The sequence below is a fragment of the Gymnogyps californianus genome, chromosome Z (genome assembly GCF_018139145.2).
Source record: "Gymnogyps californianus isolate 813 chromosome Z, ASM1813914v2, whole genome shotgun sequence".
Lineage (NCBI taxonomy): Eukaryota > Metazoa > Chordata > Aves > Accipitriformes > Cathartidae > Gymnogyps > Gymnogyps californianus.
The window spans coordinates 21,781,859-21,926,037 of NC_059500.1; the positions used below are offsets into that span (position 1 = coordinate 21,781,859).

Here is a 144,179-nt window from a genome sequence, read left to right on the forward strand (position 1 = left end):
TATTTCAAGAAAAACAGTTCTGCAGCAACTCAAGTAGATTTGATTATACCATCTTGGCTTTAAAACACGTTTGAGAGAGACTCCATTTCTCTGTCAGAGAATACAGTAATTAAGGCAGAACTATATATTTTCATGTCTAATTTCACCTTATTGCTAAGGCCTTGTTTTTTCTTCTCATTTTCTGTTACTGTCCTGTCAGCCGTTTACCTCCAGGAATCATTGAAGTGACTGGAAGGACAGCTGATCTTTGTTCTTTCTGCAACAAATTTTGTTAGCAGACAACACAAACCTTCCATTTCAAGACATCGTGCAGGAGGACGTCTGTCTTCTTTATGTGCTCTAGTGCTAAGCAACTCTTCCTCTTGCATTGCTGGTTGTCCTGGATTTGCTTTGGAGAAGAAAAAAATGCACTATCCTCCCTAGCTCTTCCTGTTTTCTTTACCAAATCTCTACTGAAATTTGAAAGATTCAGAAAAACTCCTTGAGATAGATACAGGGTCTCAACTAAAATTCAACCTATTGAAGAGAATGGGGACTTAGTATCTGCAACGACAGCAGCAGATGATTCAAATACAGTTCAAATTCAGTTGTTTGGAGGACGTGCCAAAGAGGTTGTAGCTGGCTGATCAAATTAGACAATGCTTTTTTGTTTACGTTACAGACAGCACTTTCACTTATTCACAGAACTCATAAAATAGCTAGTTTAAACAGACAGCATTTTCAAAATTTAGGAGGGTATGCTGTTGTTTAGGGATGCAAACTACTATCCAACTATTACAATATGTGAAGCATCAGGAAATTTGATAGAAGCTAACGCATTCTCCAAGCTCTAAAATTAAGCTGGTTATTTATGTACTGGCATATGGATTTAGGAGCTATATGTGGACACTTTTAAGGCCAACGTGAAGAAATTAATATTTCTCCACAAACTTGCTCACCCAGAAACGTGTGACCACGTAACTGTGTACAAAGGTTAATATTAAGTCCTGCTAACAACATTAAAACTTTCAAGTTTATTTACTGTGTTTAGGAAAATCAAGGTGTACCTTGTACTGCACCAAGCATTTGGTTTATTTATTGACATCTGTTTTCTCTACAATTATTTTGCACATAGCATCATCCTGTCTTTTTTTTTTTTCCCCCATATGTGGCAAATAGAAGCTAGACAGATGTTCAGATTTAATGAACTGGGCCCTTTAGTAAAAACTCCTGAAGAAAAGGTGTCCTAAAAAGGAAACCTGATAACTGATGTGCCAAAGTAATATTTGCAACATTTTTATTCCCAGTGAAGACCTAATGGTAACTGTTTTTTGGGAGAATAATTTTGGTCTGTTTTAGTTCTTGCATGCACGAATGTAATGTACATCCTGTGCATTGGAGTAACACATGATTAGTATCTTCAGAACTCTAGACTTACACTGCAGAGGAATCAGTCTTGGACGTGACTGCCAAGATGTGCACAAAAAGTTGAGAATTAATAGGAACTAATTTTATTAATTAATAGGGAAATTTTTGGCAGTTTTGCATGTCCAGCGGAATGCATCCCAAAGATGTTTATTGGATCTAAGTGTTAAGGAGGGCACGACTGTGGTGGTGGGCTTTCTTCTCCCATGAAAGCACAAGTTTGGGGTATCTGGTAGAGTGGAGATGAGGGAGGAGGGAATAAAAATCTTCAGCTTTGTTGTCAGGCTAAAGACAACTGCACAGCTTACTTCCCTTTCACTACCTAGCCTTCACATCTTAAGATCTTTAGGGGGAGGGTGAGTTGAGGTGTCCTACCGTAATAGTGAACATACAAATGTTGAAAAATAGAATTGATAGCTAATATCACATTATGTTGAGGAGAAATAAAAACATCAGCGGTACATGTGGGCTGACAGCAGAAAGTAGACTTCTTTATGTGTACATGAGCAAATGTTGGTGTGTTTTAACATCTACGTGGCTAGATTGCTCTGGCCTGAAAAGCTGTGTTATAAGCTAGTGAGAGTCTGAGATATTCCAGATGCTGTGGACTCCAACTCCTAAGGAACTGCCAGTGCTTTCTGAATAGTCCTGTAGTTCATGCATGAAGCGTGTTAGGAGTCTATAGGCAAAAATTCCTTCTTTTCTTCTACACCTCCACCCCCTAGCTGCCTCTGAAAGGTGGCATGCGCATCATTGCCACAGGTCAGCCAGGAGATTTAATTAACAAATACCTGTGTATGAAAGGAGCCTTGTGAAGGCTTCTGAGCTAGACATCCATTTTAGGATCCTCTGCAGTGGTAGGGGAACCAGATTTTGTGACTCAGGCAGTGAGTTCCAGTTAGTTCTGTGTTACCAGTAACTGTGCAATAGCTAGCTAGCTAGTTTTGGTAGAGATAAATACCTCTGTGGCAGTATATAAAGTGCTTTGACCTGGCTTCCTAAAGCAGCAAAGCATGCAGGATTCATCAATCAGTCCCTTCTTTTCTCTTGAAAGAGTTGGCTAATTTCAGAAAAATTTAACAGTGGAGTAGGAGAGTAAAACCAAACATTTTTACAAAACTTCTAGGACCTTAGCAGCTAGGGGAAGAGAGGCTCTATTACTGTACTGCTGGTGGAAGGGCTGTGGCATGGCAGCATCCATGCAAGAGCTGGATCCTCAGCCAGGGTCTGTTGGGCAACCAGTTTTGTGGTCCCTCCACTCATGGAACTGCTTATCTGTGAGTCTTTGTGAATCACGTAGAGGATGTTGAGTGATGTTTTTGGAGAAAGGTGGAGGGGTTTTTTGTTGTTGGTTTGGGTTTTTTTTAGAGCAAATGATGATATGAGCCTGACTGGTCTGGAATCCTACACTGTCTTTCTTGCAACAGCAGACACATTTCAGTCATCTCTTCTAGACCAGTTTGTGACAACCAAGATAAAACCACCTCTCTGAAGTGTGGTAACAAAGTTAATAGCTGTCCAGATCCAGCTACACATGAGCAGAAATGGTGCTGAGGTTTACAAACATCCATGACAGCTCCGGTTTGATTAAGTTGACATTCAGCAGTCTGCTGTCTCCTGTCATACGATTGTGCCTGTTCATCTGAAAGACTCAGCTGTGGTCAGGGACCCTCTTTCTGCTCCAACAGCTGTATTAAAACTTGCAAGTATTTGTAAGGGAAGTCCAGAGATCATGAAAGGGTTTACCAATGTTATTCTTGTCTAACTGGCAACACTGCTTTTAATTAGCATGGACTTCCCTCTTTCCTTTTCCAGCTTCATCTGTTGCTACAAGGATTTTTGGTGTGGGCTCTCTTGAATTCCCCAGGGAAGCTTGCAACTTGTTTGGTCTCTGGCTGCCTTCCCTCAGGGGGAAGCAACTGTGCAAGACTGTAAGAAGTGAAGCTCTTGGGCAAGAGTTTCAAAGCAAAGAGAGAAATTGCACAAATTGACAGGAATTAAGGAACAGAAGGAAAATACCAAAGATGAAATATGCAGGTGAATTCATTTTAGAAATACATTTTTTTGTCTTAATTCTTGCAAACGGGTTGTCTACAATCTTAGCTTTTTATTTAGCTTTCTTAATTTTAGATAGACAGCAGTCTTCAAATGTTTATGGTATTTGGTACCCTTCCAAGTTAGTTACCATGGCCAAGGAAGTTGCATTGGATTTGTAGGCAGACCTCAAACCCTGAAACCAACGTAAAATGAAAAGTGAAACTCCATAAACAGCAGCATAAAAATCCAAAGCCTTAGTAAAAGGGTTTAGATTTTTTGCACTATCACTAGCTAGGATCAAAGAGGTTACTTTGGACAAAAGATACCTTGGGCTAAAGGCGCTATCTGGATATAGGGTACAAGTGGTACTAATAAAATTGATACACTGACCTATCGGCCCTTTGGAAAAAAAAAAAAAGCAAAAAAAAAAAGGCAGGATCTGGCATAATGAAAGCTTCAGTATTGTGAGAGTTGTGCATTTCCTTGTTTATCCTCTGTGACCCTGACTGCCAAAGTTAGGTGTCAAGGATTTGCAGGCAATGTGTCTGAAAGGTTATGTCTTTTTGAAATATGATATGCAAATTCCATGTGCTTAGCAAAGAGCTGCCAAGAGCTTCCTGGTAGAAATGCTGGTAGAACAGCAGGTGGCCTATGAGCTTAGGGGTCTGGTCTTGATTGAGACCTCCAAATTCTGCCATAGTTTCATGTGATGAACTTGGTGGATGAGTTTCCCCCATGCTTTTAAACTTGTATAGACTTAGATGCCTTTGGAAGAGGGTAGGGATAGTATCACTGCGTGCAGTGACACCCAAAACACAAGACAACCCCAATCTTTGCTAACCAGAATAAAGTCATTTTGCCCTATCGGCAATATAGATCATCCAAAATACTAGTAATAAAGGAAATAAAACAGAGAAGGTAGTGCATACTTTCAATGATGTGAGGATGGATTGTATCTGATGATCACACCTATTCATTTCAGGAGCCCGTTGCTTTGGTATGGTGCTTTCTGTTTAGTGCCCTAGTAGATGTCCAATAGCTTGACACAGAGTGAATAAGGTAACTGCAAAGACGAACAAATTTGTGTGAACAAATTTGTGTAAACCAATTGTGCAGCCTAAATAAAAAACAGGGAAGTACTCTGCTTTTACTGACGGCAAACAAATGAATAAAGTATAAGCACATCCATTAAGTGAAAAAAATTGTACCTTAAGGGAAAAAAATACTATAAGCTGTATTTAACTGTAAAAAGATGTATTATACAATTGAAAGGCTCTGGGCTTTTAAACAATGACATAACTGACAGAGTAAGGAGGTAACTGTTCTAGGGGGTGAGAAAAATAATGCTGAGCACCTTTGTGCCCTGTGAGCTATGTTTCCATCTCCTCACTAACAAAATCTGCCGGTATGAGTAGTACTGCCATTTGCTTCCCTTCTCAAAAAAGAAGTTTAACGGGTGTCACAACTGATCCATAGCTAAGAGCAATTGAATTATAATTGCAAGTTTGTATTATGGGTCTGACTTTATCTACAGATGCTAGGAGTCTATAGTGCCCTGCCTTTCTAACTCAGTCTACCTAGAAGTAAATACTGCTCCATGCTGGGTCTGTCGACCAAACTGTGGCATGGGAAGGGGCACACACTCTGTAGGGGTAAGTTGGCCAACTGTGTTTTCAGGGAAATTAGTTTTTTCCTTGAGGACAGATTTTTTAATGAAGAAGTGTTGTTCTCCTTCATGACTTAGAAAAAGTAAGGGAGACTTCTGCTGAATTGCAAATGAGTATGTGGCTGAAATGTGTCCAATGCAAGTATAAACTACCATTATTTGATTTGTAGGAAAATGCTAGTCTTATGTGTGCTGCAAAGCAGCGATTAAGCCAGCATCTCCAGGAATACCCCAATCCTATGTCCTTACCAGTATACTGTAGAACCACTTTATTTACCATGCATGCATTTGAAAGGCTTCATTTATTTTTTGCTTTGTCTTTGTTCCCATACAGAACAAAATCAAGTGTTAAAAGCTGATGTGGTGCTGAACTATTCCCCCCTGTCCTCAAGACCTCTGCAGTTAGATGGCTTTGCAGCTCCTGGGGACTGCAGCAGGAAGGTGGGAGGGCCTCTGCGCCGTCCCCTAGTGCTGGGGAGCCACACAATAGCCAGTGCTTTGATTTGCTTTTCCTTGACGGCTGTTATTTGCTAGAAGCTGCAATAGTAGTGGACTTCCCTTCTGTCCTCCTGGGGAAAAAACATGCAGCAAAATACCTTCTTTCCTTTGGAAGACGTAACAGGTCATGAAGATCTAGTGGGCAAATATGTAAAATTTTTACAAGACTTAAGAAACTGTTAATGCTAGCCAAGAAGATGAATTTATATAGTAACGGAGTTGTTAATCTTACAACAATGACAGGTGCTTTAGAAAGTTAAATCTTAAATTAAAATTATTTATTCCTTTAAGTATTAATTCTTGACTGATTTACATGTGTGTGTATATATATATAAAAATTGAATTTTGGGTGCACCACTCTCTGTTAATTTTTACTTATTTTCTCTCCACTAGTGTCAGGGAATGGCTGCATTCTCTTTTCTTATAATACGATGAGGCCCACAATTAACCACACTTACACGGGGTGCCAGCTATTTGATGTTCTAGTATTCTCCTCCTGGCACTACCTGACTTTCTCAGAAGTTAGTAACAACCAGTTGAAAATCCACTGGGAGGATTTCTAGTTAGCAAGTGGGCAGCTGCTGCTGAAGTTAATCTTTGCAACTTGTGGAAACAAGAGAGTCCCTTCGAGAGAGGAGTGAAGGAGGAGTTCAGTTGTGGAGCTCTGACAGTAGTTGTGTTAACTAAACTCCCAGCATAGCTGAGAGTGGATGCTGTTTTTCATTAAGAACTGAACGGACTATTTCACAGAAACCAGTAAACATATTCAGAGTTGAAAGGCTGTAGCTGCTACAGGTAAAACAGCACTGGGTCACAGCATCTGACCTAGAGGTGAGATGTAGTATTTACTCTTTCTGATCCTGTTAAAACACTAAGGGCTTTGTCTAAATCCTGATGAAATCTGTTTAAAAGGCTATCATTAATCTAGACTGACTTTGTTTCCAAAATACTTTGGTGGGTTTTTTTGTGTTTTTGGTTTAATTAATAACCTTTTTAGTCTTTCTGTAATTCTATCCCCTATCCATTCCCTGTTATTGGCATACTGGATATTTTTCCTCTGGTTGTCTTTGTTATAGAACTGATAGGAACTGGCTGAAGTTAGATGAATGTATATTTTCTGTAGTCCAACGAATTTTGAACTTTGTTGGCTGGGAGAAAGAGTAAGGTGTTGAGTAACAAAAACATGACTTCAGATCAGTTGATGTGCCACTGGTACCCACGGTAGACTTCTATGTGTTTGCCACTACTTAAAGAAAATACAAATGACAAGTGTGTGGAAGTCCAAAAGAAAGCAAGTCATCAACAGTGAAGCAGGAGCCATTTTTTGCATAAGGTTTGAAAGGAGCATCCATCTTTTAAAATAAAACTTAAAACTCTTCATGGACTTTTTTCTTCAAACCACAGCACTCATCTCTTGCCAGTAATTCAAGGGATATTGAAACAATGCAAATCTGAAAGAAGGGAGAAGCATAACATGTCAACTTATCCCATGTACCTCTTTTAGAGTCTAGTATAGTTGAAAACAGTGATGTTGCATAAATATTTCAGCGGCAAATCCCCATGTGATTCTTTTTAAGCAACTGGTTAAGACCCAAATGGTTGCATGTTACAAATTACCTCTGAAATTGTTGAACCTCTTGTAAAAGAAACCACTTACAGCATTTTACATATCATTAAATACTTGCAATGTTTTAAGTGAAAAGTAAACATCAATAACACTGCTGATTTAGCTTTTTCTCTTCATTTAATGTATAACCAAGTATTCTTCTAGCATTTTTGTTTGTCTGTCTACTACAAAAATTCCTATATTATGCGCCTATGTTATGCTCTGGGAGTTTAGAGAGACACCATTTAACTGAGGGGAAATGAGGTTTAAAAAAGAATTTTAATGATATTTTAGAACCAGGGCTCTCAAAAGAGTTTGGGTGCCACTCAGTATTTTACAGACCTCCTCCCAAGATAGTCAAGCCGTCTAGTGGAATACTCAGACCTGGATTTGGCATTCAAAGCATCTTGGAAAATAACAGGGAGAACTAACTCATCGTACAAAGATGATGTAGTGGGCCAGCTTGTTTTGGGGGCCACCTAGGAAGGATGGTTAGAAGAAAAATGCCCAGATAGATACACAAAGATGAGTAGGTAAATTGGGCTGGGGGAAAAGGATTTAAGCATTTAACAAGAAGTACTTCTCCCTAATTGGGTGCATCACTCCACTCCTCTTTAGGAGTTAAGCTTTTTCTTGTTACATTCAACTGCCTCTTAAATCACAGCTGAAGAGGAGACTCCTTATCTCCTAGTTCATCACTAATATGACAACAGGTACTCAAATCCTTCTATGAAAAATCAGCACTCAAGTCGTAGTTAATGCCCTTAATCTCTGAGTTTAACAACGCAGTTGTTGTAACTGTTCTGTACATTTTCATGTCTAAGTACTTTTAACCTTGATCAGAGTAAGCTTTCCTATAACCATCACTCAAATAGCATATGGTTTAACTTTAACCAGCTTGCTAGGTTTGGCCCATGTGGCATCAACAGTATAGTAAAAAACAACTTTAACAGTGTCTTCTTGTTTGCTTATTGCAATATGTGGAACATAACATTCAATAAAAATATAAACACATCCTTTATTATTAAAGTCAGCACTCTTTAGTAGAATTTTAAGCAGTCATCTCTGTGACCTTTAAAGCCAATCTGTTTTCCTAAAGCAACAAAATGTATAGTATGGCACATTCTTTTTGCTGATTGATGTAAATACCTCTATTTCTTTACTGTGGAAGTGTTTCATATAAAAGTTTCTAATTACAGTACTGAAATCTGGAGTTTAGGCATCATCTTGTGTTAACATAATCTTCACTCAGTATCTACGACTGTAATCGAAAGGTGGCCAAAATAATCTGATGGGTCTGATTCTAAGACGGGACATCCCTGGTGCCTCTCAGGGCTGCAACAATGCTATAAGAAGCACAAGCGAACAGGCCAGCAGGCTGACCAGGTACTGCCAGCTACAGTCAGGGACTAGCATCGCGTGTCCAGGCACCATACAAACACCTGCCAGGCAGAAGTTTCTGTTCCAATGATCTGCTGGCTGATGGGATACATTTTGGTAGTGTTCATTTGTGGGATATTACTGTGCTCACATACAGCGCTTGGACAAGTAAACAGCAATCTAACTGGATGTTGGCACAGATCAGTGTTTATTTTCCTCATAAAGCCAAAAGTATTGGTAACCTGTTGTGCTGGAGACACTATAGGTGTTTCTGAATGCCAACAGAGCAATGCAGCTATCAGAAAGCAAAAGCACTGAACTTGGTAGGGCAACCTGTGAAACTGCCCATCTTCACTGCTGGGTCCCTTTGGGATTAGTCTCCAAAGTGCAGAATCATTCCATTATTTCTGAAAAAAACCCAATTATTTGTTTGTTCTTTCTGATAGAGAAGAACTTTTAAAGCAATTATCTTTTTGCTTCCTCTTTTAAAAATACTATAGGCCTTTCCCCCCCTCCCCGCCCCAAAACCAAGGGGGGAATAGAAAAAGCCTAGGACTAACTTCACAAGAGGCATTGAACAACAGTATTAGTTCTCAAACTGTTTCTGGCACTTGCATCATTGAGCTGCTCTCTGGTTTGCTTCCAAATCCCATCAGAAATAGCTTCATTTTTTTTAATATTGCACTTGTACGGTGTTGCCTGATGCAGAAGTTCAGACTGTCTCTGACTCCAAAGAGGAAGAGGCAAAGCATCAATTCACCAGGGCTTCTTCCCAGCCAGTAAGACAAGAAAGAGGCTGTAGGGAAATATGTACTTAGCACTTTCTATGGAGATCTGAGCCCAGCTTTCCTGCTTTCTAGGGGAGAGCATCCTGTCACAGGGAGATTGAAGCTGATGGATGGGTAGTCATTACAGCATGCAGCTGGAAAGGAGCAGGAGAATAAGTCTGCGTTCCAGTTCTTGCTCTAATAAGTATCTTTATATTTGAATCATCTGAGCACATACAGAAAACTAGACAGCTGAACCAAATCACCTTGCAGAAATGAAAAACCTTTTTTTCCTATGAGTGTCATTGCTACCCTGCTTTTGGGTTAATTCAAATGTTTTTCCTCAAAAAAAAAAAGAAAAGGAAATGTCTTCTTTTTTGGCAGAAGCACTGAAGTCCAAGTATATTTACAGGTGCGGGTCATGTACATCCATCCCTGAGGGGTTAGAAATCGAATCTCAGGGAAAAAAGTGGTATTTCTTATAGATTACTTTGGATAGATAACTTTATTGTTCTCAGTGACTTCCCTTCCATGAGAGAGTTATCTAGCAGAAATGCCAGAACTTGCAGCACAAATGAATTTATTTGCCATCAAGATTTTCTGACAGTCATCTTGCAAATTACTTAGAGCAATAATACATATGCAGCTTCAAGGAAGCTTCTGGCTCTGTTTAAGTGAATTAAACAGAGCAGTGGGATAGTGCTTCTTCATTCACAAGACTGAAATCACCACATCCTTTGCTGGGCTCCTTTGTGCAGTTGCCTTGGACCTAGCCTTGGTGCTCAGCCTATTTATCATGCACTCAGCTGACCTGAGCCAGAACTGTTCAAACAACTGTGAAACAACTTGTGAAGCAGTGTGAGGTGTGCTATTCTGTAGCTCCTTGCAGGGCAAACAGTATGAGTCAAGGCAGGTGGAATTTCATATCCTGAATCATTCATTCAAATGCCACCAGCTAGTATCTGGCCATTTCATACACACGTAAGAGGCATCTTCTCCATCAACTTAGAAGGTTACAAAAGGCCTCTGCATCTGACAATGTCTTTTTTACATCCACTAAGCAAAGATCAAAGGAGGGGAGGGTGAAGACAGCTTTTAAAAAAAGAGAGAGACTTTGCCAATCTGCTTGTCATTTAGAAAAAGCTTAATGTATAAATGTCATGGAAACAAGCTGTTCCTACTGAACAAAACCAATACTGTTCTTCATATTTCTTCCTTCTTAATCTTTTTTATGCAGAGGAAAAAGAAGGCAAATGTTAAACAGTCAAAAGCAAATATTTTCTATGGTAGAAGTCTAGCTGTCTGTATTTTTTTCTTGTCTAGTCCTCTTTGAATATTGTATGCTACAGCTGGAGATCTTTGAGCAGAAAGCTGACAGGGGAAGTAGATGTTCACAGAGGCCTAGTGTGGGCTACAGACAGATGCCCTCGTGCTGCCACCAGACACCAGACCACATCTACATTGTCTGTAAAGATGGTCCATGTCTTCTCCATGGCAGATATGGACACGGCCTCCAAAGGACAATTCAGACCTATCCATTGACCACTAATAGAGAGGCCGCAGGCTGTGCCAGCTGAGGATCAAACCCTCTCTCTGTCCCATTTCTACCTCTCTGAAATTTGTCGCAAATCTTATTTGGAAAGCCTACCTGCTACTTGCCCATCTCTCTTCTGTTTCCCTTCTGCTGAAAAGAATATCTGCAATTCTGGAAATGCATATATTTCATGCTGCTGTATTACAGCAATTGCTTCAAATTGAAAATAAACATAGCTGAATCACTAAATACATTTTGTAGCCTGGAGAAAACAGAGTAGCAATGCAGGAAATAGAACCCTGAATATGGGAGTTCTGGAAAAGCAGTCTATTTCTTATGTACAATTTTTATATTTCTTTTCATGCACTTGATAACTGAAATAAGTATGGCCTCATTTCCTACCACTGCACTTTCTATACCTGATTAGCTTCCTCTGTGTGTAGATTGTAACTAAAAAGTCTGAAAGAACAGAAACCCTTCCAGCTATTCCTGCATTATCTTCCAAAGTAGCTAGGGAAATCACGGGAAAGCTGCTTCTGTCCAGACCTGATCGGGGATGATGTGCTGAGCAGCCAGTAAAAGGTGTTACAGCACCTGCTGACCAGGTGAATTCAATGGGCATAGACGTTTTCTGGCATGTCTGTGGAAATGGCCTGGCAGTGGTGCCAGCTGAGCTGCCTGAAGTCAATACACTCCTCAGAGGGTCCTGAGCCCAGCAGCAGCAGGTGCTTTCAAAGCGTGTTGAAAGCACAGATAATGCAATGCATTTGATTCACCGCTATTAGCCAAACTGACTGAAAGCTCTGTTTCAAAGGAAGGTAATGAAGCTCGGTGGCTTGCTAGCACATTTCAGCCTTGGGACTGTCTTCTGAACTCATGTGCCCAGGAGTGAATTTGCAGGTCTTTTGTCTCACCATCACACAGCACAAGTGAGACTCTGAACTCCGGCCAACACAGAAATCAAGAAGGGCTAATTGACGTCTCTCTTTGCAACATTTTTCCCCCCTCTCTCATTTTTTTGGAAGTAGACTTTAATGTTTAACCACTTAGAAGCTAAGCTCCTAAATCTCATTGCCCAGCCAGAACACCTTACTAAGGTTTACTCCCCTTGAATCTTGATAACTGGTGCTGGTGGAGTGCTGTCAGTTTCGATTTCAAAAGCAGGCAGCTGTCTGAAAGGGTCCTGCTGAGTGGCACAGCATTGCCCTGTGCTCGCAGTGGAGCAGCAGACCTCGTGCTTTCCTCACAGCAGTGGCACAGCCTGTCAAAACGAGTGAGATCTTATCACACTTGAGATGTGATAGGAAAAGCATTTTTCAGTCCCTAAGACCATTTGAGAAATATAAGAACATAGTGATACAGTGACGCGGGAGGAAGAACGGATGGAGTCATTGTAACCCCCAGGTTACATGCCGCTGCCCTGCCAAGGGGGCCATGACCATCTTCAGGTTGGGTCTTCCTGTCTGCTCTCTCCAGTTACATGCACTGGGTCAGTGGCCTCTCAAGTGGCCTGGGGCCACCTTGCCTTTCAGATCAGTACTGGCAGCTCTATAGCAGGGATGCTGACAGAGGCAGCCACAGTTCCCAGTGCTCAGCCGCTGCTGGAGGAAAATGCATAAAGCAAAGGGTTGAGGGTGGGCAGGAGCAATGGAGTGAGTGTGGGTGGCATGCACTGTTGAGAGATCTTTTAACAAAAGCACGTGCGTGCACGTGTGTGTGTGGTAAGTGATGTTTGCAGAAATAAAATCTTGGAGCTCTGATTGTTACTGCAATGTTACCCAGTGTGCGACAACTATTTGGAACTGCAGGTTAAGTTTAGGAGTGATTCTTAAGATAGATGTCTTGTTCTCCTACGTGCATGTCAGGTTCAAGTGCTGACCATTGGAAGTTTCTAACTTCTCCAGCAGGAATCTGGACTCAGTCACTTTGGAGAGGCAGAGCGCTGCCACACTTCATTTTGCACAGATTTGTGCTAATCAGCACATTGTATAGTCGGGGTTTTTTATGGGCAATTCTGAGTATGCAAAACTGCTCCGAAGGTATTTTTTTTGTTTGATTCTTGCTCAAGACCACTTGAAACCTCATCTCTTGCAATTTGTCTGGAGGCTAGGTGCCTGTCTTTTGAGACAATAATCTAGCATAAGCTATTTCAGGTTTTCTCCTCATTTCTATTACAGAATTTGGAGTTCTTTGTTAAAAAGATCTTGCTTTATTTCTGTGTGATGAGCAGTCCTCATACTTCTGTACTAGTTTGACAACTTCTCCATACAAGGTTATAGACAGTATTAAAGACAAACAGTGTGTCCCTATTGTTCATTGCCAGGAAATATAATTGCACAGTCTCTTACTTTTCATTGATAGCCATGACTTTCAGGCCTGGAGTGAGGCTTCACTTAAACTTCTACGCTCTGGGTCAGTTCACCTACTTGAATGTTTTCTTTTAACATCATTATTATTCCTGGTGCCACATGATGTTTGATCATTTACGTGGACTGCAGATGCTCTTCTGCTCAGAGACCCGCTTTCTTCTAACCATGTAGCAGAACATGCGGCTCCTTTTTAGACTCAAGATATTTGGAAATGCAGGTTTGGAAGGCAAAAGGTCAGAATAGGCATCATTTTAAAGTGGAACCCTTTACCCTAACTAAAAGCTTGTTGCTTGCTTCATGTATAATTGAAAACATTCTAGATTCTCCTAAATATTTGAAGATACTGATGGGTTTAAGTGAATCTGAATGCAAGTGAAGTCAGCATAAAGCATTTTATGCTTCCCTTCTCCATCTGATTTTGTTACTTGCCATGTTAGATTGCAACAGGTTCATGTTTGTGGCTTACAGTTTTTCTTGCACTGCAGCTGTGTTGCATATCCTCCATTATGCAGAATGGCTTTGCAGTCCTTTGCATGAGAATCTTCATATAAAGCCTGAAAATTATTGACCTAATGGAGCTTCAACTGTATCACTGTAATAAAGTCTAATATACAGCAGTATGGTCATGCTAATTCTGGCAACTGCCTCCATTTTAGCTTTCTCAGAGCATGTCTACACGCCCTAGCCCAGACTATGCTGCACCTGTTCCATGCATGTGCTGTACTGCCCAGCTGCAAGCAATTCTTGGCAGGGAGTGAAGTGTCTGCATTAGGCTTGGTACTATGCTAAGCCATAAGTCCTGAGCGGAGTTGCATAAATTAACACAACTCTCCTCTCCTGTTTATTTGCAATCATCTTGTGTATCAGGCTGCTCTTGAGAGATGGGGCTTATTTGCTCAGTGCTGTGCTAACTCACTCAGTGCTGTGCTAACTCACTCTATAGTGAGTGAAACCTGTGATTTTTGGACCAGAGTTGATATGCAGATGGCAAGGCACTCAGGTGGGTCAGAGCCATACCTGTGCACACCTGACTGCAAAGTGTTTCCTAAGCATCTCTTTTTCTTTATTCTCTCAGTCATGGAGAGGGCAAAGACCCTTATAGACACTCCTTACAAGGTTTTGGACAAAAAAGGCTAACAGACATTACAGCTCAGTTGTCTCTGCACTTGTGCTAACAGCTATAAGATCAGATTCATAAGCCCTGATTGACAGATGTAGGTTAATTTTATTATGCATACATAAAGTTCCACATACATAAATGGTTGGCTCTGAATGTGTGTAAGCTCCACCTCAGGCCTGTACTGATACAGCAGTGCTCTTCCTGGGCTACAGCCGGCTTGCATCTAGGTAGCCAGGAGTGCTGGTGGAGGAAATTTGTGACCGTTTCTACCTGAGCACGTAGATATGCTGATGTGGGGGTAGGTTACTGAAAGTGAGACACCGCAGTGCTAGCTCTTCCCTCCCTTCCCCTCTTTATTTGGCTGCTTCTCACCACTTAATAATTATGTTGAGAGGGGTGGACTAAAAAGGCAAAAGGACATTAAGGACTTTATTTTAAAAAAAGAAACAATATGAGCAACTAAAAATTTGGCAGACGGAGAGAACAGACTTACTAACCAGAAAATCTTCCTTCTGTAGATAAAACTTACAAGAAATTTTCATAACTTCTAGTTAGGGGAAAAGAGCTTTCAGACAATTTCCATTTGTAGTACTGATATGGGTAATAGGTTTTATTCTGAATATTAGACACTCATATTTAAACCATTTATTCTTTTACGCTTAGATATGCTTTCAGTGAATGTCCACATACAATCTGACATGGAAAGAGTCTTACAAACTGAGCGGCAGTAAACCAGTATGCCTATCACCGATCTTTGACCTCTGATGACAGTGATTCAGACCCAATCTGGGGAGCTACATTTTTTAAACAGCTCACAAGGAAAGGTATGGACTTCCAGAAGGCGTTTAGAGCTCCTAAGCTGGATGCTTAACTTTTAGATAGTGAAGCTCTTTCCGTATCAGATCCATCTTTATGGAGCAGCAGGAGGTAAAGAAAGGTGGAGTCGCACAAGTCTGTCTGGGAAGATCTGCAGGCTTACAATAGATAATGATTTGCAGAACTAGGAACTGCAAAGCATTTGCAAGTATATTATCTGTGAATGTATTATTCTGATCCTGCAAAAACTCAAATGTAACTAAAAAATACTATTTAAATCAATGTACTTAGTTTTAAGCATGGTGAATAGGCCTATTTGTGATCTTACATTTCAGTCCTTAGAGGCAAGATATCTTTGCTAAGTGTCATTAAAAATGCAGGGATTAGCAACAAGACTCCGAAGTAACTGATAAACGGAATCGGTGTCTGGAATGCAGTGAAAAGGAGAAGTTCAATAGCAACTGAAAGCTGAATTTTCCTATCGCTGAGACTAAAGCAAAAGGTGCATGAAGCTTTTCAACTGTAACATGGTAAATATGCCATATGCTTTGAGAAAGATTCCTTGTTGTTTGTAAACAATCTTTCAAAGAAAAATCTACATTCAACTACACAAGCAGTTTCAGAGATCTATCATAATGCTACTTTGTCCTTTTGGTGAGCTCATACGCTGAACACAGTGAAGGAGCTTAAGTTTTGGAAATAAAAAATCAGTAATGGAGTTTGTGGTACTACAAAACTCAAACAAGAAAAAAATTAAAAGGAGTTTTGTATCAGGAGCAAGAAAATCAAACCCATACTGCTTTGTGCTCTCCTGAATATAAGTTTGTATCTGTCTTTTCTTTGACTGGATTCACATGTAGTGCTTAAGTGCTTTTCAAAACCAGGTATTAGAAGAAAAGAATCATCAGTACCAAAAATGCAGATAAAATATTTGTGGTGAGCTTTAGAGCAAATTAAGAAATTGAACTGGACTATTCCATGGTGTCACCATTTGTTGTTTGCTTTAAAAACAAAGAAAGGAATCCAAAAGAATTTGGCAGATTGTTACAGAACTCTACTGATTGGGATAGTCCTGGTACATCTCACAGCCCTGCTTGCACAAAGCTGCTGCAAGAATTTAGTAGGTTCAGGCTCCTGAGTCCTACTGTGTAACAGAAATTGAGAGGTCAAAGATGACAGTTGCTCTTTCACATCAGAATAAACCAGCTCAATACTTATAGCTAGATCTTAATTCAAACTTAACTCTGACAGATTGGCAAGAATGTTCAATGTGGAGCAACAGTTCTTTAAAAACCCAGCTGTTCAATCCAGAGGAGAAAAAACCCGGTTCTTACAAATATAAAAAAGATGCTGTAAACAACAAAAGAGCTAGTTCAAGCTGACAGGACAAAAAGGAATGTATTCAAGCTACAGCAAGTGTATTTCACATTCAATGACAGGAAAAATATTCTAAATTAAACACAAAAACTGGGAGAATGGACAAGCAAAAATCTTCAAAAAAACCCTCTGAAACTTGACTATTAAATTCCAATAATATTAATCACTACTTCTAATCCTGCCAACAGTGTCAAGCGGGTGGCCTCATGACCCCTCAAAATCTCGTCTAGTTTAGGACTGGGCTAGCACAGTATTAGCACTATGTAATATCCATCTTTTCCTTTGGAAATTAACTTCATAAAAACAAAAGCAGAACTGCAAATACTGTGCATACTGATTAGTATTTCCAGTCACAAAATACCACAGTCTGTAAACAAGGCACTCCAAAGGCATGCAATTGTTCTGCTCATCCAGGAGGAAAAATACTGCAAAGTCATCATCTTTCTCAAGGACATAATAAGTGTTGGAGAAACTCTTGACCTTTTCATAAACAAGCAATGCCTCTGGATGTAACTTATATTAATTAGTTATATATTTGTACCCCCCAAAAAAGCAGACCTTTTATTTTAAATAGGCCTAAAATGTCTGCTGTTTTTCAGATCATGTATTTGGTTTGGGGAATTTCAGGTGCTGGGGAGAACAGCTCTTCTGTCTTGTCTAGCACAGCTCTGCCCTGACTTTCTGCATTACTATCCTCCCTGCCTGTCGCTACTGACCAGAACTCACAATGTCTCATGGAGCAATCAGCATTTCCTTCAACGTGCATGTTAGTTACTTCTAGGCAGATGTAGTATTCCTCGGAAACAGTCAGCCATGCCTATTTGTTATACTTAGCTATAGTGTCACCCTTGTATGTAAACTGGGGGGGGACAGGACTAGTATATTTCGTAAATAGCAAGTATTATAAAATATTTCATAAAGTCAAATAACTTCCTGTTTATACTTAGGAATTACGAACGCAAGTTGCATGTGCTGAGCACTTAAGCTTACCTAGTTTTGCTACTCTGGAATATAAACCAGGAGAAAAGTCAGCCAGAACTTTTCCACAAACGTGTACACTATGCTTTGTGGTTTTTTTTAAGAAAGCAGGAGACCTCATTATTTGTACATGAAAGTAAAGTACCACAGATACCCCACTGCTACAGCTCCAGTCTACAGCAGGTTTTTTTACAACAGTAAAGTGTTGTAAAAATGTGTCAGTCATTCACTCCAGAAACATTAAACACAAAAAAGGGAGTGGAGAAAGTAGCAACCTAACACTTTCAAAACCCAAATAGCATTAATGGGAGACTTCCATCACTTGAAAGTGATGCTCTGCCTGGACATACTTACCTGGCATAATTATGAGACTCTGAATAAATGAACAGGACTTTACCTGTGCTTTTTGCATGCCAGTAGCTTTACAAATAGTCAGTTTAAAAGATCTTTGCCATGGGCATTGCATAAATAATTTTATATACATAAGTATATATGTATATATATTATCTATGTGTGTGTGTGTACAAATGCATGTTAAACAAAAGCCCTAAGAAGATTTAAAAAACCCATAGCGTACTTCATAACTTATTTTCTAGGATAAACTATATTTTTAATTAATCACTTCAGAAATCGAAGCTGTCAGTGACCTTTTAAAATGACTATACATACACACACAATATCGATTTTTTTCCCCCTCCACTGCAAGCAAAGTTTAGAGAGTTAGTTTTCATACTGAGAGATAATTATTAAGCTTCAATTTTGTTTCTTAAAAGTTTATAATTAGGCCTTTTGATTGTGAGCTTTTTTTTGTTGTTAAGTCCAAGTAACCAAGCAACTATGTGCAGAAATTAACCTTTTTATTATATTATATACTGTAGTAGTAAAGTTTGTTTGAAGTGCATGAATAAAAAGTTAGTGAAATTACAGGAGGAACAATCTAATGTAGCAATAATAGGCGCATTCACTGTGCATCTGAGAGGAGGAGGGGGGAAAAAAGAAGAGTTTTCACTCATTTTGGCCTAAAATGTGTTCAGGTTTCCAGGATTCTGATATCAGAACCCAGACAACACTGGTTAGAACCATAGGGCTTTACAATAAAAGCTAAAATATTGACCATATGATGGCAAAAAGTCTTTATTTTGTGGTTAACTTATTCTCTTCTAGCTACTCTCTGATGAAGTTGGTGGTGCTGTGGAGGATGATCTCCTTCTTCTTGACAAAGATCGTGATCGTTCAGCACTGTAGGCAACATGCTTATCATAATTTTGTATCTGAGCCTCGAGGAAATCCCTCTGTTGCTGGCTGATTGTCTGGCTAATCAGTCCAGGGAGAGCTTGAATGCTACCAATTAAAGTTTCCAGTTTAGTTTCCAGAGTAACAATTCTCTTCTCAAAATCTTCGCTTCTTTCATTTAAGTCAGAAATCATGTCATACATGATGTTTTGAGTCTGAAAGTAGAAGGATGTAAACAAAGGTTTAGAGAGACCTTACAAATACTGTAACAAGCAGCACAACTCTACAAGGGTCTGTAAATGCTTTTGCACTTCACAAAAAAAAAAAGGATATGAATATTATAACAATATCTAGTCTTGTGAAATAATTTTCCTTGTAGATTCAGAATAAACTTTCCGATAAATTTGTTGAGCAGAAATGTAATATATTTTGAGTAGCACTTTAGATGTCAAGGTCTAAATGAATTAGACAAAAGACCAGACCTTTTTTGGAAGTTCAGGTGCTTAGAAATGCACCATGCTAAGCTTTGTGAACAGTCAGTTGTGTAAGCCACCAGGAGACCGAAGGCTCCAAAGCTGTGATCCATCCTTGACTCTTCTGTATTTCCTCTGGTTTTAAACACCCTCACTCTTCAAAGCAGAACACAAATGTTGTTCATTTGCTTTCTCCATAAACTGACCAGGTTTTCTTGAACTGGCTGTAGTAAGAGTAGTTGGGCGGATTGTTTTTGAAATGCAGTGCAAGGAGTAAAAACTCAATTGTATGCTTCTTTACTTCTGTGTTTCCCAATCTATTTGCCCTCTACAAAACAGTGTTTGGTTACAGCAGGTATATAGGGTGTACTTTCAAATGCCATAGTGGTCAGTAAAAATGTAATCTGAAATGTGTTATTTCATAGAGACTTGGAACTGGTTAAAAATAATGACTGAATTTCTCCTTCTGAGAGACTGAGACTTCAGATTAGACTTAAACTAGAGTCAAAACTGGATGTAATTCAGTAGACAAACTGGTTGAAGTTTATAAACCATCCAAAGGGAATGAAAATTAATTGAATGACTGACTGCCTGAAGTGTAAAGCACTTCAGTACCAGATGAGTGTCGATAACCCATTTCTCTGCCCCGTTTCAAGATGCTAGCATAACCCTTGAAAGCAAAGTAATCAACATTAAATAGTATCTGAAAAGTCCTTATCAGTTGCCAGAAGTATAGACTGAAACGTATTTTCAGCAACTGAAGTTGTCAGGTGGTTCTCTAAAGCAAAAGGGGAATGAACACTGAAGAGTTTAATCTTTGCTTTAATGCACTTTAAATTGAGGAGGGGTTTGAGGTACATGAAGAGGTGTACAAGAAACTCTTAGGAAAAGCCCATTAATGCCTCTAATGTAGCCTCAAATTAAGATCAAAGTAACTGTTAAATACTGAGGTCTAATGTGAAACCTGGAATGCTATCAGCTTAGTCCTCTAACTCTCTAGTTATTATTTTATATTAATGAAAAATCTCAGCAACAATAGACAAGCAGTTTGCAACTGAATAGCCTCTTTTACCTCATCTCAAATGGCTTAAAAAAGATTAATAAAGCCTTATGATACATCAGCAAAGTAGGCAGCTACTATTCATTATAAAAAGTTAAACAAATGCAGACCTAAATTTACTTGTCCAAAGTCACTGCTGCATAAGACAACAGGAACAGAAAACCACAACCTCTAATTGCAGTCTGCATGAGAGCCTGTGTACTATGGTCCCTCACGGCACAGTCACTATCACCAGACAGGAAATCTCTTTACTACGCAGCACGACACTAGTACAGCCCACTCACAGTTCACCATTTACCATGACCACTGCAATCACTTCAGGAGCTATCAGGATCAGCCTCTCAATTGTGAAATCTTTTTCAAATGTACAAAAAAAAAAAAAAATATGGTGCATTCAAACTTTGGTCAGAGCCATAAACAAGATGTTTCATTCAGTCGGTGCTACCACAAAACACACACATATTTTCATTTTCTACAAATAACAAACTTGTTAACAATATATGCATGTATAATGCCTAACATTTTCACTTACAAACTCTTCATTTTGAAAGGATGAATGTTAAAACAACAGTAATTGCCTACTAACCTTTGCCAGGTCCACCAAAGTGTTGGCTTGATCATTCAGTTTCCTTTGTTCCATTTTTACACTTCTTAATCTAAAAAGTGGAATTTTAAGTCAGATTCTTTTGTGTATGTGGTCATATTAGGATTTCTAAAAAGCATGCACAAAACTTACAAGGCAAATAACTGCATGGACAATGCCTTGAGTACTTTGTGTAAAGTCAGAATTGGTCATGTGCCTGCTACAATGAGAAGCATGCTTCTTCAACACCGCAAAAAAGGAAAGAGCAAGGAAATGTGATGTCCTTGAGAATACCATTTGCCATGGTCAAAGTTGAATTCAAAAAGGGAGATAACAATTTATCCAGACTATATGAAAGAAAGCCAAAACATTCCTCAAAGCCTCAGTATCGTGACAAGTAGATATAGGAAGAAACATACAACAACTGTTTTTTGCCATTAATGTTGTAGCAATTAAGAATCTTCCCATGCCTACATGACTAGATACAGGTATTAGCCCTGTTCTGTCGGAAATGGATTGGGTTAGCAGGTGTTTGAACCTGATGGAAATACAGTGATAAGTGAGTTTCTCTTTATTTTAAACAGAACTTCCATCTGACCAGCAGCTAAATAACCAACATACTTGCCAATACATTTGATTTTCTTACATAATTTCTGAATCGAAATATGATTACATTTTAAACTTACATTACACATTCCTTTTCAATGCGCCATTTAAACTACAGCATTGAAAAACTATGAAAGAAGCAGCAAGGGTATATTTTTCTCTTTGATGTCTACCTATCTGCATTATTATTATTTATGCACATTCTTTGAAAGATATATACATGACCTTTCTTATGTGTTCCCTGAAACAAAGTCCATGTTTTTCAGATTAACTACTAGAGGAGTGGTTTGTAGATGCAATTTTCACAAATAAGCAATTTCTCCCTTCAGTACGAGTCATTTGTTCAACATTTCCCAACAGAGAAATACTTGGACTTTCAATGACTTTTCTGGTGGCTGTTCTAAGCAGGAAATAGCATTTTTCAAATTTATATCAATTTATAAACAATGTGTGGTAAGATACCATGCAGTCTACTAGTATGTCAAGGGCCAACCAAGCTAACCATTTGGTTAGCTGTCAAATGAAAATAAGTTTGGCAGCATTTTGTGGCAGGTGCGTTGCTAATGCATACTCTGCCTATTTCTCAGTGATGGTGTTACTTAGCAAGCTAGTTTAAAGAAAGCCTTCGTGGAGATATTCCAAAATCAGGAAGTTTCTGTTCATATCTTTAGTTACCGAGCATTTCCTTTCATATCTAGGCTGTCATAAGAAAGTAAGTTGTGAACAGTGAAATATCTTTTAAAACACATGGAAATAACTCTGTTAAGGTAGAAATCAATTGTTCACATAAAATTGACATTCCAGCAGCTTGTTACTGGAATGTCATATGCTCTTCTTCCCCTGGAGGCTTCCTTCAGAGCACAACATAAACGTAGACTGTAGGAATGGTGCTTTCAGAGGCTATGAACTGGAGCTATTCTAAAGTAAAAAATATGGAGGAGTCTCCAAGGTATGGAGTTATATCATTACAGTCTCAGAACAGAATAATTACTCAAAGGTAAGCATGTAATGATTTGACTGGAGAATGATAACCCTAGTATTTTGGTGAGCATCTCTCAAATAATTTGCAGAATATGTGTCTTCTGCTTTTCTTAAGATTCATTGACTCATCTGTTTGCCAGTTAGTATTTTAATTTTAAAATTCCAAGAAATCCATTGTTATTGTAGCAATAGAAGTACCAGCTGACACCAACATGATAATTCCTCATGGTAACCAACCCAATACCTATCAGAGACTGTAAAAATGTATCTCTAGGTAATGGCAAGTCTTTAGCTGCAGCAGCCGGATTTAAAGAAAGCTGTCAGACTTTCATTCCTAAATTCATTAAGAGAAAATATGAAACTTCTTGATTGTATTAACTTCACTTATCACAGCAAAAGATCATGATTCTGGATCGTGTTTCCATGGCAGCAATCAGACCACTGAAGTTCACAAATAAAGACTCTATTTTTTGCATGCAGACAGTGCTAAATTCTGCAAATTTAGAAAGGAACAGCTTATACAACTTACTTCCGAGCTCTATTTTCATTTTGTTGAAATAAAAAGACAAAACAAAAGAAAACAAACTGTAAAATATACTAAAACAACCAAATGAGCACAGTGGGCTCGATTCAGCAGGTGGGAAGTCCTAGGGACTTGCTACTTCTTTCAATCAGTAACTGCCTGAGGTGGAGTCTAACTCACCCACTTGCACTCATGATGAAGGAACCTGCAATAGCTTCAAACGTTCCCATTAACTATCATCTGTAGATTTTCTTATTCATACAATACATAAAATGCCTTTTAATAGTATCATTTAAAGTGATGATTTCACCTTCATGTTATTTAGTGTGCATGAGAAGCAAAAAAGACCCAGACCAGCTAAAGGCAGTTTTAGAGCTGTGACCATGAGTTTAAGACAGTTACCATGATCTGCTCTGGTTTCTTGTATAAAACTGGCCCTGAAACTTCACTCCTTTTATTTCTGTCTCCAGTGAAATGGTTGGAAAGGTGAAGGAGGGGACCAATAAAAACCTAAGAATCCAGAAAGGTGGAAAAGAGCCGTATAGTACCATGAGTCACCTGAGAAAAGTTCAAAGATGCAAAGGGGGAAAAAATAATTTGCACTCATCTACTCTGCTACAGCTGGAAGAAAGCAAACTGCTAGAGCAACGTTTTCATCCATGGCACATTCTTCAGCAGATTGAGAAAATTATCTTTTTTTTTTTTTTTTGCTTAAATAGAAAAGTTTTGGGAATGGGATGCAAAGTGCTAAAGGACAAAGGGAAATGCATTATTAACATAGCTGTTCAAAGTTTGGCTGGCACAGTTAGGAAAAAATTACTGCTGCCACCTTCCTCACCCCACCTGATTAATGAATTTTTAAGGCAGGTGCAGAACAACACTTTATATCCTGTGAAGCTCTTCTGGGCTTGAATGATATATAAAACTGCAGATCGAGCCTGCTGTGCTTTTTAGATTCTTCTCTGAACGTGTGTGTACACACACACACAGACACACACAGACACACCAAATAAATAGCAAAGTTAAAATGTTAAGGAATAACATTTGCAATCAAGGATTCAAGTCCAGCAAAGGATGTACAGGACATGCCATCCTCTATCCCAGAACCCCTGTCACTCCTCTCCGCCTCCCAATCCTTTAAGCTAAGCAGGATGACCAAACTGGGAAAATATACTTTTTATATCCACATAAAAATGCCTCAACTTTTGTCATCTTTTTATTCCTTCAAGTATTTCTGCAATAGCACAGTAACATTTAATCCTGCAAGTTTGCTAAATATGATATAGTAATCAAGGTTTATAGAATACTTCATACCTTAAGCTTAGCTACCCATTGCTTTAAAATATTGCTATGAAACAGAGAAACAATGACTGTTGGCCTAGATTTACTAATAGGAAATACCACAACCTGGCCTTTCCTTCCTGTCTTTCCTGCAAGATGACACATAGGTGTTCTTTTCATGATGGATGCTTCCCTCACATCTCCTCACAGGTTGGCTCAGACACAGACCCACACTCAAAAGTTATCAAAACATCAGTTTGAAATTAAACTTACTTAATTTATCTACATCTCCCCAGTATCTCATGGAAACTAATTTCATAGGCTGTACAAATGGCTGCCTCAGGCTGGATGGGACATTGAATAGAGCAGACAAATAATGGCATGGGTCCTGACCATTCCTCAGGAAGAATGTGTGGTTCCTGGGGACAAAGGTCTCTTTTTTTTTTTCCCATGTAGTCCAAGGAAGAGTAACTGAATCATTGTGCTATTCTGCTGGTTTTGATGTGCTTTATGGCAAGTATGTATTATGAATTTTAGATAAATACTTATAGTCTGGCAATACCATAATTCAGCTTAATCCTATTACTGGTTACAGTTCTCAGGCTTGTTTCCAACCCCTTAGGATTTCAGTACAGGGGAAGAACTCATCTGAATCATGCCAGAGGTGCTCAAAGGTCACACAACAACTATTGGCATATACTCCCATTTTCTAGAATGGATGTCAGGGGTCATAGCTGACATACCAACATTTGATTTCATGTACTGAGAATACATGGTGGAGAGAGGCAACTAATTGCTGTTGGGCCCTACAATGATGCTCGATGCATATTACTTTCATTAAACACTACATACAAACTCATAGGCTCTCTTCTATCACATTCTGATTTTAAATTATTAAAACATCTACTACAAATGAAACTTTTTTCATTTTCTTCTGTCTATTGTAGCTTGTATCTTACTACCTGTAAGCAAATACGTAACAACAAAGGATAGTCTCAGTGGCAAAAGACAAAAAAAGTCTTAGATAATTCAAGAAGCATGGGAAACTTCTAAAAAAAGTATAAACAAGTTTGATTTACTCCATATTGGACATACACACCAGTATACTTTTTTATTTTTTTGTAAACAGGTAATACTGTAAAACTTTTTCTTTGTCTTACTCTTAGAGAAAAATCAACCTCAAGAGCAATGTGCTATAAACGAGGAGAGAGAGAGGGGGGGGGGAGAGAAGGGAGGGGACAGGACGGGACATGGGGACTAAGAGTGACTGTGAGAGAGAGGGAAACTAAGAGAGAAAGCACCTGGTGAGGAAAATCAAAGCAAAACAGTACTTACTGATGAATAGCTTGCAAGAATTTGCGTTGATGTTTCCTTACTTTCGCATGGTCTATCTTTTTAACCAGCTTTGTGTTTTTATAAATTAACCATGTTTCCCTGAGTACATTGGCCGCTGCATTTTTCACCTGTTTAATAAAAGAAAAACACCAGGCTGACAAACTAGCATTATGTCATGTTTTCTCTTTTCTGGTATAAACCCTTTCTAAAGCACTTAAGACCCTGCCTAACTGTGGGAAGTGGGTACATCAAGCAGCTGCAGCACTGAGGGCAGAAAGCAACAACTGGACCAAGGGGACTGCTGAGCAATTTCCATGTTACTTACAAACGTGATATTGGGACCAGCTCTCTTGCACGGGGGAATAATTTGTCCCTCTTTAAAGAGTTAGCACCTTTTGGTGTTTATGCCAATATAAACTACAGTGAGGAAATACTAAGGCATTATCTGTAGGGTAATTAACTAAATATATTTAACAGGATCATAGAATTTTGCTCTTGTTCTATAGTTAGTACCTCTTCAGTCTCTTAGCAGTTTAACAGTCTTTTAAATTTGCAGAGCTGTTTGAACACACTTTTTTCTTTTTTTTTGTTTATTCTTGTTTCTTTTTTACCATTCTCTGAGGAGATGAAAAAATATCTCGTCAATTAATGTGGCCAGTGTTCTATTTCATAAGTGCTTTGAATTTTTTTTAAAATGAGGCTTTCCATAAAATGTTAAAGGTAAGAGTGCCTACAGTTCCTTCTTAGGCCCTCCAAAATTTTCAAGAATGCTTGAAAACAACAGACAAAGAATTTCAATGCAATGTTGATTAATGACAGAATGACTAGGTTACTTGCAAAGGAAAACTGTCCTTATTATTCATCTTTATTTTCTCTCCCTCCAACTTTATATCATGCCAGTTACTGCAGCATCAGAGCTAAGTCAATGTCTAGATAAAGGCATTGTAGGAATGCCATGCAGTAGCTCTTCCCAGCAAGAGGTCCCCACCTTGTACATGTAGAAGTGCTGGAGAACCTTGGTCCTGACTTCAGTGGAAGCACAATCACATTTTAGTGACCTCCTCACAATCTCTACCTGGTCCTTGCATTTCCACAAGGTATGGCTATCTTTAGGCTGTGAGGAAACTTCTCTAGTATCTGCGTAACCTATTTGTGACCTGATGTGCATCTCAGATTTGTTTGCTTGGTTTGATTTTCATGTGCTTTGAGTTTCATGAGTTTGAAGCTACCAAAGCACCATTTGGATACAGTATTAGACTGATATTTACATTTATATGAAGGATAGCTGAATAAAAGAAACTTTAAAAGGCACAAATGAACACCAGACTCAAAATCTGGCCAATCTTTACAAAATCTTTTTCCCTCCTGAAAGACATTTTGGGTTCAGCTGTCAGATTACACTAGAAAACTGCCTGTGTTGGGAAGGGACAAATTATTGTCTGTGGTCTAGTATCAACAAGACCTTAACTGACTGTAATAGGAGTGTAAATCAACAAGCTTAGATAGACACTTCAAGTCAGACACCCTTTATACCTATGTAAGAACTGCTTTCCCACTCATCCTTAGTCTTTCCCCATCGTGACTGCTTAGGGGAGATGCAGTCTGTTAAATGATGACCAGCACAGAAACAAGGGAGCCAGCACAACCAGAGCGGTGTGCTGACATGTCCTGGAAATACAGCATGTAGAGACATGACGCGGCTCTCTGCAGCAGAGGACCTGTGGCAGCGCAGCACCGCACCGCTGCGCGGAGCTGTGCTGAGGCAGCCAACCTCCTTCCCGCCTGGAGCAGAGCTGTGGTCTCCAGCTCAGGCATCGACATCCCTCTCCACCCATCAGTAAGGACAAGCTCTGCTGAGTTCCTGTTGTGAGTGTAAGGACCTTCCTCTCCATATTGGCTCTTCTCAATAGGAAAGATTAAAGAAGTTGAGAGGACTGTGTAACTCCTATTCATTTTCTTGCTCCCTCAACACTAACTTGTTTTATTTCAATAAAGGATTTCTATTGCCTTGTTTGCTGCATTCTTTCATTTTCCAAGATGTTATTTTAATTTAAATTATATTTAATAAGGAAAATATTATATTTTTTATGAATTTGAATGATTTTTAGAGGGTTTTTAAAATAATCTCTTCTAAAAATATTATCTCCAAACATCTTTCAAGGCACTTCAGTACTGTGTGCCACTAAGTGAACCCCGTGTTGAGTACACAAAGCAATTGGAAAGACTGTCTCACTCACAAACTATGAATATGTCTTTTTCTTAAGAACGTCCTTCATAGCTTGAAATTCTTGTATATATCAGTCATTTCACCTATTTTAGCTACAAAAATTTTATATATTCTTCTCAGATGCTGCATGGAAGTTTTTTAGTTTAATATAATAGTCTTCAGTTTCACAGCATTTAACTGTTGGTTACACCAATTATCTTCCAGCTGCACTGACTCGCTACAGAAGAATATTCAAATCCTAAAAATCTGCTGAGAACTTGCAGTTGCCCTCAATTCAGAGAAAAGCTCAAGGCATTCGATTCCTCCTCCTTGCAAAATCACACCCGTGAAAAAGTTCAGTAGGAGAACGGAGCAGGAGACTATTTAAAACAAATGCAAAAATAAATTAACACACATTTCCTTTTCAGTTGTGAATATAAAGTGTCACTTACTCTTTTAGTTAGCTGGGTGTCCATCATGAAATTATGCACATGTTTTTCAGCTTTGGTAAGTTCTAACTTCCTTGCCACCACAGCTACCACCAGTGCAGTGCACCCAGCACCCTGAAAACAATAAAACAAACCCCCAAGACGTTACTACTGCATTTTGCAGAGTTTTTAGTGGAAGCTTCTCCTTTGCTGTAGAAGTATGGCAGGCATCAGGTGATTCATCCCTGGTAAATATAGTGAACACGCTATAGCTATTTCAGTTCAGAGTAATAGGAAAAGTCAGTAATTATAGGCTGGTAAACTGTCAAGGCATCAAAATAATTAGTGAGCAGCATCATTTAAAAGTTCTGCTTTTTTTTCTGCAGGGGTTGAAAATTTGAACACATCCCATTTCTAGTGCATAAACAAAGGGGGTGATCAAAACAACTTTTAAAACCCAGAGTATTAGTAAATAAATGCAGAATACCCTATTCTTAACAATTGTCTCAAGGTTACAGCAATTGCTAAAGAGAAATAAGATTAGATTAGTAATTAGCATACAAAAAAAGAAAAGCTTCTTTGGATTTTCTGTAGGGCCTAAAAATAATCATAAATTTAGTATTTAATCACTTTAGTACACTTCCCTCTTGTTCTCTGAGTCCTTCAACAATCTTTTCCTATAGTATTTCTGCGTATCTTATTACCATTTAAATAGCATACATACACAAGACCATTTCTTCAAAACTTGGATGGAGAAAATATCAATTTTCTAATTTGTGCTGTGTACATGTATGCATATGCATGTATACACACAGACATGCATGTTCACAACAGGCCAAAGCCAACAGATGCCTGACCCTTTGAAATGACAGCGCCTTTATCAGCATCACAAATTTAACTTTTTGGGGGGAGAGGAAAGGAAAGGAGGCTAAAATGAGCCAGGTAATGAGAAGCAGTGTCTATTATACACATCTAGAGGTATCATTCACTTTACACTATTAATAAATTCTGCTGCCTTAGTCTTTTTTTTTTTTTTAAACAAATCTTTACAGGTTCTTTTTAAAAAAAGTACAAAAATCACATTAAATATACGAGGCTGTGTTTAACTTGCAGGTTCACCCCAATCTAGTTGCTATTGCACCTGTCAGTTACTCTCCAGTATAAAGTAATCTCTTGTTGCACATTGAAGCTTCCCACATTTTCATTTGCAGAGCTTTCTTCCACTCTTTCTGTATTTCTCCCATTAATTTACGCTCTCTCCATAACCCATCTCTATAACTGCCTTACTCTCTCCAGAAAATCCAGAATAAAACTCTGAATCTAGCTTCCAAAATACAAATTCCATTAATAAACACATAGAGACTGCAAAATAAATTAACTCATTGGAAACTCTTATTCACATAGTGTCCTCAAAAAAATGAATCTGCTCTCTCTGCTTACTTACTGAGGCACCCAATAAATTTTGTGAAAGTCTCCAATTAATTAATTCTCCATTCCCCTGGTAGATTGTTCCAAGAAATCCATCTGCTCCCTCACAAACACCTAACTCTCTGCAATTAGTTCTCACCTATCAAAGCTTCTATCCCCAACAGCTCTCAACATTCCCTTGAATGAGTCCCTTGTAATTTTGCTGCATTTTCTGCTTCTCTCCTGTCCTCAATACTAAGCTCTCTAGCTTTGCTGTTGTCCTCTGTTCTCAAACCCTGTGTCGATAGAAGCTCATAGAAATTTACCTGAAGTCTTGCTCTCTCCATGAGATGAGTCAAAATGGGGCTATAAGTTCCTTTCCTTCTCCAGATCCCACTAAGAGTTAAAAAGGAAGAAGACAGCCAATGCAGCTTAAGGCTGAGCACTTCAGAAATCCACCGAGCCTTCTGAGGACCAGGCAGGAGATGCTCTACCATATGCCCTACCTCCCCAGAAAATAGACAGCTCTCCTTTGGTCTCCTTCCTGTGAAGGAGGGCAGGAGGGAAGTGCAGAAGACTTCTCTGCGGGCAAATAAATAAATAAGTTACCCCATACAATAGCAAGAACATGAAGAGAAAAGTAGGTATCTTTTGGCCCAGTATGTCAGGATTACCAGGGCCAGATGTTGATTTAATGACGTAACTTGAGTTCTGCCTGCTTACAGCAAGAATGCTAAAACGGAACGAGATTATTAATACAGACACCACTGGCAAAGTGGCACAAAACAGCTGTTTATGCAAGTTACCAGGGGAGAGAAATATTAGATCCCTCTTCCCAGGCCCCCCCAAAATGGCTAGAGGAATGGTGACAGACAACACGAATTTGGTTTGAGTTGAAATTATTCCAGCCTTTGCGATTAACTCTCATGCTTTTTCAGAGTGGCACAGCAGTTACAAGGGCCAAACACTATTAAAAACAGTAGCTTTATATCTCACATGAAAGACACTGCCTGAGGCAGCAGAATATTGTCACCAGGAAGCTATGACAACCACCTCTATGGTGTATATGCACTGCTATCCTCCTTGTCTCCAGAACAGCTTACTGCAATGGCAAGGTATTCTAGATTCAGGTTACCCCTCTTGGCTTTGTGGGATATGATGGGATCTCAGGATATGAAAATGAGCTCTTTCAGCATTTCTGGAAAAGAAGGAAGTATTATACTATCTGCATGTTTACATTTCACAGTACCTTGAAGGAAAACAAATTACGCTCATTCTTTAAACAACTAACAGCTTACAGAAATAGATTGAAATTCCACTTAAAGTACATGATGCTAATTAATATTTTATGTTACAGTGCTCTGCACTATTATACAGCTCCCCTAAAGATCTCAGCAACCTTAAAAATACTAATAAAGTGAGAATTATTCCAAATTGCAGAAATGAAATAGAGGCAATACAGTTACTTTAAAATGGTAGCATCATAACCATCATACTTGCATGTTTTTGAATATCCTGATTCACATAAAACTCAGTAGCTCAGGTTTTTTCCTTATATCAATACTACATAATGCAGCAGCTACTTTTTTATTAAAATGACTTAGGCTAAGTAAAAGCCATGATAATTATTTCAACTGCAAGAAGGGGTCTTTTGAGAATAAAACTCTAAAAAGTCTTACATTTGATTACTGCATTTTATGATTTCCAACATTGTTCTTTTTATCCTGTTTTGAAGTAAATAATAAACTAAATCACTGCTTCAAGCTGTTGCGTAACTTTCAGGGGAATTACGTATAATACAAAGGAAATGAAAAAGGCAGGAATGTATGTATTTTCAAGTATCAAGGCAGTAATTAATTCTACTTGGAATTTGCACTCCTCAGTCAGACCCCTGTTCGCCTCTTGCATTACAGAGTTATTGTAGTGTATTTTGGTTTGGTAAGCAGGGGGATTTTAAGGGCACTTAGGACTTCCAGTATGTCAAAATTTGAGGAAAAAGAGAATGAAAGAATATTCATAACGTTCCCTCATCAGTCCACTGCAGCTTTAGCTAGAGATATATATATCTGAAAGTCACTAACTTCCACCGCATTGAACAGTCCATTCAAAGTGCGGCTAATGTAAAAGATGAAAAAGCAAGTGTCAGATTTCAAAGAATTAAAAAGCATCAGTTTGTGCTAGTTAGTAAATGTTCATAACTATGTACATCAGAACTAAAAGGTCTGACTTAAGACTATTTCACAAAAAAGGGAAAAAATGGGCAAAAAATTTAATTACTTCATGCTGACTATTCAGATTTTCATTGATTTCAGGCAAATTTGAAAAAACAGACAATTCTGCTTTCACAGTTTCTCAAAATTACAAAATTTTTTTCTATGCAGAGAAGTTTTGTATGTGTTCACATGAAATGAAGCATTAAACAGTTACAAGCTTTGTTGAGAATTTAGACACAGCTATTAAAAAACCTGGACACAAATTATTACAACACATACAGTGTAAGCAACTTGGGCAAGCCAAAGTTAAAGTTTGACTATATTGCTTATTTGCTCCATTTAATGGAAACAGGTAATAAAAGAATTAACCATCCATTAATTTGATTTCTTTCAAGTACTCTATGATCAAGGGTTTGCCAGCAACCACCCGTTTTAAAAGCTGATCTACCTGAATTTTTCTGTTTTCCTGAAAGCATGTACAGGCTGAACAAACTTATCTACTAAACCAGGAGAAGCCCTTAAAGATCACAGATTTAAAAATGGGCTTCTCTAAAACAAGACCAGGACTCTGCTGATGAGCTGAGCAATGCCTATTATTTGCAAGGATCTGAAGATGAAGCACATGAACCTCATCCTGAATGCAGAGTATTTCTTGCTTGATATGAAATGGTGTGTATTAGTCTTCAGTAAAAGCAAGAAGTCTGAAAACAAACATATGACACATCCTCAGTCTTTCAATTGGGCAAAGCAACAAACACTGGACTGCACAGTGGCATCAGATCTCTGACGGTGATGTAAAACTTGCATTTGTGAGCAGTACAATCTTGAAGCATAACGTTTACAGCCATTTACACTGGACAGAACTCACCTTGACTGTCAATCTGTTTAGCTGCTGTCCTATATGAAAACATTTTGATGTATCTGCAAACAACTTGAGCTCAGTTTTGGTAGTGGGGGAGGGGCTACAGGGGTGGCTCCTGTCAGAAGCTGCTAGAAGCTTCCCCAGTTCCAAGACGGACCCGCCTCTGGCCAAGGCTGAGCCCATCGGCAACAGTGGTAGCTCCTCTGTGATAGCATATTTAAGAAGGGGAAGGACTGCTAAAAAAGACCTGCAGCAAAGAGAGGAGTGGGATGTGAGAGAAACAACCATGCAGACACCGAGGTCAGTGAAGAAGGAGAGGGAGGAGGTGAGGGGGAGCAGAGATTCCCCTGCAGCCCGTGGTGAGAGGGCAGGCTGTCCCCCTGCAGCCCATGGAGGTTAACGGTGGAGCAGAGATTCCCCTGCAGCCCCAGGAGGACCCCACACGGGAGCAGGTGGCTGGGCCCGGAGAAGGCCGTGACTCCATGGGAAAGCCCACGCTGGGGCAGTTCGTGAAGAACTGTAGCCCATGGAAAGGACTGGAGTTGGAGAAGTTCGTGGAGGACTGTCTTCCGTGGGAGGGACCCCACACTGGAGCAGGGAAAGAGTGTGGGGAGTCCTCCCCCTGAGGAGGAAGGAGCAGCAGAAACAACGTGTGATGAACTGACCGCAACCCCCATTCCCTGTGACCGTAAGTGATGAGTGATCCCTCCCTGTCCTTGTCTCGACCCACGAGCTTTTTGTTGTATTTTCTCCTCCCCATCCCACTGGGGAGGAGGAGTGAGCGAGCGGCTGCGTGGTGCTTTGTTGCCGGCTGGGCCTAAACCACGACACAACTTTAGGATGTTCTTCACATCTTTAATTCTAAACATGTTGCTCCTGTTCAGGACAAAGAACGATGCCTTAAGTTCATATGCTCATGCAGCTAAGCAATAGTCCATGAAAGCCCTCCGTTGGTATCCTCTTTGATGCCTAGAATCCAAACTGAGTTGCCCTGATAGAAATAAGTGTATGTGGGTATTTGACTCACATATATACTTAGGTACTTGTTAAACACTAGTAGGCTAATTATTTTCTCAGCTACGCAAGCCTAAACGATGACGGATGTTCCTTAGAAAAATGAATGGAAGAACGGACTAAGTTAGGGAAAAAATAAAATGTCAACAGGCATTGGCTTTTTGACATCAAGCCCATGCTACTTGAAAACAGCAAGAGAAGAAAGATGAAATTAATTGTATTTTAAGTTATACTTTAAATTTAGCAACTGAACAAAATGCTTAAACACACCCTTCAGAACAAAGTAACTATTACTGGGTGTTATCTTTCACTTTACCCTTAGGCATCATAAACTGCAACTTCCCCTATCTGTCTGCACAGTCTCTCCTCTTGGCACTTAGTTCTGAATTATTGCAAGCTTCCTTTAATCTGCTTTAACAAATTAAATTATCTCTTTCTTAGCCGTATCAGAGACTGCTGCAATGGTTATTTTCTTTGCCTGTCATTTTTACTATGTTACTCTGCTCTGTGTCCATCTATTCCCTTCTCTATGGCATCACAGATAGAACATTTGCCCTCAGTTGCAATATTTTATGACTCCAGGCTCTTCCATCTCATGGATTTGAGCTCTAATAAGTCCTTTCAGACAAAATCCTTTGCACCATCTCTTGACATAGGAAAAGCTCCCTGGAAACATGTACAAATCTAATATATAGTTTTCTTTCAAATTCCTCCCCTTCTTTTTTAGGATATTACTTACTACAAAGCCTAGCAAAACCAGTGAAGGTACTTAAGATTCTGGTGTGCCAAGATCACTTGTTTTGATCCTACATAATGCCTCCTTGTTCCCCACTCTTTTTGCTATATGGAGATGCTAAACTGTTTAGGAATTTAGAGTATATATTTCTACTGTCTTTATACAGTACTGGTATCAATAGGATCAGGTGTTAGAGTCCTGAAGTGCTATGGGAATATAAATAACAATAAATAAAGACGGTAGGTCTGTATTAACCAATTGTACCGTACACATCATAATACTAGACCTGACTTTGCCTTTTTTCTCCTTCAGATCCTGCTGTGGTTTGCTGAGATTATGTATCAATATACTTACTATACACTATGCCAGCTGAGATGCTTTTAGCAGTCTAATCACAGTCCTCTGTCCTCTTCACTGATGCAGCCCACCCTGAGCTTTCTGCTGTTAGCATCAGAACCACCAGATCAAAGCTGACCAACTTACAGTTACCACAGAGATTTTCACATTATGGTAAACTACAGCAGGCATAGCCATGGCAGCTAGAGGGAAAAAGCTGGTGTTGCCCAAAGTATCTGATGAGGGTGAGGGTATGAAGTTCTGATCAAGACCACGCCTTTCCTACCGCTCACAAGTGCTAAGACTGAGGGTTCACACTGGTGCAATACACAGTGATTATAAAACTGCAGGCTTCAATAAAGTCTAGCATTTACATCTAACATTCTGGTAAAGGCCCAGTTTCAGTGATAACCAAAGAGAGGTGCTTGCAACTCTTCAACTAAAGGGTTATCTAAGGCAAAGAATGGTTAGCACTGGCTGATAAGCTGCACTGAAAACAGCATTTGGTCAGCAGAGAAACCCTGTACACTCTAAGTAAATGCCTCTGGCATTTCCACTTGGTTCTTTCTTTGGTAAGGTTCCAAAATACCTTTACAAGACAACAATGAATTGAGCCATTTCTGCAACTGCCTGGAGGTCATATATATGCCTGGAGGGTGCTATTGGTGAGAAAGGAAGCAACACTGTGTATCAGTGTCTCAGCTGTAAGTCTCCTGGCAGCTTTGGTTTACTGGACTGGAAGTGAAGTGCAGTCTTCAGTGCTGTAGTTGTCACAAAAATGTCCTGCTATACTTGCCTGTAGCTGAAAGAAGGCAGTTGCCACATTTCTTGCTCACTTCCCTTGGGATCCACTGAGAGAGAGAGAAGGTCCGCTTTGCAGACATATGGTTCTGGTGGGAAATTTAGCTCTGCACCAGAAAAGGCACAACATTCCTCCTGCTGCTCTGCATAAAATGAAAATCCTGTAAGAATTTAAACAGGTATTTTGTTCACTTGGCTCTCTAGAAGGTGGACTTACAGGACCACCAGGGGAGGGGAAAAAAATGATTAAAAAAAAATCCTGCTTGAAGTAAAAAAAACCTCTCCGAAACAAGCAATGCAAAAGTTAAGGGAGGAATCCATCCATAAGACAGACAGAGGCTATGGAAATGGTGTTGTATAAATGTGGTTTTGCATCTGTCATTGTTTACTGGGAGAGATGTGTAACCTTGCAACACTGAAACAAAACAGGATGAGGAATAGGACACCTATGTCATCTCAGCCAAAAAGGTGACCCAAAATAGTTTTGCATTATTTACACTTCAATATATTCAATATTTGCCTGGCTACTATTGTCTTCAGTGGAGTTTATCTGCACCACAGCTAGAATTTTATTGCAACATTTAAACTTGAACTACTTTTAAAACATTTAAACATTTAAACTACTAATTAGTCCATAAGGTTTTTAGCAATGATGTAAAAATGAAAATTATGAAGAGCGTTAAATGTCATATACAAATATGAAATTGACTAAATACTCTCAGACACAGTAATGGGTAGTCGTAGCAGGGGTGAACTAAACTCCTTTTCTTGAGTAATGCATGGTGGGTACTAGGAAAGGCTTCTGGGACAGCACAAAGATGATGATTTATAAAATGAAGACAATTTCTCTTCTACAGAGAAACCTATAAATGATAGTAGTGTTAACTCGGAGAAGCCCAAGAATTGAATGCATCCTGGTGGCTGGGTTCCTGGGAAACCTTCAGTGGTCATAACAGCTAAAAACCCCCTTGAGATCAAGACAGTTTCTGCCAATGTGCAAAAAACCTTTTTTCTGAGCAAGGAGGTGAAATCTGATTTCACTAAACAAGCAGGCTCAACAGCATACAAGGCTGATGGTAAACATTACTTTAGTAATTCAGGATGATGGCTACCGATGATGTTCTTGTCCAACACTTGTGTTGTAAATACAAAAGTTTCATGAGAATACGTGTAAAAGTATATTAAAATTACTGTATTAAATCTGAAGTTATTGCAGATGAAATTACATTTTTTCAAAACAAAGCAGAAGTTTTGCTGTAACAGTCATCAGCTCTGGTCATATCTATGTAAACAAAGATATCATGGGACAACTGCTGTTCATTCCAGCCAGGAACTAACTGCCTTTGAACTTGCTGAAATGCATCCGTAACTCCTAGCTAGACCTAAGTGGGAAACAGTTCCGCTGTCCTCTGACACTTCAAAAACTTCCCTGCTCTACTGGTACAAACTGAAGACCTTCCAAGGGAGGTTGTTTCCTTAATTATTCTGATTCTAAAAGAGAGTTACACCTTCCAGGAGATTTTGTTTACTCAAATGTAGGTAGAGCCTCTGCTGTTCTCTCACATTTCAGATTATTGCCCTAACCGCCACTACTTCAGAAATGACTCTCTGGAGATTCTCAACTCAATTTTGATCATTTATTTTTCTTTACTACAGTTAGAAATGTCATCCCAACAAGCCATAGCCATAAAATAATCCCAAACTATGTTTGTTCCTTACAAAAGTTTCCATTTTGGCAATCTGGTGTGCTGGAACAACAATAGTAGAGGAGCTGAAGAATTTCTGAGCAGCCCAACTTTTAATAGTTTCAACCCTAATAATTCAAGCATCATTAACTGTCTTCTCCATATTACATTTCTGCTCAACACACTGTCCAGTTAGGCTATATTATTTTAGAAGGAATAAACACAATCTGTTCTGAATCCTGATGTCACTTATATTTATTTTAGAATTCTCAGAACCAACTGAATTAAATTCTACCATATATCTGAGATATGGACCTGAGATGCTACCAATATGCATGAAAAGCTTTTCATATTTTCCTGTACTCTCAGGGAAGTATAAACTGAGCTGTGTTCTAGATTTTGGAAATTCCTCTAGTAGGCTTCTTATCCACAAAACTATTCACCACATTGCTCTGACCTTTTACCACCAGATACTAGAAATGATAAAAATATTATAGATTCTTGATCAATGTGCAAAATGTTCTAGGCAAACCTTTAAATAGCAATACAATCTATTATTCTTTTACAGTTATTACAGAAAATTGAGTTGCTTCTATCAGTTCAACCATACCTATCTACTCACAAAGCAGCGTATTAGTCTTAATCATACCTTTTCAGCTCTTTGACCGTAATTCAAAATACAGTTCTGTGTTTCACGAACAATTATGTGTTTCCACAACTCATTACAGAATTAAACAATGTAAACAGAAGTTTTCAAAAAAAATCCCACAATGTTTTAGGCAGTATTATGCAAAATAATTTATGACCTTTTTGTACATTATCCATAGAAAGTTCTATAAAATAATTTTCATATTTCGTTGCCCAAATCTGATGTTTACCTTCTTTTTCTCTTTTTCAGGAATCATCCCAGAAGATCTGCAGCCAATGTTAACTATGCAGTTAGAATCTACTTTTTTTCTCTTTTTCTTACTATCTAGTAACTATTAAATTTCAAAAATGTTACAGTTCCAATTTTTGCTACCAACAAAAATTTTATGGTTAAAAACTATACTACTGTAAGTGCCACGTTCCTCTTGTAGATAGTTCTCTGTATTTGTTGGCAAGACCAGGCTGAGTCTGAGATAAAACTGTACCCATAAACACCACAATTTAACCTTAGATGAAGTCCCCTATTCTCATAGCAGAAACACCTCATCCTCGTCACTTTTTTCATGATGCATAGGAAAGGAACTGTGATTCTTTTGAACTAAATACAGACTACCACAAGGATATTAAAAGCTGCAGCATGAGAAACTTTAAAATCAGATCTGATTCTTTTTTGATTCACAATTTACAACTAATAAAAACTAGTATCCCTAAGGCCAGATTGTACACATTGACTGCATTGCGACTACTCTAAGAATTCTTCACCTACATGAGTGGTGTTCAAATCCTGTAGTTAAAAGATGCTACTGAAAAATTTTCCAAAAGAAACATTTAATCTTGTCCACCTCTATGATGTAAATTTAAGAAAACTCTCCTAATTTATTTGGTTCTTTCATAGGCTTAACAATCTCTTTGGAGTTCAATAACAGAAGCATTTAAGCTGCACTTTCAGCATTAGTGATGCAGACATTATGAAATAACAGCTATTTCATTTAAAGCAATCTTCATCCAAGCTATAGCCAACCACCTTGTGCAACCTGTGACAGGACAATTGCAACTCAGCCATTTTATTGTAGCAACATAGGTTTGACCTACTAGTTCTGCATGTCTGCTTCTAACTGTTGGTGGCTGGCTCTGCAGGAAGATTCTGCATCCTCAGCTTTGCATCATACAATAAATGCACTAGCTCATCACATAATGCTGGATGTAAAAGCAAAAGAGTCCTTCTCAAACCTTGCAACAGATCCTTGTATTTGGACTTGGAAGAATGGATTGCCATTATTTTATCTTGCATAGGTGCAAAAGCTTACAAAGATCTGTAAAAATTATCTATCTCACAGTCAATAATTATGCATCTTCCCATATATTCTCACACTTGCCCCCTCCTTGTACTTCTACCAATTTCTAATTCCCTTCTTTAGATTTTTTCTAACTTCATTATACTCCTCATAAAGCAAGGAAAATTTGGCAAACCACTCCAAGGCCCTAACTCCAAAAAGCCATTAAGGAGGTCAGAGTGCTGCCTATAGAAGCAGTTCCGCTTAGCACCAACATAAACTGCTCCACCTGTAGCTGAGCTCAGCCTGCTGACCAGGATCTGAGATATCTGCTTGGGTGTTGTGCTGGTTTTGGCTGGGATAGAGTTAATTTTCTTCATAGTAGCTAGTACAGAGCTATGTTTTGGATTTGTGCTGAAAACAGTGTTGAAAACACAGGGATGTTTTTGTTATTGCTGAGCAGTGCTTACACAGAGTCAAGGCCTTTTCTGCTTCTCACACCACCCCACCAGCGAGTAGGCTGGGGGTGCACAAAAAAGTCAGGAGGGGACACAGCTCGGACAGCTGATTCCAACTGACCACAGGGATATTCCATACCATATGATGTCATGCTCAGCATATAAAGCTGGGGGAAGAAGAAGGAAGGGGGGACATTTGGAGTGATGGCATTTGTCTTCCCAAGTAACGGTTACGCGTGAGGGAGCCCTGCTTTCCTGGAGATGGCTGAAGTAGAGAATGAACTCCTTTTTCCCTGCCGATGGGAAGTAGAGAATGAACTCCTTGTTTTGCTTTGCTTGCGTGTGTGGCTTTTGCTTTGCCTATTAAACTGTCTTTACCTCAACTCAGTAGTTTCCTCACTTTTACTCTTCCAATTCTGTCCCCCATCCCACCGGGCAGGGGGGGAGTGAGCGAGCAGCTGTGTGGGGCTTAGTTGCCGGCTGGGGTTAAACCACGACAGGTGTGCACTGACAACCATGGATGGCATCTTCGGGGGGCAGACAAAACTCCGACGAGCTGCATGGCATGGTGAAGATGCCATAGGGCTCCCCATCTCCTCTATATCCTGTTCTGATAACAGTGACAGCACTCATATTTCTATCCATCCATCACACTCTTGCATACCTACCTAACGAATACAGAGGGCAGAGGACACATTTGCTATCCGATTTACAGTCCACCTGGCCCATAGTCTACTACTGCTGCCTAGTGAAATCTCATTGGAAAAACACTGATAGGTAATCGAGTTGAGGTACCCAATTCAGTTTCACTTGCCTGTCTGTAAAGCGTCTCTACATTAACCCATGCCACCAACTCTGTATCGTGCTGTCAGTATTTTCATTAAAGTTTCACATATTTAAGTGATCATGCTTTGCAAGATCAAAAAGCGTTCAATATGACAGTACATATTTTTTCACTATTTGCCTTTTTTGTTCACAAGCTGCTTTTTTTTTTTTTTTAATTTTCTGATACATTAATCAGACTTCTTTGCTGGCTTACTCTTAATGATCCTCAAGGCTTTTTTCCTTTTGGTATAAGCTGAATATGTGTAAAGATTTTCCTGTTTTCCAGCAGTGTGCATTTGCAGAATTTAAAAGATGTCACTTGAACCAGTGCCTCAAGATTGCAGTAGCTGCAGTTTCAATAGCCAGCACAACTTGGTGCCATCAGCAGACTGCATAAAGTCTACTTCCCAGGCTGGAGCACAAAGCAGGGTTCAGCCTGAGCAGTCCAATGTCCATCGCACAGAAAGCAATTCCTGAGGCAGAAGTGGGAGGACAGCCAGGGCACCTGGGCTCCCCCTTCTTTGGGGTCAAGACATCAAAGGAGCCCTCCATGGGTCACCAGTTTTGCAAAGCCAATATTAAATCTTCAGTGGTCTATGTAACTACTCTTGTATTCACAAGTATTTCTATTTATTCTGCGTTCCACACTTTTTAACAGGGACCTTATCCAAAAGCAAAAACTCAGTGGTATTTGGTATTGATCACACTAATCCAACAATGTATTTGCTACTTCAGATGCTAGGGAATTACATTTTCCCTCTTAACATCACATACTTAGTTTCATTTTATTTGTTACATTCATTCAACAATTATCCTGGTGTATATTCTGATCAGACCATCAACCACTCCTATTGAAATAAAAATCAGTAAGTCTGTTCTTTTAGGATCTTATTGTTTCCACAACAAATATTAATTAGTTACTGTACAAGTTTCAGAAGAGTAGCTGGTTTTAAAGAATTATATTCAAGATCTATAAGCTTTTTGGTATTGCAGGTTAGGCTGGAAGATAGTTCATTATTATGTTCACTGTTTCATACTTCATATTGTTCAGATCCTTTATTAAAAAAAAAAAGAAATAAAAGAGTAATTTCAACATCTGACTTTCTCCCATTGCTCCATTTTTTTTCTCAAAGATGACATTTGCCAAAGCCATATTGCGGATGTCCTTAAAAATGTAATTAGGGGTCAGCTTTCAGTATTGTTTTACCTATCATCACACACTAGCTACCTGGGTCGTTTTTTGATCAAGAATGCTTTCTGTCTCTGGAGGTATTTATCCCAAACTCATTACCACGAGATTCTGAGTGGAGCCTTCGTGCTTCCAAAGCAGCTGCAGAATTTTTAATCATAAAAAACAATCAAAGACATGAAGGTGAGTATCATCCATACATTTTACAAGTCTAATTTTCAACTGAATCTTGTTTTAGTTGTGAAAAAGAAATGCCATGTGTGTAAATGGTACGTATTAATCAGTACTTCAGTTTTTCACCAAAGCAATGGAAGCAACCACCATAAATAATTTTACATCTGAATCCAAATGGTGCTGTCATAAGCAAAATGACAAACATATCTTATAATTTCACCTTCTGTGTGGTTCATTCACAGGCGTATAGAATAACATTTGCAATAATCTGGAGTCTGTTTTTCTGATTTTATTTTTACCTTGTTTTCATCATAATAAAATCATAAGCCTACCCACAGCTACGCAAAAAACCAGTCCAGATGCTGCTATCATTTGCACTAGCATAAACGCAATAGCAGTGTGAAACCCACAGATGATTAGTATCAACACTACTATTCTTATTACACTTCTGCAGGGCTTTGAAGGACGTAGATTTCTGTTACTGCAAATTTTTTTCATAATGAGATGCCAAAAAGTGCTGAACAATTTGAGTGAACAAAATTATCTGATATCTGCATCATCAAGTATTTGCTTCTTATTTCTAAACAGGGCCTGGGAAGAAGGAAAGCTTTATAATAGGGTTCTGTCCCCATTCTGCACATCCTCGTGGCATACTGCTTGTCCTCCTTTTTTCCTAATGAACTTATGACCACGTTTTATTCTCTCTGGCATCAAAATCCAGCTCAGAAAGAGAAGCAAAGGCAAATACCCCAGAAGATGGCAGATTTGAGCTTAGCCAACAGCCTTTAAAAAAGTCTTCTGAGTCATTCCTCTGCTTTCAGCCTGTATACCTTCCAACTACATTGCAAACTCTGTATTTAAGGAGATATGCATTTCCCATCACCGGCAAAATGTACTGGAAGTCTTTCTCAATAAAGGTCAATGACCTGAAACCTGTCAGATGTTTTTTAAAAAAAAAAAGCATTTGGAAAAAAATCTTAAACATTACAAAAATGCATTGATCTATTTTACTCTTTGGACATAAAATACACTCTTACAAATGAAAATTTTACCAAAACACCTGTTCAAAAGGGGCATCTATTTGATACCATTTACTTTCAGTCATAATCCCAATATACCTGTTTTAACAGAGCTGCATTACTTATAATCAATGGCAAAAACTCAGTAACAAGTATGTATCTTACTGTTATATACAGTATATATGATGCTCATTCTGCCCTTCTCATTCACAGGAACATTTACACAGGAGTTGATACAAATAAAAGTGGCAGAGTCCAGGGCTTTTTTACTTCTAATTTACTGTAGATATGCGTAAATTTCCCAGACATTGTAATACATCGCCTTACTCCCTGCCTAACTTTGACAAAATGGTGCAATACAGAAAAATTAAAACCAGACATGAAGTATAGTTAATAAATATATACTGAATATGCATGGACTAACAATTGCTGCATTGTATCAATGGTAACAAAAAGTCTTACAGTGAAAATCCCACTACATAAATCCCCTTAAAGCAATGGAATGCTATTGATAGTATGTTATTAGACTTGTAAGAAATAGAGTAGAAAACTACACTCAAGTAAAGTGCTTTACGAGATTAGCCACCATCATGTTTCTTTGTTTGTGAATAACTTAATTTTAAGAAACAGAAGTCAGAACTGGAAATTCATTATTAGTACTGGTCCAATTACACATGTCCAAAGATAATCGAGATGATATGATACCTTAACTTTTAATAAAAGACTCTATTGAGATTTTGAAGCTGCGAATTCTGTCAGGGTGGAATTTGTTTCTCTGTATTTCATTACACAGCTGCTGAATTTTACCTAAAGAAGAAAAAAACCCTCCATTCCGTTACCAGGAATGAAAGACCATGGGAATGGTGCAAGTAAGTATATATACTCTACAAGCCAGCAAATAAATAACTCTTTATGACTTACCACAAGTTTTGGGATTAATTGCAGAAACTTAACCTCATATCCAAATTCAGAAACACTCACCATGATCCCCGTGAGTAAACAGACTCCTTTCCCACAGTATGTATTAGGTACCATGTCACCATATCCAATGGATAGAAAAGTTATTGAAATCAACCACATTGCTCCAAGGAAGTTGCTAGTAACATCCTGTTGATCATGGTACCTGAAAAGAAAAAGAAAACAATTTCTTTATCATGAAAACTTTTGTTAAACTTTTGTGCTGTCAGCAAGAAATCGCATTAACTGGTCATACAACCATCCTTGTATTCCACAGTTATTTCCTTTTTAAAAGCAGCTATAAGGAATTAAATAAAACTCAAATACAATTACATCAGCAGTATAGAAACAAAAGGTAAAACAATAGCACCAGTAGTAGAGATACTCAGGATGGTTTATAATTCAGTATTCTGTTATTATTATTAAAATAGCCGAAACCTCTTGTTTTTTAATAGAATCTCTTCATCAGGGGTACGAGTCCTGCTGATCCTCTGCAGCGGCATAAGACACCAGTCTACTATAGTTGGTGCACTCTGAGGCAAATATGAAAGTCAGAAAAGGATGCGTGGGCAAGCAGATAGCAGAGAACATTTCCATCTCCTTGCCCTAAATGCAAGTCTGTGATCAGAAATCGAATCATGAACTATCATGTAAATGCTGACTCAGACAACCTAAGATCTTCCCTCTCCTTCAACATGTTCAAGATAAATAGAAAAGTATGCCATTGTATTTCTCGTCATCAAAAGATCTTTGCCTTAAATATAGCAAAACTTCCCTTTTGTGTTAAGTCAGCTATTAGTGTAATTTCCTGATGTGTCATTTGTTGTCTTAGTCTTAATACTCTAGTGGAATATGTTAATTTTCTCCTTCAAAGAAAACACGTTCAGATGAATAATCTAGTCTTCACATGACATATATAGGTAATCAATTGGAAAGCCATAAGGACACATTTTAGGGCTAAAACCTGTTTCACCACTTACTCTGTGGGGGAAAAATGCCTAAGAGCCTAACGTAGGTGTAATTTTGCTCCCCAGACAGAGCAGCTCTGCAACAGAGGCTATCTGTGGCAGCCACTGCAGCCTCAAGGTTGTAATAACCCCTGCAGCTGCTGTGAAGCCTCAGGTTAGCTATCTATGCTGTTGGATCCTCAAAGATATTATTTTAGCCAGTCCCTAAATCCGTGTTTCACAGTGGGTCACAGAGGTCACAGAGGACCATTAGGGAATTAGTTCACAAATCCGTAAGCAACCTGCTTTCCACAACTGAAATAATTGCTTCAGTTTTCTTCCTTCCTGGACTGCAGTCTCCATGATGGAGCAGGAATGCAGAGTGAGCACAAAGGCACTCTCAGGAAATTCCCTATTCTCTCACTTGCAAGATATTCACTATAAATATCTGCAAAATGCCTTCTTCAAAGTCCCACCTATGCCCTGATGGTTACAACAACCTAAAACCTCTTTGACTGCCAGAGACTACAGCAGTTACTCCAAACAAGTCTGTTCCACATTTTGCCTGTACTTTTCTCTCTCCTGGTGTCAGTGTTGTCTTTCTCACATACTTTATACAAGCTTTCAAAGACTTTCTGTTCTGCACCTAGAACAATGCAGTAACAGCCCACATTTGGAGCTCCTAAGGATGACAGTGACACAAATAATGATAACCACAACAGCAACAAGAGTAGTAAAAAAATCAACAGCAAACTTGATTTAACTCATGGCCACAGAGCTCTCCACAACAAAAAGAGATCCGACATTGCTTTTTTTCCAGTCTGCACTAAATGTTATGGATTTTAGTCTCCACTTAACAAACTTAGCAAATAACAGCTATGAAATATATGGACGCAGGTAGAGAGACATATTCATGCCATCCAGGAGGCAAGAAGAAAGCCTATGTATCACGCAAGCCCCTACAGAGTATCATGTAAGTTATATGACCCATAGGATGGATGGGTCATATATGGGTAAGTTATATGACCCATAAGCTTTGGATGAGCTTCACAGAAGGGCGCTAAAGCCACAACACATATTCTAAGGCTAGCAACTCAGTTAAATACCAATAAACGCTTACATAAATGTTTATAATACATTTCTTTAATGCCCCTCTTTGGGTTTTGAACCTGACCATTTCTGTACTTCAGACAGAAAAGTTTTCCTACAAAGATGAAAATGCAATGCAATGCTTTTGATTTTTTCTACATTTTGTCCAAATAGTTACATCCTTACAAAATTTCAGCCCTACACGGTGATAATTATAGAAATCTTGATATGACTGAAAACAGAACATTCAAATACCACTCAGTAAGTTCCTGAAATAAACACCAGTTTCACATAAAGAATGCCAAAACCTCTCTCTTAAGCCTTGAACAATACAGGGAAAATATAATGGAGTCTTTCTCCATTTATCCTGCTTTACCCATGCCAGAAAACACACAAGCCAATCTACACACAGATCATTTAACAAAGGTGACATAGGGTTAAATTTTAAAAAGCACAACAGCAGTTTTTCAAGTTTCACTGGAGACATGGATCTTAACTAGTATGGTCCCCTAGATGAAATATTCATTAAAGCCATCTGCATCCATATTTAGTAGCACACTTCAAGGACCTGTTCAAATGTTTTTATCTTGTTAGTTCAGCACTCCTGGATTTCCTATGCTGAATATTTCACCTGGTTGCGATTTTAAGGTTATAGTTCAGCAATCAAATGGTGCACACTTAATTTAAAAATCATTATCAATACTTATGACTTTACTGTGACTAAGAAACAAAGGATACTTTATACCCTCTCTAAGGGCTCAACAGCTCAAGCATGGCAAAGCATGCAAATTACAACCTAATTTCACCTTTGAACAAAACCAAAAAACTCTTTCCCTCACAACTGTTCAGGGACAGTTGAAGGAGTGACTTGTCAAGGTAAAAATCTGCAAGTAAAACAGAGACAATCTAAAAGGGGTGGGGGTGGGGTGTCACTGTCCTGATAAACGCAACTTTTCTATGCCAGATTTATAGGAAGGTGGATTGGTTTTGTCTTGTTTTTTTGCAGCCTCACTCATGAATTTTGAATCTCTGTGGTTAGTAATTTCAGTACATGCCTACACCCTTCTGATCTTCATAAGATTATAGTTCTGCCAGCATACACTTCCAAGTGCTCTGCTGTGTCATTAGGCACCACCGTCGCTTGGGATTCAAGCCTGAACGAGCAAAGCCAGGGGAGTCTTTGGCTACTCTGCATCCACAATCAGGTAGCAAATTATTACATCTATATTAAAACAGGAAAAGCAATTTCTTAAAAAAGTAGGAATTGCAGCGTCTTATTTGCACAGCCATGGGAATGGCTGAAAATGAGCATTAGAGGCATTTAAATTGCTTTGTTTTGAGGAGGGGGAAAGAAATCTACTCATTGCCTTTTTGACTTCCTTTCAAAGTTATCACAGCCCTAAAGACTGAACTTGTCTGTTTATGCAGGGAACAGTAAAATGAACACAGCAGAAGTTGAACTTTCCCATGTTTTTCCACCAGTGCACCTCTGATGTGTTGTACTCAAGTCACCAGAAGACCTGAGAAAAGTCATTCCCATCATTGTATTTTTCACTTCGCTATTGAGACTATCCCCAGCAGAGCCAATTGCAATCAACATTATAGAGACAAGAAAAGCCATCCACATTAACAGCTGGAGCAGAACTGTCTCGCTCACTGTCAGTCGTCATCAGCCACTACAAACATCTCCTCATTCCAGCTGGACTATGAAAGACAGCTTGGATGTAACACACTCCAGAATTCAACTGCAGTTTTCCTAAACTATCCATTCACTCTGTATCTGAGAGCTCTAAAATCTGACAGGAAAATACTGTACCATGAACAGATCAGAAACCCAAAAGCTCAGGAAGTAAAGAAAAAGAAACAAAGATTTCCTTTCAGTGACAAGTTCCACACAAAGCAAAATCCAGTCCTTACCAACCAAATTCCAAAACATTAGCTTTTTGTCATTAACCTTTAGTTTGATAAAAGTTTTTCATTTTTTATTTTGAACTTTAAATTCAAATCACTACAAAAATATTTATTTAAATATTTAAAGCCCACAATTCTTCGTCAATAAAAACTTGCACTAGAAACATAGTGAGACACTTGAAGATAAGAGCTAGTATTTGTGTTAAAACTGCAGCTATAAACAGGTTTATTTTCTGGATCACATCCAGCCTCACACAGCAGCAGAATAAAGGGTCATTTAGAAAAGCTGTGTGTTCCCCCGAGTTAGGAAAATCCTTGGCTAAAGTCACACAGGCATAATTAGTATTTATCACTTTTTCTCTCCTTCTCTAACAAGGAATGTGCTAGCAGGTGGTGCTGCAGCTGGAACACGCTACTCACCAGGCAATCCTCATCCTTTGAAACACCACTATCCGCTTCTCACCAACCAGCATATGTAAGTCCTGAGACTACTCTAAACCAAAAATAGCTGAATGGATAGATTTGTGCAAAAATAGCATGGCTCAATTCCTTCCCAAGCCAAACTGAGTGGCAGTTCTACCATTCATCTCAGGAATACATAAATATATTCCTCAGCTGACAATACTGCAGTGGTTGTCAAAGCAATATTCCAGATTCTTTATCAAACAGCAGTCCTTTTCTTCTGGTTTCACTATCGGTATCATGATTTTCAGTACTGCTTTCCTTCAGAGCTATGTTCATATTTGATGATGTTTCATTTAACTGGTAGAACATCTGCTTTTTAGCTGCATGCAGTTATCACACATTGACATCTTGACATCTAAGACACATTCATCTTAAAAAGTGAGGAATAAGAAGAAATCAAGTATAACATTAAGCTTGACCACTGGCGCATTAATTCACAATTAGCAGCTTCATTTCAGTTTATCTTGCCTCCATGGACAGCCTCTGATAACCTTGACATCTTTGGTTTTGCTTTCTTGAACAAGTCAAGGAAAGAACTAAAAAAACAGTTGAAAAGATGACCCATTTTGTAGGGAAGAAAATGGCCTGCTTTTACCATAATCATGAAGAAATTCCTGGCCTGCACTACAATGGCAATCCAGGCTGAGTTTAGTCTTGTCAAACTTTAAAAACTTTTAGACTAGTAACAGCTGGAAACAGGCTCAGCCCATTAAATCAGAAACTTGTCAAGACTGTTGAGACACTGATTGATCTAACCAGGTATTACAGCCCTCCCACAGTATCAGGCCATTCTGTTACTAAGTGCCTTTTTAGTCTTAGTTAGATGGTAAGTGCTGGCAGCTTTTTATCTGTTAAAACAGTGATGATAATAGACAGATCTTTTTATTCCTTCTCACTTCCTCCTGTTTAAAAGAAAGTGTGCTGGTTTTAGCTGGGATAGAGTTAATTTTCTTCATAGTAGCTAGTACAGAGCTATGTTTTGGATTTGTGCTGAAAACACTGTTGAAAACACAGGGATGTTTTTGTTATTGCTGAGCAGTGCTTACACAGAGTCAAGGCCTTTTCTGCTCCTCACCCCACCCCACCAGCGAGTAGGTTGGGACTGCACAAAAAAGTCAGGAGGGGACACAGCCGGGACAGCTGACCCCAACTGACCACAGGGATATTCCATACCATATGATGTCATGCTCAGCATATAAAGCTGGGGGAAGAAGAAGGAAGGGGGGACATTTGGAGTGATGGCATTTGTCTTCCCAAGTAACGGTTACGCGTGAGGGAGCCCTGCTTTCCTGGAGATGGCTGAAGTAGAGAATGAACTCCTTTTTCCCTGCCGATGGGAAGTAGAGAATGAACTCCTTGTTTTGCTTTGCTTGCGTGTGTGGCTTTTGCTTTGCCTATTAAACTGTCTTTACCTCAACTCAGTAGTTTCCTCACTTTTACTCTTCCAATTCTCTCCCCCATCCCACCGGGCAGGGGGGGAGTGAGCGAGCAGCTGTGTGGGGCTTAGTTGCTGGCTGGGGTTAAACCACGACAGAAAGAAAGAAAAGAAAACCACAACGGCATTTGGAAGGAACAGCGGGGCTGCCTCTTAGTCTAATGAAGTCAACGGAAGAAATTTTGCCTGCCTTGACAGGTTTAGCATCAGAAAGGCTGCTTGAAAAGTGCATGTCACTCCTTGTCTTTTTTCTAACATCTGTTGACATCTCCCAAATATCTATGAACAGCAGCAAAAATGTTCTTGTCAGAAAAACCACTTCATGAAAGTGCAAAACACCATGGGAAATGTCTGGATTTCATATAGACAGATTCACATCAGCAGCAGTTCTGAACTCAACCAAAGTAACGGATGCGAGTAAGCTGTCTGGGTTGCTTCTACAGGGGTCAAAATGTTCACGATTTTTCTATTAAGAGTATTTGTGGACTATTTATGGAAAACTAATAGGTCCAACAGAGAAATGTTAAATACCATTACATAAGTAGCATATGTTACTATGTTACCTAAGATGGATGGAAAAAATCATCTAAAAGAAAACAAGAGGACAGAGAGAAATCAACACAAAAACAGAAAGGTGAGATGGCATGTTGTAAGAAATTTTATCATTATTCTTGAATACAAATTGCAGTTTAAACATAAGTGTGAAGACATGAAATTATTTAAACCCCTAGCTGCTGTCAGATATATACTTCTCAATGTCTGGGCAATGGGTAACCTGCCAGTAGAGAAATAAAGACTAATGGCCATTTTTTCAAAGTGTACTAAACTTTTATTTGACCTCCACTGGTGAAGGTCTTCCCTTATTGTCCTGGTGCTGTAAAGAGCCGATGTTCTGCTAAATCAGTATACCTGTCTGCAGCTGTGGTAGATGGAAAGATTTTCCATCTTTCCAAGAGAAGCCATTCAGCTACAAGCATAATCTGAAGATACCAAAATTGCTGAAGCTCATTGAAAGTATTACCTGCCTTTTTTTTTTTTTTAACCTGCATTCAATAATCGTGTAAGAGTGTTAAGGAGAATCTTTTGAATCAATTCTACAAGTATTGGGAAATTGGGAAACCTTTAAATTTGTGACAGACAGCAATCCACTAAGAGGAACAGCAGCAAAGATAGGAGTGCTTAGTATCAGTGTACAAAAAAGTAATGCTGTGAATGAAGTGATAACTACTGCTTCAGAAGGTCTTAGACTATATGAAAACACTAATGTGTCTTATGAAAGTTTTTAGAGAGTTTGTTCAAGGAGAATTTTTTCTTGCCTCGATTAAGAAACAGAGCCACCACTGCCCAAAACCCCACCTTTGGGGCTTATCCCCCAATACAATCACATTCTTACTCCCACCGTGTTAGCTTTTCAGCAGTTTCAAGCTATTTTGTTCCTGCAGTGGCATAACTGAAGTAAAATCTTATCTCCACTGAGGTCAGCAGCAAAGATCCCACTGACTTTAGTGGGACAGGATTTCTATTCTATTTTTTTTTGTCAGAGTTTCCACTGATCAGCCTTTAAAATGTTTCCATTTAGTGTTTCCATGCTTATCCATTTCAGAATTCTTACTTTGCCTTTGTCTTCATCTCACATTTTGGATGCGAATAAAGCTTTGCTGTTATAAGTATCATTATGTATATCAAGAAACATCCTAATAAAATTGCTAAGCTAATTAAACTAAAAAAATGTAAAAATTTATGCTTCTCCTCTTCAACATTTAGAAGCATAATAATGAAATGAAATGCTTGTTTGGGGATTTAAACTTAGCTATAACATATATTTACTTCCAACATGCTTGTTGTGACTCAGTAGAATAACAAATAACGCTAAAGGTCTTGGAACGCTGTACCCAAAGTCTTAAACCAGCCCTTAGCTCCTAGAGACCTGAATGAGCTCTGCCTGCAGCAGGGTTTTTTAAACATATATCCTGACTGCTTTGAAAAACAATCAGTTTCACTGTGTCTAAACATGGCTCATTTTAATAAAATAAGCATAAGAGAAACAGAAAAGACAGTAAGGCCAGTAGGAATACCTTTCTGTCTCTCAGAGATGAAAGCCAGGACTAACAGTAGCAGGTGTCATGAAGGTTACATGACTGACTGATCCTTCTCATTTCAGAAAACTTGTATTAATTATCCTTTGTGCAAAATTTTGCTCAATGTTAAGTATTTGGACTACTACATTTTATTATCAGTTTGCTTTCTGATAGATCTAGCTTCCTTATGCTATGGAGCAGGCTCAGGGATTCAGCTTTTCCCAGCTCTACTGAAATTTGTTTACATTTGATGTTATTCTGTCTGCAACAAAAACAGTTTTCATGTTTCACAGGGTTACCTTCTGATTTTAAAAACTCAACCCTAGCCTTTCCCAACTCCTATATACATGTCTAGACTGTGCAGAAAAACTAAGCTTGCTTCATACCGCTCAAGGGATAAGAGGCAAACTCAGGCTCTAATGGTGGTTGTTAGCTGCTGGATCAAGAGTAGCAATCGGCAGCAAAACAGTCAGGTCCGGAACAACCTTTATTCATGAACTTTGGCGCGTGTATTACAACACGCTTCATAATTCCATGATCATATACTACTTTTTAGTCTTCACAAAAATACACTAGTACCTTTTTCAATGCAAAGTATAGCTCTGCTCCAGGGATGGACAACCATAGGACAAAATACTTTATTGTCATACAATTTTCTGCCTCATTTTTTTTGAAATGAAAAATCACGTTTTACTTTTTCATAGCTCTCTGACAGACTCCCTGCATGAAGTTAACTATCTTTGTTACAGCTTGTCATTATTTTGGTGGTCTTCACCTTCTGAGCTTTCAGCTCCATACTTAACAGCTTGATTAGCCGGGATGCTCAAAGCTCTGACGAAAAACCAATGCACTCGAAGTCCTCTATAATGACACATAAGTTTAAAAATAAATCTCTTAAATTAGACATCCAAAAGTTGCATAACACCAAAAGTCTTCACTTTGCCAAAAATAGCGGCATGTCCTGAAGCAGCAAAATAGCCCTTTAAATGCCACAGTATCCATAGGTGAAGCAACATGGATGGAAAAATTCTTAGGGAACAAGTAACCAATCGGCTTCCCACAAGGCACAGGAAAACGAGCTGTTGATAGCCTTGTTTTTACTTTAGCAGCTTAATGACGAGACCATTCACCATGGGGAGCAAACTTGCTTTAAGTCTCTTCTCAAGCACAAAGCTGATTCACATCAACATCTTCATCTCACTGCCCTACCTGTTAGGATACAGATTGTGAAAGTATCTCAGAACACCTTTTTGAAGCTATTTCAACTTCAAATTTAATTCAAAATGGAGAGAACATGACTCTTCAATCTAGTGGAGAGATATATTGCCTAAAAGGTTTAGGACAGGAGCTGGAGAAGGGAACATGTCCATTCCAATCCCTGACAAACCACTATTTTGAGTGAACAATAGCTCTGCTTTCAAAACAAAATTCAACAAGTAATCCAGAAAGTACTGAGACCGCAAACACATTGACTAATAGAAATAACCCAAAATATCTAAGAGCTGCTCTTTCTGTAGGTCTGTATATCATTATCAAATGAGGTTCAGTAAAAGAAGCTACTATAAATACACAGTTAAAAGAATATTATAAATGCATTAATATAAAAGAAGTAAACTGAAGTGACATAAGCAAGCTTGAGGGAAAACTTTTATTTTTCAGCACCGCACTTTGTAATCTTATTTTGAAAGATATATATATATGCATGTATATTTTCTTTCTGCAGCCATATTTTTTTTTACACAGTATAATCTTTGAAATTTGTCGATACAGTAAGAATGAATCTTATTTTTAAGGTTTGTTTTAATTTTTCAAAGTCTGTAACAGCATTGGTTAAAGCTGTGTTATGATAGAAATATGAATAATTCAAAATCAAAGAGTTTCTTAATGAGCTCTACTGTGAATCATTCATTATATTCACTAGCAACTAATTCCCTTCTAAAATTTTCCCCTATCTTGCATTTTGCATTTTCTCTGGAGATACCCTGTTACTATTTTATACACAAGCCCCCCTCAGAAAGAAGAAAATATTTTGTTCTTTTATTTAAGTTGAGATCATCAGAATCAACTGATGTCTAAAGAATCTGAAGCAATTTGCTGAAGAAAAACTGCAGAAATAGAAGTTTTAGAAATTAAAAATAGAATTAATCATCATGCACTTAAAATCAGGGCCACCCTTTTTTTGTGACATAAAATGACAGAACTAGGTAAAAGTTAGCCTTTCTTTTCTCCTGTATGTGGGAAAAGGGGGGAGAAAAGAGGAGGAGGGGAAATTATACAGCAGAGATGATGCTGAATTCTCAGAGAAGACTTTCTGACAAACTGAGCACTCTGAAGGTATTTTTCTCTCATGGAACTTATTTCATTTATCATCATGCAAATTACTGTTTTTTAATATCTTGGTTTTCTACAGCAGAAGCTGATGTATTGCCTTCCATAAAAAGGAATGAAGTACAAGCTCGCAGCCATAAAGCCTGCCTTTTTTTGGTCCAAACTTCATGAGAATATCAACAATTTTACCAACATACACATGTTCTCTAATGTAATGAACACTGGAAACAGATGACCAAAAAAAAAAAAGCCCTCCCCGCTCCCCCCGCCCAGGCCAATTTCATTTTCCTTAGAAATAAAAACCAAAATAACCTACAGATTCATCAAAATATATGTTCTGGATAAACTGGAGAATAAAATTGTCATATATAGCACAGCACCTTACAAGTAACCATTTTACAAAACCCAGGCAGAATTTTTTTTAAACTAACTTTGGATCAGAGCGGAAGCCTGTGGTCAGTGGAAGAAATTTCACTGACTGCCTCGGATCTGGGACTAGGCTCACACCCTGTATCATGAACACTGCTGGAGCCATATGCTTAACTTAAATCAAGCTAAAGTGTACTTATTCCTTGAATACATTTTAATTTCCTTTATGAAAAGGAAAGGTTGTATTGAGTTTAGCGTCTATAAGTCACACTGCTTGAAACTAGACAGATTTTACTGAATATTTATAAAGACAATTCCAAACCCAAAGTCTGTGTACTTTTGAGAGTCATCTGAAAGTTGTGCCAGATTCCACTAACAGTTCATTAGTGATGTACTGGGGACAGTTAGTACATTTAATGTTATGAAACATAAAGAAGTATAAAACCATAACTATATAGTGCTATATAGCAAATGAAACAAGAAAAGCACTTGTAACATAAATATTTTCCACTTACATTTTTAGGTATGAAACTTCAGCATGAGGTTGTCAATATTTAGAAAAAAAAAAAAAAAGTGTTCTCCCTCATTTAATTCTGTTCTTTTCATCAAACCAATCTCAAGGCTAGGAAAATACTTCCGGGTGAATTTTTGTGATTAATCTAGAGACATTCATTTACTAGGGATCGAGAAAGGTTATCTACACAGAAGACAAACTTTTGTGTCTCTCTGGTGCCATATGCCTTACAGTGGAGTGAGTGTGTACATGAATCAACTATGGGATGGACTTCTGCCACAAGTCTCTCAAGGCAAATGCAAGTTGAGAGAATACCACAGTTTCAGTCAGGCTATCAGAAATGTAATACAGCTGTATGTAGTGCTTAACTCTGGTGATGTTAATAATATCATCCTCATGTGCTTATACAGACCTCTGGCAGTGCCAGATTTGAAGACAGAAGTATTGCCCAGCTAAATGCACCCAAAAAGAAAACGCTTAAGAGACCTTCACCATAGTATGTTAAAAATTCCAGATGCAGTTACAGTTTTCTTTGCTCTGTTTTAGGCCTTGGCATGTTGCTGTCAAATTCTGTAATACTGGGAGTGTGAGATCATATGAAGTCTGACTCTTCTATTTTCTTCCCTACTTTGTCATTAAAAAGGAGATTAAAATCAGGCTTTTTGGTTTTGCTAATTTTGCATTTTCAAGTTTGTTTGTTGTTTGCTTTCAAAACAGAGTAACTTTTGTAGGGATCATCCTCATTTTAATGACAAATATTTACCAAAAAAGAAAAGAAGAAAAAAGAAAAAAAGGTCTTGCAGTATTTTCTCTAAAGACCATGCACATGAGAGAGTTCTTTGTACTGCCAAATTCTTTTTACCAAGACCATTTTGTTGCCTGATATCTTGGCCTTCATTCAAGACTTTCTGACTTTTCATTTCTATTGATTTCAGTGAAGCACTGAAGAAAGGAGTGAAATTCTGTGCTCTGAAGGAACTTGAGCAGGTGACATTTTCAGCAAGAAAGAGCAGTCACATATTATCACTCTGTGTTGTACTGGAGGGGAGAAGTCTGGATAGAGTGGCAACTGAACTTACCTTTTGCACTATCTACACCTATAGCATGTGTCTTGCAGTCTACATGTTGAACATGTAGGAAAAATCCTTTAATAAAACAGAAATTATCTAATGCCTATTGATTGCTCTATTGGTAATTTCTATGCAAATCATCCAGTAGATGTGTGAGGTATCTATGTTACTTCTGTACTTAACCTCAACTCTTTGGTCATGATTTAGGCAGGCAAGCACACAATCAGGGGTCATGCTTAACTAAGGATGTACAGGATGGGAACATGTGAATTTGGGCATGCTGTCTGTAACTATACTGGCTTGATATGAAAACTAGATTTAATTTCAACTGTAACTAGTTATTCCGTTTTCAGACTGTGGAATGGTTCATAAAGGCTGTCCACATAATCAGTACTAAATTGCAACAAAGAGTATGAGCAGGAAGGTGAAACGTTAAACAAACTTGAAATCTAATTTATAGTGCTCCCTTGGCCATAGAAATGAGTTGTGACGAGTTCACTGATGGGACAAACACAGGGAAGTGTATATGCACGAGTAGGTCCAGTTCTAGCAAGAAGAATGCTGCCCTTAGGGAGCTATTAATCGTCCTCCTTTCACTTGCTTGGCAGAACTGGCCTTCTACAAGACTTTACATATACAACAGAAACTGAATCCAGTTGAAAAAAATGAAAAAATCACAGGCATTTGTAGAGCTCCAAATGTGACTGCAGAGCTACAACTTTTCTGTTTCAGCTGTCCTGCTTCAAATTATAATCTCAGATACTTTTTATGAAAGTATCACAAAGGATAACAAAAAGAGACCTTTTTTTTTTTTTGGTTTTGCCCCTCATTTTACATGAATAATGACCACCAGCTAGCAGGTCAAATACACCTATTCCATTAGCAAAAGTCCATGACATTAAAGAATAAACAAGTCAGAGATACTCAGCAGAAGATGTTTGGCTTGGGAGAGGAAGAAGAGAACTAGACACTGAACTGAAGACGTGTGTCTCAGTCTAGTGGAGTTGGGGCCACTTTCTATCTAAGCTGTATTTCTGCAGCTACAAAACATTAATTATAAAAATTTATAAACAAGGCATATTTAACATAGACTGAAAAAATTTCCTATAAGAGTTCAGCTACATTTGAGTGTTACCTTTTACAGAACTCAAGAAAAGATGTGACTGAAAGTAAAATTATCTTTCTTCTTTAAAAGAAAAAAAACTTGGGTTTCTCTAGATTGCAACTTTTGAGTTCAAGAAATTTAGTCATGAGTCCTCCAAAGGGGAAAACGACAAAGACTTCCAACTATATGGATTAAAAATCCTGGAAAATACATAAGATCTACAGTCTTGCTTTTCAATGCCACCCAGCTTCAGTCTATTTCTCCTTTAGGTTCAGGAGTTGTGACTAAAGAGAAGTAGGTCCGGAGCTGCAGTACAGCCACACAGCCTTTTGCAGGGGATGGCCTATGTTTTCTGAATATCTTTCCCCAAAGCATGAGAAAGCAAAATGTAAGCATACAGAATTAACAGCATTTCCTCTATTTCCACACTCGTCCCCTTGCTCCTCAGAATGGGTATAGCCAGATTGCATCTCTACCAGTATAATAATTTTAAACGATATAAAAGCATTAGCACTGCAATGATAGTTTAATAGGACTTTTTGCTGGGTAATTTCAAACCATTTTATTACTCAGTATAAGGACACCACACCAAACAATAACAGTAAACATAGTTCTCTGCATGGAATAGACACAAAGAGCTTAAGTGACTTTGTTCAAGGTCACAACAGAACTGTAGGATGGATTCTCTATTTCATACTTTAACAAACAGGACATCTTCTATATCATTAAATAATGGCATTTTCCACTAAAAATCTCCACTTTTTAATACTTTTGTGAATTTATAAATTATTTGTACACATTTAGCTTACTTTTGTTGGTATAGTAAAACTTCACGTCAATGTTCTATACTACGAACAACACTACTGCCCGTTACCTGAATAAGAGCAAAGCATTACGGTTGATCCTATTAAAAGCATGCTAACATTACTTTAGTCTAAATTTCTATTTTCCTTTGAAAGAAAGTGAAAATGAACTGATAGAATGTGTAGTTCCTGGTGCAGATTGTTGCGTCTCCAGCAGACGCTAGAACATCAGGCCACGGCATCTGCTTCTTGGCCGATTATCTGTGCCAGATCTCATTTTCCAAAAATCAAGAGAAACCAAACTCCTTGCCATCAGAAATACAATCACTGAAGGACAACAGTGTCCTGCTGTGGTACACTGATTGTGTCAGCAGGTCTTCTGCCTCCCAGCACACAAAGAACAAGGAAGGCAACCGATGTGATGTGCTTGAAAGGAAATTCAACTGTTTGAGCAAATACCACTCTAAAAGCAGTATTATCAAGAATTATCACACACAACTTTTGTTAAATGCTGGTAGGCTTGGAAAAGGAAGAAAATTAATGCTGCAAGTATTACTGAGAGCTGACAAGCATCTTTGGTGTTAAATTAACTAAATGTAACATATAATTTGCTTTTGAATACCTTGGAAAATCTCCTGTGAAAGACTGCAATTTAACACCGAAGTTTAAACAGTCGAGGTTACAATTTTAGCAGCTCATTAGTCTGAAGGTGTATGATGATTTTCTGAAAAGATGAATGATTAAAAACAAAGTCAAAAGGAAAAGACATTTGGGTATGAATACTTGATCTGAAATCTCACTGTCCAATTTCAGGCAATGTTGCATCTCTATGATTTCAGATTGTGGGAAGCTTTGCAGGTTACATCTACTGCATTCTTTAAAGTATAAAATAACATAAGAGATCACCTTTAACTCAAGGAATTAGAACATTAAGTATTTTCTTTCTGAAACTCAGTGAAGAGATAAATAATTTTTATTAGAAGACTATTACTTAATGTAAATCATTTGCAAGGTTGTTTCCCGCATATGTTATTGCATACCCAGAAATACGCAGCCCAGCCCCTGGACTGACACTAAGGTCAGAAAGGAAAACATTCTGGACAATTCTCAGGTCAAGCCAATTAAACTAAGTGTCTACACAACTGATAAATTTAGTTTATTCAGTAACAACAAAGAATGCAGTGGCCAAAGGAGACGGGACAAAGATTAACGTCATCCTTCTGTAACTACCAAAAGCAAGCCTGAAGCAGTGAATTGATGGTGCACTTGCCGAGCAGCACCTGCACCAGAGTAAACTACACATTCTCCAACCACCACCCCACTGCAAATCCAGCAGCTGGTGTGCAATGTTTTATAAACCCATGTTTAAGTTTCCCCCTCAGATGTACTATAGCCAAATTCAAAACAAAGCCATTTACCCTTCTGACATGACTGATTATTAACCAAAATACCTTCCATGCTCTTCCATACTCTTCTCCAGAGCTGGACTGAGGGAGCAGCTTCTCCCTTTAGATCTCATGTCCTGTATCCATCCTATACCTACTGGAGAGGTGGCAGCAGTAGAAAACAAGCCAAAACAGGAAAATGCGCTCAGCCAAAATCCTCCTCTCCCCTCAATCAGCATCAAGCTGCAACGGGACTAAAATACTTTTTCTTCCTTTTCCATCAAATTCTTCTGTTTAACACTTTGTCCTGGTTTCAGCTGGGATAGAGTTAATTTTCTTCTTAGTAGCTGGTACAGTGTGTTTTGGATTTAGTGTGAGAATAATGTTGATAACACTGATGTTTTAGTTGTTGCTAAATAGCGCTTATCCTAAGTTAAGGATTTTTCAGTTTCCCATGCTCTGCCAGCAAGCAGGTGTGCAAAAAGCTGGGAGGGAGCAGAGCCAGTACAGCTGACCTGAACTAGCCAAAGCAATATTCCATACCATAGAACGTCGTGCCCAGTATATAAACAGGGGGAAGTTGGCCGGGAGGGGCAGATCGCTGCTGGGGCATCGGTCAGTGGGTGGTGAGCAACTGTATTGTGCATCCCTTGTCTTGTCTTGGGTCTAATTTCTCTCTTTTTTAATATGCCTTTTCATTACTATTATTATTATTATTATATTTGTGTTGTTATTATTGTTGTTGTTATTATTATTTTTAATTTTAGTTATTAAAATGTTCTTAACCCACGAGTTTTACTTTATTCCCCGATCCTCCTCCCCATCCCACTGGGAGGGGGAGGAGTGAGCAAGCGGCTGCACGGTGTTTAGCTGCTAGCTGGGGTTAAACCACGACACACTTACACAGTCAGCTACGCCAACAATGTCTCTTGACTCCTTGTTGGTTTTGTTTCATTTCAAAAACATCCAGACAGCACGAGACAGCTAATATGCAGCAAACTAAGGGCAGAAAAGCATTACTGGCTCATAGTCCTTTTTGCAAGCAAAGACAAGGTACTTCTGCTAGTTTTTTTTATATTATTATCTCTCGTGTTTGTGAAAAAGATTGTAGACTTTAAAGGTAATAATTAGGCACTGGTTTAAGTCTTATTAAAAAAAATGACACTTCATATTGCAGAACACTTAACTCCTAGATAATTTAGCACCAGTTATTCAATCAGTACCAATTCCCAAACATAGATTTTCATGGCTCAAGCTGACTTAGCTTAGGAAACCATGAGATCACCAAGTCACAGCTTGAACCCGCATAGGTTTTGACAGCTGAGCCCCACACTTTTCAAGATTTTTAGTCGCATCTCTACTTAACTGTTTGCTCTATTGTGCAATGACCACAAGCATATTACTTTGAAACTCTGTCGTTTATATCTTTGTTGGTCTGCTACTGATCCTAAGAAAGAAACACCCAACCAAAGATACAAGGATGAAATAAAATGGAAGTTCAGCTACTCTGCTCAAGCAGCAAGATGCAAATGTTTAATTTTTTACAAACGAAAAACGTGTTCCAAAATGGATATGCATAAGCTAGCAGTGCCTTGGGTCATAATCACTAAATTTTACTCTAACTAGAAGGAACTACACCCCCTCTGCTTGAGAGGGACTGCTGGCAGCTCAAGGATTCAAGAGGTAAAACCCCAATGTGGAAAGGTATAAAGTCCTAAAGGGAAAAAACAGAAGGCCAGTCAGGCTGGTTGGCCTGGCTGGGGCCAGGGAGGATCATCCATCCATCAATGCCAGCAGCGCAGCAAGAGATGGCAATGCAGCAGCACAAAGGACTGTCCCTGGGAGCTGCGGAGGCCAGACCTTCACTGCCTAGCTCGCGCCTGCCTGGCCAGCAAAGGCTCTTTTGGTGTCTTACGGGAGTCGTGAATGTCCTAACGTTTAGTCTAGTAGTTCACTGAACTCCAGCTAGCTTTCGGGTGCATTAGTAAGCAATAATTGCTTTGCACCTTCAAGCCGTGCATACCCTGCTTGTAGAGTCTCTTTCCACTTGCTGAAGATGCCCAAATAGTCTGCCCCAAAAGAGGGGTCACGGCATTATAGGTAAGGAAATTAAAGCATAGCTGTAGTAAGTGAAAACCCCTGGATTGCAGAGATGGCTCTGGAAAAGCTAGTTTTTAGTATCCTAATCTTCTTATACAAAATCCTCATCTTTGAAAGAATATGTTCATTTGTTCAGCCCACAGAACTCTCAATTCCTAGGTTTTTAAAACCTTTCTGCTTTGTACTTCAAAGTCAACTACAACTCAAAATATTTTTAACACAGCCTGTCCAATGAGACAAAACAAATGCTATGTAACTACATTTGTATCTTCTCAAGTTTACGATTTTTAAGAATACTCTTTAACATGATCACAGCCTGCTTTATTATGTCATCATAACAAAATAAGCACTGGTGAACAATACATCATTGCACTCCTAAGACTAGGACACAATCTTGTAGTCCTGGCATACCCACAATATGAATCCTAATCAGTTTATATTAAGGGAATCATTTGTTTACACTTCTAGGTATCATGATTATCACAGAAGACCACATTAACGTTAATGTTAATAAAAATCTTATTTGTTATATCTTTATAATTTGTAAGTTATATCTTTAATTATTCTGTCATTTCCTCTTTATGTATTACAATATGTTTTATTGTTTCAAAGACAGCATACACTACTTTTTCACCGCTATTTTCACCTTGTAAGTAGTCTTTTGCAAGTCAAAGTTATTTGTAAATATTTAGTGAGTTAATGGAAAAAATAAATCTTTTAAAAACAACAAAAAAAGCCCAAACCAGCTGTTTTATTCATAGTTATTCCCAGACATCTTTATCCCTTTCTGTTTCTCACACAAATGCACACTGGGATAGATATTCTGAGGTGATGATAACATTGCTTTTCACGCACACTTATGCCAGTGACAGTGGTTGCAGATCTTTTTCCTAGCATTGCAAAACCTATTTTCAGACTTGTACGCAATTCCTTACAACTGATGCTTAAGTTTGTACCCAAGGCTCATCCCCACAACTTGGCATGATTCGCATGATTGCACAGTCAGGATGCAATCATTTTAGCTCCATCATCAAAGGCCTTGAAGTCAATGCAAGTCCACTGGCTTCCACAGATTTTGCATCAGTTTCCAAACCAGGCTGTAGCCCCATGGCAGTGACACTATCTATTACTATTTCTGCTCTTATCCTATCCAGGTAGCTGCTACTCTGGGACATTTGCAGTATTTTTTACTTTCATTGCACCTTCCCAGTGATCAGGGACTGGTCTCTTTTGCCGTCAAGCTTGGCATCAGAAGATACACTTAAGCACTGCACCACAGACACCATAAATGAAAGTGTAGCACAGAGACCCTAGTCCAGTGTCAGGCCATTCCAACTCAACCTGATGTATGTTTGCAGCACAGTGCTGTGCACAGTGCTTGCACACACTTAATAGGAGTAGTTAACTGACCCTACTAGATAGTGGATTTTAAGGTCCCACTGCCAGACTGACATGAACATAGCTTCCCCTCTGCAAGTGAGACTACAGAGCCTCTCACCTCAGCCTTCTCCACTTCAAGCAGTGAGTCTCTGCAGTGAAAACAAGCCAGCTAGCAGGGCGTTACTCCTGCCTGGGCAGTGTTCTCAGCGCAAGCTGTCAGCACAGTCAGCGTCCATCAAAACTGAACAGTTCACCTTAAACTGCTATAGCAACACATGAAGGCATTCATCTCCATCTGAACACCACCAGTTCTCAGAAGTGTTTAGCTCCCTTCTTTCCTCACTAGAAATTATTACATTTACTAGTACTGCAATATCATATATGTATGTGTTATTCTTGGATACCGCTGTGCTAAGCAGTGTGCAAACGCAGAACAAAGACAGCCCCTGACCCAGAAGCTTGCAACTTAAATAATCCAAGATACTTGTCCAATTCACATTGCACTGCTAACTTCAGTTTTCCATTCAGTGAACCACTCTTGTGGAAACACGTAGGAATTTTGCCAATGGATTTCATTTAACACAGAACAAGACCTAAAAAGAAATATTGGATATCACTCTGTTTTAGAGAAAAATAACTGCAAGTAGATTCCTGTTCTATTTTCTAATTCAGGAATGTTCTTGATTGATCAGCCCACAAGCACTGAACTAGTAGTATAACATCACTGTTTCTGGAAGCATGAGTGTAGCTGATAACACACACGAACACTTGCACAGTTAAAAGATTAAGAAAGAAAGTCACGTATCATGGCCCTAACTCCAAATTCATTGTTAGTGAGCACTGCATGTCAGAGAACGCTGAGGTGTGCCCTTTTCCACTCCCACTAAGAGAAGGAAGCTGCCATTTCTAAACTTGACACTGATATAGTATCTCAATAATATTGCGGAAGGGCTGGTGATGGGACCTTTCCACTCACTGGGCACTGGTCTGCAGCATGACACAAAATTAGGGCTCTCTGTAATTGCTGTTAAACTTTGTTGTAGGCTTAAATATCAAATGTTTCCATAGGGATTATGGGCTTGTGTACCTAACTGAGCTGTACTGAAGGAAACACTGCTGGGGATCCTTTGAATAGCCTTAATATAAGGCTTTTTCAGCTCTGCATAAACAAACCAGTACCAAATTATCTGGTAAAAATTAAAGTAGCCTGTAAATATGTAAAGCTATGGGACCTGCCAGTAGTAAAGGTTTGTTTGGCAAGCTGTGCTCCCCAGCTATATCCCTAAACTGAAGTTCTACGCACAGGCTGGCCACTAGTGTAATTGTCTCTGCAATATTTATTACCTATTTGCTGCAAATCACTTACCACCTCAAGAACAGATGTAGCAAAAACTATTGCTGATTTTGAAGTTTTCAAGGCAAAAAACTACCCAAGCAAAAAAGATCTGAATGTACTGACATTCAGTACAACAAATTAAAAGGGGGAGGAGCACAGAAAAGGAAAATAAAGAACATATAAAATATTTTAAAAGTACCTTCTGATGTTCCCCTCCATATAACCACTAATTTCTTTAAACTGTGCAATTCCCCCCACACTAACTATCTCCTGTACTTGACCTTATAGACTTGAATTTTTAGGACTGAATTGTAAATTCCCAATAAAAGGAATTCTTTAATGTCTAAGGTCAGAGTTCAGTCAGCATATTGCCTGTTTATTAGCACTGAAGTGCCAACTATGATCCAAACTCCTCATTGTGGCCTAATTTCTAGATCAAAAAGCAAAAGAAAACGAGTAGTAAAGCCTAAATCCCCATTTCAGGGTGCATTTTTCAAATACATTAAGCTACTGGAGCAACAAATTATATTTTGAACTGATAAGAAATTGATTTCTGCTTCAGCGTGATCATATTTTCTAAGGACTGCTTTTAAGGTATTACAGCAAATAGTTTTGACTCCTTTTGAAGCAAAATATTCTGAATAGTTTAAGGTGTTGGTTAAAATGGGAAGGAAAAAAATGAACTACCGCATTTAAAAATGCAAGGACCAGAGGATGTATCTTTGGATCCAGTAATGAAATAACGATTAAAAAATTTCCATAAATTGCTCTCTTATCTGAAAGAATTTGGAGTGTGTACAACCATTCTTGCTGAACAGAAGAAAGATCGTTCCCTGAATTATGTTTTACAGATTCAAGATTAATGGGGGGGGGGTGGGGGGGGTGGCGGGGGGGAAGGTATTTTGTCCTTGAAAACAGTTAAGTACTTCTTTGCAGGTATTCTCATTCTCTTCAGACTTCTGTGTTTAGAGAAATAGTTTTCACTTTGCTCACCATTCTTATGAGACCTTGGAACTATACATGGGCTTTTCCACTTCGTTCTATTCTCGTACCACTGTTGTACGTATAAATCCTTTGCAAATAAAAGGGAATTTAACCTAAAATTTTTCCTGCTCTAGTTAGGTGACCCTGAAAAACAGATATAAGATCTTTTTCAAGTAAGCAAGGAGATTTTTTTTGTGCTTGTTTTTTAACTTTTTGTCTTTTGCGCTCCCTTCCCCCAAGCTGGGTCTGCTATTTTTGGACTAGAGAAACACCGATGTATCTTGGCTTGATAAATTTTTGTGAAAGGATGACTATATCCACTGAGTTACTGCACCAGTTATTGTTAATTTCCATAGCTATAAGGCTAATTCTACAAATCCAAACAAACTGAAGAGTATGTTCTTACTCGTATTCCCAAAATTATTTTGCTGAGAATACACTGTTGTTCCAAAGGGAAGGAAAATAGTAATTTAAAAGAAGAGCGATCAAACTCTACATGCATTAGAACAGGTGCCTCTGTTTCCTCCATTAAATGTACATAAACTGTTTTGTCTTCAAGCAGCCGAAGAACACATCATTTAGCTATTAATCCTTCTGGATACACCTAGCAAACCAATTTTTAATTTGGATTAATTGTTCTGTTTTGTATCTGGGTTATGTATATTAGACATTCACTGATGTACTTCTGTGATAGACTCCCTTGTTGCCTTCATTGTTTGATAAAACAATATTATCTGATGTCTATAGGTAACATTTGCAACAGAAATGCAACCAGTTATATCCGGTTTTAGTTATGAGTTGCTTTGAGATGTAAATATTATAAAAGAGTAACCTAACATTTACAGTTAATCTACACTTAGTCTGCAAAAACAAGGATTAAGACTAGAAGGCAGAGAATCATTCATTCATAGCACAGACTCAAGTCATGATGATGCGTCATCTTTGATCACTGTTGTGTTGAATATTTAACAGTTAACTTTTGCCACCACTGGAGAAACCTGACCGCAAGCAGCACATTTTAGTTTCAGTGAGCCAAGAGAAGGTAAAGAACTGTGATAAACAACCAGCACTGTCAATACAAACATTATTCGATCTGTTGACAGGAAATAGACATATTAGCTAGAAAAAATAAGAGTGATACATCATTGCTTATGAGTTTTTGGGGCTAAAAATAGGTTTAAAACTAAATACTCAATCTCGGTTTGTTTTGTTTTTTTTTTAAACTACTAGCAAGAATCTTCACACTGGCACTGCGGAGACTGCTAAAGGCATTTTCCAGTGGAGTGTGGCCTTGGGATTATACGTGCAGTGTACAGCCTCAGATAAGGTCCTCAAACCAACCAAAGAAGTCAAACACATACTGTGAGGAAATTAGATAGCTAAGAAACATTTTTTCCTGCATGAATTACAACTGAAAGTCTCGGTGCATCCACCTGCTTGTATCAAATGAATCCTTAACATTTGCCTAGCAGTTGTCATGCGTGAGCTGCTTACTAGAAGCTTTGTGATGGCATCATATTTCCAAGAATTAAGACATATATTTATTTATTTATTTGTAGAAAACAAGAATGAGCAGAGAGCAGAAAAGGATTTCAGCTTCACACACAGACAGATTTTTTTTTGGTGGTTTTTGTTTGTTTGGTTGGGTTTGGTTTTGTTAAAGCAAGGAAAGAATACAGAGCAGAAGCTGATGGGAGGAAGAAATGCTGACTACACAAACCGCTCAGTCTGAACTGACTTCATTGCCAGAAGTTAGAGAGAGGTACAAACAGAACCAAAAATGGTGCCAAAAATGTGCTTTCTGGGGAAGCAGAAAATGCACTTCTGTTCTCAGTTATGCTGCTGTAAATCCACAGTAACTCCGGGCATGTGATATGAGCTGTTCTGGATGTACAACAGTGTAACATGGGCACATGTGACTCATGTTGCCCTGATACACGGCCATGTTATATGTGCACGTGTGCATTCAGAAGGCAAGGTTCTTTCTTCCTTTGCACAGAAAAAATAAAAGAACAAGAGCGACTACGTTCTACATAACCTAGAAAAGCAGCACACTTCTCACAGCAGAGACAAGTCTTCTCCAGAAAAGCGAAACAAATTTGTCAGACTTTTCAATGACATAATGCTATACATATGAACTTTTTTTTTTGAGAAACCAAATATTTCTATTTTAACTGCTATAAACAACTGATGACCATGCACAGAGCTATTTCAATAACAAGATCAGTATGGGACACTGCAAAAAGTAATCTGCTTACAGGGCTCATAATTCATATAAGAAAGTAACATATTTGTAAGTGTTCTAGATCGTGTGCCTCAGAGATGTTATAAACACAAACATCTATTGAGTTAGACCTAATAAAAAATTTAGATTTTCATTATGAAGCCCATGTATGACAGAAAGCAATATACTGATGCTGGCAATGAAAAGGCAGATATTAAAACCTATGTAACGTAATCTTCCCTCAAAACAGACATAAAAACCTAAGCAATAAAAAAGCAAGAACTTCTGGCATTGTGTATTTCCCCTTCTTCCGTGCTTTCCCCACCTTTTCCTCCCAAACTCCCTCAGCCAGATTACTCTGCAGCCCTAGCAACCCATTTATACTCAGCTGGCTGTTCACCATCATTATCTGTACCACATTCTGCCCTCATGGATGACCTTAAACTGCAATCCTGGAAAATACCTTGCTCACCAACCCGAAGTGTCACTTGCTATAATTAGCATTCCGGGAGCTAACAATACAGCCATTAAGGCACTGAGAAAGACACATGTTCTGCCTTAGTTCAGTGTATATCAAGTGATCAGTCAGATTACCATTAAAGCAGTGAAGTCTCTATTCAGACGGTCAACTCACCTGCCTCAACCCATGACCTGTCTCTACAGGGTTTTCCTCAAAGAGATGGATAATGATGCCCTTTCATGTTACCTTCCTCGCTATGAAATGCAGTGCTTCCAAATCTCCCTTCCTATTCCCAGGACAGCCTGCAATAAGAAAAATCTGACTTCAAATAGAACAACAGTCTCAAAATCAGTCTGTCATTCAGCAGCAACAGCTTTTGCTGACCACACACACCTTCACAGTAAGGACGCTGCCTACTGCGACTTCCCTCCTCACCGAGGACAGGGAATAGCATGAGAATGTTTCATCTCCATTCCAGAATTTTAATGTTTTAATCTACTAAATCTTATCACCATTATCTTGTTACCATTTGGATGGCCACCTAACTGATTTAGTACACTGAAGAAATACTAAAACTGCTAGTGCAAAGCTTTGTGTAAAACTACTATGTAACATAAATTAAAGAGCTTGGTGCTAGAGTGATGCAGAGAACCTTTTAACACCATCAAATTTCATTTACGTAAATCCCCCCTCATCAAAACAAAGCCACCAGACTGCTGCCTAATTCCTAATTTTGGTTCAATGTATCAAAATTCATTAGGGTTTCATATATAGTGTCAAGCGGAATAGCAATATTATAGAATATTCCTTCTAATGATAACATTTATTTTCAGGATCATTTTGTCTACATAAAATCGTCTATTCCAAAAAATAAAGATTCCCGCTAGTTAAAACTGAGGAAAAAAGATCAACTTAGGAGCAGATGAAAGAAATGTATTTTATTTGTCTAAACTAAACTTTTAACTGCTAAGCAAATCAAAGCCATTTAGATCTTGGGAGACATCTTCTGAGGACCATGACCTCTACAGAGCACAGAATGGATTCAGCAGCCATATTTGTCCTTTCCCGTGACAAATAGCTATTGTATCTGTCCCCAGCTAAACAAAAAGGGATGTTTAGCTTCAGCTGGCAGAGTGTAAAGAGCATTCCGATGTGTGGGGTTTTGGGGTTTTCTTCTGAGAGCTTTTTTTAAAAATGTACTCCTCTATGGGCTGTGGATCTACAGGTTTTTAGTTACTAATTAGTAACTGGAATCCAGAGCCAGTATTATTCATTTGGCAAAAAACTTACATACTCCCTCAAGGGAAAATCTGAGGCAAAACTCGCAAAATTGGCTGTGCAACTAGCATGAATGACATACGTATCTAATTCCCAAAGCCAAAATATATCCCTTTTAGTGTTTTTGAAACATACAATTAACAATTTTGTTAAATGTGAAGAAACATAATCTTGGACTAGACTCCACTGACAGAAGGTAATTATGCTAGAGACATATTAATCTAATACTCACTTCTATATTTGACTTGCTTTTAGTTGTGTTTTGTTTCAGTTTTAGAGAAGTCAGTGGCTATCCAGTTTACTGTCCAAATCATTACAGTCACTTCAAGGACAGTAACTGCAAATTAAAATGTGGAAAATCCATTACTAGTTTAGCAGAGAGCTGAAGAAAATTCAGCCTTGTTTGCAACCCTGAGTTCAGTATACCTGACCAAACAAATAAGCTCCTTCCCAGGATCATAGTGAGGCAGAAGTGCCTCAGTTTCTAAATAGAAATAAACAAGCTCACAAAATCAAAACTTTGTGATAGTGTTGTCTTCCCTTTCCCTGATTGGAAAATGGGTGAGGTTGTCTTTGTTTCTTTTACTTTTAGTATCGCTTATACACTATACATTCTTCTCCTGCCATCTTTATACTAACAAATAAATATGTTTTACAAACATGTATCAGACAGTAGTTAATATTTTTCAGTAATTTTCACTGAGAGGCACAAGTTTTATAAGCTTATTTTGAATGTGCATCTATTAAAAAGTCAATAACACAATGACTATTTAATGCTACTTTTTAATAATAATAATAATAATAATAATAATACAGATTATTAACCAGTGATGTATAAAATAGTGACAGCAATGGATGCTGAAGTTATTCAGAACCACTTCACAAGTGACAATTTGGGAAATGCCTGAGTAGATGCTCAGGAATTCCTGAGCAGTCATTCTGCTGAAAGAAAACTGGTGGGAACAGAGGTGAAGAATGTGAGACAAAGAGAAGAGGCTTTGCAGAGGTCAGTTACATCTGAAACAAGAACATGCTTATAAAATACAACTACTATAGATTGAGTCAATATCTAGGGTGCTCCGTCTGCTCCCACTATGGGGGATATTTTGAAACTGTAATATGTCACTGGTAACATGGCATTTTCAGAACATTCTTAAATGATTAGTCTTGCCATAACATGAGGAAACAACATTGACACTAAGTATCTACTGTAACAAACTACCTTCCACTATTCTGGCAATTTTAACATTAAAAACTACAACATCAACATGATCTCTATACTGAGTTTATAAGATCAGCTATTTTTCCTTGTAACAAATTGAGAGGTAATGCAAGGAGTAACTTCCAAAAGTAACATAACCGTAACAGTTGGTGTGCAATTTAACTGCTGATTTAAATCAGCTAGCTGTCACAAATAACTCCCCTAAACTGCTTCTACAACAGGCAGACATAGAAAGGAAGAGGAAAAACAAAATGGTCAACAACCAGCAGCAGAACTGCCTTAAATATGTTGAAGATCTTGCAGCTTAAGTAAGGAGAAATTCATTCCAGGATCTAAGAACTGTCCAAGGCATTAAATCTTTCACAGAGAATCATCCTAATTGCCTCCTTAGAGTTAACCTACCTCATATTCCTAAGCAATCCTATCCAATCAGAAGCTCATTTCTTTTTTGTTAAAGCTATGTTTGAGAAATTAAATTTCAAGCTGTCAGCACTGATAGCCATGTTATTCTGTACCTACACTGAAGTCTGTGGGAGGGGGAGGTTGGAAAACTAGCTGAAATGAATGAAAGTCTGCCTCTCAAATGCCCTTTTTCTGATTTTTAGGGGAAGAAAAAAGTTATATTACTGTAATTGTTCTGCCTGTTGCTTTTTTGGTCTTGCTAACTCCCCAACAATATTTTGCACTCCTCTTTTTTTTTTTTTTACAGCACAATAAAACTCAAATCAAAAAAATCCCAAACATTTTCCATTGGAATTTTACATGGCTATTTTATCTACCTTATCCTCAATAAATTTAACTTACAAACAAAATAAATGAAAGCTGATATCAATGCAGAATATCAACAACTACTCTTAAAGACGTTTTATGGTATCTGTCCACTGTATTTTAGCAAACATACCTAAAGTTATATCAAAAGACTGAAATCAAATTGCAATGCTACAGTAAACAGCATGGCACAAACCTCTCTGCTGAAGTCCTTCAGATTAAAAGGCAAAAGCATTCTTGACAATCTGTGACACAGAATACAACCCAACCAACACTCAAAATATCAAGGACCTGGAAGCTCCATTCCATTAAATATTTAGGTCCCTTGAATCCAAAACTGAAGAGGCAAAAGAGAGAAAAATAGAAAGACAGAGAGAAACAACTAAACAAACAAGCAAAACAACCTTACCTTTCACAAGCTCGGACAGTCCATGCAGCAATTATCCATAATGAGATACTAAAAACCAACAGTACAGTTCCTGGACATATTGTCATTAGAGTCTTCATAACAAAACGGGTATTGAAGTTTATCTTATTTAATGCTCCAATGCTTCTAGATGAGGCATCAGTGAAAAGTTTGCTATGCAAAAGCATAACTCTGGCAATAAGATATAGTCTTAAGAACATTGGTATAGATAAAATAATATCCACATCAGCTGTTGTTGTGGATGGAGCGTAAGAAAAGGCGAGCCGGGCTGTCCATGTGAATGTATAGTTCCCAGGTATGGGATGTATAGCACACACCAGTATTTCCAAGCAGATAAAGAAAATACGCTCATAAGTCATGGCTATTCTCCAGTCATCTGCTCCATTGTCCACCATGAACAACTGAAATAATAAAATATAAGGTTAACTTTAGCACATCATCAACAAACCTTGTTATAATTCCATTTTAAAATACCATAGTTTTCAGAGCTGCCAATGACCACTAAAAAGAAAATAAATATGCCATTTCAGAAAATGACATTACTACATCACTATGAAATAAAACATAACTCTGGTTAAGACAAGAAGAATTTTTTCATGCACTATTTTTAAAACTGTACATGAAACTGAATTTTCACATATTATTTACTAAGAATTTATCATATTTTCTTTAATTGTAATTTCTGATAAAACAAAACTCTGGACCAATTAAGCCTTGTCCCTTCAAAATCAATTGCTTACTCTAAGTTCATAAAATTGAGAAAAATTTAAGAAAGTGTTTTCAGAATGGATCTCTAAATTACAAATTGAAAATACTTTCTAAGATGCAATGTTAAGCCTGCCCTACAGCATATTGATACTTCAGCCAGGGTGATATTATAGCTTCTGTAGAACTATCCAAGCTTTATTCAAGCTTCAGGGACCAATACAAATCAATGTAGGATGCAAAACTACATGAGAAACTGCACAAAGACTCAAAAGGTATCTCATGGTGAAAATCTGAAAAGCAAAGGCCGGTAAACATCAGAGTAGCCGAGGCAGCCAGGTGATGTCTACTAGTAGCTGAAAATTAAATGCACATGTTGGTCCTTGCACAATCAAGGCCTTCAGTTTGCCACCCAGGAACAAAGGTACTGAAACGTTTCACACTGTTTAGTAAATGATGTTCCTGATGATTTATTAAATAAATACTTAATCAAACAGTATTTGTCACTAGTAGAGAGTAGCGGTACGCAAGAAGTTGCAAATGGGCAACTTTTCAAAAAGGAACATAACCCATAATGACAAAGAAGATACAATCTCAGTGACAGAAGACCTTCTCATCACTTCAACTATAGTCCAAATCTAAACAACGCTGTTCAGTAAATAGGTAAGAGGAGATAAAAATACTTTTGCAGGATTTTTAAAATTAGATTATTCAAAAATAATGGGTGAGAAGGAAAAGTACACAAAGAATGCACTCCTTAATGTAAGAAAAGTATTTTCAGCACGCCACACACCATATATACAGCCAAAAAAACAATTACTCATCTGCACTGCTCTTTGCCCCTTTCCATCTTTCAAGAGTTTAAAAATACAAGCCTGATCTCTCTGTATATGTTTTTTAGAGATTGAAAACACACTCTACATCCTCCTCCCAACACATTCAGTTTGTCTTTCAGAAAACTGCTCCAGTCATCTGTTTAGAAAAGTGATAACCACAAATTAACTTTATTGTAGTTGAACTGATAGTAAAAGAAATGAAGTTAACCATAGTAAGAGACAAAACAAAACAAATTTCTGTATTTGTGGACCTGTTTTTCATCTCTTTATGTTCTTTCCCTCCATCTTACTGTATTGGGTGTCGGTGAAAAGTTTTTGGTACTGGGGGGCTGCAGGGGTGGTGTCTGCAAGAAGAGGTCAGGGGCTGCTCTGCAATGGACCCACTGCAGGACATAGCTGAGCTCATCAGTGAAGCTGGTGGTGCTTCTGTGAAAGCATATTTAAGAAAGGGCAAAATTCTGCCCAGGCAGTGAGGAGTGACAGAAAAAAGTGTGAGAAACAACTCTGGAAATGCTAAGGTCAGAGAAGAAGAAGGGGGAGGCGGTGCTCCAGACACTGGAACAGAGATTTCCCTGCAGCCCACGGAGAGGACCATGGTGAAGGAGGTATTTCCCGGAAGCCCGTGGAGAGGACCATGCTGGAGCAGATACCTACACTGCAGCCCATGGAGGACCCCACGCCAGAACAAAGTGGATATTTCCTGAAGGAACTGCCACCTGTGGAGAGCCCATGCTGGAGCAGATTCTCCTTACAAGAACTAATGCCCATGGAGGACCCATGCTGGAGCAGGTTTAGCCTGAAGGGCTGCAGACAATGGAGAGGACCCACACTGGAGCCGGGGAAAAGCATGATGAGGAAGAAACGGCAGAGAGGAACTGTCATGGACAGACTCCCATTCCACATATCCCCTGCGCCACTCATGGGGGAGAAGATAGAGGAGTTGGGAATGAAGGAGAGATGTTGAGCCTGGGAAGAGGGGGGCGGGGTAAGGTGTTTTAGTTTTTGTCTTTGTTTCTCACCATCCTACTCTACTTTTAACTGGCAATAAATTAAATTAATTTTCCCCAAGGTGAGCCTGTTTTGCCAGTGCTGGTAATTGGTAAGGGATCTCCCCATCTTTATCTCAACTCACGAACTTTTTCACCTTATTTTCTCTCCTTGTCCTGTTGAGGAGGGAGAGTGAGAGAGCGGCTGGGTGGGGGTCTGGCAGCTGGCCAAGGTCAAGCCACCACACTTATGTATAGTTCTTACTTCCACTGCAATACTATTAAAGACAAAGAAACACAGTGTTGAATTAAGCTAAAGAAACACTCAGTGAATTCAGTGCATGCAACATGAGCACATACACTTTCTTTTACCTGTGGTCATTCTGTAAACTTTGCATACTAGATATGCAAATTGATACTGGAAAGCCAATTTATGTATGTGTGTATTACCAAAAGAATGCTGGTTTGCAATTAGCAAATGTATTATTTGGTATGAAGGGCCAAACTTTCAAAGCACAGTAAGGCTCAAGTGCATTTGATTCTTGTGATTAGCCTGTAAATGCTGTCAGTCAGATCACAGAAGTGCTACATCAGTTATGAAGAGGTCCAGGTACTTAGAACACCCAGAATATAGATGAATAGTAACCAGCTTGACTGAAAGAGATAGGTAATATCAGATCTCTCAAATGCTGTGCATTGAGAGATCAATGCATTTGTATCAATGTGCATTTCCGAAGAAAAGAATAAATTAACAATAGAGTTAAATATGTCAATTCTCAGATACATATCATATACATGTCAAACTGGCAGTGTTTTAAAATTTCTTTTAAAGTTTCAAAATCTGTTGAAAAAAGCAATGGTCTTTTGTCCTCCCTTTTTACTTACCATCTTCACAGATTTCAAAAAGAATTCTATATGCAGAAAGGCAATTCAAGAAAAATGATACCTTAAGTACTGATTCAATTTAAAAGATGAGAATAGAAGAATGTTGAGTTAAACTTAGGCATTAAAATTTGATCTTACAATTTTCATAGAAGAAAATGTTATTTAATCACTGGGTTTTTTAAAAACTTCAAGATGTCATTATGGAATACAAACTTGATAACATATTCATCTGTCAGCAGAAGAAATCCTAACATGCTACAAAGAAAGAAGTTTCTCAGTAGTGCTCAGTGGAATGGGTTATGTTTGCAGATACAGAAGATCCCTATCAACTTCCCTTGACCTCAGCTGTGCCAATTTCTTCTAAGGAAAATAATATTTTAAAGTGATAATATCTTCAGCTGTCATATAATGAGATTTAGGAAGTGAAAACATGGAAGGTGGAAAACACCAGAAGCCACAAAGGACCACAAATCCAGTACAAATATTTCTATTTCATAAAAATATTAACATTTCAAAATCATATTTATGAGGAAGATTTCCTTACAATTCTGTGTCCCTAAATTCAAACTATGATGGATATCAAACACTCTGGAACAAATATGGGCCTCTAAAACAGGCTGTGAATAACAATTAAATTGGGACATACCAAAATGACACAGAAATTAGTACAGGATTTCATGTACATTTTACATACTTTCAAATATGCCATCTACTAAATGCAAGTTTCACTTTTAATTTGGAATATACAGAGGTATTTGGGCATGCCTGCATGCTTGGCCAGGTACATTTCCTATTCAGAAAGTGAGGAAGGTAAATGAATGAAGAAGAGAAAGAACAGTTGAACAGCACAATTTAAAGGGTAGGTATACACCCTTTTAGCTGCTTTCAGTCAATCCTGTTATAATAACCATGCATTAATTTCAAGATACTACTCCCCATTTGAACAGAGAGTGATACCAGCAATAAAAAGAAAACATAATAAAAGAGTCAGCAAACTCTTCCTATAGAATTGAGTCCTGTGCTCCACAGAGAAGGCCAAACTCCCGTCAAGGTCAAAGATGTTATGCCTGTTCATAGCTTTCAAGTTTCTTATAATTATTCAATGTTGAAATCTAATGCAAGTACTTATCAGGGTTCTGCAAAATTCTTCAAATACAGAACTGTCATATACCTTTACTAAGTCTGTACTCTATAAGAAAAAATTTAGTTATTTTCACCTGAAATTATGTAATATATTTCCAGCATGTTGTATGTAAATGTAAGACATAAATCAATCTTTAACTTCAAATAAACTTGATATTTGTAATGCCACACAGTAAAAACATAAAAATAAATATCATATCATAGATATTTATATAGGTATGTGTATATTTACATAACACTGTTAAATTCATATAACACTAGATGAGAAAAAGAGAAACACATTCAAAGTAGACAGATTGCACACAATGACAACTTAGATCAGAGACTCCCTGAAACTACTTAAAACAAAAAGAGAGAAGTTAATTTTGTAAATCATTAGTATATCAAAACAGATTCATAGCAGGCTATCAGAGGATGTTGGTGAATGCAAAGAACAAGGAACATAGCTAATTTTCTACAAATGCCTTTACAACCCAGGTAAAAGAACAAATCTGAAAACTGTATCGCTACCTTGCTGTAATACTGTGGGGATATGTTAACACAGGAGTAAAAAGGAAGCAATAAACAGAGATAAAGTAGCATCAGCTGTATTCCTGGAAGCATTACTTGCAGAAGGGGAATCAACTGTACTCACAAACATATTGTTGCAACTGTTTAATTTAAAAATCCAAATTTAAAACGGTTAAATACTGGAGTCACTTAAACCTTATAAAAGAACTGATGGGACTATGATTGAGAGTAGCAAAATACAGCTTCTGGGGCTGCTGATTTACCAAAATTTTTGACCAGACATTTTTCTATAGTTTGTAATCCCCAGAACATCATTTATACAACCAAAAAGACCATTATGGTACTCAGAGAGGAAGAAGATACTGCTTTTGTCTCACTACTCCAAACAGTCAAGTTATTGTCCCACAGCACCCCATTAAGTACAAATGATTTAAAACCATATGGTGGTGGGAGATAGACACCTCAAACCTTTAACGCAGTTCCCCCTAACTAAGGGATGAAAAAGACCTTTTTCCATTATCAGAAGGCACGTAATCAAGTGGTCTGTAAGTTATCTAAAGGCCTGTTGTTGACCTTGGAGAGCCTGCAGGAGTTCCTGAGGGCTGTTGTACTCCTCATCCTAAATACAATGACACAGAACAGAGTCGTTAGTGGGTTTAAGTCGTGCATAAAGTCATGAGGCATCAAACACTTCTGCATGCAAAGCACAGAAGTGAAAGAATGTGTTTTTCACAAAATTAAATGAGGACTTGGCTATCTTGTATTTTCCAGAATGTTTTCCACATCTAGAGTTAAAATGAAACTTTCTAGTAGGTCATTAGAAATTGATCCACAAGGTCTTGAGGATATAGCTATCTACTGAATGAAACATGCTTAGTTCATTCAAATGGGGAAGCACTGCTCCATCGCTTATGCATGCATACACGCATACATCCCCTCCACCCCCAATTATAAAAATGCCAATTTAAACAGAGGATTGTAAAAGTCTGGTACTTAGCTTCAGCACAAAAATGATTATTTGCATAGTATATTTATTTAAATTTGGCATCTGTGCAAAATGAGTTTTTCATTGTTATTGATATTTTGCTATAAACACCGTGTACGTCAATGCACATAAAGAAAACTTCATGTTAATGTGTGCTGGTGGCTAAGCAGGCTCACAATACTTCTCTCAAAGACTGTGTTTAAACCTTACCATCTCAGGAAGGGATGTATAAAAGAGGCTCAGACCATTTATAGACTTTGTGAACCGTATTTTCAGAAGTGCAACGTCAAAAATTTCACATTAAAATACATCTGAATAATACATCTTAGTTACTCTGACAGGCCACACATAACCACAACCATTTAAAAAAACAGGTATGTGTTAAACAACACTCTTATCAGGTTTGTCTATGTCTTTTTTTAACCTCTGTCCCTCAAGTCATTATAAAAAACCTACCCCAAACACTCTATGAGATTTTTTACAAAGAAAGGACATTTATGATCACATAAACTAACATATGGTAAAATTCTGCCTAAGCACACAAAGTTAAATTCCAGCTACCCATATCTCCCTTCTGTTTTAAATCACATACTGACAGTATTCTTTTCAGCTTTCTCTCTCCAAAGATCTTCAGAGGCATTGCTCAATATTTTAAAATGGTACTGGCCAGACTTTCAGCTCTATTGTTCATCCCAAACAACTGTGAAGTAGCTTAACCCCCTGACAGCCTACAATGCCAGAAGACCATTATAGCACTCGGCAATTGCTGGGACATTTCTTTTCACATAGGTCTCTCCATACATATGTATGTGCTCCAGGGACCCAAAGAAGGTGAGATGCTCCTAAAGATGCCATTCTTTCTACTCAGTAACTTTCTATGCAGGTAATAGTGTTAAGAATTGAAATCCAAGGACTACAAAGGAAAAAAAAGGACATTCCAGGATATCAAGATTTCTTTCCCAATGCTATGGAGAAGAAGAACCCCCTGATAAAAGCGTAATTATGCATTGAACTAAGAAATCATCACAAGCTTATAAACATATAATAAAATCAAAAGAATTAGATAATGAACTTATTATTAATAGAAAGGGCTGATTTAAAAAAAGATTCATATCAAAACAAAATATTTTTTCACTTTCATTATTAAAAAGATATTTCACAAGACAATCTCCTAATTTAATTTAGTTTGGACTCTTGCTGGAGCAATCACAGATGAGCTACCTCAGATCTGCAATGAACAGGGAGATATTTAGTTATATGAATTTTTATGAACCTTTGAACCAAATCAGAGGTCCAGAAATAAAAGTCCACCACTCAGGGTTACCATATTCAGTTGAGATACTCAGCAGACCCACCAGTAAGTGACTGAATTGAACTGATTGAATCAGTAGTTTCTACATAGTCAATGTCCACAACAGGTATTTCTTAATTTTAACAATATTCTTAATTTAACAGCTATTTCATTATACCAAAGTTTCAGATCCCACCCTCTCCAGCTGCTTAAAACACTATGAGAATAAGGTCCTTAAGTTACCACATGTAGAAGGCTTCCATCCAGCACCAGCAGTTCCCAAAAGCTCTTGTGACTGGGGTTGACAGTTAAAAATGTGCTCCAAGTGGACACAGAAGGAGCACAACTTAATAAAGCTCTGAATATCACTAAAGCACAAGAATAACAACAGAGAAGGAACAGTTGAGATAGGTTTCCTGCATAAACATGCAAAATGGGAAAATGGGACCAGTTCACTAAAACAGCATTAATCTTGTTTTATACTCTTTATTACTCTGTTATTTAAAAGGTAGGGAGGAAGTAATAAAGAAAATAAAAAGAATATGTACGTTACTACATAACAGACGTATTTACTAGAGAATACACTGGGTGACCCAGAGCAATCCAGAACAGCAGTGTCATATGATTGACAGAGATGGAATGAAAAAGATACATAGTTTTCAAACACAGCTTTTTTCCTCAAGAACCTAAGAACTGAGTAAGGTTATTTGGATGTAGCCAGCCCTTAGGAAACATTTCAGCACCTGACCTAACCTAACCTAACCTAACCACACCACAACTTGTTCAGAACCCAGCTTCCATCAGCCGCCACTCCACACTACCCCCTGCTTTTGCTGGCCTGCTCTGGCTCACTCTCCCTGCTAAGAGAGTGCAGCAGGACATGAGCTATAGCAGCTTTATTACATCTAAAAGGGAAAGTTGCAAAGCAATAGTGAACGAATTGCTTAGGTTCCCTTTGCACTTTCACAAATATAAACAAATGACCACCCTGAACAAATTACCATGCTAATAATCCCAGAACAACAAAAAACATCTCTTTTAAAAACTTCTTCTGGTCTTTTAGGTCTGCTACAACTATTACACTGATCTTGGCAGTACGGAGATGGAAACACTAATTTCAAAGTTAGGGATGAATTTAGTTTTGCACTGAAGCAGCAGTTCCAAAACTTCATATATAAAGAACACAGCACATCTTCCCACAAAATAACTGTGCTGTTTTACAGAACTAATTTTTAGAATGCATTTTTTAAGAAACCTAGTGGTCTGTGTTATATTTTTCCCCATTTCAAGTACCTCAGAAATAAAGTAACTCTGATTCTACAATCTTCTTGCAGAAGCAAAACTCACTGGGGAGAACTATCTACATTTCAGTATTTTTATGTTGTTAATTCTAAATTATTATTATTTTACAATTCTTCATTTAGGATTTGTTTTTCTTCATTCAGTACTAAAAATAATTTGTTCTACAGATCACTGCACAAAGAAATGCCACCTCCCAAAACGGCTGCCATCTGCCACTGTTCCCAATGTGAGAGAAGCCTCACTCTCTTCAGGGATGATCAGCTTCATTACTCCTAGGAAAACTGGAACCAATTAAAAAAAAGATGTATTTTCTGAAGAAATTGGCAATATTTTTGCAAGTGAATAGGGGAAACAGAAGTTAAAGGAAGAAACACCGAATCTGAAGCTAGATAAACTGATTTATTCTGCCAAACTCATTTATTCTGCCAAAGCAGTACACCAGTGACTCTAAACTTAGGAACTTGTTTTTAAGGAATGACTGGTACCAACACATCATATACACAAGAATCTGTCTTCTCAGTTCCTCCCTTAGTGTTTACTTATGACATAAATACTTCAGGTATTTCAGAAAGTTTGCATGTTTTTTTTTAAACTGGGTAAACTTTTATTTAACTGACAATGGGTGAATACACATCAGCACCACAGGAAGTATAAAGTCCCTGTAGTGTTTTTACTGTCTCAGAAACACAGTTAAACTGGGAACTTCATTTAAGAACATGTTTAAAATAACTCCAAATATAGAAATGCAATATCTAAGTATTTAAGCGTTGTCCTAAAGCATGACCACTTAAATAAGGGAAACTAAGAACAGGGCAGTAGGAGAAGCAGACTGGAGTTAGATGCACTTGTGTATTTAAAAACCCTAATAAATTAGGATTTTTAGTCCTAAATATTAGGACTAATCCTAATAATTAATAATTATTAGGATAATTAGTCATGCACTAATGCTAAGTGTATAGAGGCATTCCTGCAAGAACTGCCTCTGTAATTCACCCTGGCAAGTAAAACTGGGAGGGAGCAGCAATAAAGCAGCTATTTAGTTAGTATGTGTTACTCCTGAAGGCCTAAAGTGGGCTTCTGGCTAAACCATACAGCAGATGAAGTCTTCAAACTGCTTCAAAGATTAAGTTAAAATATCTTTAAGAAGGGCAACTTTCAACACCAGGTTAAATAAACATAGACAAGAGTTTCTTTACAGGTATGTACCGGTATTTATTTATACGTAAAATACTGTTTTACTTGATCACTACTAATTATGACTGCAGATGCTTCCTCAGAAAAAACAAAACAAAACAAAAAAAACCTCCCCAAAAACCCAAATCCCAGCATATTCTGTCAAACACCTCTTAGCATACACAGTTCTTGTTGCTGCCCCATTAGTTATTTGAATGTTACAGCTTCATCAAATCTGTCTAGTTTACAGCACCTCTCTCAGGTAAAAGATGCTCTGTTCTCAAAGCTACTGGGTTTTTTAAGTCTGCAAACCAAATACATGAAACAAGTTTGTACTGAGTGCTGCCAACTCCCTTATCTTCCACAGGTTAAACACAGAATTGCTATTCAAAATGTTTTAGAAAGCTTTATTTTCACAACCATTATGCTCAATGCGACAGTCCATGGCAGTAAAAAGTCTGATGTCCAGCAGATAACACAGGATGATACCAGCCACAACATACATACAAAAGTCACAGGTGAAATGCAAGAATTATTATTTTGGATGAGCTGACATCTCTGATCACAGGCTGGATATAAAAAACCATTCATCTTTTTTATTTTCCTTCCAAGTGCCAAATGGCAGGGGAAAAGAATGGTCTGCCAGCTTACAGCCACACTGCTAAATTTCTCATCTGGCTCCGCTGTATCCCATTCTGTTGCTGGGAGGTAGACAAACGTCTGTTCATATATGGCTGCACATAAAGATGGCAAACCAAACATTTTCCTATCTGACAAAGAAATCTGGAAAGCAGACTGGCCATGGGTAGTCTTCTATCAATTTTTTTTTTTTTTTTTTAAACACATTTTGCCATTAAACTATCTTAAAACTATACGGAAGCCGAACTGGCCATACATCAGGCCCAGCACTGGTCTATCCTACCACATAAAGATTTAGTTATTCTAAACTATTATACTGCAGAAATCACAACAGAATGCAAGTTATTGGCTCTTACCATGAAGCCCAAACCTGAATGATAAGAAAAGGAGGGGGTGGGCTTAGTGTGAAGCCACTTGACCCATGACACCATTCAGATGAGGATCACGTTCAGTAGTAGCTGTCATGGGGTACCTTTTCAGCTATGCTGGAATTTGGATGGATGAGAATTTCTCCTGTATCAGCCCGTTCCTTATGCAGAGCCCAAGAACAACTCTTGAGCAGTATCCTACAAAAGCATCTACAATCAAAGGAACCCACTACAATCTAGGTGTAGTAGCTGCACAGCCAAAACTGAATTTTACAGCTGCTGCAGAGAGCAGCTCCGTGGGCAAAGGAAAAGTGTGTAAAGAGCACCTTTAGCTTATTCATAAATCAATGTCTGTTCAAGAGTTTCCAAGTCTTCTTGAAAAGACATTTTAATAATGACAAAGGTGTTAAGGACCAAATCCTTAGCATATAATGAGGATGCTCTAAATTGAAAGCCTCTAAAGATCCCACTAATTTAGACACTCACAAATACAGAAGTCAAAACACACCTCAAATGTGCATTACTGGTGTAAAAATGGTAACTAAAGTTGTATCAGAAATGCAGTGAGAATACTTTTGATGAAAACTTCATTAAACCTCGGTGCTATCAGTAAATGCTCAGTGATCATTATTGCTAGTTGTATTTATTATTTGTTTCAGGTAGGAAACAATTCATTTTGTGCTGTCTAGCCACACCTGAACATTCAGTCCTTCCCCAGTTTCCCAGACTGAAATCAGAGTTCTATGCATGCAAATTTTATGGATGCAATGGTACAGACTGAATCAAAGCTACTATGCAATTTTTATTTTTAATTAAAAACATGCCTCATTCCCTGGCTGCAACAGGTCTTATTCTTAAGCATCTTAAGAGCATAACAACCGTCACAAAACAAGAAATACCATTCACCACCTGGGATGAATCTGTTTTATTAAGAGACTGAAGATGAAGCATTGCTTCATAATGCATTATTGTAGTGAAAGACACTACTGTCAGAGGTCAGGGATAGGGCAAGTGTGAACATCTGCATACACCTGTAGTAATGCTATGGAAGTTGCAATGCTATGAAAGCTGGAATAAACAATTGTAATAGGAATAAAATGCTTCATAATGATTCCCAACAGTATATCATTAGGACATTTATTTTACATTGCAGTGTTTGGGACATCCACTAAAGCAGGCGGATAATTCTTGAAAATTACAGGCATAGCTGGATGGCAAAAACAGTGTCTTATTCACATGACAAATGACTGATCTAAGCGTAAGACTACAAGACAGGAAAGCCTGAGCTTCAAATGTAGTTATGAAGCCTTCCCCAGATTATTTCCACAGCACTTAACTCTTGGTCTCAGCGTTCCCTTTTGTAAAAACATCATTTAAGTGACACCAAAAATGTGAGAATTCGTCCAGGTAATTCCCTTTGACACTGAAAACTACAATATAAATACTTGTTATACATGCGTTTCCTTCTTTACAGGCTATCTTACACCTGTCCATCAAACCACAGAACTGATACATAACTGTTTATGGAAGACACACAGCTACACTCTAAAATACTACAAGCAACAATATTTATTGCAGACTACAGGTAAGAAAGCTCAGGAAGCTCTTCACCCACAGGTGACAATAAAATCTATGGATATTAGCCCGTACACATTTATTTCTCAATTATTTTTTATTTCAAATATGCTCTTTTACAAGCAAAAACTCATCCTTTGCCTCTGATATCTTCTTCTGAATACCCACACTCAGTATCAAGCTAGGTCCCTTCCCATAGATGCATCCTTACCAGCAACAGTGGTTTTGCAAGACAAACCATACTTAGAGTTACACCTGTACAGCCTTTTAACTCTCTATTTATGACCCTCATGGCTCCTGCAGTCTTCAGTAACTTTGTGCTATGTATTCAATTAGAATTCAATAAACAATTCTGCTGGTAAATCGTATAACATAGAACCCAGCTCTCCCCTATTCATCAGGACAGCTCTACAGTATTAATATGCATAAAAGTTTAGAATGTGCCACTTTGACAGAGCATGTTTTTCTTTTAATAAATATGTTTCTTTACAGAAAAAACAACCCAGAGCACATCACTCTTAAAAAGACTAAGAGTAGCGATTTTAAAATATAAAGATATTTAAGGCCTACATTTTGGTTTTACTTTATATAGAATTCACAGAGGTACTTTCATCTGTCATGAAAAGGTTTAGTATTTCCTCAAAAGGAATTTAATTCTGAAAGGTCTATCAGTCTCCACCAAAACGAATGAGATAAGGAAGCATCTTAGAAGACGCGCACATCCCTATTCAGAATTCATCCCTCTTCACTCCTTCATGGAGTATCTAACATTCACACACTTTTGTTTTTAAAATGTCAGTATAAAACTATGTTTATTAAAGACTGTTTTCACACAGATGAAGGAGCATAATTGCAGAGACTGCTCAAGAGGGAAAAGCTGAATGAATTAGTAAGTTACAAATGCGTGATTCCCAGCAACTACATTAAAACAGTATTACATAAAATATTTATGTATGATATTAACTGAACATTTTCAGCTGCAAAGGCCTGGGTTCAGATACACCAGTTTAAAGTATAAAATATTCATGTTTTACCACTCCTTTTACACAAGAATTCTTTCTAAGGTGTAAAACATGTTCTCATGACAATCTCTTCTGATCTTCTGACAGTTGTAAGAAGAAATTACTTAATGTAGCTGTCATTAAAATAATTGGACAAAGTCAATTTACACAGCTTCATTAAAAATACACTGTGATACACAGGTATTTCACATATTACAGTTTTTGAATGGAAGTTTTTCCATTCACATTTTTCAATGTAATATAGTTCATGTTATTAAAAAAAAAAACAAAAGCATGAAAAAAGTGATATTAAATTCTAGGGGTTTTTTCTATTGTCATGATGTGTAACTTTTCTCTTTCCCACAGAACAGAGGTGTGGAAACTTCCTCACAAAATTACTTGTTTTTCTGTGCACTTTACAGTTTATTTTCAGTTAATAAAAGAAACTTTGTACAATGACCAATATATCCAGCTTACCTGAAAGCTAATTACAAGATCAGTTACAGCCTCTTCTCTTAAGGGTAATTTACATCTTAAAAGGAGCTTCATAGGCTCAGAGCAGTAATTCATCCTCTAGTAATGGAATGTGACAACAACTTTCATCATCAAATTTAAGGGTGAAAACAGCTGATTGAAGTTGCACAGAAGCTTCCACACAGCTCTTTAATTCTCCCAGGTCCTAAGCAGCACCCATTCCTGTTCTGATCTTTGCTCAAAACGGACCACAAATATGTCTCAAATCAAATTCAAAGCCCAGAATACTACATTTAGTAGATCACATACAAACCAGAACCAGAATCACAAGAGTGTTAATCTACACTTGTCAGTCTTGGCACACTTTCATTTAAACTCAGGCAAACCAGAGCTGCAGTCAAGTACCTGACAGAATTTTCAATCAGAAAAAGGATCTGACACGTACAATACTTTCACATTAAGATATGCATGCAGAATGTCTCTAAGATCATAAACAACAGTACCTCTGTTGATTTTAGCTAAGCTACACAATTTATACAAATCCAAAATGTGATCTCTGGTTACAAATGCTCTCCTCTAACGGTGGCAATAATATACCTTCTCACACTTCATTATGCACTACTATGTCTTGATAAACTTCTAACAGCCTCATTAAAAAATGCTCAGAACAATGGTGCATATGAATAGATAATCCTAGGTATGGCCAGGCCAACCATTCAGTGTCCTGACCATCAGGTACAACCTCCTCCTACATTCTAATGGAGCCTGTTGGAAATAGAGGCATCTTCTACGTGCAACTTTAACGCAAAAGGCCTCAGATCCTTTTGGATGCTGACCAACATTAAAGGATTTTCTAGCCTGCCTTCCATGTTGTATGCATTACAGTGTTGCATTTCAGAGACACTGGGCACCTGTCACTTTTCCTAGGTCAACAGGTTCTGCAGATAGTAGCTATTAAAAATGTACTGAATGGAACTAAAACTAAGTATTTTCACAAAAATACTCTAAAGTGTTAATTTGACAGATACGGTGTCCTTGGATTCCTACATGATTTTCTGCTGTTCAATACACATATGGAATGCTCTGTTTGATACACGTATGGAATGTGCATTAAACTTGATTGGTAGAAGGGAATTTTCGAGACTGTACATGAAGTTACTGTATTCTGGATCAAAACTCCTACACAATGAGTTTTGTTGTTGCCTGATCCAAGGCCTATTAAAATAAATAGGAAAAAAAAAAAATCACTAATTCTCAACAGACTTCAGATCATAATAAAATTATCACTCAAAGTTTATTTCTTGATTTTCACCTGTTATTCAACATTCTTGCTCTCTGTGCTCTTAATCTAACTCATTTGTTTCTGCAGCAGAAATTTTACAGTCTGTGTGTGCAATCCCTGGTGTTTCAAGATACCTAAGAAAGGCAAGTTAGACTCAGCACAGAGTCAAAAGATTGCCAACAAGACAGCTGATGAGATGCACATGTACCACCTCAGTGAAGGCAAAACAATAATATAGATAAAAACAAATAAATAATTTGGCCAGCAGAATAACCATTACTTCTTATGACAGGAAACTGTAATGGAGTTTAACTTCATATTTGTTCATGAGTGCAAAATTTTTACTGCAGAACTTTTCACTGATGCCAATAAGATAACGAAACTCCCGTAAACTGTTTATTACTATCATGCATTATGGAATTTATTTGCACAATAAACAGGTCAAGATATGTATTTATTACCATTCTTTGCTGTTTCCTGATGCTGCCTGTTCTATTTCTTCAAGTTTTCAGGAACAGGGAAAAGAAGAAAAGAGTCTTGATTCTTCAGCAAGATATTTGGGCTCTCAGCTGTGACAACTTTCCATAAAGTTAATGAAGACTGAAAGTGTTTCACTCCAAATCCATCAGTAGCACATTATTTTCCCGACGCTTCAGAACCATCTAGGGACTGAAGGTGCTTTCTCCCTGGAGCCCTGGGAGGCTCTGCTGTGAAAGCAATGGCTTAACCTTAACCTTGGAGTTTGCAAGACTTTCCACAGGCATTCTACCTAAGTATGAACTAGCAATACATTTTAAAAGTGGTTAGAAATCTCATCTGACGTACAGAAAAAAAAAAAAAGATTTCTATTCACTTCTACCAAATACAAACAGCTTTCATGTTTCTGCATGAGTGAGAGCATTTGTATCAGGGAGAAGGAAAAGAGGTTCAGATTCTGTCCAGGAGAGCACAGGTTAGCATTACTCATGTTACTATTATTCAGGACAGGCAATAGAAGGGCAATGTTTATTTACAGAAGGGATACACTAAGCAGTCCAGCATCAAAGGAAGAGTGTTCCAGTGGATATATTCCTCCAGTAACCGCCATCCCTCAAGAAATACCAGGCTATGGCAGAATGCCCAACAAAAGACATTAAAGACCTCCTACTGGCAACCTCAGAGAATTTTGATTTTAATCCTTTGCTCTGAGTAATATAAGAAAGTGCCAGTAGAACTTCAGGAGTGCATACTTAAAAAGCATTTCTATCTCCAGCAGAACTAGAGAGAGGTCTATTTTTCAATAAAAGTAGAAAAACTGCAGCTTTGCCATGTGAACTGCCACCCAAAACTTTCTTAAATTCCACTACATTTATTGATATAACAGCAAATTCCACTAGGGAAATGTGGAACGGAACAATAAATTGTTTGGGAACTACAATTTTAACCATGTTCCATGCTGCTGCTTTAATTATGTAAAACAGTATTAAGTAACAAACTGTTTATGCATGAAGTGGATAATTCATACATCAAAAATTATTATGATAATTGGATCATGCTATCTTCTTAGCTCTTGCCTCCTCCACCTCTTCAAACTCTCAACTGGAGTAATAGTCAAAGAAATACCTGTTCTAGGCTGGAATAATGATGAATTACACTTTTCCCACTGATCTTCCAAACACAGGGCACTTGCTCTGAAGAACTGAATCAACAATCACACAAGCCTGGAGAGAGCGCAATGCGTATTTCATTATCTCCCAGGTGTGAAGTTTTTAACAGCATTATAGGCATGACAACAATGGACCAAAAAGAGAACACACAGATTTGGGGTTGTCACTATCCTCAACTCCAACATCATTCCTGTTGTTCATTAGGGTTTTTTTTCTAGAAGGGGAAGGGATGTGAAGGAAACTTGCTTGTAATTTTTATCCTCTTTTCTGGAAATGATAATGTAAGCTATGAATTATCTTTAAACCCAGCCGGTTTCATCTGACTTTTATTAGTCCCTTAACACTAACTCACATTTATTAAATTTGATAACAGCTTGCACTTAATTCTTAGAGTTATACAGCATAGCTGATACAGTGCAATCACTGAAAACCTATTTGATGAAAATATTTTAACATTTCCAGTATTTCACAAGACTACGCAGCATCCACAGAGTTATTCTTGTCTAAATACTGCAGCTACACCCTTCTGGAGACTTTGGTCTGCCAGATGCAGAGCTCCGGGCAAGTTCCAGGGAATCCCAAAACAAAGCCGTGTTGCTAACAGGTTTTGAATGCGAGGCGGACGACATGCCCAGAGGCAGGCATGTGCCGCCGGGCGGCGGGGCAGCCCACCAGGCGGCGGGGCGCCCGGGAGCGGGCGGGAGCGGGCGGGAGCGGGCGGGAGCGGGCGGGAGCGGGCGGGAGCGGGCGGGCCCGCGCAGCGCGCGGAGCTGTCTGCGGTGCTGAAGAGGCGGCGGCGGAAAACGCCGCCCACCCGTGAGGGGCTGCGGGTGCCCCAGCTCCTCCACCGCACATCGAGCACGGTCTAACCGGGGGAACAGACGAAAGAGAGAACTCCTTTGCCTCACGTCCATACATGACTCTCGGCTCTCGGGAAGAATCCCTACAGGTCTTTACAAACTTCCCTTCCGACTCCCTTAAAATGTTTGGCAGGTCTGGGACAGGCAAACTCCAGAGTCTGGTTTAACTGACTGGCTGACTGTTTTCAAAGCAAAACATACGGGCAAGGTCATTTTAATGGAATGACTAGAGTCACCTGCTATGCTGCTACGCACTGCCCCATAACCTTGCTTGCAGCATGGCTGCTCGGACTTCCTAACAATAAATCAAGGTCACAGGCTACCGAGAAGAACAAAAAAGCTGATTTCCATTTGCTGGCATTTTAGGGCTCCAGGAGTTTCTAAATATTAAATCTGCAATCGGTAATAATTACTAAACTGTCAGCTTTTTATTTCCCAACATGTTTTGTCTCATGCTTTGTAGAAAAATCTACTTATGTTTAGGTTGGTTTGCTTCCACCAGAGTATGAAAGATACCACACCACAAGCAGAATACATTGACCTTCTTCCGTTCTGTAGAATAATTTTTCTCCTCTCAATGAACTCCTGCTTATTTACACTATACCTACTGGTAAAGTCTAAGTACGCTTCAGACAAGAATTAGAAAAAGGAATGTTCAAACTTGAACAGGATTGACAAATAGCTGGTGCAAACAGTCCTCCAGGACACAACCAACCATCTGTGGGCATGATTCTACAGATGTGATTCATTCTACTGCACATAGCAAGATATCTGCTTGAATTAAAGATATGTGTGCCTTCAGAAAACAGTCACTTTTAAAGACTATTTAAAAACGTTTATGTTATCAGGGTTATGCAGTATTTTCTTTTCCCTGGAGAAGATTCCGTACGTTCCTAAGTCAAAGTATTTTAAAGCTACTTCTTGTTTTCAGATGTCAAGTGTAACATAAGTTTACGACCGTAGATGGACATAATTTTTGCTCTGCATGTTCTTCATCTTATTTTTTAAAAGTCAAGCGTGTGCACAACACCAGACTGTGCCTAAATTAAAAAGTTACCAGATATCTAATAGCTAAGGGTGGTACTATGCCCTTCCTTCTAACAAGCTCCTTGAAAAAGAGAACTTCCTTTTCATTTTCAACTTGAACGACAGAGCCCCTTGAAGCTGCAGCTCACTCCAGGCCCTGACATGACTACTGTAGTTTTCGGTGTCTCTCAGACTAAAACACAGGGTACTGCTGTTTTACAGGCAGGTATACTTGTGTTCTGTACCGTCAGGCAGCACTGAAAACTACATTAACCTTGATTATCAAGTCACATGATTGTATAACTCCTTCCATGTAGTGGCATACATGAGGAAGTTCTTTAAAATGATCAATAATAAAAAAAAAAACAAAACAGAACTACAACTTTACTATTTTAAGACTGTTTTTTCTGATCTGTAACACACTCCTAAGGGAATGAAAATTTGCAACTATTTACCCGAAAAAAACCCCAACCGAATCTTGGAGTAACTACTTAGTATAAGCTGGTGCGTACAGGGACCTACAACTATTTGTTTATCTTGCATAAAATTTTCCATTTAAAGTTTCTGGAAAATGCATAGACTAATTCAAATGTTTACAGAGATTTTTTTTTTCAGCTTTGCTCTTCATGCCTCAAGCACCACTTGTGGGAAGATACACCAGAGAAGGCGGCTCCCACATTGCAGCAGCGCCACTTACTTATTTTTATACAGATAAAGAAATCTCTTCATCAGTACTCCAGTAGTTTATAGAGATGCTCTTTCACCAGAACACTTGTTTATTGAGTACAATATCACTAAACAGCTTTCAGTATCTTTGATATTAATGCAGAGAAGCTGGGTTCTGAGCCAGGAATAGAAGTTTTGCATGTGCAAGGACTGCACAACAGAATCCAATTTGGCAGAGAGTCTTCAGTAACATAATACTTCTCTAACATTACCCCAAGTAGGAGACTACGGTACCATTTCACATTGAAACTACAGCATTCATTTGCACAGAAGCAGGGTACCATACAATTCGGTTTTTGGGGGGTTTTTTGTTTGCTTGTTTGTTTTTTTACTGATTGGTACTAGTGGAAAAGTTTTCTTTGCCCTTGAAAGCTGTCATTTCAGCTTGCAGCTCAAGGTATCTCTAACTAATCTGAAAAAGCAAAAGCACCAGTGTATCTATGAGTAAGGTATTTTTCCCTTCAAAACTTTGAAATCTATCTGTTGTATGTTTCAGCTGAGCTGAAATGCCAAATTTTAATTTCTTGGTCAAAAAAAATTACAACTGAAAATAGAACTAAGTCCCTCGGACAGAATCTGTGACAGTATTTGTGAGACTTACTCTACAGCTGTGACCATTATGTTCCTCCTACCTTTAGCCCTATACCTTTCCTGACAGTTTTCCTCTATCACGTTCCTAGTGGCTGTGTGGCATTAAATACAACGAGTCGAACATAAGTCTTCTCCCTCCTCTTAAACATTCTCCTAGGGTACGCTCCTATCTGAGACAGCACACTGAAGATTACTTGCACAGTGAAGACAATTAACCTTGCCGTCAAGAGAAAATGCACAGCGTGAAATTTAGTCATTGGGAAATAAAAGACTGTTGCTGTACATCTGCTACAGAAGACGGCAGGCTTGTCACCGAGAAAGCGTGTTACAACCTCAGGGCTAAGCGATCCTATAGCATAACCGCAGGCAACAGTCCCTAGCAGGCAGAGCTTCCTGGCACATGTACACCCGCAGTGTTTCTCTCCAGGGCTGAGGTCCATTCACAAACTTCAGCAGGCGCGCAGAGATCACTTTTGCTTTCTGAACTAGTGAGAAGTGCCAAGTACTTACCACGACTGCGCCCTTAGACAAACCGCCTCGCACCCCCCGCTATGCCAGCAACACTCACCGACCCACAGAAGGAAACGTTACCTGGATTTCCCTTGCATGGTACACGATGATGAGCCCGAGCAGGATAATCGTGGAGAGGCTAATAAGGCATTTCAGAGCGAGGGAATACAGCGACTCCTGCAAGAGAAAGACACCGCCGTCCCTCAGAGACCCACACGCAGGGGCTGCTCCCGCCCCACCGCCACCCCCGGCCCCGGCCCCGGCGAGGGCCGCCTCGCCTCACGGCGCCGGGGGCAGAGCGGGGACCGGCGGCAGAGCGGGGACCGGCGGCACCCCGCCACAGGCCGGGAGAGGCGCCTCGGGACGGGGCCGGGACCGGGACAAGGGCCGAGCAGCCCCGCCGCGCTGGGCTCTCCGAAGGGCCGCGGCCGCCCCTCCGCGGGGCCGCGGGGCGGTCGGACCGGCTGTCGGGCCGGGCCGGGCGTGAGGCGGCGGGTACCTTGGTGTAGGCGCCCCAGGAGAGCTCGGTCTCGATGACCATGACGACGATGCCGAACATGCCGAAGATGAGCGCGTAGTCGCTGAGGCGCTTGCGCTTCTCGAAGAGCGCCCGGCGGTGCCCCAGCTTGTAGCCGATGTTCTGGTTCTTCTTCTTGCTCGGCTTGCCCCCGCCGTTGTTGGCGCCGCCCGGGCCGGGGCCGGGGCCGGCGGGGCCATAGAGGGCCAGGTTGTTGGAGTTGTTGTGCTCGGGCTTGGAGACCACGATCTCCGGGGCGGCGGGGGTGCCGGCGGCGGCGGCGGGGCTGGCGAGCGGCGGCTGGAGCGGCTGCGACTCGGAGTCCAGCTCGTGTAGGTTCCTGCGGGACGAGCTCAGGTTGCTGAGCGGCCGCATGACGCCGCCGTTGTACCTGCAGCTGCTCATGGCTATTTCGGTGAAGGGGTTGCTCTCCCGGCGCTGCTGCTGCTGCTGGTGGTGGTGATGGTGGTGGTGGTGGGTGCCGCCGCTGCTGACACTGCTGCTGGGGCTGGCTGCCTGCTGCTGCTGCAGGCTATGGCACTGGTGGTACTGGGAGTACTGGTGAGGCTGCCTGGACGCGCCGGCATGGCTAGAGGGGGTGAGCTCGCTGACGTTCAGCTGGCTGCCCTGCCGGGAGGAGGCAGCGGAAGAGAGCGGCGAGGAGTGAGTCCGGAAGGCGCCCGAGAGGGGCGAGGAGGCGCGGAGCAGCAGGGGCAGGTTATCCCCCGCGGCTGCCGCAGCAGCCCCGTAGTAGGCGCAGTTGTTGCACTGGAGGCATGGGCTCTGCTGCTGCTGCTGCTGCTGGAGGAGGCTCTGCTTGTCCTGGCCGTGCTGCTGCTGACAGTGCAGCGGCGGCGGGCGCTGCTGTTGCTGCTGCTGCTGTTGCTGTTGCTGTTGCTGTTGCTGCTGCTGCTGCTGCTGCTGCTGCTGCTGCTCGGGGCCGAAGCCCGCCGGGAACTGCCGCGGCGCGTCCATGCCGGCGCCGTTAAAGCCGCAGGAGGACCGGGCGGTGGTGCACCCTGCGCAATGCGTTATGGTCGGCAGGGGAGAGTCCTGCTGCCGCCACGAAGGGCCCATCCCGGCTCCCGTAGAATCCAGCCGCCGCGTCCGATTGGTCGGGCGGACCAAAACAACGGGCATCACGTCACCTGAGGGGGTGGACCGGCCGCGGCGTGAGGCGGCGAGGGCGGCGCAGGGTCCCCCCGCCGCCCCGTCCCGCCCCGCCCCGCCCCGCGCGGGGATCCCGCCTCCCGCCCGCACCGCCCCCGCAGGTAAGGGCTGCCCTCGCCCCCCGCGCCCGCCCCGCCCGCCGCGGGGAGCTCCGCGCCGCGGAAACCCGGGGGTTCCCGGGGGCGGGGAGCGCGCTCGCTCCCGCGATCGCCCCCGCCAGGAAGGGGCCTCCGCGGCGGGGCTCCCCGGCGCCCCGCCGCCGCTCACATCTGCGCCGTCTCCGGAACATGGGCGCCGCGTCGCGCTCCGGAGCTGTCCAGCGGCGCCTCCCGCCCGCCGCCGCCGCCGCCGCCCTGCAAAACACAGCGTCGCGCTCGCTCCCCTCCGCCGCCCCGCCGGGCCCGCGCCTCCCGCCGCCCGCGCCGCGGCCTCGGGCCGTGCCCGCCGCGGGCCGCCGGAGGGAAGCGGGAGAGGCCGCGGCCCCGCGGGCTGCCGTGGGGCCGGGTTGCGGGTGGCCCTCCCCGGCACATCTCGGGCCTGTCACGAAGGTGGGGGCCGGGGGGCGACTTCTGTCGGCTGCTCCTTCCCTCAGCGGGAGAAGGGAGAGCCGGCTGCCGGGTGTGAGGCCGCCACCCGGGACACCGCGGGGAGTGGTTTAGGGGCTGGAGACCTACTCCGGTGGGTCGGCAGGAGCTTTACCGTGAAACGGGAGCGGTGTCACTGGGTAGCTGCGTTCCCCTCCGGCTCCGGTTTCCTGGCATGCAGTGCCAGTGCAGTCTTTAAGTTGGTCACCTGCTACCATTTTGCCTCTTCCCCTTCCTTTCCCTCCCAAACTCTCACTGAATAATGCAGAGTGATGTCTGCACCGCAGCTCCCTTTCGCAGAGTGATGTCTGCACCAGGTAAAGTCTCTTTTCTGCATTTATTTAAGGGAAGATTCTTTAAGGGAAGAATCATGAATACGGTAAGTGATTTACCTTGTTACAGCTGTGCCGTTCTTGTCACCTAGGTGAGATTATTAGAGAGGTTTCTTATTTTTTTTCCAGTCAGGCAGCACTGTCTTTGCAGCTTGAAAAATCAGCTGCAAAATGCGATAGCGTGGAAGGTTTCCTTACATCTTTAACTTCTCACTAATGTTAAAGACAAAATTCACTAGGCCTTTCTAGGATGAAAGCCTACATCCTTATAATTTCTGTGTCTCACATGACATTCAATTTCCTTTGAAACTCTACACCATTGAGTGGCTTGGATTTTAGAAATAGCAGTGAGGCACTGTCATTAACAAAGTTTTTAAATATGCTCTGCTATAAAATTCCAGTGACTTAATTCCTAACCAAGGTGTACCTTTTAAAGCAAGCACATATTGCACACACGCAATCAAACAACCCTCACTAATGTAGTAAATACCGTGGTTGCACAATATAGATTATTTAGAGAGTGACCGAAAATTAAAAATCTCTGAGTATGTTTACATAGCACAGGTTATTTTGGAAAAAGCACCCATAAATAGGAGTATATGTGATATACAGCATCATAATGCCTTGTGATAATTCACAATTTGTTTAACAACCAAGTTTTGAATAAAAATCCACACACACATTCTTGCATGAATGATAAAGCACTTTCCAAATACATCACTCTGTGTTTTTAAATTACACTGAAGTGTATTTGGATGCTCTCTATTGCACTCAGTTCCCCTGAGCACCAAAGACCAAGAAAAAAGACACTTTTATTTTTAAGAATGAACGGGCTGTTTAACACAGTTTCAGATCTTCCATTGTTTGTTTGAAAAAACATGGTGCTATAATTCCATCTCATTGGTCCTATTTTGCCTGTGTTTCCAAACACACGTGAATCGCATGGATCTTAGAAAATTAAAATCTTAGGGAACCCGGGCTTTTATCACTCTGTAAATAAAAGTCCTACACAAGTGTGCTGTCAAGATACATGTTTTGTGAACTAGTTAAAGATTTAAATAGGCCTAGGTTTCATCTTTCCTTTTCTGTTCATGCCATGTCCTTAATGTTTGCTTAAAGAGACCTTCTTTCAGGTGTTCTCCTTAACATAAGAGAAAGTCCTCAGGACCTGGTTTACCATGAAAGGGTTTTTAAGAAATTTGTAAATCTTCATGTTTTATTTAGAAGCCACCAAGGCTCTGTCCTGTAATTTCATCTACTCTGGTCATGCAAGGTTTTATTAGAATTTTGAAGAAAAATTTTTTCTTTTTGAAGTCTTGGTAGACTAAAATATATGATAGCTGTGTTCTATATGGGGAAATGATTGCATTTATTTTTCTAATTCATATATAAAAGTTACAGGTCCCAATTTTAATGCCTCTACCGCTGCTATCCTGTTTATTGGTAGAAATGGCAAGGACAGTGCTGTTACTAGCTTTTAGATATTTCATCCACTTCCTTGATTGTTTCGTTAAGCAAATAAACAAATGAATATTCCCGCGTTTAACACAAGAGGTCATACTAATCACACAGCATGTTATAAAACTGATCAGCTAGGGGTTTATTTCAGTTCCATTGTGCAACCTGGGATATCTTATCACAGTTTCAAGGTCTAAAATAAGAATGGTTGAGAGTTTGCATTTTCACAGCTAAAGAGGTAAACCTTCCTCTCTGTGACACTGATTAATGAGCTGGAATAGAAAGATGCTATTTAATCTAACATATTATCGTGTAAAATAGTTTTAAAGTTCACTTTTAAAAATGAATGCATTTGTTTTCAGAAAGGGAGTGTATTCTTCACGTGAACTGAATTGTTATATTCTTTTGTATCACAAATAAATTAGCATGGGCAGCTCAGAACCGCTACATCATACTAAACCGGTAACAGTGAACCCCTATGAAACAAACATTATCTGTTTGGGACTGGGGGCTTTGGTTTTTTCCTACCTTTTCATTATATACTGGATGGAACTGCTCTTACTGATTATCATAGATCCTGCTGCTGCTTTGCCAAAGAGGCTGTTTTTACACATTTATGTGTGTGTGTGTGTACATGCATGTGCGCACACACGTTTGTATAAAGTAAGAGAGAGGCAATTACTGCGGATCTCATTTGATAATGATGATTATTGGAGATGTTTGGAAAACAGATTTTTTTTCTAAACCCACTAATTGCAAGAACAAGATAAATACTGTTGAGCAAAACTGTACCAACAGCAGGACAGGACGTTCAACAGATGCAGGAAAAATTAGGTTTCTGGGAGGAAAAAAACACTATGAAATATTTGAAGAGACAGGTAATGGCTAGTCATTTGAAAAGCTCGCATAACAACATCCAATGGAGATGCAACACCTACAGGCTACAACAAAAGGTATTTCAAAGCTATTTTGGCTGTTATCCTATTGCCCCTACTCATGCCAGACTCCTGTTAAAATCACTGAAAATTCTGCACTTATAAAAATGTCAAAAAATGTAGTAACAAAAAGGAAAAAAAAGGAATGAAAAAAACCCCAAACCCTAGGAAATTCCATTCTGTAACAGTAATTTGAACTCAAAGCATATTCTGCACAAGACTTAGGAGTTTCTAGAAAGCACTAAAGGAAACAGCTTTGTCCGGTTCAAAAAAACCAAGCAGGTACACAGCTCAGTGTATACACAGAAGGATGCCATTCAGTAAAAGGAGAGTCACGTTAATAAAAACGAGGTAACACCGGCAGCAATAGGGTATCATGAGATCACTCAGGGATATCCGTGCAGCAATAAAAATGCTTGGTGAGGCAACACCAAATGACTGCAGTACAGCTGCCAAGCCGATGGCGTGGAAACTAACCATATGAGCCACATGTATAAATTACCTTTTGCATACCATCTGGCAGGGCTTTTACCCACCAGATATCTCTGACATTCACCCCAGCAGCTTCTGTTGTCGCATAGTTATATGCCCTAACTGGAGTCCCACCCCTGCTGGACTTGTGCTTATTTCAACGACCTTTTGATAATGTTCCACAGTAGTGGGAGAAGGAGAAGAAATACTAAATAATGACTCCGTGCAGATAGTACAGCTATATATTAGAAGGAGGCATGCTTTACTGTTTCTACTTTTGATTTTATACTGTTCCACTAATCCGCACTTTCTTCTGCTTCTCCAGCATATCACCAATGAAAATGCAGATTCACTCCAGTTCAAAACCTTCATCTGTTATCTGGGACATGTAGGGTACGAAAGATAAGGACACTAGATTGACAGCTCTAAAATGGTAACCAAAGTTTTCAAAAGTGGAGATGTCTTAATTCATGGGGGTGCAGCTTAAGAAGCATCTAGAATTGCTGCACACCTTTCCTCCAGTCAAGAGGCCTTCCTCAAGGGATGGAGTTTTCTCAAATTTTTTGCTAACAACATTTTTTATTACTATTAAACATGTTGAAAATATTAGATGGGGTCCACAAAACAGCTGGGAAAAGTATTTCTTCTCTTAATTCACTTTTCCATCCTTTCTGGATATTTTTATAGTACTTGGAGGTCACACAAACCTAATGACTTCGTTTCTTGCCGCTACTTTTTTCTCATTATCAAGGGATACTGCCACCTACAAGGAATTTCTTAGCTAGCTAATTGCTTGAGCATTAATACTATTTTGCCCAGCTGATACAGGTGCTGAGCAGGTGACTATTACATTGTGTTTAATCTGACTACCTTTTATTATTCTCACAAATTGGTGCAGTTTTGTAGCAGAACTTTAACTCAGTACAATTACTGAAATGATAACATCATGCAGTATTTCTATTTCAGTCTATGCAAAAGCACAGTGACTTTGAGTGTGTGTGAGGTTATCAAGTGTGAGAGTTTAGTTTTAACTTTGCAGAATCCAGTACTTGAAGAATTTTGACCCATTGAGTCCAGTGAGACAGTGTTTACATCTAAATATAAGGTCATACCTTGTAAAGTTGGTAGTGCGCAAACTGAAGATGATAGCAGTGCTTTTCCTTTCCATAAATTATGTCATTTCTGATTCATGTAGCAATTGATTCTAAATAATTAAATTTCATTTGCCCATGTTTGAAAAATAAATATGTTATTCCATTGGTACTTTACCGTCAGTGCTTCCATTTTACCATCAGAACATAGTTACTATAGATTTGCACTGGCATTGTTGTGTTTGGAAAATTCATACTAGGTTACTTAATAACACCCCTTATTAGGCTGTAAGACATGAAAGATGGACTTTGCTTTTATCAGGTGACAAATATGTGGTGTGTATGATTGCTTTCAGATCTTAAATGCATTGTAGGTTCTTCCAGTCAGGAGCCCTCCCAATTCAAAACATGTATAAAAGGTAAGGTTGCTTCTTTGATTGTGTTTACTGGGGGCTTTTTTATTTGTTTCTGCAGTCCTGATACCCTGAAAGACTCTACAACTTCCACAGCATGTTCAAATCCCATGTCACAAAAGTCTATTTGTTTGTTGTTGTCATCATCATACCTAAAGCCTTTTGGATATGTTCATAACACACACAAATGTCAACGTATGTTGTGGTCCTGTTTGCAGAAATCGTATCTCTAACAAGACTGGAAAATGTATACACTTGCAGAACGAATGGAAGCAGGGAAAAGATGAAAGCCAATGTCCAGTTTTATGTTACCTGCAGTCTCACTTTCTCCTTGATATAGGCTTAATTGTATTTGTGTGGTTGTTTTTCTAATTTATGAGATGGCTGACTGGAGAAATGAGTTTGGGACAGAGGAATGGGGCAGTCACTGAGGGAGGAGCATCTCACTCCTTCCTTCCTGGCTATGTCTGTCTGCAGCACCTTCGTTTCTCCACTCCTCTCCCCTTCACATTACCCCTCCTTCTCACCCTTCCCTACTGCAGAGGAGACAGGATGCTTACTCTTATGGTATGTGACAGCACCTCTGGGTCAGGTGGTGGAAGACAGGAAAGAGTTCTGTGGCTCAGCTCTTGTCAAAGTAGGGAGTTATTCAAGCGATCTGTGCTTCAGGCTGGCTCTGGCTTGATAAGCTCAGTGACTGAGCAACTATTTGAAGTAATATTCCAGAAGGTGCTGGGAAGTTTTATAAGATTTTCGTTCTCTGAGGTATAGTTCTTCTCACTTCTCTCCTTTATCCCTTGTATTTCCATACTACTCAACCAAAAATTAACTGTGTTTTTGAGGAAAGGACTAGGCAGTTTTAATTATCAAAACTAAGTTTAAGGAGAAAGGGCTTAAGACTTTTCACATAGCCCATAAAATCTTATCCCATTCAGAAAACATTTCTACAGAATTAAACTTCCTTCCTTCCAGCCAGGTAAAAGCCATCTCTGCAATCCAATATTATCAGATTAGTAGTTCTTGTATTAGCAAAGTGACATTTAAAAATATGTATAACGCTGTAGACGGCTTTAAAAAGTTAGGATAACCAGACTGTTTCTCAAAGGAAAAACTATAATTATTTTTTTACTCTGTCTACAACTTCCTACATTCAAAATTTATTCTACCTTAGAGTAGTCTGATGCAGAAATGGGAAATAGATAGACAGTATGGTTTCTTCACTCCTGACCAGCATTTTAGATTCTTTATCTTTTTGGAAGATCAAAACCAAGTTTGAAATGGAAAAGATCTTCTAGCTTTAATTATGAAATCTCTGCTGTAACTATTATAAAGTATGTCCTAGAAGTTCTTTCTCAGACTAATTTTCCTAATATTAAAAATGTATCAGTGTTCAAGCTGGTCTGAATAAAACTAGTTTTTCTGTCTCACAGAAGCCTATCCCCTGTAGAAGAAAGCCACACGTGGGGCATGGTAGGAATCCATTTTCCCCTTTGCGATCATTACTGCAGAACTAACAAGGCACATAGGTAAGAGATCTTCCTGTACGGTTTCGGGAAACAGCAATGCAGGTGTCAGACAGGGTTGAGAGCAACAAGTCATCAAATTGTCACATACTACTCAGTGATGCAATTTCTTTTTAAGGACAGAATTCCAGTATTCAGCCAGCCATGTTCTCTGAAGGGTGGAGATGCAACATCCACCTGCAGCTCCATGCACCTCGTTTCTAGGTACCTGATCCCCACTGCAGAGCTGCAGAGCTCAAGCACGTGGATTAGAGGGGTTAGCAACCCAGTGTGCAGAGCTTGAGCTAGTCAGGAGTATGAACTGAGGATAGGGATGCGACCTCAAGACCAAGACTTAACCGATGACTCTCCTATTCAGGAGAACGCTCTCCTGATGGGGTAGGAGCCTAAGCATTTTCTTTTAAACACCATCAGCCATTGTGTTATCCTCTTAAATGTAAGCTAGATGGGTCTGTGTGTTTCTTCTCCACATAAACACATTAGGGAAGAAAAAGTGGTTTTCCTTTCTGCCAGCCTGGATAGACTCACATGCATACTCCATCTCAGAGAGCAGGTCCTTAAAATCAAGCTGTATCGTAGCTGGGGGAAGGAACAACCTATCCCTCCCCTTACAGTTGTCTACTCATGAAATGTGAGATGATTCATTGGATCAGACAGAATGAGAGTACACAAGACACATGGATCTAGCCAAAAACCAGTCACTTTCTTTGGAGTAGGAACAGGAATACCGCCCTAGGAGATGAAGAGAGACCCTTTCACAGACCCCTCTCCAAGAGCAGTGTACAAATACCCACTGAACCCCCACAGCAGCTACCGCTGTCCCATTTGGAGGAGCCACAGGAGCTGGTTGGCAGTTTCCAGACTTTCTCACGTTCAGGCTTCTACAGCTGCTTCAGCGCAGTAACAGCGTTTGAATGCTCAGGGGAGCATGCAGCACTTTGAACCCTGGATCTTAAAGCTACTTTCAGAATTGGCCTGATGTCTTGAGGTTCAAATGGAATTTGCTAGAAATTTGTACAATCTCTAAGTGTTTTTTCTGATGTTCAAGAATCACTTACACTCTACGATACCCCAAACTGTGGTCACTGTTAGTCTTGCGTGTGAAATTCAGCATTTCATCTCTCCTGTTAAATATGTAGGAAAAGGAGGATTCACTACCAGCTAATGTCATCATATTGATTTGTCATTCAGTTAACATGCAGTTGTCAGTTTGGATAAGTTTTTGTCCTGCTGCCCTTCCCATGCACGTGCTACATAACTGACAGGACTGTCATTCCAAGAGGTGAAGCTGCTATGTGACTGCTAGTTTAAAGCAATTTTAAGTGTCTGCATGTGCTCTTTACTAACTCTGGAGAGCCACTTCTGCTTTGGCAATTTCTTTTTCAACTTCACCAAGCTTTTTTATGATTTATGCTTTATGAGCATGTTTTGCATAACACAAAAAGGAAAAAAGACTTCATATTGGACATAAAATAGCCACAATTTTATTTATAACGTGAAATGTGGCGTTAATGAAAAAAAAGCCACATTATAAAAGGTTTGGCTGTGTTTATTCACAAAAACTGCCTAGACTATTTTTACTCTGATCTACCAGAAATTTACTCTTTAAACTCCTGAAGAAAACTTGCCAAATCAGTATTCAATGGTAGCTAAAAGGAAATACAATTGTTCCTTTGAAATGTTCCTATCTTCTAGACCTAGTGTCCAGTTTTACAGAATTTAGGAGTTTGGTTCTACTTCGTTTTATTTTTTTGACTGCCGTGAACGTGGACAGGATATCTAATTTACTATTAAATGGCATGACTTTGCAGAAAGTACACTCCGGGTTGTATTTGCCTGTTAAATTAGTCAGTGCTACCATGCAAACAAAAGCAATATCAACAAAAGTAGGTAAGATTGCAGAACTATGTGCCGTGGCAATTCCATAACAGCTAGAAGTAGTTACGATGAGGAATAAAAATAACATACTGCTAAATACATTTGCAATGCAAGTTAGAATGAACTGTCACCTTTTCACATGTCTGGTTGAAACTGCAGTTCCCCCAAAGCTGGATGATCGTTTGGGATTTTTTTCCCCCTGACAGATACAACATTTTCCATGAAAAACCCAGTGCCTGTTCCCAAGCTGTTATATGACAGAAGTAAATAATCTGAAATTCTGTTGGTAAAAATAAATCAATAAAGCCCATCTCTGCTTTCTCAAATAATCAGCTATTATTCAGTGATCCCCATTCACACCCTTTTCATGCTTCCTTCTGTGCATGAGGGGATTAGAACAGAAGTTTTTGTATTTCTCCTTCTGAGGCTGTTACATTTAATGTTAAACAAGAAAGGTCATAGAATATGGTCATGCCTTTGAAGTCTGGCAGCTAAGACTTGAAGGTGAACACCATCATTTCTGCTCCTGCACCGATGAATAGCTCTCTATCCAATACAGAAAAATACCAAGAGTAGCACAAGAATGTCTCTGCGCAGAACACCTTGTGCTGTCCTGTGGGGCTGGATCCCCCAGGCAAAGCCAGAAGGGGATTGAAAGTTTGCAATGATGTCTTGGGTGACTTAGTCTAACAATAGGACTACTGAATAAGGGAGAGAATAATGCCACCTCCTATGAAATTATGTGTTCATCTATTTTCCTTTTATTGCAGCAACTAAACCGCTTTTATTTTTTGCAGTTACATGATACTACATGTTGAGAGTTTCTGGTTTCGTCAGGTATGAAAAAGAACTAAATCTGGTTTGATGTGAACCTAAACTTCTTAATTACTCTGCTGAAAAATAAATTTTTCACAGTTTTACTCCTTCTAACTTTGTGCAACTCTGTTTCAAGTGTAATGCTTTCATTTCTACAGGCAAGTATTTACACAGACCAAATGTGTGTGCCAGCGAATGTTTGTTCATGTCTTTCTACAAAAGTATCTCTTTGCAGATGTTAACGTATATTTTGTAGACATAGTCTGAATGTTTGCTTTTGAAAACTGTCCTAGAAGACAGTGGCGGATGTAATTGCAGAATCTAGGTCAGGATGATAAATCTACAGCAAAGGAAATACAGGAAGCATTAATAAAAAGCCATATAATTATAGGTGTCATTTCCTAATGAAATGTAATGGCTTACATTTGCAGAAAGGTGGCTACTGTATGGTAGGCACAAACTCTGCCAATATGTTTGCATCTACACATGTACCTGTGTAACTTCAGGGCTGCAAGCAGACTGGGAAGTTAGGTGCTAAAGCACTGGAAATGGATGCACAGTTCCCACACTGGAGGGAAGAGTGGTACTTCTGCCTATTATGAGGCAAAGCATGAACTTGCATGAAAATGCCCCCTAGTATGCCGATAAACAATTTCTTTGTAAGCGGCTAAAAGCCATTCAAGTGGATCAGTATTGCTTATTGGTCTCTGATCTGTAATATAAAAGGAACTCATGACAGTGGAGCTAGTAATGAAAATAAGACAGCAGTCACTATGAAGGAATACTGGAACTATAGAGATGAACTGTATGAGGTGGAAAGAATGGTAATGAGGGATAAAAAAAGCTGCAATTCCAAAATAGATGTGACAGCAGATATTTAAAAAAAAAATAATTGGAGACATGGGGATTGAAAAGTGTAATTACAAGAATGAGAGGTGATGTTTTGGCCAGAAATACAATATACATACAAAAGAAATTGTCTAAATTTGATGTGTCACCAGCACTGAATTTCTTAAAATGCAAGAATGTCAGTAATTAAATGCCAATGATAAATTCTGGGAACAGATTTTATCCATGTAGAATACAAATATCATTTTGGCCTAAGTCCTGAACAACGAAAGTTGGCTTGCTGATGTAAGATACGTACTCTTTTAAGAACAGTTCTACCAGCAAAAAGATCTTGTCGTCTTGACAAACTTGATCTAGGTCCTCAGCAGATGGAGGAGATGGCTGACATGTCCCTCCTCTCATGCTCAGCTTTAGAAGCTGTATAAGGCCTGGGAGCACCAGGCCTGCCCCTCTCTGTAATCTGTGGGGAGAAGGCAGTGCCCAGGCTCCCAAGTTTAGGTGAGTATCCTGTCCCTGACGGGAGCTAATCAGAGATTTGGTAGATGGAGAGTGCTAAGGACTTTGCAGTAGATACAGGGATAATCCATCCCCTTTGCTAATGCTTACAAGGGCAGGAGAACAGCGGATGCGTTCAGGCTGACTGTAAATGACGTGGGTGACAGAAGCCTGATGACTGGCGTGGAAAGATCGGTCCAGGTGGAGGGAGGGACAAGCATAGCTCTGCTGCTGGTAGGAGCCCCTTTCCAGTGCGTCTCCACCATGCAACACGCCGTCAGGGTGGGTGTGCCTGTCTGGTCTCAGCTCTGCCCCATAGTAGGTTTGGCAGTGATGGCTATGAGATAATAGGTTGGATCTCTCTTCCAAGGTCTCTTATTTGAAATGCTAGATATAAATCTAAATTGATAAGCCAGCCGCTTTCTAACCTCTCTGAGCTTAAAGCTCAGACTTACCAAGACAGTAATTTGCAATGGTTCACATTTTATGAAAAAAGAATCCCATTATAAATTTTGAATATTCCCATTTCTCCTATTTCATTTACTTGCTGCTAACTTTTCTGGTAAGAGAGAGAAGACACAGGTCCTGTTCTGTTTTTCTGCAACATGTATTTTATTTTTATGCCCTTTTATTTAAAACACTATTCTTACAACATTGTGGAGCGCAGCTATTTAGAAGACCACTCAAAAAAGCTAAGAAGTGAGGAGGGCATGTAGTATTTTTTTTTCACAAGTGTTTTCTATGCCTGGTCAATGGAAATTATCCCTTTCTCAGCCTCCTTTAGCACTGAAGTGCCCTTCTTGAAAGGGAATGTCCAGTGCAGCACTTCAGAGAAGAAGGCTACCGCATTGCCTTCAAAATTATTAAGCTATTCTTGTTATTCTTCATCCTATTACTTATGTATGCATCTTTGGCTGTGACTGCATACTGAAGCTGTTCACTGAGCTACCTGCAGTGACGGGTAATATTCCTACCTCTGGTGACTTTGTAAAAGAAGGTTAAAAATTGGTCATTTATTGCTACCTTAAAGCAGTAGTTTCCTAAGGTTTCCAACTTTGTATCATTTGTTGAAGCCAAGCTTATCTACAAAGTCCAAGCAAAGAACTCATAATTAGTAATGACCAGCCCACCCTAACATCCTTTATCCTTTTAAGGCATGTGCAAAGATTAACCCAGTTTACTTTTCAGGAGACTTACGAATGCTCAGGTTTTTCTAAATGTACACGTTACAGAGCAGGCAGTCAAGGGTACAGATTCGTTTCTGCTATACCTGTGAGGCATATGGCTCAGGCACCCAGTAAGCTGTGTCAAACTCTTGGAGGTGGTGTGTCAGATCTTTTGGAACTTCTTAGCTGCTGTATTTTGCCAAACTGACAATTAGATCAGATGCTTAGCAATTCTGAAAATTAAGCCAATTACTATGATACTAACAGATTTAGTACTCTCTCTTAATTATAGTACAAGCTTTTATTTTTCAATACTAGGCAGAAGAAAGGTGCAAATATTCCAGGCCTAAAGAAAATAGCGGCACAGTGCCAGTGCAAGAAAACACAGGTGATTTCCCTGGATGTAAAGACTTTTTCTAAAATAATATAATATAAAATAACATAAACAAGACAGTGTATTTCATAAGGTTATGGAGAAAATGGATACTGTATATGGGCTTTGTGAACCATCTGAGAAGAAAATCTTAAGCTAATCAGTAGTTTTGATTTAGGATGGCTATTTTTCGTGGTGGCATTCGTTCTCTTGTAGCATTAAAGTAAGAGTATTAAATAAATATAGACATCATATTAAAAGTAGATTACTGGAATTATGCTAATTCAGGGAGGAGGGAAATATATGAAAAGAGGCATTAAATATTGAAATCAGACATACTGGAAAACTGGGAAGTACTTTCTCAGTAACAATATGACAGTGGACACAAGTAAGACATGCTAGATGAGAAGAACTTTCAAGGAGAAGCCCGACAAATTTGTATCTGAAATTTGAAGAACTGTGCACAATATTATTCGGTTTGCCCAGCTGCTGTAGCACTCTTGTATTTCTGTGTAAAGAGATTGCCTGGCACAATATAGCCTTTTAAGAATCTCCAAAAATAGAATTACCTGGTAACAATTTTGCATAATTCTAGAAATTTCCTATGCTAAGCAGTGATCCCTTTACATCTATTTTACTAAAGAGAATCCCTCTAATTTTGACTATAACTGAAGGAAAGTGAAAGAATAAGGTCACTGATGAATTTTAAGATGTTTAACAACAATAGGCATTTAGCTCTGAATAAATAGTTAATAATAATGAATAAACATGAATTGACTGCTAGCATTTTTTCCCTACAGCTCCTGCATGTAGGAATAATATTTATTGCAATACCATTTCCAGTCCATCATGGATGTAAACATCCACTTTTTACAATAAACTAAGTAAAATTATTCTCCTTTGGCAAGGGGAGTATCAGCATTTTTATAACTTCTGTTAAAAAATCCTTTTGCATTGTCTTCATTTTCTCTGAATACCTGCATTCCCTGAGTATCTCAAGAGTGAACTTTCTAGGGGGTAATATTTGGCCACCAAATTGCCCATCTCCAGTCAGCTTTTTCCAGTGATCCAGTTGAGCACTAAGTACATGACTAAACTGGGATGAAGATGTGTCATAATCCTGATACTTGAGAAATGATAAAGGATCAGTGAAGCACAGAAGACCATTGGCAAAAGAAACTATTAGAAGACAATCCAGATTAGGAGCTCAACAATAGCTCACAATCTTATCTTTGAAACTGTGTTTTCTCAATTTTAGAAATTAATTTGAAAAGATGTTCACTTAAGGTAGACAAATATTATGTATCCTAGAACACCCTCTCTCATTTCAAGATTTGCCTGTTTGGAATAGCTGCTCAGTAGCTTGCATATTCTAAGTTCCTGATTCCAGAAAATTGCCTAGTGGATAGATTTCTTAATCATGGTTTACATTAATTATCTCTCACCTGAGTACATCTTTACAATAATTGTGTAAAATTATGAACTCTGTTACACTAGAACATAAATGATGTAACTCTAAAGTGTTCAACCAGTAAAAGTCCTCACTGCTGAATACCCACTCACCTCCACAGAGCATCACTTAACCTCTGTGACAAGAACTAGAGGTTCAAAAGCTGTGCGCCACATCAGCGGTAGTAGTAAATGCTGTATTTCTCAGCACTATAACAGTTCTTGGGTATCTAGCCGCTAATATAATCCAGAACCTTTACTTGCTGATTACAACTTGAAACTTTACACAATACACTGGAAGAATTAGTCATCTAACTGTGAAATTGAGAGGCAACACGTGAACATGATCTAGCCAGTAGACAACTGCCATCTGAGGGATGATGGCACTTCACGAAAATAAGATGCTACCATACAGTACACAAGATTGACTCCCAGATCCAAACTGTTTCCTGGGGCACAGTATTCATTGCTGCTGCCTGCAAAATGGAGGGGAGGAAAAAAAAAGGAAGAAGAGGATGCAGTGGTACCTGTGCCATGTTTCACCTGCTCAGCACATGCCCAAAATGCAGAACAAATAGGGTCAATATCGTCCTCTGCTTGATGAGCTTTAATGTGTCTTTCTCAGCTCAATGCTTTAGCCACTAACCTAGAGGGTTTTCTGAAATGGGACTCTTAATAGAATACACTTTAAACACTCATTAGTACAGAGACTGGAATCCAGGCTTCCAAGTCCCAAATGACTTCCTCAGCCATTAGTCTGTAGAGCTTTGCAATGGCTATTAAATTATTCTGTTCAACAGTAAGAGTAATTGAGAAAACCTTACCCTATATTCTGGCAATTAGAGAATCCAGCTCAGCAGGATTTAAGATTTTATCACACAGGAGAGATCTACATCATGGTCTCTCACATGCTAGGGGACAGTTCTAGCCCCTGAGATTATTTAATAAGTCAGTTTTTGGGAACAGGTAGCAGCACCTCTGTTTTGGAAAGGACAGTGAGGGAAGGAGAGAATGGGAAGTTGCAAAAATGCCTACTGGAGTTGGCCATGATGGTGAGAGAGGTAGGAGAAATACTCAAGATCAGTTTGTTCTGGGCAGACATGGACATGAGCTGGGGGCTTAGCTGATCATTACATGTAAGATATTAGTCCTGGGCATCCCCAAAACCAAATGACTCGAGAATTTGACTAATAGAAGGGAAAGCATCTGTATAATCAAGTAGCAGATGTGATGGAGGCCTCAGAGCCTTGAGTCCCGATCTTATATCTTTCAACAAGTCCCCCATAAAGAAGAGATCCAGATGGACAATTTGAATACCTATCCCATATTGATTTCTCAGTAAAAGAAGATATGGGAAAAACAAATAAAGGAGGGAGTATCAGCCAGTATTTACCTATGCATTTGGTGATTCAAGATAAAATAGCTGAATTACTAACTGCAGAGTATATAACCTCTTGCTTAAGACTACATCAACACCAGACAGCTGGCAAATGGTCAATATGATGCTGAGGTTCCTGGGAAGATAAATGACACTACAGACCAGTAAACCTGATGTCAGGACTGCAAAACTGAGTAAGACCGATAATAAAAGATAGAAGTCATACACACATGGATCAACATGATTTTGGGAAAGAATCAAATTTTTTTTCTTCTCCTTCAGGAGGGGCCCTATCTAAAAATTCGATGGATTTCCTTGAAGAAGCCAACACAATTGTGTTAACAAGGGAGAACCATTTAATACACTTGGATTTTCAAAAGGCAGTTTAGTGGGACCCTGAAATCAGGTTGTCTTTGCAGTAAATAATTATTAATTTTTTCCCCCACTGTATAATTTTTCTTAAGCATTAAAATACACTGTTATGTGGCAAGGCCACAGCACTAAAATTTACTAAATCATTTCGTTTACTGAGGCAGAGTAGCACGTCACTTCATCAAAACATTTCAAACCCATTAATTCTAACAGTGGGGGTTTTTTCTCTCTGCATATACACTTTAACATTATATTTGTAAGTACTAAGAGGATGCCTAGCAGCCTTGATAACCTTACTGCTCTTCCACCAAGGCCCTACAGTAAATAAATTAAAAAAAGGAAAATGGTAGCTGAATATGAACAAACTTTGCATTAAAATACAGCATACCTTTATTTTGCCTGTTGTGAAGGTGTAAGTAATGTCACAGGAATACGCCTGCTGAGATGGTGGGGTGACTAGTCAGTGGGCAAAGAGAGAGACTCCTCCAGCAAACCATTCAGGGAACTAAATCTTGAAAAAGCTTTTTTGCTCTGATTTTAGAGGAAGACTATTCACATGACTGAGTTAGCTGGATAATCAGAGCAATTAGATTTTAAAGTGAAACATAAATAGCCTTTTATCAAAAGTGATAGTTTGATCAAGGATGATACACAGAAAGGTTTCTCCTCCTCTTTTGTACAGTGCATTTTTTTCTCCCTTTTCCTGCCACTCTGTATGCCTATAGTAGCAATAGCTTGAGTTTTTTACATAACTATATGCAATTGCAGACTGATTTAATTAAAAAAAACAAGGAGGGAATAAGGTCCTTCAGTCACTTTTTAACTGACAGCTGGTCAATACTTTTCATGCAACATTTTTCTTCAGCTTCCCAAAAGGAATCTTGTGCATTTGTTTGTCATGGGGAGAAAAAAGAAGTTTCAGATTTTAGGATTTTATTCCTTTTCCATTGCAGTCTATCTGTCTCTTTCAGTAAAATGGATTTGGGAAGCAGTTTTAGCTGACAATATTGATTTCAATTATATGAAGGGGCAAGATATAGAAGGATTATTGAAAGAGAAAGAGGAAAGGAGGAACAGTGTTGAGAAATGCTGATCTTACCAAAAGAGAAGCACCGCTGTAGTGGAGATACTCACTTAATGAAAGATAAGGCAAATCCTCTCTGTATATTAATTTCTCCTTTGAATTCTCTGTCTTTTATCTAATGGGAGTAGCATTAGCAATCCACACAAAAATGATCGTGCTTATCTTGTAACCTTGTAAGTGTAAGAAAAATAAAGGAGAAATGAAGAAATTGAACTTCAACATTTGCAGCTGGACTATTTATATCCAATCTATAAATATATAGGACATTGTTTTCTGCTCCCTTTGTGTTATTGTTCTCCCTCACATGGCTAAGCCAAAGACAAAAAAAGGATCTATTTTAGATTTAGTTACAGCTTTTGCAGTGCTCAATATTGTGAAAAAGACAGCTTTCTACTTCAAAACTGCTTCCCATAATACTTGTACTTTGCAGATGAGTTACAAAAGCTTTGATTTTAATTTGGGGGAGAGGAATTGAAAATTACTGAGGCATCAGAGAACTGGATAATCCTTCTAGATCTCTTCTTCATAAACTGAGTTGAGAGCTGGATGACACAGTATGGGTTTTTATCCCCTAATATGTATAACCATACCTTATGTTCATTTGCTTAATACATATGTCTGCTTTCTGATAAATGCTTTGCTAAAGAACCTAATCTTTCTGTATCTTTTAAACCAATTTTTTTTTTTCAGAAATGGCTTTAAACTTTGGCTGTCTTATTTCTTGATAGATATACTTGCCACTTTAAAAAGGCCTGAGCTTCAGATAGGGCTGAGAATCCAGTCTCAAGTATCAGGCCTTGTAAATGCATGAGGTTGGGCACCGAAAGCAGTGGTTCCAACATCATTGCAGGCTTGTGAAAGTCTTGATCTTACTACCTGCCCTATGTAACTGCAGCTGATGCAAGGAGAAATATCATTCCCTATATAAAATCCCTATCAGAATTACATTTGAGCCTACTTTTTAGTCCTCTGTTTTCTGAAGTATGTAAGCCAAATTCCTTACCTCAATATCAAATATTCGATAGGATCAAATGCCTACGAAACTAAGTGAAAAGATATTAATTTCAATAGATGCTGGATCAAACCTCTGTGTAGAGTAGTATCAGCTACTCTACCCTCTCCATATCTGTCACATTTAGCACACCACATTGTGAAGCCACTCTGGTGTCACAGTGCTGAGCATTGCAGAAACCTAACTTTCAGGTAGTGGAACCCAGCCTTAAGCACCTAGGCTCCCTGTGCAGAAGAAAGAGGGGTTTCTAAACAGGATCCCATAGCTAATAGGTAAACACAAGTGTAAAAAATGTACTTTATATGTGGCCTGTTCCCCAGGTTAGTGAGCATCAGAGATGAGCACCTCTCTCCGCTTCAAATTCAGAGCCTGAAACCTCTCCTGAACACACATCAGTATAAAAGCAAGCCAGAGACAGGAACAGCATCATCCCTCCTACATCATAATCTTGGGATTAGAAACTCATCTCCTACCTTTTGGAAACCCTCCCAGACTAATATTTTACTGTCTGTATCTCTCTCCTGCCAAAGCATTGCATAAAGTCTTTGAGGAAGAAAACGAAGAGAAAAGGAGCATGACTATACAGCCTACAGGCTCCAGCATTCAGTGAGGCAGGGGTTCCTGATGTCCAAGACTCTGGTATTTGTCCTATACCACTCCAGATTATCACCTCCATCTCCTCTTCCAGCTGTGTTTTGAAGAAAGCAATGTCTGTGGTTATATTTCATGGAAAGTGCCGTCCGCTAGAGTTTCCACAATGTGTGCTGTATGAAAGCGTACCAGACCACTGCCTCAAAGAGACTGATGTAGTAACATCTAATTTCTGTGTCCAAGTGAGATTATGTGTTAACTGTTCAGCAAAGGTAAGACAATGCTTCCTGGTGTAGGAAACCTTTAGAGGCAGAAGCTAAGGTGATTGTGGATTAGGTCCTATGGGTTAGCACTGAACAGACCCCTGATGACCTCCCAGATGAAAGTTAGTCTTTGTGAATACTTATCATATTTTGCTGGTTGCTTTGAGGTGGACAAGGAGAAGGGAGAGTATAAAAAGCCCTCTCATCTTGTGTATCTGTGTATCAACACAGCAGCAAAGCACAGCTGCGGTCTTGAGCTCCCTTGTGTTGCCATTTCTTGGCATGTCTACATTGCTCCAGTGATTCAGAGTCTACCTACATTTCCCATGTGACTGATCCCTAATAAGAAAGAAAAGACAAAATATCCATGGTTCATTTGAGGTCTCTTATTTGTGATTCATTAGCAAAAGCTTTAGGGTTTTGTAAAAATATGTTTATTGAACTCAAGCGAGATGGCTAACAGCAACAATGATTCTGTCTTTGCTGGTGTAATATCTCCAGGGTTGAATTTTAAGTATTTGTTTGTATTTGACTATATTCATCCTTCTAACTGCTTTTTTTTCTTCATGAGAGTTGTAAATCTGTTAATGCAATAGATACGAATTGAATAAGCAAAATTGTTGAGAGCACGTTACCTTGAGCTCGGAAGCACAAATTGCTTGTCTAGCCAGCTCAGGTATGTCCCACAGCCTTGTACCCTGCACTTATGGTCTCAAGGTGAGCAGTAGAAGGAAGCAAGCCCAAGTCTGTCTGACCCTATTAGTGTAAAAATGCCCTAAGTCTCACTGCTCTCCAAGGCTTCTGTCTTAATCAAGTATCCTCTTCCAGTCACTTGTGATTCTTGGTCTGGATTTGCCTTTCTGAGGTAGAAGCCTCTCTCCTTTTGAAAAAAGAAAAAAAAAACAGCTGACATAAAAATGCAGCTTGGAAAATTTTTTTCCAGAACTTGGATTCAATGCCTCCTCTGCTTAAGGTAATTCTCAGGGAAAGCCCAGGTCACCCTGCTCCATGCTGGGCTTGGGGACAGACGGCACCCTCAGGCTTTCCTGCTGAAGCTAGGCCACAATTTGTAAAGAAAGCAAAATTCACTGGACCGGAATGAGTTAAGATTTCCTTGTTTTTTCTTTTATAAGCAATTACAGCAAATGTATTTAAAACTTTCAGTAAATTAAGAATACCAGCTCGAATACACATATTAGCAATTACTGAAATTGACTATACATACACATATATTATCAGCTGCAGAAATCACTTTTTTCCTGTTGGTAAAAGAATTGAACCTTATCGTCATTGCCAAACTGATAAAGTATATTTCCTGTTTCCTTTTCTGTATAGTTTTCATGACTTCTGCTGTGTAGTCACAGGGGTGCCACTACCACAGGCAGATATGTGTAACTATAAATATGTGGAAGCCAAAGAAAATGTTTACTTAATAAACCTTTATGAACAGACAGAAGTACGTAAAAAGTTGGAGCATCAGCTGGGTATTTTACTTGTGCGGTTCTTTGCAAGAAACACTGGTGATACAGGTGAATAGAGCTGCATAACAAAGGCTAGAAATGCAGGCATTTACAATGCATGGAAGATGGTAGTGTAGCGGTTGTTAGAGCAGAGTCTTGCACATCAGAGAAGTGATTTAGCAAGAGAAATTTTGCTAGACATTAAGACAGACACTGATGAGGTGAAATTTCTCCTCTTCTGCATATGTCTTTGACTGAGCAGGGGTAACTTAGTTACCTTTCTATCTTCTGCATTTTCTGGTATGCCCTAGACAACTCAAAGGGAAGAATCGCATTGATTCAGAATTATGCTTTCCTGTGCTTCCTTATCCTGTGATTTCTCAGCACTCCTCTCTGCACCAAGTCTCTTAGAGAAGCTCTGGCCCCAGCACACAGCCAGAACAAGAGGTGTGTGCTGTGTGTGCCCTAACCATGGACCTTCACCTGGTATTCACACAGAAATACTCCTCTCTTCTCAGCCATGTTCCCCCTCAATTAATGAAAACGGAAGTGTTTTTACATCATGCTGTAAGAGTGTTCTAATTTCCATTTTCCCTTTAGCTACATTAGCACAGCCAGGCATCTTTCTGTATGTGGGCCAGTCCTATCCTGCCTTCCCGTAACATCATGGTTTACAGTCTGTAAGCTGTGAAAGCAGTGCAGTTACATTGCTCATGTCTCAAGACTTGGGTGGCTTGTTCCTAGTGCAACATATGGCCTTAGCACATCAGAAACCAAAGCCTGGCTACATCAGTATGTGGACAGTCCACTCCCTCTTCTCCATCTACAGTAAACTCACTAGAATAACAAAAGTTATTGAAGGTCAGGAAGCCACTTTTCAGCCTGAAAAGATCCTGTTTCTTTTTTCATCACTGTTTGTGAATACTTAGATATGTTAGCAAGAATGTTATGGTTGAAATCCTGCCTGTCATACCTGTGTGATTAATCACATTATGAGCTAAACCTTGAGAAGGCTAAACACTTGAAAGCATAATTCATTACACCTTGATATAATCACTATTCATAGTTCTCATTGATTTAAGCTATTGAGTTCAGTGCCTTTGATGAATAAGGCTGGATTTGACCCTAAATGTTTGCCTCTAAAAATAAAATCAATTGTAAACAGATTAAACTCAGTATCATCCAAGCTGTAGACCCCAAGATAGATAAATATTTAAAGATGTGATTTGCAATTGTGGTCTACCATTCCCCTAAACCATTGTGAAGTGATAAAAATGAAACATTTTTGCCCCTCAGTTAATTTTTGGCATCCTTCTAAAGTGAAAAGGAAACTAAAATGGTTTGGAATTTAATTTGATAACATAGTGAAAAGAATAAATATTTCCAAATAGACAAACACAGGGCTCAACAACTGTCATTCCTTCGCCATTCAACATAACCAGGCTGTGCCTGATCAGAAGCAAAAAGTCAAAACTTCTTTGCATAGCAAGCTCCCTTCTGCAAGCAGGTAGAATCATACCAAGCTTCCAGAACATCCCTGAGCTGCTGGGTGCATTTTTTACAATTCAAGATTTCATTTTTAAGAGGCAGCATTCTGTTTTCTCAGATGTCTGTGGCTCCTACATTTATATAGCATAGGTCTCAGATTTCATTATTTATTACTCTACCATTATTCACTATGTCACCTTGTATTCAGCCATTTAAAGCATTAAATGCAAGCACACATGAAGCTAGGGAAATCTTCATATTATCTGCTGATAAATAAGTGACATAAGTATTAACATAGAATGGAAGTATTAACATAATCGACTGCCTTATTATATGACGGCATGGTAGCCATCCTAGTAGGAAGATTCAAATCATTACACATGCACTGCCCTTTAATGATATTCTGAGAATTTTCTCAAGTAAGTGAACACCAAAACAGTGTCTGATACAACATGTAGGTACTACGCTTCATTCTTTTTCTTAAAAAAATATAAAAAAAAACCAAACCAAAATACAACTGTTATACATCAAAGTCAAGCTTGTTATAATACATCATGCTGGAAGCCCTCATCCAGACAGGACAACCCTCTACACACTTGCCACTGTAAGGTTCTGGGGGATAGTCACATCTCCCGCCACATGACTATAGAATTGGATTGGGATTTGCATTTAATATTGGGCCAGACTGAATATTCATGTCTCCACACACACACTTACCTTTCTCCACCACCCCTTTTAAACAAGATAACCCCAGTTCGCACTAGACTTGAGAGGGATTTGACACCTGAAGCTTGCTCTGACAGTGTTAGACTTGCATTATTTTCTAGAATGGATCTGATGTAGTCCTTGAGCAATTTTGCATTCATGAAACTGTAAGTTAAAGAGACTAGCACGGTGCTTTTACTCGCAAACATTTCTACATCTTCTACAAAATTACCTCATTTAATACAAGTTAAAGAACACAAAAAGGTTCTCACTTCACACAAGATTCCTAAAGATGATTATTCAGTTTTAAGAATTTTGCAGTGACTGCCAAATATTTTAGAAACCAAGTAAGGGCCTGGAACAGGTTCTGTTTATTGTTACAGGTGTTGTTTCATGCAGATAGTGCAATCTTTCCAGAGGTGATAACTCACAGCAGAGTCTAGCCTTCACACAAGGGCTTGTGCTATGTAAGACCCCTGTAACTCAGTGAACAAAAGGTGCGTGGCATTCTCTAATACCCTTCTAAGAGATTCACTGTATTAATTAAACTGAGCAAAAGACTGGAAAACAGACTGTGCCTCTAGCTCAAGTATGGAACACAGTGGAAATATTTCAGTGAGCAGGAGTTTCAGTCAGCTGGATTTAAGCAGTTCTTACTGTGATTTGACTAAGGCCATAGCTGGAAAAAGATTCAGGCCAAGGTCTAACCCTAAATATTTTTGTTAGTACAATATCTCATGCTGTTTTCGCAAGTTGCATTCCTTGTGGCCACAGGTCAGACTAGAAGCACAGCAGCCTAGACCTGGCAATAGCAGCAAGAAAGGCATCACTCACTTTTGGGGTGAACTGCCCTGATGTCTTCCCAGCAGTCAAACAAGCCAACTGCATAGCTCCAGGGTAACTGACTGTCTGCATAAGAGTGGTAAAAACCCTAATATATTTATTGAAAAATTAATAATAAGATCATGTTATTCCTTACATGATAAAAGAAACATTTTCATTTAGGTGCAACAAGAATTTGACACATTTTTGTATTTGGGAAGAGTGGGTGAAAGAAGAAGAAAAAGGAGAAAAGAGCAGAAATGTGAAACTCTATAAAAAACCAGTATAAGGTTATCCACAATGAGTTTACTTATTTGCCAGTACTTGTGTTGTTAATCACAAGTGTTCGAATGCTCACATCTGTAGCCCAAGTGTTTTCAGCACATGTTTGCATCTACAGAATAAGGGATGAGAGCTTACAAATTGTTTTAGAAATCAAATCTCAGCCTATTTTAATATTGCAGACAGAATCCAGAGTGCCTTTCTCTTAAGACGAAAGTTATTGAGGAAGTTAGACAAACTTAACAGACCATTTGGGCAAGAAAGAAACATTGGAAACAGCAAAAAAAGCCAGCTTCTTAAGATTTTTCCAGAATATCCACTAAGTCAAAACAAAATGGCTTACTGTTTTGTTTGTTGAATACAAGAGGAAATAGCGTAACAAATTCTACAATTCACATTTACTGAAACGTAAGAATTGCCATTTTCCCCCTAAAAGAGAGATACAAATTATGTTTCTCACTGAAAGAAGAAAACAGAGTTGACAAGTACATGGTTAAGATAATACTCAGCTTTCAGAAATGGCATACCCAGAACAACAATTTCTGCCTCTGCCCACCTTCTGTGTGATCCAGTCTTGCTGTCTAAGCCTCATGGAAATATTAAGATAACTGTCATGTATTTTTATATGCACTTGTTTAATGTGTTTGCGTAATGGGAAACATGGAGATAAGGTGTTAGACATCACTACCTGTACTATGGAGGGGCCAGATTAAAAAAAAAATGCATTGTTATATAACTCTTACTTGATGAAAAACTGAATTTTGGTAGAGACAGAAGTCCAGCTTCTAAACTGCATGTATTAAGTAGTACTAAGCTCTTGTAGTACTAAGCTCTTGTACTGCAAGGATAGTAATCACAATAGGGCTAAACGAGTACAAACCATGGCTGACGCTGGAGGCAACTCTAACATCAACAGAAAGTTATCATATGCAGGTAAAATGGAAAACAAAACCTGTTTATCCCCTCTATACTCCTTTCCCAGTATTTCTTCACCCTGACAGCCGTGAACAGAAACAGCTATTACGTCTATTTTCAACGCATCTCAAAGCACTTGTCTTTAAAACATGGCTCACAGCTCTCTCTTTCGACCTGCCGTTCCTTCTGAAACAACGTGCAGAAGTATATCACACCTCAGCTCTACAAAGAGAGAGGTGGACACAAACTTGGGTCTGAGCCAAGGATGTGCAAGTGACTTCTGTAACTCCATGGAGGCTGCTTTAAACTGTATTGGTTTCAAAACTTCCATGTAAAAGCCCTTGAAGCTTGTTGGTGGCTTTGCAAGTAGAAAAATGACAGCAGAGCAGATGGGAACTAACGGAGTCCAGTGCAAACTGATAAGTTAGTTATATTGGCAGAGCATAAAATATACAACTACCAAGACGATATGAAAGCAGAGACTCCACTAAGATTTTACTATGGGATCAATCCTTACTTAAGGATGAGATGTATTCCCGAATAACCTCTTTCCATTTCCCAAAATATTTTTTTCAGTAATAACCCGATATATCTCTTTGTTCCAGCTCTTTCCTGGAGCACATATAATTGAGTTTTATGTGATAAGTCTCTGTAGGCTGGATTCATCAGGCTTATATAAAGCTAGCAGAGTGCCAAAGAACAATCTAGCCAGCACTGACTTTCTATCACAGAAAACCGGGATGAAATAGACCTCAAGATGTCATCCAGTCAATTCCCTTAGCCAATTCCCTTTGGCATTCCTGACACCAGTTTGTCTAACCTAAAAGCCACAAGTAAGGGAAAATACATTGCCCTCCAAAACAATCTCCTCAAATGCTAAAAAAAACTTAGCAAGCTTTGTAGATAGACAAAAGACAGTAAATGCAGTATCTCTTACTTTGGGGAGGGTGTTGACTGTCTCTCATGACCTTTCTGTAAGTGTAGTGCAGAAATACAGTCCAGGTAGGAGCTACCATGGAACAAATACAGAAGTGATTAGAAAAATCATAGTCAAGAGTAGTTCTTAATGTTTCACCATCAAACTGTAAAAATATATCAAATGGGTTTTCACATTAATGATCCGAATCCTTGAGTAGACAGTACACTTAATAAGTTTGTGTGTTCATGAAGTGGAAAAGATTGCACTCACTTTGGCAGATAGAGAGCATTTAAAATTATCTTGACGAGTCAAGGAAAAAAATCTATGCACAATATTATGTTTCTGTGGGAATAATCAACTACAGAAGTTCAACTTGAAGAACATCTATGCAGCAGCTTTGCAGGAAAGGAGCTGGGTATGGAATGACTCACAGACCAAAGAGGCTTTACAAACTCATACTTTTGCAATATGGCATCATCTGAGGTATTAATAGGACTATCAGAAGTCAAGACTGACTAAGGAACCCACATGAGTAAAAGCCTTACTAATGGGAATACTCTGCTCAAAGTACCACAGTTTAGAAACTGTTATATTAGTGGAAAGCTTCCAGAGGAGACTAACAACTGGAAACATAAGGGGCAGAGTGAGTGGGGGAGTCAGAGGTGACAGGGATATTTGTTTAGTCTAGGGACTACACTGCAATCAGAAAATTAATAAATATTTCTCTGTGTCTCCTGGATGTAGGAGGAGAAGCGATAATCCTGAATTGCATATAGATTAGATGTCTTTGATTGTGTGGATGGTTAAGGGCAAGAATGGATTATCTAGGAAAGATTATAGCATCTCCTAGAAAAAAACTTTTGTTAGGAAACTTTCAGGCGGAGTTCCTGAGGTTAGGAATGAACTCGATAATCTTAAAAGGTCCCTCCTAGCCATATTCTTTGTTGTTCTAGCTATAAGAGCTGACCATCCAGCTCCTGCTCTCAGCTAGTTTTAGAAAAGCTCATGACATATTCTCGGCCCAATGTATATAATGGCTCACCAGCTTAGATCCTTAATTTTCTGCCACAGACCTCATCTACACAATGCATGCCATTCTTACCACAGTCAATACTGCTGTGTCTCACTGACCTTTCCAGCACCACCATCGAAAGCCTATGTTTCCTGACCTACCTTGCGTCTGTCTCCCTGACACATTACTGCAGGGCAGATTCCTTTTCCAAACCCATAGTTATTTGGCTTTTAATTAAGATTTATTTTAAAAAACTTCCAGTAATGCTTCAGCCGTGGTTTTTTTCATCAACAGCTCTGCGGTGGTAACACAATTTAAAGTTTCATCTACTGCCATACAAAGACAGGTAGTTCTCCTTACTCAACATTTCAGGACTCTGGTGTTATGCCAATGCCGTATGATGCAAACGTTGTGTTTGCATGCCTATTGGAGCACAATATGTGGTGCAGCACAATGCCATGTGTCAGCTTTTGTCTGCTGATGGCAATAACCCCTTGAGCCAAATGCATCAATGTATCAGAACAATAGATTTTTTTTTTTTTTGCTGTTTCTAATTTAGAGTAACAAATGGTTTTTATTTATTTCAACTATAGTTATTTCTGGTAATAGAGTTGGACTGATACCCACGGAAAACAAAGCTGTGTGTTCACCCTTTCTTCTCTGTTATCACTGCAGAAAAACAGCTTTAAGATGCAAATACTTTAAATATGGTGTAGGTAATCTATCTGATGAAAAAACACTTAAAATTTCCTCTTTCCCTGCTATCATCAGAGAATTATCTTCAATAACACTTTTTTTTCCCCCTCCATAGGAAATTGCATAACATTGCTGAGAACAAGTTCTGGTCCTAACTTACAAGAATGATCCATACTTTGGCTGTGGGAATGACAGTGTCCACTACTGGCAAACGTCTCTCAAATCTCAGGCTTGTCATCCTCTCTGATTTTCATAGCAATACTAGATACAGAAATTTCTCCAGTTACTGCTGAATCTTCAACCTCACTTCTTCAGAAAAGTATTTAAAAAGTAATGAAAACTAAATTCAGACATCTGAAATCAGCCTTCAGCATGGAGATGGCAGGCAAGTCTAGAGTAATAGATGTCAGAGGACAGATGACCTCAAAAAACTGACTGGAACACGATCTTACATGCACATCCCAAATTGTCTTAATTTACCAAAGAGGAATGAAACTTAACAGATCACTAAATCAAGATGATGGGGTGATACTAATGGCACGAGTACCCCTTTATATCTCCAGCTCACTAGAAACTGCTACTCCCCAAAGAGGAGAACCTGGTTGCAGTGATCTTGCTACATATCTTCTCCATCCAGGACTGTGGTAAACCTTATATGTGAAAAGCATACACATCTAAGAATGAATAAAAATGTAGAAATAGTTTCGTTATCATGTGACATACCAAAATCTGTCTCAGTTTGTCCATGTGAGGCTCTAGTTTGTTTTCACTGCAGATTTTCAAAGACGTGGTTACTCCAGAGGCACATCCCTCTCCAGGAGTCCTCTAAGACCACTGCATTCTTCTGAAGCAAGGCAAAGCACACAGGTGAAGCAAGAGAGAAGCAGAGAGAAAAATACTTCTCTTTGAGGCCCTCATGGATTGAATTTCTAGAAGAGGTCAGTTCACTGTTGCCACATTGCAGAATTTTCCCTCTAGATATTCTCCTGACCATAACCATGGAAGGGGAAAAGAAAAAGACACGTGCTATGCAGTCTCCCTCAGGTAGATTCTTCTCCACAAGCACGGAAGAAAAGACTAAAGTTCCTTGCAAGCCACCAGACATTCTTGACCTGCAAATCCAGTTTGCAAGGGTATTGCCCAGGTGACAGTTGTTATAGACATTTCCTAATCCAGGTTAACACTCTGGGCAACCACTTATTCAGTAATTCAAAACCAAATCCTGAACATACACCAGTGTTCCAGACCTCTTGTGACTCTCCTGCAAGCTGCATAATCTATGAACATGTTGGCACACAAAAGTGTGTGCTAATTAATAGATTCATTATCACAGCATGATACACATCATCAAATTTTCACATTGTCTTTGATCCAACAGTCACTGGCAATATTACAATGCATGTTAACTACTTTAAGTTATCATATTATTATCCTTCTATGCATGTTTAAAATTTGCATAGCTGCAAAGCATTAATTTTGTTCACAGTTGGGGTTTGAGGATGACGTCTCACTTGAGCAGATTAAAGCAAGAACTGAAATCTCTCTGCCAAAACTTTTCTTCATTTATTTTCAACGCCCCTGAGTGACATTTTAGCTGCCTTGAAAATACTTCCTCTTTGTAATGAGCAGGAGGCACTGTTGCTTTTGGATCATAATGCCTCTCCTCCTTTTTTTTTTTTTTCCCCAAATTATCATTTCAGTCAGTAGAATATTTTAATTAATTATTTGCATGCATCAGTCAGCAACCAAAGTAGAAATTAAAATGCCAATATATCTTCGTATCTTATGAAAGGAATTCCATATAAAAACAATTAGCAGTTGCAGCTTTGCTGCATGAGAGCTAAGTGCTTGATCTTTTACTACTGTTGTGGAAAAAGCACCTCCATCCACAGGCCCTGTCCACCCCAAAATTTGAAGGAACAGCCAAGAAGACTGTGTGGTCATTTTGCCCATGACAGAGAGTATCTGTTGTGCTCTTGCCTTGGATCTATATGTTCTTTTAAGAAGACTGAGGCAGACGGAGCTCCCTGGAGGGAGGGCAAAGGAGAGGGCTTTGCCCTTCTGCTTGGCCCTTGTCAAGCCAAAGCGCCATCTCAGGGGGGAGATGTTCCAGGAACAACAGCATTCGGCTGGCAAGAGAGCAGTGCACAGTGAGTCTTATACAGACCCTTTTTACTTCTGTTCTGCCCTAATTTGCTATTTTGTGCTTTCTTTATTTCAAAAGAGTTACATTTCTAGCTTTTTCAATGAAAAACGGGATTTTCTGATTTTAAAAGTCTTTTGGTCTTCCATTGGGAGTTCACTATGTGGAGAAGATCTGAGCAGATCCATCTCAGAGTTTGGACCAGGTTAGCCTCCCATCCAAATGCCTAGAAAGCAGTATATCTTCACTGTTGGAAACAGTCAGATGATACGTCCCCATCACTTTGCAATTTAATATAAAACATGAACATCATACAGTGTCATGGTCACCAGGCAATCTAAGCATGGCGTATTGCAGGTACTTGAAACAGGGTCAGTGCATGCTGCAAAATGCAGAGAGTAACAGCAATGAATAAATGACGCATGTAGAAAAAGAAATTGGAGGAGGAATAAAGTCAAGGGACAGGTTTTTATTTTTAGAGGCTATAGACAAAGGATTTATTTAGGGACTCTGTATTTAGGGTTTTTCCCTTTTATAGTTTTTAAAACAGGAAGGTTCTCTTATTGCATCAAACACAAATAGCAGTATCTGAATCTTATGAACAAGGATCTACTTACGTATGATACATATTTTTGTTCCAAATCTGGCCTGACAAACAACTGCCCGTAATTCAAACAAGTTTAAATAATGGAGAAAGAAACATAAGGGGAAAGACAATAGTATCACCAAAAAAAACAAACCCAAAATAACTCTCTCTGCCAACAGGACAATGGAAGTATTAATTTTAGTATCTACAGTTACATTAAAAGCATGAGATAAATGTTTCTGTTTTATTAGAACAAGACTCATGAAAATAACCTAGTCATACTTCCACTAAGAAAAGTGGGAAATCTTATATCGCAGCATTTCAACACTTAGGTTCAAAACTTTTGTTTTGAATGAATTAATACATGTTGCATTTCATACAACCTACATGTTCAGCAGAGCTAGCAGGAAATCACCCTATTTTACTGACATTTCCAAATTAATGTCTGTTCCAAATCAGATCACAAAATGTTGATGTTTCCCACAGAGGGGAAAGTTCCCACAAAAATTTCAGAGGGAAAATACTCAAAATATGCAAATTATTAAGGACTGCTAACACCTTCCTAGTCCAAGCAAAATAAATTGGAATTTTTTGTTTGTTTGTTTGCTGTTATTGCATATAGGGAGAAAATTAAGCTTGTAGACCTCAAAATCATTTACCAATTTATCAAAATCAATATCAGAATAACAAGTTGGAAACAACTTCTTTCAGCCTTTCCTCATATACTTCCATCAAAACAGGATGGGAACCAGAGACAGATGCTCACTGAAGCAATTGCTGCAGTAGTTTAAGATGTTATTGCCTGAAGTGAGAGCTGAAGTCCTAAGCCAGAGCCACTGGGATGAATCATGCTCTTCCTCCTTCTCAGAGTAAGGTCAGCAACTTGGTTACGTTAATATGGTTTTCTTTGTCCTAAAGGTAATGATGAATACTGCAAAGATCCTTTCCATCCATTTGTTTTAAGTTCTGGCAAAGAGACAGTAGCAAACAATCCTAGGAAAATAGCTTTTTAATCCACTGCATTTCTGAAATGAACATCTAAGCAAGGCTTGATAAATTTTTAACTGTTTTAATTCTACCATTTAAATCATGAAAACACAACCACCTAGAGGATCTTCTAGCAGCATACTAATGAAACATGCTGCAGTCTAATCCTTTTTCTTTTCCTTTTTCTCTCATGAGCTGTCTGCTGCTTGCCACAGACTGTTGTGAAGCCGTACACATACATACAATGTTGTGGGCTACTTTTATCTTCGGTAACCCATCCAAAGCTTAACTTAACACAAATGCTGAAAGAAGTTACGTTAACAACAAATGTGACTTAATGGACCAAACTTTCCAGCACACAAACTCCTTTCTTTAGTGAACATGAAGCAGTGGATTTGAGCTAGCCAAAGGTCTGGACTTGAAAATTAATTGAAAAAGTAACAGCAGTCCTTGCCAGCCTAAAGCTAATAAGCTCTACAGCCACCTTCTGTGCTTATTACACTCCCCCTCCTGAAGAGAAAGAGGATGTTTAATGTTTGCTAGGGACACATGGCATTGAGCCACACAGGTTGTATCCCATTACTTTGCTTTACTTTAAGCTAGTACCAGTAGCTCCATGCTACTGCCTCGAGCCAACGTTACAAAAAGGGAGAATCAGGGAGCCAAACCCACCTCCCAGCCTGCTCACCCCCTGCGTAACAGAGAATGGGGACAAGGAGAGTTAATCCTCCTTATGGTGTTCAGGCAATACATCAGAACAGTGTACAAACATCCACTTCCTATAGAGCACCAGCATGGAGAGCGCCCCAGGTTTATGGAGAATACACTGTATATAAGGAAACCAAATCTCAGATCTAAATTTGACACCGACGCTAATATTTATTTATTTATTTTTACTGCTAAGTATCAGATATAATTGAACTGGTCATGAATAAAAAATCCTAACAGGACGTGACAAAAAATGGACAAAAGGGAGTGATATTACTGGGTACACATACTGCAGTGGTAGAGTGGCTGACTGCACACAGGCCCTGCAGATAAGCTATTTCTTGATAGCCTAGAGCTGTGACCACCTGCTGAAACACTTTTGGGCAGGTCTTACAGCTAAATGTCCTGTGGGAAGTAGAGGAACCTGACTGCTGTCACATTGTCACATCACAACTCTAAGCTGTGGACAAATTAAACTCAAATGGTGGCCACTGAATGCAAGTTTGTTTAACAACAGTGCTACTGGAAATGGAGATATGCTAGTGTTTCATTGCAGAAAGGGCATGAAAAAACACAGGTGATTCTCAATGATGAGAGAAATAAATTATATTTTGAAAAGCTGGAGGAAAAAAACTAGACTGGCCAGACAAATGAAAAAGTAAAGTGAAATCTTCAAGATTAGTTTGTGTTTTGTTAACAGAATTAGATCAACAGAAGTAAATACACATATAAAAAAATCTCAAAAATGTCTGTATGAAGTTATTGCAGCAATATTGGCAACAAAATCAACTAGCTAATCAAAGCCAAAAATTCCAAGTTATGCTGTCTTTAGAGCTCCTTTTGAAAGCTCCAAATAAGAGAGAATTGTCAAATCTTAGAGGGAAACTGCATGGCTTTTGAGCAGTTTTAAACATATATCTATTCTCATGTAGTAGGTTAACATGCTTTATTTTTGGCATTTTAATTTTTTTATTATGGTTTTAATTCCAAGAGGGTCCTAAAACACAGACATCTTTGTCTGTGACGGTTAAGTCATTCCAAAAAATCCTTCTAGTAATCACTAGTCAATTAAAAATAATGGTAATATGTATATCCACTAGCTAGTAAAATTCTGGTGAATTTAATTTGATTTTTCCCTGTAAACAGGAAAGAGTCCCAAGCTGATTTGACATCTGGCTTGCTCTGATTAGAGACTGGGCCTAGGTTTGTTTAAAGTTGGTTCTAGATTTGTTTACAAAATTTTTTTTGTGGAATTTGGAAGCAGTCTGCAAGTGAGAGCAAGAAGAAGTGGGTCAGAAAAAGACCTGCACATTTCCAGCCAGGATAATAATATGTAGGAGATGTATATGTGAATTTTAGCAACAAATACACACAAGTCTAGCCTATGCAAAAAAGTCTGGTAGGTTTTTTTTTGTTTGTTTGTTTTGTACAGGTTGTTTTTATTAACTAGAGCTTTATTTCCAGGATGGTAAAGATGTGGTGCAGCCCAAAACCTGACACATCCTGCCAGGCAACACATCAGCCTCCATGAACACAAAGGTGCCTGAAGGCACCCTGTGGAAAGAAGCCTTTTTTCAAGAGAATTGCAAGACAAGTTGCTGGATTTATGTTTGTCTTTTAAAAGCCATCAAACTTAAGTAGCAAAACAGATGAGAGGAAGAGACAGAGTCAAAATTTACAGGTAGATCCCTTGCAGCCACAGTGGGAGCTGAAAGAAATGCTAAGAGAGCACAAGGTGTTATGACTTGACAGAGAGGGGAAAAAAACCCCAGAGTTATGATAAATGTTCATCACTCTGTGCACTTGCTAGCTATGAAGCCCTCCTATTGCTCATCATACTCATTTTATCTTTTCCTCAATTCAGAAAACTATATGTGTCCCAAAGAACTACATATGTTTTCACACGTGTGTCTACATTATCAGCACAGTGGAGCTCATGTCTTTGGCTAGGATAGTTTAGTGCAGCAGCAATGCAATAATAATAATAATAATAATAATAATAATAATGCTGATATTCTTTACAGATCCTGTAGGATGCTAAATTTAAGGATTGTCAAGCAGTTAGTGTTACTATGGGAACTAATTTCTTGGTTAGTCACACATTCAATGTATTTATCTCACTCTGCACTTACATGAAAACTGTTCGGTGATTTTGTTCCAGGGCTACTTGAGTTGCATGGAAAAAAGCGTTCAGTTTATTAGAAATGAATCCACTGCAGTAAAATGTTTTTTTCCGTAGTAACACATTAAACTAAACCAGGCTACAGTATTTTCTGATGAAAGTTGGATGCACTTGTAATTTCAACAGCCTTAAGGAGTGACAGAGCAATTAAACTTCCAAACTGTGACAGCCCCTGCAAGATTGCAGAAACTGTAGTGCCTAGACTGGTGCCTGACTAGCCTACCTGTGTGGAAAGTTCCCAATGGCTGTTATTTCCTATAGAAAGGATGGAGTTTTTCTCTTCTTACTGACCAAGAACTCTCACAATTTGCTTTCCACAGTAAGATAAATTAAAATCACTTCACAAATGACATCAGACAACAACAATGAAAATTCCTGTAGGCCCAGGATGAATTTATGTCTGAACACATACACATTCATCTGAAGAAGTTCTGGCATTTGTCTGCAACATGGGAAACAAAGGTCCAGGACTCAACGGTAGTTGGTAGAGACTGCACTTGAAAAGGGTTAAATTTAAGTGTTACAAGTGTTTCTCTCATAGGTTCTCCTCTCACGTTATCTACCCTATAGAGTTATGCCACACAACTGGGGTAGAAGCAGGGGGGTGTGATGAAAGGCTTTGATTTCTCCCCAGCCCAAGTGCACTCTTATGTACAAAATCATTTTTTTCTCCAAAGAGCTCAGAAAGTAAGTTGTCACACACTTTTGGAGAACCAAAAAACTACTCACTTAGAACACTGTTTCATTCTTCTTTTATAACTAACTATGTTAAATATTTGTGGATCCAAGGCAAAAAATGAGCCAGGACTCAGGCAGCATTTTTTTAATTTTTCCAATTCAATCAGAGATTGCCAATGTTCAATATTTTTGCAGAAGCCATCCTTTTCCCCTCCACAAACATTTTCTCCTCACTCTCACAATTAGAATGAATAAATATATATATTACATATATATATATAAAATATATATAAAAATCAGTGCTTCAGATTCCCTGTATGAAAACCAAGAGCAACACTTACTATGTTTACACTTCACATATGTCATAGATTTTAGGCATCCTAGAAGAAAACGGTCACTCTGGAAATTTTATTCACCTTTTATTGCTTCGAAATTGTTATAAAACATAATACCTGTAACATCCTCCATATAAATTACCTTTTTTAACTACCCCTGCAAGTCTCAAATCATCATCTGAGGTATACTGCAATAAAAGATGCTAGTAAACGGTGGGAATGTGGCCCTTGTGAGGTATGCATGTGTAAGACAAACATATTTGTTTTAACAGCACACTCTCTGAAGAGCGATAAATTGTTGTTACAGAAAAGTAAGAGTCTTGTGTCTCATTAGGCTACATCAGAAGTGACAAAATATGAGGTTCTTAGAGAGCTAATGGCATAAAGCAGATCATCCACAGACTACACCTGCAGGCTACTGGGAAACTGATAAGCAGATGATCCCTTGGGATCTAATTCGACAGTAAACCCTACCAAACTAATGACAAGAAAACCCACAAAAGATTACTGAATACCCAAATATTTGCTGATACACTGCAAAAGCAGGTGGGCAGAATTTAAACTGGTCCCTTGATGATTATTAACTGCAATATCTAGTATAATCTGGCCCAAAGATTTACAGCTTGACAGAGGTTAGAGAACAAAAGTTAGCTTCCAGGGCTGAGAGTCCTAAATCCTTAGCATTTCTGCATACTCCAGCTTTCCTCTGTTACAATTCTGCCCATGGGATATATAGTAGCTTTCAAGTATTTTGATTATTACAATCTTTCATTTAAAAAAACCTAGAAAATAAACAAGTGAGGTTTTTTCCCTGATAACTGAAGAAATGCACCTATGCTGTGGTTTAACCCCAGTCAGCAACTCAGCACCACGCAGCCGCTTCCCCCTCCCCCCTCCCAGTGGGGTGAGGAGGAGGAAAGGAAAGAAAAAAAAAGTAAAACTCGTGGGTTGAGATAAGAACAGTTTAATAACTAAAGTAAAATATAATACTAACAATAGTAATATTGAAATATAATAATAATAATAGTAATGAAAAGGAATATAACAAAAAAAGGAAGGCGGGGGGGGAGAAAAAAAAAACAGTGATGCACAATGCAATTGCTCACCACCCACTGACAGATGCCCAGTTAGTTCCCAAGCTGCGATCCGCACCTCCCGGCCAACTCCCCCTGTTTATATACTGGGCATGAGGTTCCATGGTATGGAATACCCCTTTGGCTAGTTCGGGTCAGCTGCCCCGGCTCTGCTCCCTCCCAGCTTCTTGCACACCTGCTTGCTGGCAGAGCACGGGAAACTGAAAAGTCCTTAAGATAAGCGCTACTTAGCAACAACTAAAACATCAGAGTGTTATCAACATCATTCTCACACTAGATCCAAAACCCAGCACTGTACCAGCTACTAAAAAGAGAGTTAAATCTGTCCCAGCCGAAACCAGGACAACCGACAAGACGGCTTGAGGGGAGGGATGAAGATAAAGAACAGAATCACTTAAGCTCAGTGGTACCTGAACATGGAGTGTCAGGAGGGAAACAGCAGGAAATCATACTTTTACTTCGAGTTCTAATTTCTGTTTGTAGCTTAGAGTCAGACATGACAAAAGCAGTTTACTAGTGATCAAAACCAATCTTATTTTAAGAATATAGGACCCGTAAAAGTGCCTTGCCCTTAGTGACAATAACAAATCGGCAGGACTGCAATTTTCTAATGTTCATGGTATAAAAATCCAGTGGGGGGGGAAATTGTGTCTGCCAGTAGGCTCACAGTTCAGAGAGAACTGATTACATCAAATACATACAGTATGTAGTAGATTTTGGCATCTTCTTGATAATGTTGTGGCAGATCTCGATAACCACAGTGACAATTTCATTGAAGTATGTGACATGGAATTAGAGAGGGTTATTTTGCATCCAAGTTCTGGGCCATTAACACATTTGGGAAGGAAGGGGGTACTTCATAGTACCTGTCATATTATCATGCCTCTTGCTACAAAAAAATAATCATTTTCCATTGGCAAAGGGCAGCGCTGATTCTTTATCCGATCCAAACTCAACTCCAACCGAAGCTGCCAGAAGCAGCAGAGGCACATTATTTTTGTGCGGGTTAATTTCCAATGAGATGCCTCAATGAACATTATTTCCATTTAACATATGACCACCTGCTTGAAGGTAGCAATTTTTCCATGGGTTTTGAGAAAGAAAAGCAAAACCACAAGTCACAGCAGTTTGAGTCATGCTTCTTCAGAAAAGAAAGAAATTGCCATTGGCTCATAGAAAGTTTTCCAACACAGCTGCTTTTCCTGGAGCTTTGACAGCAGAGCTGTGCCTCTGAATTGTAAACATAGCTGCTGCTTTGGCCGTCAGAAATTTGGTTCAAAAATATAAACACTTTTGAATAAAATAGGCTTGGACTGTAACACCCAGTGAGTTATTGAAAAGATGTGGATACAATTGGAATCCATTTTTTCCCAAATGCTCAGAAACCACAGCAACAGTAATTATTTTTCCTCAAATGCTTTTAAGCTCACTCCAGCCATTGTTCAGTGATGTGTAGGCTCTGCAGAAAAGCAGATGGTGTGCTTTGACCATTGTTTATTTTACCAGCCAGTTTTATTCCAGTGTTGTTTCATATCCTTTCTCCTGCTTGTTGCATCTGCTCATTTCTTCAGGTTATACTTGAGTAATTCTCCTGGACAAGGGCAATTTCCATATTGTGTGTGGATGGTGCCTAACACAGGATGGCTCAGCCCCTAGTGCGGGTCACTGGAGGCAGAAGTTAGACACTAAACAATCTTTTGGTGCCATGTGCTATCTTGGGTTGCTTGAGGTGTAACTTCAAGCTTTTCATCACTGTAATTTTTGCCCAATTAAGAGACCCAGTAGACAGAAAAGTGCACTTTACTTGGTGGATTGTAGGAGAGAGAAGTTGTCTAAGAAGCAGCAGAAATAGTCTGAACAACGGTCCACTCAGCCTTCCTCAGGGGAAAAAAAAGTGAAAGGACATGGGCAAAGCAAGGAAAACGGCTGACAGTCCTGTCAGTGCTACAGGCAGTAAGAAGTGATACTGAGGAACCACATACGTGCTCTTCAGTATTTTATTCTCTGTAAGCCAACAGATCACAGAGGTCCACTAATCCTCATCTCTCTTGTTCTAGTGAAGATGCTATGACTTGCTCTGAAAGTAGGCTCAAATGAACAGAGAAACTCATCCCAGTTACCTAACTGGAGGCAACCCAAACCTTTGGCTACACAGACTATTTTGATTTGAAGTGGCCCACCCACAGAAAACAAGGGGTGAGTACTAGGTAATAACACCACAGTTCAGTTTCCAACCCGTAGAAACAAGTATGTATTTTCTGTTTTAAACAGTTTTTCCTAAGCAATTTATTGCTGAAAAACCAAACCCTGACTTTTTAAAATGTCCCTGTTTTATCATTCAGCTCTCTTTTACTGTTACTTTTCAATACCATTTAAGAATCAGTACACAGATGAAAAGCAGCAGCTTCCTTTTGATTCGTCTTAATGCAACTCATTTACTTAAAAACAAACAAACAAAAACCCCAACACATCAACTTTGATCTGCATTTGCGCTATATGCTTCCACTGGACACCTCAATCTGCAGGTCCTCATTTTCTGCTGTATGGTCCGTATATGCAACTACATCACACCATCCCGATGAATCGCTGTTGTAGGAATCAGCTGTTCCATTTGTAGATTCTAAATAAAGAAAAGGAACACTTCTGAGTTGTTATTTAAAATGGAAACTCTTTGTAAATTGCTGGATCAAATGAGCTGAACGTGTAAATGGACTTGTCCTGTGTCTGCCTAGGTACTTTCTGTGGCATCACTACTCCATGAATGTACTATGAAGTACTTCAGTTCTCTGGCACTGCAGTCTGGAGATTGTCCCGTCCACACATCCTACCTGGCAGCGTGTTGTTACATTGCCGCTTTGCGAGGAACCAAGGAACAAGTTCAAGGAGAAATGTGCATCGTGTTGCAAAGCAGCAGCACAACAGCGTGGTGGGTGAGAAATGACAGAAGCAGCTAGAGCAGCAACAGCTGCCCTGGGAGGAACAAAGAAAAGGATCATTGTTGTAAGCCAGGGCACATGTCTGCATGGGTCTCCTGCCCAGTCAGAGCCAAGATTAGATGGTACCTTCTGACACAACTGCACAAACGCCCACAGTGCCTCAGGGGAGGGGAAACGGAAGGAGATGCCAGATGGCAAAGCCAACCAAGAGAAACCACTGCAGAAGCCACCCAAGCTGTCACCAGCCAACAGACAGACTCCGCTTGCGAGCTGTCTCTCTTTCCCCACTTTTTGGGGGATTCGGGTATTTAGATTGCTTATTGTTCAGAGCCAGCATAACAAAGCCTCACTCAGTTGCTCACAGACATGTCTAACAGCAACAAGAAGAGTAACAAAGAACTTTATTGCTAAATATCTCCGCTAGGTGAAAGCTAGTGAAGATTACATAGAAAAAGTCACTAATCCTACTTCAAGCATGAGAGGCTGAAATGACAGTAATGTAAACAGAAAGAATATCAACTAGAGTACAAGCAGGAATACCAACGATCTGGTGAAATTTGAACACACCCTTTAGACAGACCTGAGAGACCTGTCCAAGCCCAGTGAGTCTGTGTTTGTGCACTTGCAGACACAGCACTGCTACCACAACAGCTATTCCAGGGATACTCCAGAGCAAATGGAGCTCCTGCTGCAGGCTGGGCATTGAAAGGAACAGCTTCAATAGGGGTGAACAAGAATATTTCCACCAGAGAGTATATTGTAACTTAGGAGGTAAAGCAACGTGGTAGGAGATGTGGGGTGAAATGACTTCATGGGGAGAAGAAAGACTATCCACACTGAGCTGCTTGATGAGAGGAGAGAAGGCCACCAGCTTCTTTTCTGGTTGTTTTTGAAGAGATTGATGCAAGAAGCACCCAAAGGGGCTTAAGCAAAGGAGGGACCCACACTGTTGAACACTGTCTAAACAGAGGTTCGGTGGCTGAAGAATGCTAAAAGCCTCAGTGCCTGCAGGCTAAGAGGAAACTGAGCAGAGAGCTTCTGCATATCTAAATTTTGGGCTTAGACACTTCTAAAGAAAGCTAAGCACATAAATCCTTTTTTAAACATAGCCCTCCTTGTGAAAAAAGGCATCACTATAGGATGTCATGAGGTTCTGTGGAGGTTTTAGGGTTTGCTTCTGGTCTGCGTTACAAAATCTAAGCCAGAGAAAATGCCACAGAGAAAAGCAGAACACACTAGTGTAAAAAGTGTTAAATGAGACCAAAATCTGCCCCACAACCAGAGATGTCTGTAAAGACTGGTTCTTTGACGCATTATGTAACACATTGCACCAAAACATTGAGTTGCTTCCAGAACTCTAAACAGTAACAAAAATAAAGTTATTTTTAAAAGAGATGAAGCTATGACTTTTAGGAATTATGCTGAATAAATCTTTGCCCATCTGACTTCTTGTATGCGAAAGTGCATTATTAAAAGTAGCACTGGGTCACTTTATCTTTTGTTTCAGAATAAATGTCCTTTAACTTTTTTCTGTGAAGGATATAGAAGTGGGATAAGAGGAAGCTGAAAAACTAACACCAACTCTTTGAAAAGGAAATTGCCTAATAAAAGATTATCAGTGATAACAGATATTTGTAGAATGTGATAATGCATCATGGAAATGGTTTTTGAAATGCTGATGTGTGCAAGCCTCTAAAATAGATTTTTATTGCTATGGCATGTCCAAAAGATCTTCTCTTCCCTTACTGCACTTTTCAAGTATGTCTACGCATGCTAAGATTGGCAATTTACCTGGTATATTCATGAAAAATTAATGATTTTGAAAGAACATGTAGGTGATGCAGCAGGCATGACTTCTTCAGTAAACAGTAGAAAACTACTTCTATTGTTCTCTGGACTTTGATTTGTAAAAATTTTAAGTAGTAAAACAAGGTTTCCAAAGTATCTACAAATTTTTGGAGGTTCCTGATTATGCTTGGACTTTAAGGATTCAGATACCTACAAATTAATCACAAACTGCAGAAAAGTGGATTCAGTGGGGGGAAGAACGAGGAGAGGGCTTGTAAGAAACTTTTAATTTCAGATCACTGTGAGACTTTGCAGTCTTATCCCTTTTTCTATAAAATGTTACCAGCGTGACCTGTTTTTGTTATTAAAGTGTCTTCCAATGATAGCAAGAGAAGAAATCCTGGCAACAAAAAGGCGGTATTGATTTCTAGTTTATTGAACATTTTATATGTTTGGAATTGTATTTATATGCATTGCTTAGTCACGCGTATTAGTTCTGTCTTTGGGATTATGCACTTTTTGATGTTTGCCTAGACTATCTTCCAGTTACACCAGTGCACTCCTCTAATTGCATCGCAGCAAAATCAAATCTGGGTGAGACCGAGCAGCAACATCAGGGCTCAGCGCAGGCTGGAGGGATGCTGGGAGCAGCGGGGACTCCCTGGGGGTGCAGCTGGGCAGTGCATTGCCTCCCAGGGCCATCCCACCGCCCCAGCCAGGGTGCTCTGGTGCCCTGCAATGCCATGTGCCCTCTGTGCAGCTAGCAGTCACAAACACCCTCTGTGCCTCACGATGACTCTGACAGAGAGCACCAACTCATTGCAGTGATGTCAAGACACACGAGATGTCCCTTTGTCTCATCCACATCATCCCTTGCAGCCTACTCCAGATCTGTTTTATCTTGGAAATATATACACAGCAGGAAGAGGGGATCCTTTTAATAACATAAGGAGCAAGTGTTAACAGAGTTGTCCTCGTGCCACAGCTTCTGAGTGTGCACTCTTTATGTGCCTGGAGGGTGGATACCAAGCTGAAGGTTTGCAATACTGGGAGTCAGCAAGTGTGGGCTTCGCAGAGGCACTGAAGCTGACACTAGTTTTCACAGTTACCACCTGCAGAAGGAGGGAGAGAAGAGCCTACATATGATATACAGACCCCAGCTAGTTCATTTTTTCAGCTCTAATGTGAGTAATAGCAGAGAGAGAGTTTGATTAGGGCACACTGTAACAGCAATAAAGTGGGAGAGGAGGTCCCAGCAGAGTCAGCTGCGCACCAGGCTCCCAGATCACAGTCCCTGGCCCTGACACTGCAAGGTGAAGCTCCCTCAGAGCCGGATCCCAGTCTTACAGGGAGATCCTATGGTATGGGGAAGGGGTTAGCTGGGGTGATACGGGGGCTATGGAGGGAAAGAAAGTGGGGAGAGAGGGAAGCAGCCCTTTCCCTTTGTAGTAGAGCAGGTGCGGTCCACAACAGACACGTGGTTCTTAGTGACAGGGAATTGCACAGAAATAACCTTTTCACCAATTTCTACTGATCTGCTAAAACAACCACTCTAAAACCATGTTATTTCAAAACTCTACAACTAGGAAATTTCTCAATGAAATCTGCTGTGGTCCAGATGCATGACAGATATAAGGGAGACAGTGAACATTTGCACCAGTCCCCTCCTACAAAATCCTTAGTTCCTTACCCAAACTACTGTATTGTGTACTTCCAGTGCTGAACTCCCCAATTCAAATCTGTAGGAAGGAGCTGAAACAGATTCATTTTCATCCTGAAGTGAGGGAGCTCTGGTACACATCGTGCGTGCACCTGAAGGTTTCTTTGATCAAAAGGAATGTGTAACCCACTGCTCAGCGTGTTAGAGGGTCCCCTTCTGTGTCTTACCCAGAGGAAGGTGCTAGTTGTTAGTCACTGATTACAGAAAGTAGTTGATGGAAGTAGCCCAGAAATTCCCCAATTCCCTGCATGTCACCCACATTAAACATAAAAGGAAAGAAAACAGAAAAAAAAACCCAACACCAAAACCCAGACTTTGAAAAGGAACTATGTATACCTGACACTTCAAATAACTTGTATGTCTGTGCAAAGTGCAACAACAGCTTAAACAAACATTTAGTTTTTCTAAACCAAATCATGACTAAATGTCAGTTCTATTTTTGAAAAACAGAGTGGTGATCAGCTTGCATCCAGATTGAACTTCTGAGTCTGTCAAAGTTTCAGCCGGTGATTTCAGTTTGCATTAATTACAGAAATGAAGGATTCAAGCTGCTTCATATCTAGACAAGTTGGTTGCTTTTGTGTTTAATAAAAATAGCTTTCCCAGTTAGGAAATAGGTGCAGGGAGGAAATGGGGTGTTTTCTTAAGTGCCATAGGAATCATTCTCTACAGAATTCCTCCAATAGGAATAGTGATGACAAGAAGTTTGACTGATTTCAAGAGGCAGCTACTACCTACACTTTATGAAACTGGGACCATCTACAGCAATATAGGTCTAGCCTCTAAAATCTAGAAAGTCATTTTTCCTTGGTTAAAAATATTTCACCCTCTGAAAGGCTAAATATAAAAACCTACAGAAAGCATTCATTTCAGCAGGCTTTGAATGAGCCACCAGAAGACGTTTGAATGTCACTATGTCACTTTTTCAGTCATCTAACACTCTCCCTTCTTAAGACTGTCTTCCCTGATATTTGAGTCATTTATGCACTGTACCATGAATGTTTCCTTATTTGGAAAGAAAAGCCTAGAATTTCTATTATTCCTATTAAATGAAGCATAGAGGCTATTCTTTGACACATACAATGGATGAACCCATTTTGGATAAACGAACAGCTTTACCTGAATTTTTTACTTACTTCCTTCTACTATAGTATGACAGATGCTTTCATAGCATTTCTGTTACAGAAAGTTTTTGTTTGGTTTTATTTTCTATCAGTTCACCTTGCTTTGTTCCATTCACTCAGGTGCAATGATAGAGTAATTGAAAGTTTTCGTCATCTCTTTCCCACAAGGAAAGTCTTGCCACACCATTGATCTCTTGAGGACATCAATTTAGGAGATTTAGACTATTGATGAGTGACTTCATCCTCCTGTGAAGCTGCAATGGGTGCCACCCAAAACATAGAAGTCCCTCCTGAAGGAGGAAAGCCAAAGGAAAATCTGAAGTTATTCCCTTGCTTATTTCTAGCTGAATGCCTAAAAACCAGCACAGAAGCAAACAAATCAAGTAAAATCCTGGACTTCATGATACAAGTGAGGATTTTGGCAAGTACAACATTGTGGAAAGGATTTCATACACCATCATTTAGAAATTCGTATTTGAACACCCAGCCAAACTACTGCTCTGACGTCTGAAGCGTCTTTGCTCCTGCTAAAATCAAATTCCACCTTTGCAAAATAATTCCCAGTGCTAAACACTGTCCCCTTTTTTAATGTTGTTTCATTGTTACTTTTTTTTCACTCACTGCCAATATTTTTCTTTTAATCTATTTCAGAAATCTATTTTCAGAGAATCATTTATATATCTACAGAAACACTTTATCTATCTTAAGCAGGTTCTCTTCACCAGGGATGGTCCCTCTTCCCCTTAAACTCTCATGCAATCTATTTATATTCTGATAGGGAAGCCAATAACAAGAAAGTGTATATTAAAACTGAGGAAGATTAATTCAATACAAAATCTTTCGTAATGACTTTATTGCACTTTCATTAGGCCAAGTGCAAGGTCCTGCACCTGGGTCCGGGCAATCCCCAGTATCAACACAGCCTGGGGGATGGATGGATTGAGAACAGAGAAGGACTTGGGGGTACTGGTGGATGAAAAATTGGACATGAGCTGGCAATGGGCACCTGCAGCCCAGAAAGTCAGTCGTATCCTGGGCTGCATAAAAAGAAGTGTGACCAGCAGGTCGAGGGAGGTGATTCTCCCCTTCTACTCCACTCTTGTGAGACGCCACCTGGAGTACTGCATCCAGCTCTGGGGCCCCCAGTACAAGAAGGACATGGACCTGTTAGAGCAGGTCCAGAGGAGGGCCACAAAAATGATCAGAGGGCTGAAACACCTCTGCCAGACTGAGAGCGTTGGGGTTGTTTAGCCTGGAGAAGAGAAGGCTCTGGGGAGACCTTATTGTGGCCTTTCAATATATAAAGAGGACTTAAAGGAAAGGTGGAAAGAGACTTTTTACCAAGGCCTGTAGAGACAGGACAAGGGGCAATGGTTTTAAACTGAAAGAGGGTAGGTTTAGATTGGATATAAGGTTATATTTTTTATGATGAGGGTGATGAGACACTGGAACAGGTTGCCCAGAGAAGCTGTGGATGTCCCATCCCTGGAAGTGTTCAAGGTCAGGTTGGACAGGGCTTTGAGCAATCTGATCTAGTGAAAGATATCCCTGCCCATGGCAGGAAGGTTGGACTAGATGATCTTTAAAGACCCCTACCAACCCAAACCATTCTGTGATTCTGTGATTCTATGACTTCTTACTGATAGGTTTAATTCATACAACAGGATATTGTTTTTCTACACAGACCACTCTGCATGAGGAGTCAAAGAGGTAAAAGCCAGGTTTGTGCATCTCATTCCACATGCATTCGCTCTCCAACCCCATATCTCCTCTCCTCTGGTACTTCCACTCCTTCTGCGTTATCTTGAAAGACCTTCTATTCCAAGGCTGTCTCAAATGTCATTTCTTCTCTGCAACCCTGTCCTTTTACTGGTCTTTCATTCCAGTCCTGAGTTCACTGCTTTTTCCTCGTAACCTTGACCACTTGCAATACTTCTCCCCTGCTCCATTAAATCTCTGTCCCACAAAGTTCTCAGCTCACATGTCCAGGTTGGGGCATAAAAAATGCAGTGCAGTTCAGCTTATATGAATGTATACACTGCTTATACGCTCAAAGTGAAATGCCTTGCTGAGTTTGACAACCACAGTCAGTCCCATGGAGACTTACACCCGTCTTTCACGGAAACCACAAGCAGCTTAGAAGAGTTTTTTCACTTTTAATTAACCTAATAAGAAACTCCAAGTTGGTTTTAAAGTTATTTCGTTAACCATGTTGGGCACTACAGACTAGGAGCTAAGAACAACGCTTTCAACTAACTGCCTGAGGAGGCTGGTTATTAGAGCTAACGACCATCACCTAAAGGCTTTCAGGTGCCTTGAAATCTGCAGTCCTACATGAAGCCAAGAAGAACTTTTTCCTCCTTTTTGCAAATACTTGAAATACTGTAAGTCTTCATTAAACCTTCTTACTTGCCAGATGGTTATTTTTCCCTGTTTGCTATTGTATTTTTTTTTCATTCACGCAAAACAGGCTGCACAATAAACAACATAAAATAGATATTGAACAGTTAAACTGCAGCAATACTAACTGTGGTATGAAAAAAAGTTCAGGACTTATAAGCCCTTCATTTTTCTGTTTCCATGGCAAATAATGGCATCTTAGTCCACTTCTAAATGACATATCAGAAAAGAAATGACATCTTCATTCAGCATTTCTATGATAAACTCATGAATTCTCAAAAGGAAATGCAGCTTTAATAGGTATGTAAGTGATCATTATAGAGAACCTGATTTGTTAGGAATTTCCACCTAAAGGCATTTTCAACATCAGTTTTACTCTATTAGCAAATGTTGACTTTTTAATGAGATCATTACTGCAGTCTCTGGTGGTGCTATTTCGGTTTGTCTCCAATTATAAACTCAGTAGGTCACAGCACAGCCTGGGGGGGTGGGAAACACCAACAAAAAAAACCCAAAAACAAAACAAAAAAAGGAAAAATCCACAGAGAACCAAACCTATCAATAGTCCCATTAAAAATATCAAGTACAAACTCTGGGCTGAGGGGGCAACCAGCACACACAGTTTCACAGTTTCATTTTATACTGAAAGAAATACTAACATGTCCCCAAACTGATTACATTTACACCTCATATGCCTGGGGAGATGGACAAGCAGTCCATCTCAAGTACTCTGGTGGCATCACCTCAAGCCTGCAGCAGAGGAGTGCCAGTCTTAGGAACATCCCTGTCAATCTTCCACAGTAAGAAGGAATAAGGACATAGACAGCATTGTAGGCCAGATGGGGAGTGTGCTTTTGAAGAGAATTTCCCAATTGCGTCCACATGTATTGGTTCATGCCATGGAGCAGGCTCAGGCCATAAAAGCTGTATTCCTTCTGGATGACACTGGGGAGATAAATGCTGTCCAGGGGTTTGTGTAATGCACTGCAACCGCTAATGGGCATTCAAATCAGAGGATCAGACTAGCACTTCTTTGAAACAACCCCACCCACCTCCAAAAAAGTCAGAATGCCAACATCAGTACTGTAGCACTAACCTTGTCAGCTCCTGACAGGTCACACTACTTATGAGCATAGATACAGCTGAAGAGTAACATGCCAAGAGACAGCTGAAACTCTGATGGTGTAACTACATCATTGAGAATCTTTTCTTTGACCAGTTTTCTATTCCTCTTGAAAGTACTCAGAAATTTTGAAAACAGAGCTTCCTTACAGAAGGAAAAGTTGTCTTTGCAGCTACCCAGTTAGCAATAGCACTGAAGGATGGAAAGGTCACATGAAATTAACATTATCGCTAGAACAACTCAGAGCACTGTTTTGCCTGAACCACAAGGGGAGAGGGAGGAAGGTTTGGTTAAATTGGCCGTGAATACACTTAGACTGGAGGTCAGAAAAAGACTTGTAACGCATAAAGGAATCAGAAGTTGAAAGGATCCCAGAGGTTGCTGTTATCACTATTTCTAGCCAGTTCAAAGATGGAGCTTGATCATATTTTTAAAGAGATTATATGAAGTACCTGGCTGTGAATACAGTAAATTAGGCTCTGTGGCCCGCTTAATCTCTTTCACTCTTATTTTTTCCTAAGCTCCCCAGACAGAGATGTACTATGGGTAAGTGTGAATATCAGCAGGGATGAGGACTTGTTACCACCCAGATCCTGTGTGTTACCACTGCCTTAGTAGGTGAGGATCGGCACAGTTCCTTCTCATCAAACACTCCTTCAAAGCCTGGAAGAGAAGAAGGACAAGACAGCGTAAGCAAACTGATAGGACACCACTGTTTCTCATGTCACTCTCTCCCTTCCCCAAGAATTACTAACACAATAGTGGATGTTTATCCACTTCTCTAGTTTTTACAGAAGATTTGTAACCAAAATCATGGTATTTTAGCAGCATGGATATACAGAAGATTACTTGGTGTCATGGTTTAAGCCCAGCCGGCAACAAAGCACCACGCAGCCGCTCGCTCACTCCTCCTCCCCAGCGGGATGGGGAGGAGAAAATACAACAAAAAGCTCGTGGGTCGAGACAAGGACAGGGAGGGATCACTCACCAATTATGGTCACAGGCAAAACAGACTCGGTTTTGGGGAAAAATAAGCCAATTTAATTTGTTAACAACCAAATCAGAGTAAGATGATGAGAAACAGAACCATATCTTAAAAACTCACCTTCCCCCTGCCCCTCCCTTCTTCCCGGGCTCAGCTTTGCTCCCGGTACCTCTACCTCCTCCCCCGCAGCAGCGCAGGGGGTGGGAATGGGGGTTGTGGTCAGTTTGTCCCACATTGTCTCTGCCACTCCTTCCTCCTGGGGGGAGGACTCCTCACACTCTTCCCTTGCTCCAACGTGGGGTCCCTCTCATGGGGGTCAGCCCTCCATGAGTTTCTCCAACTCAAGCCCTTTCCGCGCACTGCAGTCCTCTGCGAACTGCTAGAGCATGGGTCCCCCACAGAGTCACGGCCTTCTCCGGGCCCAGCCACCTGCTCCGGTGTGGGGTCCTCCAGGGGCTGCAGAGGAATCTCTGCTCCACTGCACCTCCTCCCTCTCCTTCTTCACTGACCTCGGTGTCTGCATGGTTGTTTATCTCACATCCCACTCCTCTCTTCACTGTAGCTCCTCTTCTTCTTCTTCCATCTTCTTCTTCCTCTCCTTCTCTTTTTACTGTAGCCCTTCTTCTTCTTCTTCTTCTTCTTCTTCTTCTTCTTCCTCCTTCATCTTCCTCTGCCCTTTTTTACTCTCTCCCACTGCAGTCTTTTTCCCCTCCTTAAATATGCTGTCCCAGAGGCACTACCAGCATCACTGATGGGCTCAGCCTTGGCCAGAGGTGGGTCCGACTTGGAGCCAGGGAAGCTTCTAGCAGCTTCTCACAGGAGCCACCCCTGTAGCCCCCCCTCCCCCCACCACACAAACCCAACACACATGGTTATCAATCCTAATATAATAAGATACTAACGTTTAGGTAAAAACACTTCTAGTGAATGTGGCAAGAAACAAAGCAACAGTGCTGTGCCTGCAGGTGGAGGTGTCTGTGTCGATGGTGAAGGATTACAAAGATAGACGAAGCTGTTCGGTAATTCACAATTTCCCACTTTATTCAAAGAGCTGAAAAATGTTTCACAAAAAGGAAAGCCTACACTATTTCCATGTTTTAAATGCAGAGACAAATGAGAGGAGCAGAGTCCTTCACCCTCATTACAGAATTAGTAGTGTCCTACTCTGCAGATGGCAGTACGGTTCCCCTGGGGTACGGGAGGGGCCCAATACTGACCTGTCCAAAGTCACAGAGCAAGCTGGTGAAGTCAGGAACCTCACTGTCATCCTCAAGTCAAGTGGAAAGTAGTACAACTTTCCATACACTTTTTGCTTCCCTGCAGTTGGTTCCTTTTTAGTACATCTCTTATTACTTGCCACCAAGTCTTTATCACGGGTTTTTCTTTAGCGGTGTCAGGCATTCAGCACGGCCAGTGCTCCATAGGAAATAGCTTCCTGTGCTGTTAAGGAGGACATGTGGTGCAGCGGCACCATCACTAAGCATAACAAAAAATGAAAGGCTGCAGGCTTATGATCACTGGGAAAAGAAGGTTTGACACAGCAGAACAGAGGCTCCTGAACAAAATACATTTAAGATCATCTTGTACCATTCTGTCATCTTTGTTCTGCAAACTACAGCCATGAAAGTGACTTGGGTTCATCCTGAAGTATCATTTTCTTTTACTTTAATTGCCTCAAGGACATCTTTCTCTTTTTTCCAAGAAAGAGAGTGTTCTTAAAGTAAAAAAAAAAAAAGCTTATGTTAACACTACATGAATGTGACAAAAGCCAACTCATTTGTACAAATGCCTGTCAGACTTCATATTTAGACTCCAGGCACTTTGACAGAGAATCTCTTACTGACAAACATATCTGGCCTTTGCAAAAGGAAGGAAAAGGAGAACTGGATGAAAAGGGGGAAAAAAAAGACCTCTCTTCAGACTTTAACAAATAAGAGAGATTCTAATCAACACTAACTTCTGCTAATGGCACCATCCATTTAATTAAAGCTGGCTTACAGACTGGCACCATATTCATCATTTACACCTGGAAATAAACAGGCAAGATAAGCTGCAAAACAAAACTCAATGGAAATTTTATCTTATTATCTGTCAGTACAAGTCCAGAACAATATCAAGTGATTTTGGTTTCAGGATGGCCTCAGATTCTACTATGCCATGCTCACATTGTTTAGGGCTGCCACAGAGGCAATCCTTTCTCCATACAGAGAAAGCCCCTGAATACCCACATTAACACAAAGTGTATAATCACTTTATTTCATTTTTGACATCAAGTGTTTGAAGAACATAGCTCTAGGGAGTAGCTAAAGCTTCCCAGTTATATTCAGATTTATCATTATTAAGAAGACTATAAAAAATAATTTCAGACTTACCTTTTACTTAACCATTCAGAAATTACTTCTTAGAGACCTGGCTCTCCAATGGCCTTCCCTCAAAGAAAACTTTGCAAGCTTAAGGACAGAGGCAGAGCTGTTGTCCTTCCTCCTTTTCTGCAACTGATACTTCTATGAAGTGAGCTTAAGTGTTGTGAGAAATACTGGGTACACAGCGCTGGAGCTGTGGAAGCTGCTGCAGAATACTTACTGAAACCAACAGGCTAGTGCTCCAATGAATGTCTAAAAACTGAGATTGAAAATACTCTATACGTAGAGAGAGAGAGGTCAGAAAATTGGTGGTGATACAGCTTTCTGAAAAGCACTTTTCAGCCCCGACAATGATTGCTTTATGCAATGCCCATCAGTGTGACAATAAATATTTTTGTTTGAGTTTCTTTCAAAGATCGTAGTATAAAATAATATAAATATAATATCAGAGTGTCGT

General features: G+C 39.3%; 1 protein-coding gene across 1 annotated transcript; it reads right to left on the reverse strand.

Annotated features, from left to right (window-relative positions):
- Positions 1–18,539: 18,539 nt before the first annotated feature.
- KCNN2 (potassium calcium-activated channel subfamily N member 2) lies at positions 18,540–94,027 on the reverse strand. The gene is made up of 9 exons (XM_050913320.1): positions 94,006–94,027; positions 92,551–93,716; positions 92,133–92,228; positions 71,520–71,938; positions 43,884–44,025; positions 28,286–28,396; positions 25,628–25,755; positions 20,905–20,974; positions 18,540–19,000 (listed from the first exon to the last, which is right to left on the reverse strand). The coding sequence occupies exons 1-9, from the start codon at positions 94,025–94,027 to the stop codon at positions 18,713–18,715; spliced, it is 2,442 nt and encodes an 813-aa protein (XP_050769277.1). The 3' UTR covers positions 18,540–18,712.
- Between the last annotated feature and the right edge of the window lie 50,152 nt (positions 94,028–144,179).

Excerpts from the sequence above, each read along its gene's own strand:
- KCNN2 (XM_050913320.1), bottom strand. The coding sequence starts at position 94,027 with ATGTTCCGGAGACGGCGCAGAT. Across the intron at positions 92,229-92,550 it reads CCTGGGGCGCCTACACCAAG|GAGTCGCTGTATTCCCTCGC; the intron begins GTACCCGCCGCC and ends TTTCTCTTGCAG. Across the intron at positions 20,975-25,627 it reads TTCTTGCAAGCTATTCATCA|ATTAAGAAGTGTAAAAATGG; the intron begins GTAAGTACTGTT and ends TCCACTTTTTAG.